General features: G+C 37.8%; 3 protein-coding genes and 1 long non-coding RNA gene across 7 annotated transcripts; 2 read left to right on the top strand and 2 right to left on the bottom strand.

The window, feature by feature from the left end:
- The first annotated feature begins 88315 nt into the window (after nucleotides 1–88315).
- On the top strand, nucleotides 88316–121388 carry RPN2 (ribophorin II). 2 transcript variants are annotated; one of them, XM_039351349.1, is made up of 18 exons: nucleotides 88316–88463; nucleotides 89686–89879; nucleotides 92122–92217; nucleotides 93181–93356; nucleotides 93886–93961; nucleotides 94868–95002; nucleotides 98337–98513; nucleotides 100687–100805; nucleotides 101134–101239; nucleotides 105321–105412; nucleotides 106795–106909; nucleotides 108471–108665; nucleotides 110841–110927; nucleotides 111845–111940; nucleotides 112215–112290; nucleotides 114898–115027; nucleotides 117137–117223; nucleotides 121088–121388. In XM_039351349.1, the coding sequence occupies exons 1-17, from the start codon at nucleotides 88451–88453 to the stop codon at nucleotides 117186–117188; spliced, it is 1935 nt and encodes a 644-aa protein (XP_039207283.1). In that variant the 5' UTR covers nucleotides 88316–88450; the 3' UTR covers nucleotides 117189–117223; nucleotides 121088–121388. The 2 variants fall into 2 exon arrangements, with proteins under 2 accessions (XP_039207283.1, XP_039207284.1); XM_039351350.1 differs by lacking the exon at nucleotides 117137–117223 and having other exon boundaries at nucleotides 121088–121222.
- Nucleotides 121149–132686, bottom strand: GHRH (growth hormone releasing hormone). Of its 3 annotated transcripts, none has more exons than XM_039351351.1 (8): nucleotides 132517–132686; nucleotides 132053–132173; nucleotides 128431–128597; nucleotides 125250–125350; nucleotides 124524–124652; nucleotides 123696–123800; nucleotides 122674–122805; nucleotides 121149–122121 (listed from the first exon to the last, which is right to left on the bottom strand). In XM_039351351.1, the coding sequence occupies exons 4-8, from the start codon at nucleotides 125327–125329 to the stop codon at nucleotides 122052–122054; spliced, it is 516 nt and encodes a 171-aa protein (XP_039207285.1). In that variant the 5' UTR covers nucleotides 125330–125350; nucleotides 128431–128597; nucleotides 132053–132173; nucleotides 132517–132686; the 3' UTR covers nucleotides 121149–122051. The 3 variants fall into 3 exon arrangements, with proteins under 3 accessions (XP_039207285.1, XP_039207287.1, XP_039207288.1); XM_039351353.1 differs by having other exon boundaries at nucleotides 132053–132271; nucleotides 132520–132686; XM_039351354.1 differs by having other exon boundaries at nucleotides 132520–132686.
- A 66-nt stretch (nucleotides 132687–132752) lies between these two features.
- Nucleotides 132753–143514, top strand: MANBAL (mannosidase beta like). Its single transcript, XM_039351348.1, has 3 exons — nucleotides 132753–132801; nucleotides 135724–135920; nucleotides 142796–143514. Exons 2-3 carry the CDS (start codon nucleotides 135771–135773, stop codon nucleotides 142901–142903), a joined length of 258 nt encoding a protein of 85 aa, XP_039207282.1. The 5' UTR covers nucleotides 132753–132801; nucleotides 135724–135770; the 3' UTR covers nucleotides 142904–143514.
- On the bottom strand, nucleotides 135938–140869 carry LOC120311636. The gene is made up of 3 exons (XR_005557684.1): nucleotides 140498–140869; nucleotides 139707–139828; nucleotides 135938–136199 (listed from the first exon to the last, which is right to left on the bottom strand). It is a non-coding gene; the product is annotated as an uncharacterized LOC120311636 (long non-coding RNA).
- Nucleotides 143515–144179: the final 665 nt, after the last annotated feature.

The following is a 144179-nucleotide window of genomic DNA, read 5'->3' as shown; positions in this document are numbered from 1 at the left end:
CTCTCCATCTCCATATCTATCTATCTATCAAACTATCTATCTATCTATCTATCTATCTATCTATCTATCTATCATCTATAACAGAATAACAGAGTTGGAAGGGACCTTGTCATATACCATTTCAGACAAATCATTGTCCAATATCTTTTTAAAAACTGTTAGAGTATCTACAACTTCAGGAAGCAAGTCATTCCACTGATTAATTGTTATAACTATCAGGAAATTTCTCCTTAGTTCTAGGTTGCTTCTCTCTTTGGTTAGTTTTTATCTGTTGCTTCTTGTCCTGCCTTCAGGTGAATTGGAGAATATGTTGATCCCCTCTTCTTTGTGGTAGCCTCTGAGATATTGGAAGACTGCTATCATGTCCCCCCCTAGTCCTTCTCTTCATTAAACTAGACATACCCAATTCCTGCAACCATTCTTCATATGTTTTAGTCTTCAGTCCCCTAATCATCTTTGATGCTTTTCTCTGCACTCTTTCTAAAGTCTCAATAACTTTTTTATATCATAGTGACCAAAACTGGATGCAATATTCCAAATGTTGTCTTACTAAGGCATTATATAGTGGTATTAACACTTCACGTGACCTTGATGTTATCCCTGTATTAATGCAATTTAGGATTGCATTGGCTTTTTTGGCAGCTGTATCTCATTGCTGGCTCATATTTAAGTGATTATTCACTAGGACTCCACGATCCCTCTCACAGTTACTACTGTTGAGCCAGGTACCACCTATTCTACACTTGTGCATTTGGTTTTTCTTGTCTAAATGTAAAACCTTACTTTTCTCTACATTGAATTTCATTTGCAAATTTAATGAGTCTTCTTTTTACTCCCTCATCTAAATCATTGATGAAGATATTGAAGAGTACTGGGCCTAAGACAGAGTCTCTCTCTCTCTCTCTCTCTCTCTCTCTCTCTCTCTCTCTCTTTCTCTCTCTCTCTCTCTCTCTCTCTCTCTCTCTCTCTCTCTCTCTCTCTCCCTCTCTCTCTCTCTCTCTCTCTCTCCCTCCCTCCCTCTCTTTCTCTCTCTCTCATACACACACAAACATAGATACACTTAGATGTTACACTAAATCTCTGAATAGTGCCTGTTCCAATAGCATATGGGAGCAGTTTATTTGGTTTGGATTATGTTTATGAGAAACAATGTTTCATGAGCCTAAGAAACACTGAAACTTCCCACTTCATGCTGTAAGTAGTGACAGAAGGGGAATCTAAATTATGGATTTAATGCCAAGAATCTGGAATTTGCAAGATTTCTTTTTGGGCAGTGGTTGAGTAGGTGGAAGAAGCAAAAAACATCTGAGAATATTTTGGAGGTCAGTGCGTTTAAGTCTGGCTTTACTTTTACATAGATTCAATTTCCAAAGCCAGTCAATAGGTCAGTCCTGGGTAATATCCAAATATATTGGCTTGACAGTACTATGGATTAAGACAGTGAAACCAAAGACTGAGTGGCTGACACCCAAATTAAAGAATTCAACAAAAATCACTGTGATTTATGTTTATTTTTAGGATAAAAATTCCTAGAATTCCCCCAGTACTTTTTTTGGAAATCCCTTTTTAATAATAAAAGAACTATTCTTTTATATGTGTATATTATGAGCAAATAAAATATTTACATAGTCAATGATCATGCAAGCTATGAAGCACTGGTACTCTGAGGACAGAACTAGGTATCATGCAGATCAAATGGTTGCTATCAGAAACAACTCTGTGTTTCTTCTCTCTTCCTTGATAATGAGAGACCATTGGAGACTACATACAATTGCAGCTAACCAAAATAACACAAGCAATAGCACTTAGACTTATATACCACTTCACAGTGCTTTACAGCCCTCTCTAAGTGGTTTACAGAGTCAGCATATTGCCTCCAACAATCTGATCCTCATTTTACCAATCTTGAAAAGTTGGAAGGTTGAGTCAACCATGAACCAGTCAGAATCAAACTGCTGGCAGTAGGCTCTGTGGTTAGATAGTGATGACAGACGTGGTGATATCACAGTGAAAACTCTAGCTTTTCATATTTGCATTCTGTGTTGTTTTTTCTTTCCCTTCTTCCATCCACAGATACCTATGCATGATGGCATTGTGGAATGAATTTTCCTACTCAAAGAAAGGATAATTATTATAAATCTTATCCAGCTCTTACTTATTAAGCAAATAATAACAAATAGGAAGATAAAAATGCCAAATCCAGTTTAAACATCTGGCTGAATGTTCAACCAGCTATAAAAACTGGAATTGCATCCAAGATGCCTATTACTATGGGACCTATTATTTTGAGAATTCCACCCATAATAATAGATGCCTTGGGTGCAATTCCAAAACATCTGGAGCACATATGAATACCACCGACATTGACAAGATTACCACCCGTCAATTGCAAAAGGCTACTTTACTTGGAACAGCTTTCATACAGCAACAATATCTTTAACACCATCAAACACCATCTGCTTATCCTAGGTTCTTGGGAAGGATTTGATAGGTGGGTAAAATGCCAAATCCAGTGTACATATCTGGCTAAATGTATGACCAAAACAATAATAAATATCAGCGTGTTAATACGTATTGACACACTCTCTTTAAGATCACACACTGATTTCCTAATGGTTCATCTATAAAGTTGTAATAAAGTAATATAAATATACTGACTTCAAAAAAACTCAAAATCAATAAGAAAGTAATTTTGTCAATTTTAATAATCAGGCATGACAATCTTGTGTTTACTTAGAGTGTTCCTAACATAAATCCCAAAAGAAGCAATCAATTAAAACAGCATCCATGTCCAATTTGATTCAAAGATAAGATTGCAATGGAAGAGGGCATAGTGACTGATCATCATATAAAGATTAAGTCCATACATAAACAGCACCGTTCATATCTGGGTCCATACTTGCTTGGGAATGGAACCTGTTTGATTCATACCATGACTTGTTGCATCTCCTAAATTACCATTAACCTTGTGTACATTTTGGATTCAGCTAGTATCACAGTGGAAGAGAGATTGCTTATGGTCATTATTGGGCTGCACAAATTCTTAGAAGCAAGCCATTTTGTGGAGAATCATTCAAAATTTGTTTAAGAATAATGCCTCAAAATCTAGCATACCCAAATCAACAGTCTAGGAAGGATGATTTGAACTTAAATCAAATAATGGCAGATGCAATAAAGTTACATTCATCTTTTCCATAAAATTTCAATCTCCAACTAAAATGCTGAAAGTGAGATGATAAAAAGATGCTTAGACATGGTTGAAGCATGTGTATGAATGGTTTGAGATTCAAAAAGCAGTCAGCAAAGATTCAAAAGGCAAAGTTTCATGCAAATACCACTGCACTGGAGAAGAAAATGAAAGACAACAAGTCCATATAAAGTTTCCAGCTTCTCAAAAGAAAGTCTGAATAATTTTTTCCCTGATCAAACTGGTCAGCTTTGCCATTTCCACAAGCTCTATCAATTTTATTATCCAATCTTTCTACTGTGGATATATCACAGTTTCTTCAAGTTCAAAATGGCATCTGCTTTTGTTTAGTTTCAGTCTCTTTTATAAAATCTTCCCCAAACTACTGACAGTTTATCACAAAGTTCTTAGCAGTTGCTGCAAGACATCATCCATACTCCAAACAACAGAAGAACCATGGCGCTGAGTCCATCGCCTTTTCATAAACCTTAAAGGCATTTAAAAGTTGAAAGGGAAGTTTAAGAACCTATAACAGCTGCAGTGCTTTTAAAGGTTGCCAAATGGTGAGATTCTGGTGCCAGTTCAAGTATTGCTACTGAGAAAGAGAGAAGAACAGATCACGCAGATAACTCCAAATTTACATTTCTGGGGCAAAGGAAAGAAAAGATCTGTTGCTCCTGCCAGACTCTGCCCTTTCTCAATTAATCTTGCATATGTATCATGCAGTACAATTAAATGAAAAAATGTTTAAATCGTTTTCTTAACAATAGAACCAAAAGTAAAAGTTAAGCCTATGTATTTGTATTGTATATATAGTCCAGATTTTGAAATACTCCTCCAGACAGGATTTAGAGTAATCAAATGCTTGTTCAAATATTGAAAGAGACTGAGGTCTTCAGGGTGCTGTACAATTAAAGAATAAGTGACCTTCCACTTGGTGTTATCTTGTTCTTGTGAAATATATATTTTTCTTGCCTTCTTCCTATTAGTCTCCAAATGATTACAGATGGAGTTAAACAAGGACAACAACAAAACAAACAGTTTAGAATAGATAATAGGTTAAAGGATTTTAAAAGAAAATCAGATCTGATGAGAGGTGATGATAGGTAAATGAAATGGTGTTAGGGTTATCTAGCCCAGTAGAATGGTTAAAGACATCAAATGCTGGGCAGACTTTCCAAGGAGTCAGCAAAAAACAAAAAACCAGCCCAAAAATTTCAAAAAAATTACTGCTTTTTAAAGAGCAGAAGGCATTTTTAATATTTTATACAAAATTTAAAAGGTAGAATTAAGCACCTCTTCCTTGCCAACAGATAAGCTTTGACTCGCTAAGCCACTAATGAATGTATCCTTTGGCGAGGAGATACAGTTAAGATTAGCAGTTTGTTCTCTGGGCATACTATAAATATTAGAAATATAATGACCTGCCAATTGTGAGATCAGAAGACCTGGGAGATGGGAAAGCTTCTCATTTTTGTGCCTTAAAGCAACTCCCACTTTTTTTTATTTTCTTCTGTATATAATTTCAAAACTGCTTATAGGGCAATTCAAGTTCTGATACACAGATTCCATGGCAATTAAAGGGTAGAAGACAGAGACTAAAAAAAATGGCATTAGAGGACAATGGCCATTTCACCTGAGTAGAATGAATATTGCTACTCACCTGCAGTGTTGACTTTCTTGGCTCCTGCAACCACAAGACTTTGGAATTTGGATGCAAGTTGCAAGTTGCAATTTTGGAAATGCAGTATGTCTGCTTCGAACTCCTTTATGTAAAAACATAAAAAAAGAATATAGCAGTCAAAGTAAATCTTCATGGTTGTCTATTCTGTAAATAGTTCTCCTTAATATATATTTTTAATGCAAATACACAAAAACTATGGTTTATTGGTTTCTGCTTACATTGGCATGGATTGTTTAATTTTGGAAGAGATTCCTGAGTTACTATCCCAAACTAGCATTGTAAAGCATTCATTAAGAACCCATGTGATTTGGTGGTTAAGGTGTTGGATCAGAGAACTGGAGGACTCAAGTTCAAGTTATCCTTGGTCATGATGAAGCAGTCATTATCTCACAACTGAAATTACTTCCCAAGGTGGCTTGCTGTTATTCTCTTGGCTTTTTTAGCCAACCTGAGGGGCTAGTTTACAAGTTCCTCATAGAAGAGCCTTTAAAAAAAGTTTTTTAACTTTATCAAAGCAAATGTACTGACAGAAGACCCCAGAAGAGGACAGATTGCTAGCTAGAGTTATATTTTGTTTTTCTATATCAAGTAGCTGAAGGGAATGTGTAATGGCTTTCTCAAAGGAATAAAGAAGAAGAGACTCAGTTCCATGAAGATGCTACTGATGGTGCTGGTAAAGAGACAAAACTAGATCCCTCAACTAGACTTCTAGAATTTGTTTAGCAAGGTATCATTTAAATACAAGAAATAAATATGTCATATAGTTTTAGCTATCTAGAACTAAGGAGAAACTTCCTAACAGTGAGAACAATTAACCAGTGGAATGGCTTGGCTTCAGAAGTTGTGGGTGCTCCAACAGTGGAGGCTTTTAAAAAGAGACTGGACAGCCACTTGCCTGAAATGGTATAGGGTCTCCTGCTTGAACAGGGTTGGACCAAAAGACCTCCAAGGTCCCTTCCAACTCTATTATTCTATATTCTGCATGTCTGTAGGTTGAAGAATTTCTTGTATTATATTCAGTGCTTTTTTTTCTAAAAAAAAAAAAAAGAAAGGTGCCGGAATTCACACATGTCATACAACCTGACTTGCCTACCCTACAAGGTTCCATCCAAAAAAGGTGCTAGAACTCTGTTCTGGGCATTCTATAGAAAAAAAGCCCTGATTATATTATTATAACATACTCTTTATGTTAATATGTGTAGGTGTGTGTATTATAGTGTATTAGAATCCTACCATGTACTCCTTATTTTTGGACTAGTCTGCCCCCACTCTTCTGTAAAATATACTTCAGCAGGCTTTCCATCTTTCATGAGAATCAAGACTTTAGAAGCATGAAGAACAAAGGAGCCATTCTGTAGAAAGCCAGGCTAAATCAATCAATATTTGACTGTCTATCTCAAATAATTTATAGCTATGTCTTAAAACAGAGGAATTACTACTAGGAATTAGCAGGGGAGGGGGGTAGATGAAAAAACATCCCTCCCGCTTCTCTTTCTCCTTCTTTCTCCCCTCCACTTTTCTTTTTCCTATCTACTCCTGTCCTAATGGATCTTCACGTGCTTGTCTGGACATTTGACAATGGGAAACCTGATTTCTTTGCAGTAATACAGTTCTCTTTAATAAGCAAACTAGAAATAAATCATAGCACTCAATTTAGAAATAAGTATATCGACTTCCAAATTACAGAACTGCCTCTGAGACAGTGGTTTCATGGAAATACATTGCATCATTGGGCTATTCCAACCAGATCTGCATCACAGATATAAAATGGTTTTAATTAGTTGGACTGCCAAACCTTGTAATTAATTAGTCCATAGATCAAATTTATCATAGTCATAACTCCCAAATCCTAACTTCAATACAATGTACTTTTTAACATTTCCAGGCAAGATTTATTAGTTGTTTAGTTCTCTTTTCTGTGGCAACAGTTTTTATGATCATTTAGTATGGTTATGCAGGCAAAATTCGCTATCTTCTCAGCTATTGCCCCTTAGCAATTGCTTGCAGTAATCCATTGGTGCTTCATCTGCTTGTTATAGGACTTTCTCAGCCATTAGCTCCAGATGATGTTCCACACAGATATATTCTTATGAGCAAGTGTGATGTCTTTATCATAGCCAATAGCAGCTTGGTGCTTCATTATGACATGATCCCATTAAGGACTGAATGGAAAAGAAAAATCATTCTAAGCATGCTATTTCCTCAAGATATGTTTTGCTAAAACTCTTGGGCACACTTCAAAAGATCATAAAATCAAAGGTTTTGCTGTAAGCTAAGTGAATCACCACTTGTTTGTAGAACAGGCTCAATAGAAGAGAAAAATTGGACAGAATCAGGTTCATAACCTAGCCAGTTATTTTGGTCAGTTGCCATCTGTCAGGATGGCTATAGATATGTATGCTGAATTTCTGAAGGAAAGATAAAAAAGTGTAAGACAGCCAATATAACATCATGTTTAATTCCCATTTGATCTCAAATTTCACAGGGTGATTTGCAGTAGTCATTCACTTTATCTGCTCAGCTTACCTCACAAATTTGGTATTGTGGGCCAAAACTAGGATAGCCATCTTAAGCTCTTATAAAAGTAAAGATTCTCAAGTTTAAATTTGGATTTCTCTGTGGACTTGAACATTTAGTTCTCTTGAGAAAACATATTCATTTGCTTTTTTGTGGATGCCATGTTCAAATTCAAACTACACCTCCTAGGATTCTTTGGGGAAAGCCATAATAAATTGGCATCAAATCAAGATGTAGATTTACTGATAGTCTGTCTATCAATATAATTATGTGAATGCTGGCCACCTGATAATTCTAAATAGTTTCTATAGTGGGGCTTATCCAGACAGCTGCTTTAACGGCCTCCAATTCTTAAGTCACCAGAAAAGTATGTTGATATAAAAGTATGTTTATATCAACATACATTCTATTACAGTTCAACAGTGATTCTGGGGAGTGTTACTACCCATACCATTTTTCTTACAGGACAATTTCAGGACAATGATTGGTAGATTCCCTGCTGTTTTTTTTCTTCCCACATAGCATCTCTCCTGTGAGAAAAAGCATCGCCTACTGACTTGAGCATGCAGCAAGATGAGAGGAAGGACTCCAGATATTCCTTCCTTCTTCATCCCATACTCTCTACCTGCCACTCAGCCAGACTAGTTTTCAGATATTTATTTATTTGTTTGTTTACTGTCTGTCCTGGAAAACAGAGTTGACACCAATGAATAAGAATATTTGTAGCTAAGGCTTGAAATGAGGGGTTTAGGATGGTCACAGTTTCTCAGTTGAAACTATGGTTCAGTCAGTGGTTTGAACTATGGCTCAAGACATCCTAAGTAAACTAAAAAAAAAGCAGAAGTCCCAGGAGAACAACAAATGTCATCTACAACATACATGTAATGAGTGCAACAGCAACTACAAAGGATTAACAGGCAGAAGAATGACAGAACATATCTGTTGAGTCCGTGGCGGGAAAACAGACACGAGAAGCAGCTGGAGTTCTCAGTTTCATTTATTCAGCGTTCAGCTACAGGAAGATGGCTTCAGCCTCGCCCAAACGCCTCGCAGCCTCTTATATAGGCAACTCCCGGGTAAATGGGTTACTTTTCCCGCGCCAGCACCCGCGCATGCGCATGGCGCTGGCGACAGCCTGTCTGGTCCCGGGCAGCTTTGCACCTGCCCGGGACTGCCTGCAAACGCCCGAGCCGTTTGCAAGGCTCGGGACATAACACCCCTTTCCCCTGGGCTAAAACTACTACCAACATCCAACATTTATTTTATATGACATTTTGCTTCCCAGTGCTCCCACTGATTACTGGCTTTTGCCTTGCCAGCAATGTTATGTAATCTTCTAGATACTTAGGAGATTTCTTTGCTCTCTGTGACCTTCTTAGCTCTGGGTTACTGGGCATAAGTCCCTGACTGGAGGGAGGGCGTGAGCCTGTTTCTCCTCTATGTGTTCCCTGGTGCCGTCCAAGGACTGTGCCCCAATGCCTGGCCTGCTTGCTTGCCCACCGGCCTCGTCAGGCCAGGGCTTCTGTCACTTTGTGACCTGGTTGACCTGCCTAGCTGTAGACCCTCGGGCCCCTTGAAGTGATAGCCACTGCTGGGCGTCTCTGTAGAACCTCCTAGGTCATTCCAAGACCTGTCAGGAGGCTGTCCATTCCCTGAACCCCATTCTGTGCTCGGGCTCGTGTGGGTTTCTGTACTTTCCCAAAACTCAGGTGTTCCCTGATTTGTGCTAGTGTTGTTGTAGTCGGGACTTGGTTCCTCGACTAGCTCTGTGTATGTTTGACCCCCTGTAGGATTTGGGGTAAGGTCAGGCCAACTTTGGGGATTGTGTGCCAGCTCTCTTGCGGGGAATGATTTGTTGGGATGCCCCCGGGGATCCTCCGTGACTGGAGTGCTGTGTGATATGTGTGGAAAGTGAGTATGCCCCCGGGGTGACTCCCGGGCTGGAGCAATTGCAGAACCTTGGGACGAGCCGTTTGTGGCGCCCTCAGTGGAGATGGGCAGTAGCTCTTGCCCTTCCCTTTGCTCCAAAGGGTCCCCCTCCCCCCCTGGAAAAGACCCAGGAGTCTCAGCAGAAAAGTCTCGCCTAGAGCGAAGTTGGTCGATGTGCCGACGCAGGACACGACGTTGTCCAGGGCAACCTCGTAGGAGAGAGGACCTGTGATCCTGGACACAGAAGCGGGGACCCATGTATGACCAGGCCCGTAATTGCGAGCCCAAACCGGGGCACCCACAAGTAGTTGTCTAGGTGCCCTAGGATGTGAGGTAGATGAAGGCAGTCGGTCCGGATGCAACCGGTCAAGTTTAGTAGTAAGTTGACGCCCCCAACGAAGTTCAGCTGGGCTTCTCCCTGTAGAAGTGGACGGTGTGGTGCGATAAGAAAGGAGAAAGTCAGCCAACCTGTGATGCCAGTCCCCGTAGGTGAGTCTCTTCAAGGCGTCCTTTGCGATGCGCACCATGCGTTCAGCCATACCGTTGGTGGACGGGTGAAACGGCGCAGACGTGGCATGACAAATCAGGTTTGCCTGTAAGAAAGCTTGGAATTCGGAGGAGGTGAATTGAGGGCCGTTGTCGGACACAATGACATCTGGCAGCCCGTGTGGAGCAAAAATCCCCCTCAGTACCTGAATAGTCTTTGCAGTGGTGGTGGATGAGACAGGCACAACCTCAAGCCATTTTGAATGGCTGTCAACAAGGACCAAGAAGAACTGGCCCTGAAAGGGCCCAGCGTAGTCACTGTGCACCCTAGACCAGGGGGACTGTGTTTCCTCCCATCTCTGCACAGGAGCTTGGGGCATACTTCTGGCGAGATCGTTGGCAAGGTGGCATGCTGTGTACCATAGGCCTCGTGATCAATATCTTTACTTAAAAGCAGGCCACACAAGTGGCTGCGTGCAAGACTTCATACGAACAATGCCAGATGACCTTGGGAGGGATTTCTAAGACCCTAGTCCTCATGAGGTGCGGAATGAAAACTCTGTTCCAAAGCAGACAACCCTGAGAAAGGACAGTTTGTTTCTTTTCGGACCAGAAACTCTGAAAACTAGGACTAGGGGCAGTGCTCCAGGCTCAGGCCACCGGACAGGACCAGGATGAGGACACGTGAAAGTGTGTGATATGTACATGTTTCAGCAGTAAAATCCCTGGCACTAAGAGGGAGCTCGGGCAAGGCTTGATTGAATAGAATGTTGACAAGCTGGCGCGGGTCAGCGTCTTACTACTGGCAGAGACGGCAATCACTGAGGGGCCCCCATCAGCATGGCCCATTTCTTTCCCAGGCTTGTGGAGTAATGAAAAATCATATGCAGACAAAAAAATAGACCACCTAAGCATTCTAGGGGAAATGATGTGGGGAGTCTGCTTACGTGTGGTAAACAGTCACAGCAGAGGCTTATGGTCAGTGAAGACCGTGAAATGCCTGCCATATAGAAAATCGTGGAATTTTTTAATTCCAGCAACAACAGCCAGAGCCTCCCTGTCTATCTGAGCGTAGTTGCGTTCAGCAGAAGACCGTGTTCTGGAGTAGTATGCAATAGGAACCTGAGTTCCATCAGACCTGAGGTGACTCAGGACAGCTCCAACCCCGTAGGGGGACGCATCACAAGCGATGCACACAGGGAGAGACTCGTTGAAATGTGCAAGAACACTGTTAGAAGTGAGCAAGGCCTTGACTTCTTTAAAGCAAGCCTCCTGCGCTTGTGACCACAGCCACACAGCCTGTTTGTCTAGTAGCCTGTGAAGAGGCTCAGCTACACTAGCTTTATGTGGAAGAAAAGAATTGTAGAAATTCAGGAGGCCTAGGAAGGCCTGAAGTTCGGCCTTAGACTTTGGCCTGGGTGCATCTAAAATAGCAGTTAGTTTGGATTCAGCAGGATGAATCCCAGCAGCATCAATTTTGAATCCCAGAAATTCAGTAGAAGGTCCCCCAATCTGGCATTTGTCTTTTCTGAGCTTGAGGCATGATTTCCTGAATCTTAACAAGGACAGCCCTAAGCCCTTTCAGCTAGAATGTGTGTGGCGTACTCCGCACAAGACATCAGTCAAAGTATGGCAGAACCTGGTATACCTTCGTAGTGTGTTTTCCATTACGCTTTGGAAAATCCAGGAGCGACATTCACTCCAAACTGCAGCCTTTTTACTTAAAGGCTCCCCTGTGGGTCACAATAGTCTGAGCTATAGCAGCATCATCATCAACAGGCAGCTGTTGATACGCTTGAGCTAGGTCAAGCTTTGCAAAAACGCGCCCCCCCTTGAGGGAGGCCAGAATATGACTGACCACAGGAAAAGGATAGGCATGTTGCTGCAATGCCTTATTCAGAGTGCATTTGTAATCAGCACAGATGCGAATGTCCCCATTTGCCTTCTTAGATGCGCCTGACTCCGTGAGCCCTGACCGCCGTCGTTCGTTTCGGTGACAATGGGGGTCTCCCATGGGCTGGAATCAACAGGTTCTAGGATTCCCTGTTGGATTAGTTTGTCTAGTTCAGTGTCAATCTTACTTTTTAAAGCAAAAGGGACCCTTCTTGCTTTAATCCTAATGGGAGTGACAGTGGGTTCTAGCTTTAAGGACACAGGTGGTCCTTTGAATGTGCCCAGCTGGGGGCTGAAAACATCTGCAAATTCTTTGCAGACTTCCTGTAGGGCGAGTGTTTGTAAGCTGTTGAGTCCTGTGACGTGTATCCCCAGGGCCTCAAACCAATCGAGTCCTATGAGACTCGTTCGTTCACCCCCTACTACTAATAAGTCTAGTGGACCTTCAAAACTCTTGTATTGCACGATAAGGGTGGCCTCCCCCTTAACACACACTCTTGCGTTCTGAAAATCTGTTAATACAATATAAGAAGGCCTTAACTTGGCCTTAGACCCACTACTGGAACAAATCTTCCTAAATGTATGCAATGAAATGATGGACAGGGCAGACCCTGTGTCTAGTTCCATAGATAATGGAAACCCTTGTAGCTTCACGTTGAGTGACAGCTTTTTCTTCATGGGCTTGTGTGTGCCTGTTCTACAGATGCTTCTTCGCGAAGCGCAAAAACCTAACCTATTCTGGCTGGGGAATCTGGTACCCTTCAGGCGTTCTTCTTGGGGTTGTGCCTTTCGTCGGCCCAGGAACACAGCTGCAATGGCCCTTGTTACCGCTATTGCCGGCAGGTAGCGGAGCGGAACTTGCCAGTCGGTTCTTACTGTGTGCGGACCTCCACAGCCGTTTACGACATTGAGCGGAGGACCGAAGAGTTAACTTCTGGTTTCTCTCCTTCGCGGGGTGTAGACACGGTCGACTTCTCTTCCGGATCCTCCTCGGAGTTTCGCTCGGACGTCTCCTGGTTGCCCACGGACGCACCCTCCTGCACTTGTTTCTGATCCGGCCGGCATGTTTTTGACGGCGCCGCCGCCCTGCTGCTCTTTGCGGGATTCCCTTAAGGCGTCTGAAAGGATAATTTTCCTTTGCGAAAAAAGTCTCTTTGGAACTCACGATGCCTAAACCCGCACACGAATCGGTCCATCAGGTCGTTCCTCCGAGGTCCTTGAACTCGCCGCAGGGCATGCCGCAGCTTCCGTAACGCGGCGATGTATTCCTTGGCTGACTCACCGGACCGTTGATCCATCTGTTCGAAGGTGTGGCGCCATGAGATAACGGACACCTTGGGGTGGAAGTGCTCCTTCAGCAGCTTCTTCAGGTCTGCGTAGCTTACAGACTCTACTGGGACAGGTGCTGCAAGGTTTTCTGCGATTTCGAAGGCGTCTTGGCCGAAAACGCAAAGCAGGGTGGCCGCCTTCAAGCTATCTTCCCTCACTTGGTTTGCCTTGAAGTAGTTCTCCATTCTGGATACGTAGGACTCCCACCGCTCTGGATTGTGAGGAAGTCGAATCCGAAAGCATTACGATTTTCGCCATCTTCGGACTTCAAGTGAGACGGGTTCTATCAGCCAGATACCCCGAACAGCACCGGATTGGCGGGCAGCTGCCGAGCGGATCGCGTTACTCTTTCGCCCGTCAGGACTCTCTGGGTAAGCTTACACTTATTCTTTCCAGGTAGTGCAAGGCATCCCACTTCACGACAGTGTTGAGTTCCGGGCGGGAAAACAGGACACCGAGAAGCAGCTGAGTTCTAAGTTTCATTTCTTCAGCGTTCAGCTTACAGGAAGATGGCTTCAGCTCGCCCAAACGCCTCGCAGCCTCTTATATAGGCAACTCCCGGGTAAAGGGGTTACTTTTCCCGCGCCAGCACCCGCGCATGCGCATGGCGCTGGCGACAGCCTGTCTGGTCCCGGGCAGCTTTGCACCTGCCCGGGACTGCCTGCAAACGCCCGAGCCGTTTGCAAGGCTCGGGACATAACAATATCCATGAACACCAACTAGCAGTCAGAAGACATGATGAAAACTCCTTAATTTCACAATGTATGGACAGACTTAACCATAGTTTCAACTGGGAAACTATGACCATCCTAGACCAAGCCATATCTAAAAATGCTAGGGAATTTCTAGAAGCCTGACCAATTAGCCATCAATAGATACATAGACAAAAACATTATTTACATACTATGCAAAAAAGACAATCGACAAGCCAAAAAGAAAACAAAAAGACCAAAACACCTCCCCAGTCATCAGCATCAGATGAGCATAAATTAATTCCAAGATTAACATCTGACCAACAATCGAGAAATAAACCCCAATCAAGGAGCTGCCAAGCAAGTCAATTGCCAAAACAACCTAACCAAAGAACCCCTAAGACCACTCCCACCAAAACTGACAGGGCAAGCCATAGAATGTAAACTGAAAGCAAATCCCCCTCCTTACTAGCACTGATGATGTTACCTAGTTTGGTTATTAAACATTAGCAAGAAAACAACCGAGCTCAGAGAGGACCAACGACCTCTCATGGAGCTGAGAGATTAATATTTTGTGCCAAAAACCCAAAAGGCAGGTCAGTGGCATCAGAAATTGGGAAAGTATAGGAAAGACATTTCTCATGTTTGGAAGTGTTGCCCGGGAGCAGTCTGGATGGACAGAAACCCTAATGCCAACTAAATGGAAGGGAGAGAAAAATCCAAATCAAATCCAACCCCAAAAATAACCTTGTGATTTCAAATCATGAAAATGAAAAAAATGCTTATTGAAAAAAATGGATTCAGTACCACAGTTGAATCTTGTCACCAAGTCTGTTCATAAACTGGTTTACATTCCAGCCCAGAGGTATTTCAGCTAATAATTACCTTTATTCCCTCTAGAATCCAATTGGTCTGCCTCTCAGAGCTATCTCTGCAGTACCCCATATGTTTCTTTTGGTATGGTGGGACCCTTGGATTTATTTATTTACTGCATGGCATACAATGTCAGGGAAATCTACAAATGCTAAACACAATGCAGCCCTAACAGCCTTAACTGCTAGTTCATTCCATTCAGCACTTGCATGCCTAATCTTGATGCACCACGTGGGGGGGGGGGAACTAGCTTATATCAGCTGACTAGCAGCACTCAGGTTTCTGGCTGTTTAAATGATGCTTTCTAATGAAAAGCTTTCTCACAGCACTTATTCTAGGGGGTTTCCATGCTCCTCAAGGTTCAAATGGACTTAACTCTGATGGCCTTCCATAAAGCATTTAAGACCTGGCTCTTTCTCAAGCACTGAATCTGGCAATGGGTGGGTCTATTTTGTTGTGACAATTGTTGCCTCTTGGGTTTTGCTCCATGTATATTTGTTTTAATCATTGCTCTGTTGATTGTACTGATTGTTAGACATCCAAAGTGATATGACTCTATCTAATAAATTCTAAACAAATATTCATTTAATTCTGTCTTATTAAAACCTACAGATTTCTGGCTTTTTACAGAAAAAGAGACTGATTATACATTTGTTGTCTAGAAATTTAGCCCTTGCAAAAAGTTATGCTAGGAAAAGGCTGTGGGATCAACACTGGAGAACATTTCTCCAGATTTTCATGGTTGCTCATTGGAAATATTTCTCCCAATCTGTCCTTTTTCTGACACACACTGTTTATAATGCAACCTTGGTTTTATGTTCTACTTTGACCAAAGTTCTTGCTTATTTGGTTCCGGAATCATGATGGAAAAAGTGAGCCAATAAATTTTGATAAAACAATAAACCCATTTCAGGGGTAACAACAAGAGTGAGAATGTTTATGTGACCTTGCAAGGACATCCTTTGACATGTACAGAATTTGTCCTCATATTAGGAACCTGTATCCCACTGGCAACCCAAAGACAGCTCTAGATGTCCTCTTCTTAAAGTCCTGTTTTCTCTTTTTTACTAACTAAAAGACCTTCCATCTAGATAATCCGTGGCACATGGAGAAAGAACAGGTTTGAAGTAATGTGATTCAGATGCTGATTTCAAGTTGGTCTGACAGGTCTGTTGTAGGCCTACTTATTTCTGCATGGGGTCATGCAAACTTCCCACTCTCTTTTGACAAAAAATCAATAGGAGAAGCTGGATTTTGTTAACAATTGCATTATTGACTTTACTATAGTGACTCACTTAACAACTGCCTTGCTTAGCCATGGAAATTCTAGTCCCAAGTCTGGTTGAATACTGAGGACTACTTTTACTTTACTATATATGACCTCATGAAAATAGGCAAGCACTGTCACCTAAGCAAAAAAGGTTGAAACATTAAGTCAAGAACAAAGAAATAATATTTGGAAACAGCTCAGGAGGTGCATCTCTAAGTCATTGGATTATAAGAAGAAACCAAGAGATACACAATAATCACAGGTGCAGGATTCTGTTGGTTATAATAAATAACCAATAAAAGTACTGCAGCAAACTGCCAAATCTACCTCTTCTCCCTTCTGCAGGTGTCTTTAATATTCTCATCAATAGGTTGGTGGCTTTCAGAGAAGATGTTATGACATCATCTTCAAGTATCTGGTATCTTGAGAGCTTCTTGTTTCTTTCTTCCCAGTTCTACCTTTCTTTTCAATTGTTTCTCTTTTTCCTTTACTTTCTTGTTCTGTGCCCCAAAACCAAAGTTCTTCGTCCTGATGCTAATGATAGAAAATAAATCTTTCCTGAGGCAGCTGAGTCCTTTTTAAAGGACCCATTTCCCCAGGACAGGATCCAAAAAAAGGTCCCAATGAGAGGAATGACTCAGACATTTCATTGTCTCTTACAGAACCTATGGGTGTTCTCTGCCCCACTTCATTTTTTTAAACAAAATCCCAACCTCAGGCTATTTATAATGGTGCTTCTGGATACCACATAATTAGAAAATAAAAAATAAAGAGTTCTTCCCAATATTTTGTTATGAATCTAACAATGGCCCAGATAAAAGAGTTGGTAAGGAACAATTTGAGAGTCTCCTGGAAGACTGCAATCTCAAGAATTTCTCTTATGTTTAATCAACTAGTGTTTACTGACTTTTGTGTAAGCGTGCCCATAGTTGACGCTCAATATTTCAGCTCCACACTGCAAAGGTTTGGGACTGCCTGTTAAAACAACATCATTGAGATCTTATCTAGGAAGCTCAATGTAAGAATTAGTAATATAATGATGTTCACCTTGAATTTAAGATAATTTCCAAAGACAGATAATTTAATTTGTGACTTACAACAGAATTAAATCTAAGCAACTGAAAGGTGCTTCCCTCAGTATTAACTTGCCCTACTTGCATGTAGGTTCTTTATCCTCTTGGCAACTGCACTCCATCATTGACCCTGCCATAACTGCTATGTTGATTCATGGCGGGCTAGAACTAAATGGCAGATGTAAAATAAATGACTCAAATTGAAGGGGAAACATGTCGAGCCCTTCCCACACATAGATGGATGCAGCTGAGGAAACCCACTCTGTAGATCCATCTTTCCCTTCTGAAATACAGATGGGAGACCATCTGCTGCTTTCCAGCCAAACCCTCAAATTTTAAATAAATATTTAAAATGAAAATATAAATACAAGGTCTTATGGAACAAGAAAGAGAATGAAAAGTACTTTTACTGTTTTCTTCTCTCGGATGCTTTTAAGACTCTACTAACCAACTCAGCCAAAACATATTCCTTTTGTCAATGAGTTCCTTGAGAAGCCAATGGGAGAAAAACTAATATTTAAGCAATTGTTGACATTAAATAACAGCCAAATGTGCCTTTTACTGTAACTACCACACACATGCAAACTAGAATAAATTTCCATCATTAATGCCTTACTGTATAATACTAATTTTTCATTGTGAATACCATTGTCAAAACAAAGTGCCATGCCATCTTGTATACTGTCTCACATACTCAAATACATTGCCCCCAGTTCTCTGCATTTAGTTTGTTTGCACACTTCTGCCCAATCATCTGCATCAAGGTAGGCTATCTAGCAGATGTTTCAAACTAAAACTCTCCCAGTCCATCACCACTGATCAAGCTAAGTTGATTAAAGTTAAAATGTAGAACATGTGGAAGGCATAAGTTTGTATACCCTTAATTATTATACATCCTGCAGGCAGCTAGAGGTGCACATGCCTTCCATTGTTATCTTCATAACAATTCCATCAAGTAGATTAGGCTAAAGATGCATTCAAGTTCATTCTTAAATAAAAAATTTGAACCTGGATCTCTGCAACTTAGTCTGAGCACTACAATGAATTGGTTTCATTAAATTACTCAACAAGTAACAATGTCCACACACTTCTGAGCATGCTCAACATAATTCAGCATAGGCTTTCTTTAGCCAGAAACTTAGGGGGGGCAACATTAATCCAATCTGTACAAATGGACTGTGATTTTGTCCAAATAGACAGTTATTTGTTTTTTAAATCAGAAAAGAGTTGAAATGGAAAAAGCAGGCATTTCTGGGCCAGAGGAGCTCAACTCCTGCTACCCCAAATTTCTGAGAATCTCAGAATAGAAAGGGAGGATACAATTGTTATGAAAAATATAATATGTTAATATTAATAAACTAGATCAGGAGCCAAATGGCTGAAAATCGTTCCTTAGAATGCATCAGCACTAAAGCTTACTTACAGTGGACATTATATTCTTTCTTTCTTTCTTTCTTTCTTTCTTTCTTTCTTTCTTTCTTTCTTTCTTTCTTATCTATCTATTTATTTATTTAATTTCTGTAGCTGGTCATCTCAGTCAATGACTCTGGGCTGCTTAAAATTCAAAAAAATATATTACAGTCTAAATAATAAAAATATATTAAAACAATAAAAGTATTTAATTATTTGTCTAATTTATAGGCCTCCCCAGTTTGTCATGACTCTGTGCTGGAATTAGATTGATTTCAGAAAAAAATAAATCAAGTTCAGGAACCATATTGACAAAGGTTACAGAATCACCCATGATCCATTTTGAGAATCCTTATTATAAGGCATTGGCACAGTAGTCAAATCCTAAAGCTTTCCATAGACGCTAAGTAAATGTTTCCAGCCTGTTTGTGTTGATGGGTATTTAGAATTTTGAGAATGTGCTTGCTGGTAGTCTCACAAACTGACTTCTGTGCCAGCCGCTTAACGCAACCCAGGTCAAGAAATAGACACTATTCTATTATAGGGATTCTAGAATGCTGCTTTGTTGTTGTTGATATATTAAAAGAATCTTGAAAACTTCTTTGTCCCTTTTTAAGGGCAGGAAGGTCAAAATGGGGCTATTCTGAGATTTCCTTATGCTTTCTACTTTCTAGGGGCTGATTTACCTCTTCCACCTCTTTCTCAAGGCCTAAGCTAAATTCTTCTCCATCTGTGAGAGGACTTGCCCAACAACAAAACTAGGAAGAATAAACTAATTATACAGTGCCCATTTACTGGAATGATCCTGTCCTCCCTTCTAGTTCCCTCTCTTGCATACCTCTATTTATTCTTATTTTTTTCAGGCAAGCTAGACACATTTCCCAATAAATCACTGGGTTACATAGTTTTTATTTTCTAAGAAAGCTTATGGGAAGGCCTCAGGATCATTCTTATTTTTTTAAAAAATACTCTAGAACAGTGTTTCTCACCCTTAGCAATTTTAAGGTGTTTGACTTCAGCTCTCAGAATTCCCCAGCCAGCATGCTTGGCTTCTTTTAAGGAAAATAATTCAACAGCACTTCTTTTAATTAAAATGAAGTTTTAAAAATATGAAAAGGTATAGATGGGAAAACCAGAGAAGTATCTGTAAGCAAATCAACAACTCCTGAGAGCAAAACTGAATACCCCATATAGCACTTTTAAGTCAGTGAGTTTGTCTCCATAATTGTCCATTCACACATAAATTGCACTTTGTCCATCAGACTTTATTCAGTCATTTTCTTCTATGAAGAGCTTCTCAAATGTTAATATTTTTTAAAAGTTCCCTGCTTTTTATAATTTCAAATCAATAGCACTTATCTCCAAAAATAAAATATCTATCAGCTAGCTTATTTTACCTCATCTGTGTGTTTGGGAATTTTTAAACCCAATTAATGAAAGAAAGGTGGAGCTAAGCGAAGATTAAAAAGGAAAGAGAAAGAGGAAGGGGGAAAAAATCCATCAGTTTCCGTGTCCCCTTTCTATGTGTAGAAAACATTTCTTTTTAAAAATGATGGAATAATTAAAAAATCTCTCATTCTGAATGAGTCCCAAAAGAATGATTTCCCCTTCATTTCTGACTGTGCCATTTATGTATTTATTTTATAGGAAATGATTATCATTCCAATTTCCATATTAAACACAGTTCCAGTTGCACATCCAAAAACAAGGTGGAAAATCAATTTGATATTTTCCTGGCAAGGTTTGTATTTGAAGTCCCTTTACATGTTGCACATTTTGGGATTTCTCTTTGAATTTTCCATCATGGTGTAACCTATATATACTTGTTTTCATTTAACTCAACTGTGAGCTTTTTCCTCTTAGCCTTTACTGCCTGCTAATTGCTGAGATTCATCCAAAGAATCTTAGACTTGTGGGCTCTTGATTTGATTGAACAATACAGGTCTTTATGAAGAATGGGAGACACTCAAGATTACATATAACAGTTACCGATACTTTGACAAGGGATATGATGAGTATCGCTCCCATGAAGTGAAATCAGTGAATTATACGGTTCCTTCAAAAGAAAAAAAGTAATTTGATTTTCTTTTCTCTTACTGGACATGACTAAACAAAATAAGTTGGTAACAATGAAAATATAAAGGAGATTGAGAATTTTCAAAACTTCATTTCTTGCTCTTGTTCCTCTGATGATTTATTGTTCAATTTTTTTCTTTATCTCAGATAACTTCTCTTGGGTAGTATTTTTTTAAAAAAACTCAAGTCTTCATTCTGAAATGCCAGTTAAATAAATAGATAATGTTATAATATCTCGAAAATTTCAGAAGTCTTAAAGATCCCTACAAATCTTCAATTCTGACTAGATAAGATTTATTTATTTATTTATTTATTTATTTATTAGACTTATATACCGCTTTAAGTGCAAGCACTCTCTAAGCGGTGTACACCAGTAAGCAATGTATATATATATTTACATTGCCCCCAACAATCTAGGTCCTCATTTTATCTACCCCGGAAGGATGGAAGGCTGAGTCAACCTTGAGCCGGTGAGATTTGAACCGCTGGCCTGCTGAACACAGTCAGCTAAAGTGGCCTGCAGTACTGCACTCTAACTGCTGCGCCACCTGGATCTGAAACCTAGAATCTCACTTTCAAACTTCATCAGCTAGCGTCATTCCATTTTCTTATAGTTAAAAAAAAGGATCATTTTATAGCATGTACAAGCTAATTGAATTAATTTACAGTATTTTAAAAATGCAAATTAAGAGTGCTAGTTGCTGAGAGAGAGGGTGGGGGGATAAGTATGTGTCTTTAAGCCTGGACTAGTCCCTGCAGTTTTCTTGACAAGATTTGTGAAAGTGGTTTGCTGTTACCTTTCTGTTTCAATTGAGAGAGAATGACAAAATCATTCAGACATTAAGTACTACACCAAACTGGCCTGAAATGACAGATAGATCATGAGAAATGTAAAGAATGGCATGGTAAAAACAGATTATGGCTTAGGTGAAATAAATAATTTTTTATCTCTGGTGATCTCCTTTTGTAGGTATCACAAAACAACTGTTATAGGCAAAGCATTCTTAGGATCTCCTGTCACCAAGGTTTGGCTGATCGTAATAGGATTTACCCCTTTATGGATTACTGCCTTGTCGTGGCGAAGGGGCTTGCGTAACTCAATGAAGCTATAAGCTATGCCGTGCAGGGCCACCCAAGATGGACAGGTTATAGCAGAGAGTTCTGACAAAATGTGATCCACTGGAGAAGGAAATGGCAAACCACTCCAGTATCTTTGCCATGAAAACCCCATGGACAGTACTAAAAGGAAAAAAGATATGACGCTGGAAGATGAGCCTCTCAGGTCGGAAGGTGTCCAATATGCTACTGGGGAAGAGCAGAGGGCTAGTATTAGTAGCGCCAGAAAGAATGAAGCGACTGGGCCAAAGCTGAAAGGACGCTCAGCTGTGGATATATCTGGTGGTGAAAGGAAAGTCCGATGCTGTAAAGATTTTTTCTCCATAGGAACCTGGAATGTAAGATCCATGAATCAAAAAAGAGTAGTAGTAGTAGTCAAAAAAGAGATGACAAGAATGAACATCAACATCTTAGGAATCAGCGAACTAAAATGGACAGGAATGGGTGAATTTAACTCAGATGACCATCAGGTATACTACTGTGGGCAAGAATCCCTCAGAAGAAATGGAGTAGCCTTCATAGTCAATAAAAGAATAGGAAAAGCAATACTGGGATACAATCCCCAAATGACAGAATGATCTCAATTCGAATCCAAGGCAAACCATTCAATATCACAGTAGTCCAAATCTATGCCCCAACCACTGGTGCTGAAGAGGATGAAATTGACCAGTTCTATGAAGCCCTACAGCACCTTATAGAATTAACACCAAAAAATGATGTCCTTATCATCATGGGGATTGGAATGCTAAGGTAGGAAGCCAAAAGATAACCGGAATAACAGGCAAGTTTGGCCTTGGAGTACAAAATGAAGCAGGGCACAGGCTAATAGAATTTTGTCAAGAGAATACTATGGTCATAACAAACACTCTTTTCCAACAACCCAAGAGACAGCTCTACACATGGACATCACCAGACGGTCAACATAGAAATCAGATTGACTATGTGCTCTGCAGCCAAAGATGGAGAAGCTCTATAAAGTCAGTAAAAACAAGAACAGGAGCTGACTGTGGCTCAGATCATGAGCTTCTCGTTGCAAAATTTAGGCTTAAATTGAAAAAAAGTAGGGAAAAGCACTAGGCCACTCAGGTATGAACTAAATCATATTCCTGATGAATATACAGTAGAGGTGACAAATAGATTTAAGGAACTGGATCTGATAGACAGAGTGCCTGAAGAACTAGGGATGGAAGTTCGCAACATTGTACAAGAGGTAGCAACTAAAACCATCCCAAAGAAAAAGAAATGCAAGAAAGCAAAATGGCTGTCTGAGGAAGCTTTGCAAATAGCTGAGGAAAGAAGGGAAGCAAAAGGCAAGGGAGAAAGAAAAAGATACACCCAACTGAATGCAGAATTCCAGAGAGTAGCTAGAAGAGACAAGAATGCCTTCTTAAATGAACAGTGCAAAGAAATAGAAGAAAACAACAGAATAGGGAGGACCAGAGATCTCTTCAAGAAAATTGGAGATATGAAGGGAACGTTTCATGCAAAGATAGGCATGATAAAGGACCAAAATGGCAGAGACCTAACAGAGGCAGAAGAGATTAAGAAGAGATGGCAAAACTACACAGAAGATCTATACAAGAATGAGCTTAACATCCCAGATAACCACAATGAGATGGTCACTGACCTCGAACCAGACATCCTAGAATGTGAAGTGAAATGGGCCTTAGAAAAGCTGAGCAACAACAAAGCTAGTGGAGGTGACAGTATTCCAGCTGAGCTATTCAAAATCTTAAAAGACGATGCAGTAAAAGTGCTACACTCAATTTGCCAGCAAATTTGGAAAACTCAACAGTGGACACAGGATTGGAAAAGGTCAGTTTACATTCCAATTCCAAAGAAAGGCAATGCCAAAGAATGTTCAAACTATCGCACCAGTGCACTCATTTCACATGCTAGTAAAGTTATGCTTAAAATCCGACAAGCTAGACTCCAGCAGTATGTGGATCGAGAACTACCAGAAGTACAGGCAGGATTTCGAAGAGGCAGAGGAACTAGAGATCAAATTGCCAACATACGCTGGATCATGGAGAAAGCTAGGGAGTTCCAGAAAAACATCTACTTCTGCTTCACTGACTATGCAAAAGCCTTTGATTGTGTGGATCACAACAAACTGTGGCAAGTTCTTAAAGAGATGGGAGTACCAGACCATCTCTTGAGAAACCTATATGTGGGTCAAGAAGCAACAGTGAGAACTGGACACAGATCCACTGATTGGTTCAAAATTGGAAAAGGAGTCCGGCAAGCCTGTATACTGTCGTCCTGCCTATTTAACTTGTATGCAGAGCACATCATGAGAAAGGCAGAGCTAGTTGAATCAAAAGTTGGAATTAAGATTGCAGGGAGAAATATCAACAACCTAAGATATGCAGATGATACCACTCTAATGGCAGAAAGTGAAGAGGAACTAAAGAGCCTCTTGATGCGGGTGAAGAAGGAGAGTGCAAAAGTAGGCTTGAAACTCAACATTAAGAAAACCAAAATCATGGCATCCGGCCCTCTCAATTCCTGGCAAATAGATGGGGAAGAAATGGAGGTAGTGGCAGATTTTATTTTTCTGGGCTCCAAGATCACCTCAGATGGGGACTGCAGCCAAGAAATTAAAAGACGCTTGCTCCTGGGGAGGAAAGCTATGGCAAATCTAGAAAGCATACTAAAAAGCAGAGACATCACCCTGCCAACAAAAGTGCGTATAGTCCAGGCCATGGTTTTCCCAGTTGCAATGTATGGCTGTGAAAGTTGGACCATAAGAAAGGCTGAGCGCAAAAGAATTGAGGCCTTCGAATTATGGTGCTGGAGAAGACTCCTGCGAGTCCCTTGGACTGCAAGGCGTTCAAACCGGTCAGTCCTAGAAGAGATCAACCCTGACTGCTCTTTAGAAGGCCAGATCCTGAAGTTGAAACTCAAATACTTTGGCCACCTAATGAGAAGGAAGGACTCACTGGAAAAGGGCCTAATGCTGGGAAAGAGTGAGGGCAATAGAAGAAGGGGACGACAGAGAATGAGATGGCTGGATGGAGTCACTGAAGCAGTAGGTGTGAACTTAAATGGTCTCCAGAAGATGGTAGAGGACAGGAAGACCTGGAGGAACATTGTCTATGGGGTCGCGATGGATCGGACACGACTTCGCAATTAACAACAACAATAGGATTTAAAAGTGTATGTGATGTCAATTGCTAACAGTTATTACTATGAATGGGAACCACTTTAGTGAATGGTTAAACATCAGACTAGAAACCTGGTCAGCGATGGGAACTCCCTAGTACCTGTTACCTATTTTAGTTTGCTCTGAGGATACACTTCTCCCTCCCACTCTTAGGTAAGTGCCATATTAGTTTGAGCTGCAGGAGAGAACAGACACGTGGCTTCTGCCAAAGGATCTACCTACATAATACCTGAATAGCACATCAGTTCATATACAACCCTTACTAATCTTTTAAATATGGATTTACCAGGCACCAAACCTATACTTTAAATATGGATTTGATGTTCTTTTTACAGAGTAGTGGTCTTGAGCTATACAGAGTTTATTTAAATTGAGAAAAAGAACCAGGTTCCCCAACCGCTTCTATCTGTGAAGTCCTTCCTTCCTTCCTTCCTTCCTTCCTTCCTTCCTTCCTTCCTTCCTTCCTTCCTTCCTTCCTTATTTTTACAAATAACTCAAAAGGATGAACATATTCAACACACCTTCCTTCTCCTATTTTCTCAGCAACCACCCTGTGAGATGAGTTGGGCTTAGAGAGAGTGACTGGCCCAAGGTCATCCAGTTGGCTTTCATGGCCAAGATTTCTGCTGGCTCTGCCAACAGAAGCAATAGAATAAATGTTGCCAGCAGGATTGTGTGGTTGTACTGTTTTTACTATTTGGAAGGTGAATGGGTGAATTCTGGGAATTAGAGTCCACATGCTTAAAGTTGCCAAGGTTGAGAAACACTGCATTAGACCCACCTTTAAAAGTAGTGAGACTAACAGGTAACAGGTCTGAACAATGGTGGGATTCAGCTGGTTTGCACTGGTTCGGCAGAACAGGTAGCTAAATTTTGCTGAGTTCAGAGAACCGGCTGAATGCACATTGCTTCTGGAAGTCCAGTCTAGGCCTCGGAGGCCTGGAGGAGGCCTCCCAGACCTAGAATGGCCCACCGGAAGTGCATGGATGCTACTTCTGTAAACCCGTTCTAGGCCTCCGAGGCCTGGAGCATCCAATAAGACAGGGGTGTCAAATTCACAACATCATGTGACATGCCGCGACATATCACTACTTTTTTGCCATTGCAGGCAATAGCGTGGGCATGGTTTTGCTATGATGCATCTGGCCCACAGGCCAGCAGTTTGACACCCCTGCAATAAGACAACTGGTTGTTCAGGTATTTGAATCCCACCACTGGGTCTGAAATACCCCTATATATCTGGCCATTAGTTAGGCAACAGGACATCTGGTTACACAATATTCCAAGCCCCTGAATTTACCCAGCCAAACATTAGAATGATTGTTGATCATTTTTCCAACAGTAAGTGGCCCTGGTGATAAAGGAAACAAAGCAAAAGAATCCACCTTTCCTTAACTTGCCCAGCATTTAAGCAATAAGGACAGTCCAATTAGTAGCCTTGTTACTATGTCAGAATAGGGTTTGGCAACCAGGGCAGCAAATTTTATGCTAGAACAGTTTGTATTGGCTCAGGGACTGGTGGATATCACTTTAATGCAACTGTCTGGCTTTGCTGCATGTGTTGCTCTCAAGTCTTTCCTGTTTTGCTCTGCATAGGAATCAGTCTAAAATCCCACTTTTTACTCGTTTAGTTCTTCTGAAGCTTTTTTTTTTTTAATCTAAATCAGAGAAAAGTTGCCAAGTCCTTAACTTACTGGATTTAGTATGATTATTCACAAACAGAGCAAACCGTTTTAAATTTGGAGCATCAACATGATTTGTACTTTGGCTCTTCAGTAAATTAAACAAAAACAGAGTTCCAAACAGTCAACTTTCCTTTTCTATGTTACTCCTCCTACATATTCTTTCTACTGCTGGCATTATTTCAGACCAAGGATTTTTATTCATGATCCACTAACAATGGGCAGACAATGCTTCATCAATTTCATTGGGCAGGCTCAAATAATGTTCCTTCCCTGGTCCTTTTCAGGTTCCTGTACAGAGGAACACATAATCCATGTGGAGCCACTGTGCTTCGAAAGGCTGCCCACAGGCATTATGTGGGTTTCTCCAATAAGTGATGCTCTTCTCCACATGTAGAACTGACAGGAGAGGTGAGAGTGGTGGGGACTTAGTGACAATATTTCTCAATTACAGGCTCTATCTTGTAGAACAGCTGCCTCCCTTGAGGCCTTTCACCCACCTTGGCCTCATTCCAGAAGACTGTCCAAAAGAAACTTTTCCATAGACTTTTGAGATACAATTATATCTCTTTCGCACATTGAGACTGACATCTATAATTATCAGTATAGTATTGTTTTATAGGGTACTGCTTTATTTGACTGTTTTATCTTCATAATTTCATTTAATCTTCTTTTGCTTGTAAACTGCTGCAAATTGGAATGAATAAGCAGTTTATAACTATAATAATAGCAACGATAATACCTATACTAATTATAATAACTAAAATAAATAATTGATTGGGTTCATAAAGCTTGTTAAGCCAAATCCAAGCAAAACTGCTTTACAGCTTCATGTTCTATCTCAGTGGTTCCCAAACTTTTCTATACCCCGCACCCCTAGAACATTTCTGATATATTCTCGCACCTCTTACAAAAGTTTGAAATATCAGCAACAAATTATGCATATACACTATAATTTTGAAAACCAAGTTTCTGCATCCTTTGGAATATCGTCTCGCACCCTCAGGGCGTGCGAGCACCCCTGGTTGGGAACCTCTGTCCTATCTGAACCCAGCCTTGGTCACTCAAAACAGTTGCTATCAAGTAAGGGAAAAAATTTTGGGAAGATTATAGATTACATCTAACCCTCAAAGAGCTTTTCCAAACTCATTTGATCCCATGGATTAAGTTTTAAAGTGAAACTCATAAATTACTTGAAAAATATTTGATCTTAAAACTATATAATCTATATAAAATTAGCCCAAAGCAGTTTTAAAGTTTAGTATTAGATGTTAGGGATTTTAGTAGTCTATAAGAATCCTTCTTTAATACCCTTTCCTTTTTCTTTTGAGTAAAGTATAACGTAAGCTTAACTTTAAATAGGCCTCAAGAGCTTTTCCAGTATTTTCTTTCCAATGCCTGTAGATTGCACAAATAAAAAGTGTGCCAACACAACCCAGGGTTGTATTGGCCCAATTTTATTCAGATGTAAATAGTGATGGACTTTTATTATAAATAATGATCGTGCTGCATATTCTATGAAAATGTTCTGTACTGAAAAAAACCATATTTTATATTTTCCCCATTAGCAACGTCTCTGGGTTCTTAGGGCCAAGCTGGAGGCTGACATTAATTAGTTCTGGCATGCTGCTTTAAAAAAAGAAGTAAAATAAGCTGTCTGCCTGTTTTAGAATGAGAGCAAGAGGGGCTTTTAAACCTTTGCCCCAACATAATCCTAGTGGAATTGCTGCTTGAGGGGGCATAGCATATATTCTATTCATGAAGGAAAGAAAGTCTATGAGTAAAAATTACTCTGGTTATCCAGTTCATTCTCTGCCATTTTTTTCTTCCTGAGCAATGGCATTTTGCAGTGTCAGATTGTCCAAGGAGGGATTTTTCATTAGGAAATGCAGAAAATTGAATGAATTATCCCAGTGGGTAATTATCTTTTTTTCGCTCTTCTCCACACTCTTTCTAAAGCCTCAACCTCTTTTTTGTGTTGTGGTGACCAAAACTGAATAGAGTATTCCACATGTGATCTTACACAGTGCAGTGTAAAGCAGTAGTATCACTTCATGTAGTCTTGATACTATCTCTCTGTCGATACAGCCTAGGACTGCATTGATTTTTTGGCAGTTGCAACACAGTGCTGGGTCATACTTAAGTGGCTGTCCACTAGGACAATGGAGAATAGAGGAATGGAGGAGGAAGCAGAGTGAAGGGGAAGCCAGGAAATTTCATGTATGCTGGAAAGGGTATCCAAAGAGGTCATTGCAGAAATAATTCAAGGAGCAGTCAAGGAGACAAACAGATATTTTTGGAAAGACAGCAATGATATTTTCCTAATTTCCAAATGAAGGTTTTCATTTTTCTTCTTCAGTTCTAAAGCTGGTAGAGTTGGTTTTGTTCTTAATACTGGAATATAAATATCAGTGAAGAAGACATTCCTGAAACTGTTAATGGATATGTTTGGATGACATGCTTCCCTGGGTCAATTTAGCCATGGTTTATTGTCATTAACCAAATAAGCTAAGTTTGCTCAACACATTGAAACATAAATAAACAATGTTAGCTCGATTGACAAAACATGGGAGGTTAAAATTGTCTTGGCTCATTTGTAATCCAGCATGTCCTATGAACATAGCCACTCAAATGCTAGGGAAATTTTTCCCAACTCTCCAAATAAAAGTGAAGATGGAATTGGTTTCTATTCTAAGAAAGTAAATAACAAGATGAAATAGAAGATATTACTATGCTCATATAGTGAAGCTAAAAATTATTGGCGTAGGACACATGTTAATTCAAGACTCTCCCAATGCTTGCCACTAACAGATTATAATTATTGAAATTGTGATTTGTTTCTTTGTGGGTGTATTTCCAAAGATATGCATGGAAAGTGCAGTTTAGGTTTGTCTGTAGATGAAAAATTGTGAGAATCCAAAATTATTATTTTTGAGTCAAAACAAGGAATTTAGAAGAAAAGTGCAGTAATAAAGTCATTTTAAGTTATTTTATTTAAAACATTTTCATAACTTTCTCATTAGAAAATCCTGAAATAGATGATAAACTGTAACATAAAAATAGGATTGCTTTATGAAACTGAAGCAGCTCATTCACACAATGAATATTCAATGAATATTCACTGTATGGTTTAATTTTTTGTTACAGATTGGGCCACAAGATACTAAGCTCTAAACATTTTTTCATTTTAGTTTCTTTAGGAGAAATAGAGAAACCAAAAGTTAATGTTGAAACATTATAGCAAAAAAATCTATTCTACATGTTATCTTTTGCTATATCAAAGAAATGAAAGAAGTGTTCATTTTCAGGTAAAAAACCTGAGGAAAGGTGTTGGAGAAAAGAAGACTTACAATTTACTGTACATGTTGCCACATGAAATGTTTTCTGCTCAATCCTTTCTCTGAATTAGTGATATTATCAGCTTATTTTTTTTTCTTGTTCTTTTGATGTTTCATTGTCACTATTTTCTCATTTTCAAAAACTTGCTAGAAGGAAACAGGAAAGACTTAGTGTTCTGTTCGCGAGTCAAAGGCATTGAGATGAAGCGAGTAACAAAAAGCAAGTCTTCTTTATTGTAAGTCACAGAACCAAAAATGGCGCGCAGGCCTTTTATAGTGTCCTTGCAAGGACAGCATCAACCAAACATTGCAGAGGCTGGTTTCCTGCCTTGCGCATGCACGCAAGGCTGGAGACAGCCAGTCTGGTCCCGGGCAACCACGTGATCTGCCCGGGACTCTCTGCAGCATTCCTGAGCCTGCTGAGTGATTCGTAACATTAAGGAAATGTATTTCCTTTTCTAATTTTTCCATTTTTTCTCCCAGGTCTTTGGATCCCTTGGCTGTCCAACTTTTTCTTCGATGTGGTACAGAAACTAAGACTGAGATATGCTTAGAGATAGCTTCTGAAGAACATATTTATTTATTTTATTTATTTATGAGACTTATATACCGCTTTAAGTGCAAGCACTCTCTAAGCGGTGTATACCAGTAAGCAATGTATATATATTTACATTGCCCCCAACAATCTGGGTCCTCATTTTACCTATCCCGGAAGGATGGAAGGCTGAGTCAACCTTGAGCCGGTGAGATTTGAACCGCTGACCTGCTGAACACAGTCAGCTAAAGTGGCCTGCAGTACTGCACTCTAACTGCTGCGCCACCTCGGCTCTTCCTGTTCATAGATTCTGCTCAAGCTGTAGTTCCAGGTGCAGATTCATGAAATGTATATTATCAAGGTTGAGATGTTCAGCCATTGAATGTGTCACGGTATATCACTCAGTATATCTTTTTAATGAGCTACATTCATCTACTTGAATCATTTATTAATGTGTTGGTGAACCACATTTTAAGAACACATTTATTTATGGAGTTCTTGGTGCTCTTCAAATGTGATTGTTTGTTTGCAAACATTTCGTTATCCACCTAGGTAACATCATCAATGTGAAGGAACATCAACTGATGATGTTACCTAGATGTGTAATGAAATGTCTACAAGCAAGCTCAGAGAGCATTGCTGACTCCATAGTTCAACCTTGAGGTACAGATATTGTGTTTTTTAAATTGGTAACACATCTGTTTTGCAAAACACTAAAGTGGAAAGGCCTACTATCAAATACTGTTCCCATATATATTCAAAAAAAGGAATATTGGATTCTGATACTTACTTCATTTCCAAGCACATTTACATTAAGATGATTTTTTAAAATAAGATGATGTGCAACATGGAACATGAGTTCTTAGAGAAAAGGCAAGATATAAGTAAAATAAATTGATTAAAGTGTTTCATTTGAAAATATAATGAAGTGTAAACATTAAAAATACATGGATAACTTTATAAATTAGCCTATAGTTAGGCAGATCTCAGGGCTGAATTCTAAAACACCATATCGTAGAGATCTGCAAACTGGGGCCTAGGTTGAACAATATGTGCATGTGTTTCTAGACATTATAAACATTATTTATATCCTGGTTGGAGGTACTGAAGCCTGTGGCACAAATTGTCCTTTGGCAATTGATACTGCCAATGGACATGCTGTGTTTCAGCAAAAGGTTTGAAGAGGGCCAGGAATTCTCCTTCAACCAGCAATAGCTAATGGAACTATGGAATGAACTTTCTAATATAAACTAGGACTTTTGGTCTGCCCACCCAGAGGCTCAGTCTAATCTCTCAAAAAAGGGAGTTTCAGTGCTATTCAAGGCTACTTTCATGGGTCCCACTGTTTTTCATGAGTTGAGGAATACAAAAGCATTACTGCTCAGATTCAGGAACATCAGTATATATCTAAGGTCTCAACCAAAACCAAGGGCAAAGGAAGAAATTTCTGGATTGTTCCAAATGAAAATAGTTCTTCTTTTTTTTAATTTAATAGCAGCTGGCAGACATCTTGGAGCTTCTTCTCCAACTTCTAGAGTACTTTGGGTGCATTTTGGAAAGCCAGACTTGAATGCTATCTACAATCTGGAATAAGTTGCTACAAACCAAGTATAATACAAGATTTAAATTGTTATATAGGAAGAAAAGACAAGAACATTTTTTAGATTCATATATACCAAAGATCTTTCATTTCATCTCTTGCTTGCCTTGTGGGAGTCTAATGTATTTCCACATAGTAAAAATCTCAAGAGGAGCACCATCTTGATGAAAGATAATGAAAAATGCTCTTTGAAAAGTTGGGGCAGAAATAATGTGCTACATTCCTAGGGACTGATTTTTTTTTCATTGGCAAGAGGAAAAATAAATGTATGCCAGGTTTCTGCCCAGGGAAAGTGGTATTAAGAAAGAATTTAAAGAACCAAGAAACCACAATTTGCCATATGTATACATTTCAAGTGCGAGCTTAAAACTAGAGAGAGAAACTGACTTCACAAACTGTCTCTATTCCTTGCTCTCCCTGATCATGTGATGTTTCCTGGGAAGTCTTAAATTGAATCTATGTTGGCTCAAGTGCAAGTATAGATCAGGGGAATCAAACTGTCGGCCGGCGGGCCAGATGCATGACGCCAAAACCGCACCCACCCTATTGCCGGCAATGGGAAAAAGTCACGATATGTTGTGACACATCATGTGACATTGCGAGTTTGACACCCATGCACTAGATGATTTAGTATATTGTCAGATACAATCTACCTTTCATCATATCAGATGAAAGACTATGTGTCTGCTCACCTCACCTGCTTTCTGTTCTTAACTGATCTGGATAAGCTTGTTGTGTCAACTCAGCCATTGAATCCAAAATACAGTACATCCCTTATGCATCACTTTAAAAAAAAATGGGGGAAAATATACAGCTTCATAGAAAAAACTGCATTGAGTTGATGACTATGAGTAAATGCACCTACAGAAATAATCTCAACAGTTTAAAAAGAAACACAACATCTGCCATCATACTGGGGAAGGCTGGTCATTTTCTTATTCAGTTTGCTTTCTGTTGAGCAACTTCAAGCCCCCTTCCTGCCCTCCTGTCAAAAATAAGACAACCTTCGGAGAAGAAAGAAATAAAAGAGCGTCTTTTGTAAATAGGACTCAGGGTCATGCTAGTGGGGTGGATATGAAGCCCTTTTTATCAATGACCCCCATGCACTGAAACAAGTTCCTCCAGGAATCTTTTTCTTTTTTCTCATCAATTGTTTTTAAATATCAAATTGATATACTATAGCTGGGTTCACACATAGCAATAAACCACAATCTTGTTTACTTGATTTTGCCATAATGTGTAAGTCCTGCCATTATGGTTTGTAAACCATGGTATATGGCTTAGCGTGCTTTAGAAGCCAAGTCACTGTCATTTTTTTTCTAATAAAATATAAGTAAAGAAACTCTGGTTAATCTATTATTACCCAAACATAACCATCCAGATAGGATTTTGATATGAGTAGCATTTACCATGATTTGTTGGTTCAGTGCTACTGCAGCTATAGAAGTTGGCTTCTTTCCTGTGTTTTTCTTTTGCATTATTTTTGCTGCAGGCATCTCTTACATATTTCTGCATAAGCCTCTCAAATCAGTGAAATGTTATTGGAGATGATATGAAGCCTTCAGACATACAAAACAAGGCTAGCATGGCTTAGAGTCATCTCTAAACTGGCCTGAAGGCTGTGCATAACTACTTGAAGATCCATAATGTGTATGGGGGAGGAGACTGGTTAGATTTGTGTAAGATACAGATATCAGCATTCAACTAGGGTGAAAGGCTATGCATTTCTATGGCTTTTAACAATAAAAAGATTTCTGATATGCTTCAGGCAGGAGGTAAATGTTCTCAAATTGAATTATTCTTGGAAATGTAAAGTAAAAAAATCTAGCTCATATTATTTATAATGCCTGCTTAATTTTTCAGAGAACTATCAATTTGATTTCTTTCAATCCTCTTCACATTGCTCATACCATTTCTCTCTACTTTTTCTACACCCGACCACCAGGTATCACTGTGTTTCAGCTATGGGCTACATATCTTACACCAGAAAAGAATTGAGGGCCTCGTGGGGCTCAAAAATAGCACTGTCTAAGCATAGCTTCTGACCTCCTCTGGCTGAAAAATAAGGCTGCGATGTGCCTTGAGTCAGATGGCTTTGAAGTCTGGTATTTGCTCAGCTCAGAGCTGCCTGTGTGCAGAAGCAGGAAATACAACACCAGGCCAAGCTACATTTGCTGGGGCTGAGGTTGATTATAAAGTGGCTGCCACGTTTACAAGGAGAAACAAATGGGCTTGATCCCAGTTGCCAATCATTTACAATTTCCCTGGAATATCTAAGAATTTGCATACATCTTTGAACAAGCAAAGGAGAAGAATGAGAAGAAAGTTCTTGGAACAGGGAACCAGACTTATTCTGTTATCACTTTCTGAATTATTCTACATTCCTAGGAAGGTTCATCAACCCTTTACTTACAAATTGCAATTATTCTATTTGACATATGTGACCACATAGCAGCTCATTTAATGTTTATTGTGCCATGAAATAAGGTTTTTAGTAATATCTCTAATGAGAAATAGGCAAACCTACATTTTACAAAATTTAAGATGGCATGGCCAATCCATAGTTGGCTGTTAAACTCTTTTAATAGAAACTGGCTAGAAACTGTATTCAAATCAATTCACTTATACATGCTGGGAAGCTACAGATAACAGCTCTTTAACATTCATACATCAGAATACACGGGCAATACATAATTATTTGTCACTGTCAGGAACCAGAGTTAATACAAATTACCTGTACTTTGAAACACATACACTTACGAAAGGACACATTATATTCATTTAAGAGAAAGAACGTGGGACAATTTCCATGGTCCCATCAAACCAATACTCATAAAATTAAACAAAAAACAGTAACAAATAATGTGCAGCATCTCATAAGACTTGATAAGAAAGCCCTTCCAAATTGTCTCAGGACACCAACTTATAAAACACTGCAAGGGAATATAAGTCTCAAAGGGCACAACTATAAATTATACTCATAGAGACAACCCAGTTTCTTTTGCAAGGAAAGGCTCCCTTATTCCTGTGTATTGTGTAAAAGGCTGAGATTTTAAATTCAATGTTGTCTTTATCATAACACCCTTGGTAAGAACATACATTATAAACATGCTTTGAGTCTGAATAGAATTCAAAACTGAATTCCCTACTAGGAGCTATTGAAATGTGTAGAGTTATTGAACTGTAGATGGCAGATTTTCACTGAAGTATTCCAACTTTCTCACTGGTATCTCCTTAACTGTCCACAATCTAGTGTTTTCCACATGTGTTCAGCTAATACATTTCATTATTAACAAGCTTAAAGGCACTGGACTTGCAGTCCAACATGTCTGGAAGAAGTCATGCTGAAAATATCTGCCTAGGCAGCCCATGTTGACTGTTGTATCTTTCTGATAGATGCAGTGTTTATTCTTCCTACTGAGCTTTATTTGAGTAATAATGTCTTTGGGAGCTCTGATGTGTTTCTGAATTTTTGGCCCTAGCTTCTGGCGAGTTCCTTAACCAATAGAGGGACCGTAACTCATGATATGCCAAGAATCCTTTCTGTTGATTTGAAAGTATACAAATACAATAAGGAAGCCAACCCCGGGACAATCCATGGCATATTCAATAAATCTGAGAGTTGAAAAACTCCTGTTAGAATTTTTGGGAAACCACAAAAAGTAGGGTTTTTTTCTTTTTGGCAAAAAAAGTCTAGTATAAATCTTCACATCTGACTACTGGTTTGTTCTAGTACTTTTGAATTTGTTGGCTCATGTCAGGCCGAACTGTAGCTCTTGTATGCCAGTTATTAATAGCATGATGTTACTTGCCACTGTACTTTGATATACATGTATGTAAATCAAGATGTGTTTGTTTCATTCAGTTACAGTCTTTTTAGTAGTAAAGTGCTTAACACATAGTGAAATCATTGGTGATAGCAGATATTAAATGTAGAAATGTGGAAAGAATTAAGCAGATCCAAAGTTTGGAACGTCTCATTTGGCTACCTCTGAATTCATAAATATGAGACCTGGTATTTTGGCATAATTTGTTGCTTTAATTGCAAAGTTGGTTTTCTTTTCAGTGTCATACCAGAGCAAATATACTTCCTGAATCCATTTCAGTTCACAATGTCAAAACAGATTTTAAATATCACACCAATTTTTTCAAATGGGTTTAACTGCATGAAAGTTGTTTATCTGGAAATAAATTGAGTTCCACAACTTAAAATCAGAGTTGTGGAAAGTAATTGTAGCATAACCTCACATTTGCCAGCAAATTTGGAAAACTCAACAGTGGCCACAGGATTGGAAAAGGTCAGTTTACATTCCAATTCCAAAGAAAGGCAATGCCAAAGAATGTTAAAACTATCGCACCATTGCACTCATTTCACATTCTAGTAAAGTTATGCTTAAAATCCTACAAGCTAGACTCCAGCAGTATGTAGATCGAGAACTACCAGAAGTACAGGCGGGATTTCGAAGAGGCAGAGGAACTAGAGATCAAATTGCCAACATACGCTGGATCATGGAGAAAGCTAGGGAGTTCCAGAAAAAACATCTACTTCTGCTTCATTGACTATGCTAAAGCCTTTGATTGTGTGGATCACAACAAATTGTGGCAAGTTCTTAAAGAGATGGGAATACCAGACCATTTTATTTGTCTCTTGAGAAACCTATATGCGGGTCAAGAAGCAACAGTGAGAACTGGACACGGAACCACTGATTGGTTCAAAATTGGAAAAGGAGTCCGGCAAGGCTGTATACTGTCGCCCTGCCTATTTAACTTATATGCAGAGTACATCATGAGAAAGGCAGGGCTAGATGAATCAAAAGTTGGAATTAAGATTGCCGGGAGAAATATCAACAACCTAAGATATGCAGATGATACCACTCTAATGGCAGACAGTGAAGAGGGACTAAAGAGCCTCTTGATGCGGGTGAAGAAGGAGAGTGCAAAAGTTGGCTTGAAACTCAACATTAAGAAAACCAAAATCATGGCATCCGGCCCTCTCAATTCCTGGCAAATAGATGGGGAAGAAATGGAGGTAGTGACATATTTTATTTTTCTGGGTTCCAAGATCACCTCAGATGGGGACTGCAGCCAAGAAATTAAAAGATGCTTGCTCCTGGGGAGAAAAGCTATGGCAAATCTAGACAGCATACTAAAAAGCAGAGACATCACCCTGCCAACAAAAGTGCGTATAGTCCAGGCCATGGTTTCCCCAGTTGCAATGTATGGCTGTGAAAGTTGGACCATAAGAAAGGCTGAGCGCCAAAGAATTGAGGCCTTTGAACTATGGTGCTGGAGAAGACTCCTGCGAGTCCCTTGGACTGCAAGGCGTTCAAACCGGTCAGTCCTAGAAGAGATCAACCCCCGACTGCTCTTTAGAAGGCCAGATCCTGAAGTTGAAACTCAAATACTTTGGCCACCTAATGAGAAGGAAGGACTCACTGGAGAAGGGCCTAATGATGGGAAAGATTGAGGGCAATAGAAGAAGGGGACGACAGAGAATGAGATGGCTGGATGGAGTCACTGAAGCAGTAGGTGTGAACTTAAATGGACTCCAGAAGATAGTAGAGGACAGGAAGACCTGGAGGAACATTGTCCATGGGGTCGCGATGGGTCGGACACGACTTCGCAATTAACAACAACAACCTCACTACTCCTAGTGACCCAGGAGCAATCCCTAACATTAGGATCAGTAAAAATGAATCATCATTTTATAATATTAGTGAACTGGAGAACTAGATGTTTGTAAAGTAAGTAATCTTTGCCATGCATAGAAACATGATGCTAATTTTATTCAAAGGAATGAATTTCTCAGTTCAAAAGACACTGTCCCCTCCTGCCTGCGACTGCAAATCATGATATGAGAAAATGGATTGATTAAACATTTTAATGCAAATTTATGTTTGCATCATTGTGTTTCTGGTGTTTAACTGCTCCTTCTTCTGTTTTCTAGGATTAAAGATAAACTGTAGTCCAATGTTGAAATACCCAGTTTCCATGGAGTAAGAAGTTTATGTAGTAATATATTTATCTTTAAACAAGATTGATAAGGTTTCAGTTTCTTCAAAAACCATAAGATTAAAAATTGATTAAACTTAATTTACAGTTTGTATTGCAGTGCTGAAAGAATCATTACCAGATTTCTTTTGAAAAAGCAAAGGGTAATCATCTGTTTCTGTAACGAACCCCCCCCATCAAAATAGCATATACTTTTTATTATTACCACCCAAAATATCACAAAATGGTGAACAGTTGTTGGTCCCTCCATTATTCTTCATTAAACTGGATGGTACATAAAACAAACATGGGATAAGTGGAAAACTGAAAAATTCAAGGCTATATATTACAACCATAAGGCCTCCATTAAGACAGAATCCCAAGATAGAAATTGCATAATTATAGAATTAGACATTGCTAGGCATGTGGAAGAAATTAGATTCCACGTTCACACTTCTCCAAATTTTGCAACACAGTTTTCTAAAAAAGCCAAGAACACAGCTTTAAAATTGTGAATGTTATGGAAAAACTTACAAATTTATATTATCGAAAATAATATACAATAATGGTCCATCCTATGGAACATCGTTTAAGACAAAGGATCATACAAAACTGCCTGTCAGCGGAAATGTCACAAAATGCATAATAATTTCCATGTATTCATAAAAACAATTTCTGGAAGTGGAAATGGAATAAATTCAATTTAAAGCTGGAAATATATAAGTTGAGAGTAAATGAACCATTCCTATTATTATTGGGCATAGTTATTAAATTACACCTAGGATAAAGAAGTATTAACTGATCCCCTTACTAAAAACAGAGACCATTTCTTATTCAGATCCATATCGAGTTTTAAGCAAAGGATGTGGAGTGCTTGTGTAATAGGGATAATCCATATATTTCTCCCCACACATACCATCTTTAGTTTGAAGACTCATCAATGGAAGAGAGTGCATGAGGTCCAGAAAGGAATGGAAGAAGTGTACCACTCAGTTGATAGCTATTTCATAAATAGCAGTTCAGCCCAGATGTGGAGAAATCTGGGGGAAAGTATCTCAAAGAATTCAAAGAGATTTCCCCTTAATTAGCACAGTATAGATGAGGCTGGATTTCTTCATTAACCTTCTTTAAAAACCCAGTGTACTGTAGCTTCATGACACAATCTTTCGGTTATTTCCACCTCATACTAAAGGCCAGCTAAGCTTGTTTCATTCTGGTCAGATACAGAAATAGTGTCTTCCCTCTTTTTTAGATAAAGCTTGCTATTTACACAGTGTGACATTTTGAAAATGACCGTGATAATGAAGCAGCAGGGATTGGAATCTGCCCAGATCCTGTGGCTGTTTTCAACTACTGGAAGCATGTCTCTCCCATCACCACCAATTTCTATGAGTGGCTATTTTTGTTTCTGATGCTGAAGTGATAAGCATCAGCACCATCAACATTGCTAGAGAAAAGCTATAAGCTAGTAGCCTGACAGACCCACACAGAAAGACAAGTCCCAACTGGCAAATGAATTTGTTGGGTCTTCTTTGTTTCTACATGGCATTGACAGATAGCTCACTTTAGATAGGTCCTGGTCCATGGCTTTCTCTAGTGATTTTAGGGCTGCTGGCCCTCTGTTGGTGCTGCTCCAGACACAGGTGGTAGATCAGGACCTTTGTAACCTGCCTGCCAATCTATGCAGAAGCAAAATATGCCCTCCAGGGCATTTGCCTGTTGTGGCATTTGTTTATACATGCATCTGACAGGCAGATCTCACCCAGATTGCTACAGCACTTCTTATATTCTTATAGTTAAAGGTTATGACACATGGTTAAACCTGCTCTATCCATCTATCAAAACTCACCTCCTCCCCAGGTCACAGCAGGGAAAGATATTGGTGGATATTTTTCCTGCTGACAGAGAAATTTGCCAATCTGACCACCTTAACTTGCCCTGTAGTAAACTAGCTTGCTTTAGCAATTAATTAATTAATGCAGCAGAGTAGAGATTGGTTATGGGAATGAAATAATTTTATGTTGATGTATTCTGTGCCATCTCACAGACTGAAGAAAAAGCACATTAAATCTGTGCTCAGATAGTGGATATAAAATAAGGTCTTAAGTCTTTTGCAAAACCAACAATTTAATGTTGAATAAGGAACTAGATAAAATAGTCAGTTGGAGGCAAATGGCATAATATCTGATGATTAATTGATTAGCATTATGTGGTGTCAAATCTGTATTAACATTTAGAGGACATATCAATAGATTTTCTCCATGACAATCTGTCCCTAATTTGTCCCATCAAATCATCCAATGACGTTTCCTGTAATGGAGACCATCCAACCCTAAGTTGATACAAAACATGGGAGCCCATATACTTGTTGGGCAGTCTCACTACTAATTTCAGATGCAACTTCGGCTTCTGCAGGAGCTGTACTGGCTACTGTTGTATTTCTGAGGGTGGTGCAAGGCACTGGTTCTTACCAATTGTCAGCCCTCTAAGGTAGATTAAATCTGGAAACCAAAGACATGGAAGTTAGTAGTATTTTTATTCTTTACAAAGTTATAGTAACAGACTTTTGCAAATATGAATGCCCTTCCTCTCCTCCCCCCCCCCGCACTTTATTTTTATAAGTACTGGAGAGGATCATGTCTGAGATGCTTTTTCAAATTTCATTTCTGCCCTGGATTCAGATTTCTTTTATCTAACCACTCTCTTGGCTGTGGCTCTTCCTCCTATTCCTCAAGTCCATTACTCAGATAAAACGCTATATGATATAATGCATAAGCATCTACCAGACCACCAATCCTAGGCAGATTCTGCCTTCCAAGTCAAAAAAAGAATGAATGAATGAAAACTATTGAAGTTCCCTGTTTAACAAATGAAAGTTGGGAGGAGCACCAAAATGACACACAATGCCCCTGTTCTCATGGCTTTGCTGTTTTTGAAAAGCCTTTAAAATTTTATTGCTATATAATTGTTGGCTCCAGATGTGACTGTTACCATTATAATTACATTAGGCTATATTTTATGCCTTACTGTTTCATTTTTTATTACACTGGCTATATTGCCATTGCTCTTGTACATTGTATAATGTCTCCGATATTGATTCAGTTTATAGATTTCATAAGTAAATAAAGCAGATATGTTTCCAAACATGAGTAGAATATTTACAAAGTCCTACCTGATGACCCAGAGGTATCTACAAAATATGGTTTAAAAAAAAAGTCAAGAAGGTGGGCAGCCCATTTTTTGTGTGACCCACATAACAGAACAGCTGGATCATTGATCACACCATTATGATGACAATATCTTGCAGACCATCTTGCCTTCTGCATGGTTTGGAAGGGCCTTTGAGATTTTACTTCCAAAAGTGTTCTGTTTTGTGCAAGTGGAATAAAATTGATTTAACAATTATTTGTTGGCCCTCTGTTCTTAACTTATTTGTTCTTTATTGAAGTGTTTTATTTTTGTTAACCAACTTCAGTGTAATTGGAACAAAAAGAATGATTATAATATTTATCTTTAATATACTCCTTTTAGGGAAGCTATCAATGTGATTCCTTAAGGCTTGAGAAAGAGGAAATACCTTCATTCTATTTTCTTTGAAATCATTAGTCTTTCACTGGTATCCTTATAATAATTAATTAGGATCACCATGCTAGACACTATTTTAAATCTTTGCCAATACTACCATTAAGAAATATTAAAGACTTCATTTTAGTAGACTAATTCTGGAACTCTATCAATAGGCAGCCTTAGCATTATTTAATTTACTCTGAGGTTTTTTCTTGCAACAATACAAGTCTGAGCTATAAGTACCATCACAAATGAAAAGTGGCATTTATCTGCTTTTTTTTAATTAATAAAGATGAGTGAAAGGCACCATCTAAAACCTGCCACTATGTAGAAAAATTTTTGGCAGTTTAAATTAAATTGTCCATCCCTTGTTGTTGGAAAAGAAGGATGAAAATTTTTTTCTGGTCTATTAACTTTGAAATGTACCTCCTCCTCCCATTTAGTCCACCTCAACACCCTCAAGTGATACATACCCCCACTTTTTGCCAACATACTTGTTCTAAAACCTGTTAGTGAAATAGAAAAGTCTCTCAAAGTAGCAGGTGTCCTTAAGACCTGTCAAAACACATCAAGGGGGCATCTGCAGTTCTGCAACCCCTCAGCACTCTGAGTGACCTCTACTTCCGGTGCCCCAAGATTCTTAGGACTTGTAGATGAAGTGGAAAAGAAGTAGGAATTTTTGATGCCTAAACTAATTTAAACCATTGTATTCCTCTTCCAATAACCAGCTATATGAAATCCAAGCTTCATATTCTCTCATGTGTATGCCATGCGGGCCCACACTAGCCAATTTTAATGCATATTGTGCTGCTGGAGGGGACAATCCAGAAATATTTGCTGTCAACCTGAATAGCTATCACTAATGCTATGCAATACTGATCATTTAACTATTTCAAGATTTTTCAGACCAAAAGAAGTATCAATCAGGAAGAACAAAGTTATATTTCATCATCAATTCTTTATATTGGTTGCCTGTTTACTGCCAAGCTTAGTGAAGATGCTGGTGCTCAGGTTTTCACAAAAATCCTAAAGGACCAGGATTCAAATCCATGAAAGAAAGGAGCATATTTGGGAAGGTGGGTCAAAGAAATTAAAATGTTGTTAAATTGTTTTAATAATTACATTTCAAGAAACATTCATTGAAATATAATACGGATGTGGAACAAATAAAAAATAGTATGATAACGTGGATGCAAAATTTCAAAGAAATAGTTACAGTACAACAATGAGAATAATTATAGGAGGAATCAATAAATCCACAATATAATTTAAGAGAAAATTAGTTCAAAATAACAAAATAACTCTAGTAAGCTATAGCCAGATGAGCTGGTTCTAAAATAATTACCAGAATATCACTGTATATAAATCCTTCAATAACTGCCAAGATCATATAACAAGAAGTGTTGGAAATTTTATAACAAGGAAGGAAGATTTCTTTCATAGGTGTTGCCTAGGTTTAAAAAATACCTCAAAATATTCAAAAAATTAAAAAAAATACATTTGAACTGAAAGGACAAACATTTTTGTTAACAGTTTACTAAGATATGTGCTCACAACTTCAAGGACAAATTAGGCATAATATTGGAAAACAAGAACCTTATTGCCAATATTAGATCAAGAGACCAAAATTGGAGAATATGCAGCAATGGCAAAATTGACAACATTTATCCATACTAGAAGCCTAACCAAATTTAAGAAAGAATGTCTCATGGCAATGTGGAACTACCATAGATATGGCAAAATCATGAGTATTAATGGGTTTTCAAAACTATTGCATCTGCAGCACAGAAATGTAGGTCCTCTTGACTAGGTGGCTGCAATATGGTGTTTGACATAAAAACAACAATTACCCATGTATTATCTAAGGTCTGATATTTTTTTCTACATGAGATGATATAAGGCCAAAGACCATACTTTGGGAAAAGTACACTGGAAGTAAGCCCTATTTGCTATAGACGGTACTGTGTTTGCACCAGCCAAAACATGAAATATTTTGACTATGTTTTCTTTAACAAGCAATAGTGATAATCAGTTCATACAAAACTAAACCATATAGTATGTAACCAAAATGGTTGTTTTACATAAACTTACCCAACAATTTTAGCTTAAATTTAATAAATCATATTATGATTTAGCAAGGAACAATAGTGCAATCATATGATACCCTTATCAGCTGGGTTGATAAAGTTTATTCCATTGTAAGGGTTGGACACAAAACTCAACAAAAATTGTTTTCACCTGTGGTGGTGGAGTTACAATCCGAAGCATGGTGTGAGTGTTTTTAATCAATCTCTTTAAGTAAAAAAGTATTCTGTCCTTAGGAAATCCCCACATGCTTCAAATAATGTGTGAATGGCTCAACATAATGTGTTTGCTTTACATGTATATGTCATGTAAAACTAGATTGCATTCTGAAAATGGGAATAATATAATGAGTTTTTTTAGGATTTAAGCATATGTATATAAGAACAAAAATTAAGTTTTTGCAATTCTAATAAAGATCCTCTATATATAATTGTAAATCCAGAATAGTTTCACTGACATCAAGAAGTCATACTGGGAGTTTGCTGGACAGCCAAGTCCCTCCAGTCACATAAAATATTTACAACCAAATCTAAACTGACATAAAGCCCATAAAACTCCATTTGTTTTGGGTTTCACTTCAACTCAGACTTTCAGATCAAACTCATCAAAAGATTCTTTAAGGTTCATGAACCTTTCAGTCAAATTTTGGCCCAGTTTCAAGAGATTTCTGCTCTGATTTAGAGTTTTGTGTTGGAATAATGTGCCGTCCCTGGCTTTGGCTCTTTGCAATGTGAAACTTGTCAGTTTCAGCTGTGTTTAACTTTGAGACTGAGTGGTCCCAGAAGGCTAACTTGATACTCAAACCAAATTCCTAGATAGGGTGGCATGGGAAACTGCACCAATTAAAATCTAAATAAACTAGATGCATGAAGGTTGAATGTTGAGAAGATTGATTGCTGAGCTCAGCACAGCAACCCACCAATAACTAACTTCAAATAAACCCAAACCACACTTTTATTCAGTATTGGCCTAAGGTTTCTATCTAACCAACATGTGCAGGCTAGAAATCAACTACATCTTACTTGGCCAAAGAAGCAGTTAGGATCAGTTGCATCTGCTAGCTGTTGAAATGTATGAAGACACATTAGTATAAAATCCTTTGAAAAATAGAAGGCATATGCTCCTGGGAAATTATGGAGAAGAAATTTTTCCCACAAGTCCATTTAAAAATAAATAAGTTTTCAGCAAGTCAACCTATTTTTTAAACATTTAAAATGATTATTTTTAATGTATCTTTTTTTCAAAATGTGATTTAAAAAAAAACCAGATGTCAATATGGTATTGCCTAATAAAACAGTTCTAGAATGCACAGAAATCTCAATCTAAAAATTTGTTAAGGTTTAGGAACTTCAACCAAATATATATCTTGGACCTTTGCTTTCTTATCTGACTATCAGTGAGGACAATTAACCAGAGGAACAGCTTGCCTCCAGAAATCGTGGGCACTCCATCACTGGAAGTTTTTAAGAAGAGACTAGACAGTCACTTGTCTGAAATGGTATAGGTTCTCCTGCTTGAGCAGGGGGCTGGACTAAAAGACCTCCAAGGTCCCTTCCAGCTCTATTCTATTCTATTCTATTCTATTCTATTCTATTCTATTCTATTCTATTCTATTCTATTCTAATGTATTCCAATTTATGCTTTGATAACTACTCAAACCAATGCCCTTTCTATAATCATATTCTATGAAACACAAGAAAGTTATTGTTTTGCATTTTCTATCCTGTCATTTTTTTTTCTTTTTTAGCTAAAGCAAATCTTTTGAAAAAGACATTCAATTCCACTTTTATTCTTCCAATACCAATTGAGTTACAGTGGTCAAACAACTCTTTAAAATGCCATTTTTTTCATGTAATCATCAAAGCTTTTCACAGATTACTATTTAATACTATGCCTGGCACTGAGATGCTTGCAGAGGTCTTAATAAGCCCATTGAATGCATTCAGAGGCCTCCTATATTAAATAAAATTTAAACTCAAAAATAAAATTTGAAAAATAGCTAAAGATTGCCATTTCTCCTGAAATTTCAGTGCTCGTACCGAAAGCTCAATTAGAAAATTACCTAGAATCTTGGGAGCTACATGGTGTTAGAAATTCTTCTAGATAAATAAATACTTTTCTGATGCAGGTATAGATGATATACAGAAAACAGAGATAAAGGTATTAAGTTTGATGCTTGTACTCCAGGCCATCTGCAGAACCCTCCCAGACCAGCAATGGTCCATGAACCACATGTTCAGATCTATTACTTTAATAATGGCCTGTTTGTCCTCCAGATAGGAGTGTAAACAATGGAAGATGAATTCAGGTATGGCCACAACTGACCCCAGAATTCTGGTCATAAATAGTTGTAGTCATTAAGTAAGGCATCCATATGTTTGCTTTGCTCAATGACTACAATCCCAACACTCTCAGTTGCAAGTGTTAAGTGACAGTGTGAGTCACTAAGTGGAGTGCAAGATGCCTCAGCAGGAAGGGATGAGCCTGGGAGGCCTTGTCTGGCTACAGAACCCAGCGGCGTGAGCCAAGTGGTTGCAAGTCAGAAAGCACTGGGCCTGTTCTACACTCTGGAGGCCTTGTGCTTCCTTTCTGCCAGGCCCCAGAGGTCTTGGATCTGCCCCTATCCTACTAAGTCCTGGGGGTCTCTCTTATAAGGATGCATGGGGTATTTTTCTGGATTCCTTTTTAATCACCAAGCCCGTTTTCAAAATAGATCTTTCTTTCCAACAGTTTCTATCCCTCACCCACAAATCTGGAACTTTTCTGTTCCAATTGTCTTTACATAATTTACTTATTTATTCCCTACATTCTGTTGGGTTGAAAAGAATAAAAAGGGAAAGGTTATTTCCACTACCATGCCATTTTCTAGCCTAATCCAGTCATAGACCAACAGATCCTTATTTGTTTATTCAGCTGTTACTGGTTCTGGACAAGTGAAGTCCATGGATTCCAATAAGTCGTTGATGGCAGACATCATTTTTTTATATAGTTCAGCTTCCAGATAACACCTGTGTTAAGTTAATAGTCAAAGTGTTTGGGTTTCTAAAAATGTTTAATTCTGTGCCTATCAATTTTGATCCTTTTTCTAAATCAAGGTACTGCATTTTTTCATGAAAGCTTATACATTAATTTTCCTGAATTTTCTAATATGCTCCATATTTCCTAACTCTTTACAGATTGCTAGTCATACTACTAAGCTTTTCTATGGAATTAAATTGTGAGCTTGTAAATATTTTTCGAAGCTTTCTGTGTCAAAATAATGAAGTTAAAGTGTCTATGAATAACTGCCTCAGCCTCTCCCAAATTCAACTTGGTGCCATCCAGATGTGTTAAACTACAACTTCCATGATTGCCAATATCCTATCTTGGACTTATGGAACTTATTAGAAGTCACTAAAGTTGAAGATGCTGAGATTTCTTATTTTGATTCTTAATGGTGGTACCTATGGTCTCATGTTAGCTAATATACATACATTTAATAAAATAAAGAAGGATTGTTTTCTCAATAACCAGACTTAGAATTGACAATTATATTTAAATGGTGGATAATTTCTGCCTTTTAAGTTCAACCAACAATAAAATAACCAGCAATCAAGAAAAACACCACAGAGTAGTACTTAGTAGAGCAGCCATGAAGGTCTTAGAAAATTTTTTCAAATATTGCAGTGTCTACACCTACAAAGATCAGAATCAGACAAGACATGGTATTCCCTATGGTGGAGAAGACTCCTGAAAATTCCTTGGTCAGCAAACAAAATAAACCATGGATAGCCATCAAAATTAAATGGACCATCAAGCAAATCAACCCAAATTATCACTTGAGTCACAAATGAATACCGTACTTAAATTATCTTACTTTGGACAAATAATTGTGAATATGTAGAAAATGCACCAATGCTGGGAAAGGTAGAAGGAAAGAGAAGAAAATGCACTAATGCTGGGAAAGGTAGAAGGAAAGAGAAGAAGAGGATGCCCAGCAGCAAGGTAGATAAATTGCTGTGGCAATGAGTACATCATTGGAAGACCTGAAAGATCAGATAAAAGAGTCATTATCATGGAGAAAATCCATCTATGTGGTCATTAAGAATCAACAATGACTTGATGGCACATACTCCAAAATCAATCAAAGCCAGGGGGAGGGGGAAAACTTGCATTTTTTCACATTGTATTTAGAGCACATAAGCAGTATTCTGACACAAACCTAAAGTGTTCTGTTTTAAATCCAGTCAGATAGTTAACTCAAAAGAAACGATCTTATAATAAACAAAATATATTTTAATGAGAAAGATTACTTGCGTTCACGTTGTGATTGGTGTTGCTGGAAATACATCTTTGTTCATCTTTTAGATCCTTCCTTTAGGTAAGAAGATATTGCTCTTTATACCATCTTTATAATGACTCAGGCTATTGTATGATCTTCCATGGCCCATGCTTCTTACAGACAAAGAGATTCCCAAGTGGCTTGTGTCCAGGAAGTCTCCCAATGACCTTTTGAACTCCTCCCACTGCCCATCCACATACCTAGCATTTAACCCAATAACTGCCAGACACTCCAACATAGAGCTATGGTCCATAGAGCTATATGGGCCAGAATACTCCCCGCTTGGAAATTTATATTTCCACTACTAAAATAGTAAAAACATAGCATCAAGGCATGCAATACTCACAGTTAACTAACTTGTGACTAAATAGATAAAAACTTGGTATCAAACATGCATAACTATAAGGTAAACATAAAACATGCACAATTATGAAAAAAGGCAAGTGTTAATCAAATAATGCATAAGACAATACATAATTTGAGGTTTAATCTTCTGGTTCAGTCTTCATCAGCAACAGACCAAATCGGTGATCAGCCTGGTACAAGTGTCTTTGAGTCATGACCTGACTCACGTGGCTTCACAATCTGGATCTCAGCTGGGTAAACTAGTTCATCAAGTGGGTGGGCCCAGTGCGCAAGTCCCCTGGGCCAATAGTTCTGGTATGCAGTCTTGTCTCCCAGTGAGACAAGGTCTTCTTCTTCCTGTGAAGGAAGCTGGAACCAAATCTGGAAGAGAAAAAACTGGAACCCAAGCTTCTCGGGAACGAGGGGAACTGGATTCACAGGATACTCAGGAACAGCGGCTTGAGCAGAAGAGGTTCAATTGTCTAAGCTGGTCTTCCTTAGCAACAGGACTCGGTCAGTGATTAATCTGGTGTAGAGCTAGTTGCTTGTCGTGATTCCTTAGACAGCGTCTTAGGTTCTAGGTGTAAGGCTGCTGGGTGCCTGTCGCTGTTGCACAGGTGGCATTTCACCTTAGCCGTGCAGTCCTTGGCCGTGTTATCCATAGAGTCACAGCATTTGAAACATATCCTATTCTCTTTGAGTAGGGTCTTTCAGTCATCTAGGGATTTCTTCCTAAATTCTCTGCAATCATTTAGAGAGTGAGAGGACTTGTGTATCAGGCAAGTTAGGTCTTTGGTAGTTGGATGAGGGTTCAAAAGAGCGCTTCTCGATATTTGTTCGTCTGGAGACTTCTTTGGGGAAGGCGTGATATCTGTTTTATACACCAAAGGTGTGGTTCTGTCTGTAACTTGGGAAGAACTTCGGTTGGGGCTGAAGTTGTCATTTGTTGGCTTGAAGTTGCTGGCATTACGACGTAGTTTTGCTTGGTAGGTCACAAATTCAGCGAGTACAGCGAAGGCGGGTGGTGCGTCACGGTCTTGGTTCCTGTGGGTTTCTGATATTTTGGCCCATTCGTCCCTTGACTGCATTGGTAGTTTTCTAACTATGATTCTTTGCTTCTCGAGCTGATCGAGGCAGGTAAGTTTCGGCATGTTGGGTTGCTCGCGAACTGAATGTAGCATCGAGAGCGTGTCTGTGAATTCCAACATCTGGGTGTGATCATTGATATTGATGTTAGGGAAAGTGTAAATGCAATCCAAGAGCGACTTTTCTGTCAGTTCATGTCCGCCATACCACTCGTCGAGCCTTTCCCAAGCTTTGAGAAGGGCGGTAGCTGGGTTGCCTAGGTGGGCTAGTTGAGTGTTCTCTACTAATCGTGTGGAAGCTGGTCCCAGCTATGTTTTCATGTGTCCGAGCGCTTCGCTCGATGTTATAGCTTCATCTTGGATAGCAGTTTGGAATGTGAGCTTCCACAATACGTAGTCCTTTCCCGGTTTATCGGGGAATTTGTGTACGCCCTTGGATGCCAGATCTAGTTTGCTTCTGTAAAGTCTCATAGGGGTGTAACTGGGTGGCGATGGTACATCATTTCCAGGAGTAGGGGCATGTGCCATGTTTGGCTGGTAACTTCCTTCAGCGTATTGGTGGCTGGGTGTATTTTGCCATGTCATGTACAAGGGACCTTGTTGGCTTGGTCTGAACTCTGCTGCTCTGGCATTGAGCTGAGGGAGCCCAGGCTCTTGCTTGCTTACGTGTTGGAAGGTCTGTGTTTCTGGTAGAGTGTAGCTAGCTTCCTGGTAGGCTGTCAGAGCTGATGCTCGAGGCTGTCCTCTGTAGTCAGGATTGGTGGCAGTTCCTTGGGATGCTGCCTCCTGTTGGTGCAGCAGGGACTCTAGTGACTCTAGTGTGGCTCTAACTCTTTCAACGTCATCCCTGAACAACGGCTGGTTCTGCTGTACGGCCGTTGGCGCTACAGGTGGATCCATCCAATTGCCATTAGTGGTATGGTTTAGTGGGTTATATGGGTAATAACGGTGGAAAGATCTTGTGGCACTCCCCGCTGTGCAGTTGTTGCCGTTGCTGGGGTAATAATGGTGGAAAGATCTTGTGGCACTCCCCGCTGTGCGATTGTTGCTGTTGCTGGGGTAATAATGGTGGAAAGATCTTGTGGCACTCCCTGCTGTGCAGTCATTGCCATTGCTGGTGATCCCATTGGGTTCGATGTGGCAACAATGGCGGGAGGATCTCGTGACCTAGGTGTCGTGACATCAACTCTGCAGTTGACCAGTGAATGAGGTCGTTGAGATTCCTCTGTTCGTCTACTCGGTCTTGGGGGGCTTGTGGCTGGCTGTGGCGCTCTCATCTGTGCATTCTGGAATGTGCTTTGGTTGTCCACATAGGTCTGTACGCGGGTACGACGCTCTTCGTTTTCCAGTTGTTGTCTGTCTGGCAAGAAAGTGGTGTACTGGAGTATTTTCTGAAGGCCTTCCACTCTAGCTATTTTGTCTGCCATAACTCTTTGGCTTTGAGTAAGTTCAAGTTCTTCTTGGGCGTCTTTTCTTTTGGCCTTCATTTTGGCTGCTATGGCCTTTCGTTTGGCTTCCATTTGGGCTGCTTCATTTTCTTGATCGGCCTTCACTCTGGCGGCTTCAGCTTCTTGGTCGTTCTTCATTTTGATTGCTTCAGCTTGTAGCTTGGCCTCTATTTCAGCTTCCTCAAGTTCTATGGCTGCCAACTCCTTCTTTTTCTGCCTCTCCTCTTGTGCCACATGAAAGACAGCTTCAGCAGCTTTAGCATCTAAGATTATTTGCTCTTCCTGTGAAATTCTGGATGCTCGGCTATGGCGGGAGGATGCCTTCGAAAGGCGGGAGGCGCCTGTGACATGCGATTGTTGGGACACGCTGGAGTGTGCCTTGGACATGTGGCGGAAAGATGAGGCCTTTCCAGATACATGAGATGGATCCGCGTATGATCGTTGGGATGGTGCATGTGAAAGGCGTGAAACTTCGGACTCGGCTCAGTCGACGGGACTGCCTCTTTGGTGAGGCTCAGGCTGTGAGGAACCCTGTGAGCTTTCTAGAAACTTCTTGCGTTCCTCGTTTATTAGCTTGAGGCTTTGCATCTCGCTGTCGACACTTAGGTCTCTTAATTGTTCTTGAATGTCCTTGGGTTGCTGTTCAGAGTCCATCCATTGCACATAGGTGTCTTCCTTATCTCCTTCCACTGCGTGTGCCCGTTCTGAGGAGAGTTCCTCCTTCTGTTCATAGTAGAGTTTGTATAATCTGTCCCAGCCTCTTTCATGGCGCCTGTGGATGGTGTGCCATTTCTCCATCAGATGTGAGTGCATGGCTTCTGTGAGCTTTCTGCGTTGTCTAAGATCGTATTGACCCTGAGACATTTTTGGCTTTGTTGAGGCTTGAGTTTCACCCTCTGCATACTGGTCAAGGTTGGCTGTTTGCGGCATCTCTCCTTGACTGGCTGGTTGGGGTGTCACAACTAAGCTGGTTAATTGAACCCCTTCGTCCAAATCAATAAGACACTCCTCCATGGTTAGGGTAGGTTCAGTGTCCTTCTCAGCTATTTTGAAGAGAATTTGAAGAACTTTTCTCTTTGACCACTAGGGGTTGCTACTTGTAGATCAGCTTCTGATGTGCTGTCTGTGGGTGGAGATGCCACTGGGTGCGTTCTCCTGCGTTTGTGGGTACTTCAGTGCAGTTCACCCCTTCACCACTAGGGGTCACTTGCTGTGGGTCAGCTACCAGGGTGCTCTGGCTTCGAGGTTCACCCTTTGTCCACTAGAGGGGGTTCTCTGGGTGCGGTTAAAGGCTTGTGTGTAGTGCCTGCTTTAACCACTAGGGGGCGTCCAAAGAAAGGCCAGCCAAATTCTTCCTATTACCACGTTACTGCTAGTGGCCACTGAGAGAATGTAGAGGTACAAACTCCCACCTGGCACTGTACTGCTAGTGGCCACTGAGAGAATGTAGAGGTACACACTCTCATCTGACTACCTTTGAGTGCAGGCTGTGATCCTGGGTCATCAGCTGTGATAATAAGCAAAGAGACTTGGCTTTGATTTCTTCTGCCTAAGTTCCCTCAAGCTGCAACAGCTTAGTGCTCAGCTTGAGTGAGTGAGTGAATGCTTCTGGTAAGTTCACTCTGTGCCTTCTAGGGGGTGTTGGTAGCTTGGGATAACTTTAAGTAGCTTGCACTTTAACTAACAGATTTGCTCTGTTGTGTGCTGAATTAATTGTGGCCGTTGTAACTCAGCTAAAAAAAATTGCATGACCATCCGGGGGTGCTTCTGCGATGATTCCTCCTTACTATGGCAATGGATGAGTTTATTGAAAGGCAATCAGCCTTCCTTGCTTTTGTCTGAACTTTAGAGGCAGTCATTAAACAGTTCTTTGTTTCAGGCTGCATAATTCACTGGCAAAGAGGGGAGGGGAATAAAGCCCAAGCTCCTTTTGGTGTTAAAATTCAAACTTTTCATGCAAGGAACAAAGTGTAGATTTTTCTTTTTTCCTTTCTCCTCACTATAAACATTAACTTGTGAACAGGTACTTTTTACTTTGAAACATTGTCTAGCAAGCGAATTGGCATAACAAAACCTCTGAATCATTCCTTGAAAGCTGTCTTTTACACAGACACGCTGGCTTTGCTTTGCTTGCTTGAAGGTTAATGTAGAGAAAAGGCTAACCAATTTGATTCTCTTTCTTCAAACTGTTGCAGCTTTGAGAGAAGAATTAATCTTTGCCAATTTACTATTTGCTTTCAAAAGATGGCATAAATTATGAGTATATCTTCTTACTATTCTGACACAAACTTAAAGTGATCTCTTTTAAATCCTGTCAGATAGTTAACTCAAAAGAAATGATCTTATAATAAACAAAATATATTTTAATGAGAAAGATTACTTGCGTTCACGTTGTGATTGGTGTTGCTGGAAATACATCTTTGTTCATCTTTTAGATCCTTCCTTTAGGTAAGAAGATATTGCTCTTTATACCATCTTTATAATGACTCAGGCTATTGTATGATCTTCCATGGCCCATGCTTCTTACAGACAAAGAGATTCCCAAGTGGCTTGTGTCCAGGAAGTCTCCCAATGACCTTTTGAACTCCTCCCACTGCCCATCCACATACCTAGCATTTAACCCAATAACTGCCAGACACTCCAACATAGAGTTATGGTCCATAGAGCTATATGGTCCATAGAGCTATATGGGCCAGAATAAGCAGGATTAATATATTATAGGAGAAGGCAGCTAGGTGCAGCCAAACAAAGATCAATGTTATTTCCTACAATGGCTCAAGCAACTCTCTTGAAAGTATTATGGGGAATGTAAATACATAGATAATCATTGATTTATGACCACAGTTGGACCAGAATTCAAGCAAGGCAGTTATTAAGTGATTCAAACGCAATTTTACAACTTTTTTGTACAGTTGTAAGCAAATCACCACAATTGTTAAATTGTTAATTTCCCCCAGATTTGCTTTACTTGCTTGTTGGAACTTGGCTGGGAAGGTCACAAATGGCAGTCACATGATCCTGGGACACTGCAACCATTGTAAATCCATGCCAGTTGCCAAGTGCCTGAATTTTGATCATGTGACCTTGGGGATGCTGCAAGGGTTGTAAGTGGAAGTATTGATTATAAGTCACTTTTATCAGTGCTGTTGTAATTGAACAGTTGCTAAACAAATGGTTGTAAGTCAAGGGCTACCTGTAGTGAATAGATCTAGCTGCCTTACGTGTTATCACCACCAAATACTTTTTCCAGTTTCCATGAATGGAAGACAGAGTTTACCAGAGAGCAGTCTGCTCAGAGACTTCCTTAAATCTGGACTGTGCCCCAAGTAAGTTATAGGCCACCTGCTTTCATGAGATCTAAATACTTAGCCATTGCTTCTTGACACAGAAACCAATTTCTTGATATAGATTTGGACAAAAGGAGGGGACAAAACTTCTCACCATAAGACAGCAGGACAATTAGCTGCATTTTGTTCTGCTGTTGTACAAGTTCTCACACTAGAGTTTAGTAGAATGCAAGTCAAAGAGGTATGACATTCTAATACAGGGGTCTTCAAACTTGGCCCTTTTATGCTGACTGAGGAATTCTGGGAGTTGAAGTCCACAAGTCATAAAAGGGCCAAGCTTGAAGACCCCTGTTCTAATAGGACCTCTCTTCCAACCTCCTTAAACAATTTAGGGTGTTTGCCATATTTATGAAGAACTTGGGTTGCAGTTTTCCTTAATAGGGCATATTTTGGTGGCAATACATGCATACAGGTAATCCTTGATTTATGACCACAATTGACCCTGTTATTTTGGTTGTACGTTATTATGGTTGTTAAGCAGGTCGCCATGGGACCATATACAATTTCATAAATATATTTAATAAATATATTTTATATATTAAAAATATGGTCTTACTCCTAAAGCTGACTGGTTTCAGATTATCCAAGGTAAATTTACACACTGAAACCAAGATTATATAAAAGTCAAGACCAGAATGCAGGAAGAACTAAGGGTAAATTAGCCTGGGGATGGGGAGTTGGGAGGGAGGAATAAAACCAAAGAAGAATGCAAACTTCTCTAACCTGGTGCCTTCCATATGTATTGGCATTTAAATTCCTGACTTTCCAGCCAGCAAGACACATACGTTGGAGGTGATCAGAGTTGTAATCCAATACATCTGCAAGGTGCTTGGTTGGGAAGGTTGGCTTAAAGCTTTTGGGCCTGAATCCACTTAAAACAATATTCCCCAATAAAATTCTAATCAGAATAAGCTGTTTTAAAGGAGATATAAACAAGCGAAAGTTAGTTACAGACCCTCTTTAAATGCAATGCTAGGCATCTAAAAAAAATGAAAGGAATTCCTCATGTGTAATTTCATGGATCTAATATTATATTTAAATAGGATTATCTCATTTATTCTTGTTTTATTCTTTTAATAAAAAATAAGGCTTACATTATAAAACTCCGTTTCACAAATTACTTATGAAGGTCTGACTTTAAGTTTTACTTGTCCTTGGACTTGTCACTGCTAATTTACCCCTTTCAATGCTGTTTCTTGTGAGCTTGATGTTTAATCTTTAGCTGAGCTTGGTGAACTTGATCTTTAATCTTGGACTGAGTTTACAAGTACTAATGTTAATTAAAAATGCAATAATGGCTAAGATAATGAGTTGTCACTCATGAGACTAGGACATTTGTCCTGAAATGATGATATTACAGCTATGTAAGATTAGATGAGTTATTATTTTTATGTCTTTGAGATCACAATTAAATATAGGAAATGTAGGAGTTGGGACTATCATAAAAATATGAAAGTTATTTGTATAATTTATAAGCTTTCATCACAACAGTGGATGTTATTCCAAATTATGAGCACTGGTCTCCATTTTTGCCAATGGCACTATGCAGGTATTAGCCAACTTTGACAGAGATCATTCACACAACAGAATTTACCCGGTCTTATCACTCACCATGTATAGCAGGTTCTCCCTTTCTTTGTTTTCCTATGTCGAACTATTTTATTCTGATTATCAGTTCACATCTTGCTTTATTCCCGTTTCCATTCTGTGCTTCTCCATTTTTTTATCATTTTTATTATTCCTTTAAATTGTTGGCATGCTTTCTGCAGAATATCAGCTATAAAGTAGGCATGTTTTCTAGCTGGTAATGATGAACCTATTTCTAAAAATCTTGTTTTCCAAAAGTAGCTCAATTGTTATAAGCACAGACATAGAATTTCCTAAATTCAGATTTTTTTTTCTTTCTCAAAATTCTTCCATTGGGATTAAAGTAGTTTGATTAAAAACAATGTTCAAGAAAGTTTATAGTTAGCTTCAAAGCAAGCACTGGCAATTCTGGCAGAAAAATACTACTGTAAAATATAATAATAATCCCAAATTATATTTTCCCCAGTGGATTATTTTATATTAATAGAGCCAGGGCTTAGATTTTCTCCAAGTGCCTTTCCCTTAAATGCAAGATTACATAATCTATAGAGCAGCCCAAAACTATATTTCAGTAGAGCCAAATTGCTCATGATTTTATTATGAGATGAATCTATGCAATTTTTCCTGTCTTTGATTGAGACTTATTTCCTAACCCCTTCCTTTTGATCCCCAGCCCTATTAAGAGAGTCATGTTGCAAAAGTTTTCACACTGTTATTATTACATAGGGCAAATCGCTGAGTAAGAATAGCTCCAGGATACAAGCAAAATTCAGAGGCTTCATTTCATTTCTGTAAAGTAACTAGAGATTAACACATCTTAATAATGCTGAGTTTGAAAAACACTGACATAATGCACAATCTCCAATCCATAGAACTCATCTGGCTCCTTAACCACTGAAGTATGAATTCCAGTAGTGTGTTAATGTGCCACCAAATGGTAGCATCCAGAAACTTCCCAAATATTATCATAACAAATAATATAGTAAATCATCTCTTCCCCATTTTGAAATGTAGGATAAAAAAATGACCCTTTCTTCTCATTTTCTCTTTCGCTTCACAGCTATGCTGAGCAGTAATATTAGTAATGTCAATGCTGCAAATACTGTATATTCTTGCTTTGACAATATGCAAAACTGTTTGGCATTTATTGGGTTAATACTTAGCTTAGACTGGGCGGGGGAAAAAGCCCGGGAAAGAAAGAGGAAGTAAACTTTTGACCTTCTCACTAATTGGATAATGTGACCTGTGACTGCATGAGAAGGGAGGGGTTGAGCAAGGAAAGCTTGATGCCAGCGACCGGAAGTTCAGATTCTGGCACCAATTAGTCCAACATGGTGACCGGCAAAATTTGTAGCTCTGCAAATAAAGACTTTAGGAAACATGCCTGAAAGTTCTTTGAAGTGCTTCATTAGTCGGAACATGTGACATCATGCCAGAATCCACACTTTTTTCAAACGATCTACGTCCCAATTTATCAACAGCAGCCTCGGGGGAGATCTCATTATGGAGAAAAAAAAATTGCCTGAAACCAGCCCCGTAGCTGCAGCAGTTTCCCCGGGGGGGAAAGCGACAGCCAGCAAGCCGGGGGAGGGAGAAATTTGGCAGATTTCCCAGCTGAGAGCGAAGACTTCAAAAGCAGCATGGACAGATAACACAGTTATGGGTGAGTCATTGGAAAGATTTCAAAACTTAGAAATGAGAAACAGAAAACAGTTCCTACAAAGTGAAACCTTCATCCCTAAGAGAGAGAATCCCAGTTTGAATCCTCTGCAGCAAAGGGGAAATTGGGTTCCCCAGCAAGTGGCTGATCCATGTCCTCTGAACTTACCACAGCCAATAGAGGCCTTGCAATGCCTTGGGGTGGTACAGAAGCCAGGAAATCAGCAGCTGGGGGGAGAACAGCCACAGCAAGGAGGTTGGCCACAGCCCCCAAACGTGCAACCCCTGGGCATAAATCTGCAGCCAGGTTGGGGCCTACAGCAACTGGGGTGGCCACAAGGGCGATGGGGAGCCCAGCAGGAAGCCTGTCAGACCCTGCCTTTGCCAGCCAGAGACCCCAACCCTGAAGAGAGGGTGAGTTCCAGTCTGAGGCATCTGCAGCAATGGGTAGATGGGTTTCCCCAGCAGATGAATGATCAGCAGCAGGGGGTACCATCCAACCTCGCTGGCCAGCAGCCATGGAACCAGCCCCAGTGGGGGCCACAGCAGCCTGTGCTTGCACCACCCTTCAATGCAACATTTGATGGGGACCCAGAGAAGCTGATTTTTTTCCTCAACCAAGTGCGTTCTCATCTAAATCGCTGGGCCTATCTCTATCCGGAACCAGGGGCCATGGTTGACGTCATTGGGGCCAACCTGGAGGGAGAGGCATCTGAATGGCTGAACAATCTATACAGCGAGCAAGCCCTCGAATTGGAGGATCCCCATCTCTTTCTCTTAGGACTGAGAGAACGATTTGAAGATCCATCCATCGGCCTCAAAGCAGCAGGACAAATTCACAAAATAAAACAAGCAGGGAGGCCTGCCCTGGAGTACGTGCGAGAGTTCCGCAAGATGGCAGGTCGAATAGAGGGGTGGCCTGAGCAGTCCCTCATCCATCACTTCATCGAGGGATTAGATGATCACCTCTCCCAGGCTTGCATCTATCGAGAAGTGCCTGATCGGCTGCAGGAGTGGTACCAGACGGCCGTGAAGCTGGATGTTAAGCTCTCTCGCTATAAAAAGCTTCCCCCACAGGAACCCGAACAGCAACCAGAGCAACCTGAACAGCAATCACCCCCACGAAAGCCTTCAACCACTGCAAGGGCTGAGAGACCCAGGCCACCTGCACGCCCTTCCTTCGAGTGTTTCTGGTGTGGACAAGGAGGACACCGAGCGGCCACCTGTCCAGTCCCCTACCCTTGACTGCAGAGCAAGCCAGGACCGGCGATGCAAAAAAAAACCTGCTCAGCGGCTAACAAGAGAAAAATCCAATCGACTCACGCAAGAACCAGTTGCCCAGGTTACACCCCACACACAGGAGGATGCCAAGACTCCAGATGGACCTGCCCCTGCTCTTCCCTTCTTTGATAGCGACGAAGAAGGAGAAAACGACCCAATGGTGAGTCAACAAATCCTGCCTTTTTCACTGCCCGCCAAACTTGTAATCCCTAAGTCTGGGGCACAAATAGACTTAAACGTACTAATTGATTCGGGATGTACCCGCTGCATTATTAGTCTGGCGTTTGCCATGAAAATGGGCATAAGGGCAAAACAGCTTTCCAAACCGATGAGATTTGAGCAAGCCGATGGCTCCCTGATGGGAGGGACTCTTATTACACAATTAACTGAGCCTTTACGCCTAGAAATAGGTGCACACTGGGAGTTTATTCGTTTCCTGGTGGCTCCAAAGATGACCGAGGCAGTGATCCTAGGACTAGCCTGGTTGGACAAATGGAAGCCGTTTATCTGGTGGGAGAAAGGAATGAGAATTGTGAGACTACCTATAGGACCTGATCCCACCATTGATTCAACAGATGTTACCGGGCATCTTAGGCCACCCAATGAGCGAGCGCACATGGCCATCTCACTGACCCCAGGTGAACCAGTCATCCCCAAAGAATACTTGGACCTGGCGGAGGTGTTCAGTGAAAAAGAATGTGATGCCCTACCCCCTCACAGACCCAATGACTGCTCCATCGAACTGGTGCCCGGAGCCAAACTCCCACGTCCGAGGATGTATGCTATGTCCCCCCTCGAAATGGAGGAGATGCAGCGATGTGTGAACAAGAACCTAACGAGGGGGTTTATTGAACGGGCCAAATCTTCCGTGGGAGCCCCTGTGTTGTTCAAAGAGAAAAAAGATGGGTCTCTTCGTCTCTGCGTAGACTACAAGGGACTCAATGCTGTAAGTGTGGAAAATAAATACCCCCTCCCCCTCCTAAAGGATTTATTGACCCACCTGGCTAAGGGGAGTGTCTTCACTAAGTTAGACCTAAGAGAGGCATACTACCGGGTGAGAATAAAAGAGGGAGACGAGTGGAAAACTGCCTTCAACTGCCCTATGGGGAGCTATCAGTTCAAAGTCATGCCATTTGGACTACAGGGGGCCCCAGCTGTATTTATGCAGTTGATTAATGAGGTTCTACATGATCACTTGTACAAAGGGGTTTTGGTGTATCTTGATGATATCCTGATATACAGCACAAACATGAATGATCACATAAAGCTAGTGAGAGAAGTGTTAAAGAAACTATTGAATGCCAAGCTTTATGTCAAATTGTCAAAATGTGAATTTCACCGAACCCAATTAGACTATCTTGGCTACCGAATTTCCAATGAGGGTATTGAAATGGATCCAGCCAAGGTAAAAACTATAATCGAATGGCAACCCCCAAGGACTCGCAAACAGCTCCAAAGCTTTCTGGGTTTTGCCAACTTTTATCGTCAATTCATCCCTTCTTTTGCCGAGATTGCCCTTCCTCTTACAGAACTACTCAAAACAGGCAAAGGAGGAGGGAAGCCACGACCGGGCCAACCACTAGCATGGACAATGAGCTGTCAAACAGCTTTTGAGAATTTAAAGAGACTATTTGCCGCTGAACCGGTTCTAAAGCACCCCTGCCCAGGGGAACCCTTTGTGATTCAAGCCGACGCCAGCGATGTGGCGGTTGGAGCAGTGTTACTTCAAAAGAACAAAAATGGGATCCTGCAACCCTGTGCCTACACCTCTAAGAAATTCACTGAGAGCGAGCGAAGATGGGCAATCTGGGAGAAAGAGGCCTTCGCAATTAGGTGGGCGCTATTGAACTGGCGACACTATCTAGAAGGGAGCAAGGTGCCATTTGAGGTATGGACTGATCACAAGAACCTAGAGGCACTGAAAACTCCTCGCAAATTGTCACCAAGCAAGTACGGTGGGCACAGTACTTTAACCGCTTCAACTTCACTCTAAAGTACATACCAGGAGGAAAGAACTTTCTAGCTGATGCGCTATCCCGGTTACCCCAGTACAAAAGTGAACGAGAGCAGGTTAACGAGGCAATTATTCCCAATCCACAAACTGTCACTCAACTTACACCTCGCAGGGTCCCCAATCCGGATGACCCTGGAGTGAAGAAAATAAAACGAGAGCTCCTCACTGACCAATGGTTCAAAGATAATCAAGCGTCCCTAACATGCAGGGATGGCTTGGCTTACAAAGGGGGGAACGTTATATTTGCCAGAAGCGCTCCGTCTAAATGCTCTCAAACACAGCCACAATGTAAAGCAGGCTGGACACTTTGGATATTTGAAAACCCTACACCTCATCCGCCGGCAATTTTGGTGGCCGGGGCTGAAAAAGGACGTGGAAAACTTTGTAAAAAGTTGTACTGTATGTGCTACGATGAAAAGAATCCCGGGGAAAACTCCTGGGTTACTGCAACCCGTGGCAGACCCTTCTCAACCCTGGGAAGAAATAGCTATGGACCTTATAGTGGACCTACCTGAAAGTAGGGGAAATTGCAGTACTTGGTACAATGGAAGAGAGACCCATTGTCTGAAGCCACATGGGTGAAATCTAGTGAAGTGAACGCTGACAGATTGATCAAAAGGTTTCATATGAAACACCCCAACAAACCGAAAGATAACCCTTAACATATGCTTTTGTTTACTTTACAGGTTCTGTCCTTCTTGTAAGGGGGGCCGGATGTCAATGCTGCAAATACTGTATATTCTTGCTTTGACAATATGCAAAACTGTTTGGCATTTATTGGGTTAATACTTAGCTTAGACTGGGCGGGGGAAAAAGCCCGGGAAAGAAAGAGGAAGTAAACTTTTGACCTTCTCACTAATTGGATAATGTGACCTGTGACTGCATGAGAAGGGAGGGGTTGAGCAAGGAAAGCTTGATGCCAGCGACCGGAAGTTCAGATTCTGGCATCAATTAGTCCAACATGGTGACCGGCAAAATTTGTAGCTCTGCAAATAAAGACTTTAGGAAACATGCCTGAAAGTTCTTTGAAGTGCTTCATTAATCGGAACATGTGACAAGTAACTCCACTAAAAAGCAGCTTCTACACTCTTCTCAGATTGTTGAGAAAAAGTACGTCTGAATGTCTGTCTGAATTACTAGATTCATTTATTTTAAATGTGGGGAAGATTGGAATAGACAAAACAGAATAACAGAGTTAGAAGGGACCTTGGAGATTTTCTACTCTGACCTCCTGCTCAGGCAGGAAACCCTGTGCATTTCAAACAAATGGTTGTCCAATCTCCTCTTAAAAACTTTCAGTGTTGGAGCACTAACAACTTCTGGAGGCAAGTTGTTCAAATGATTAATTATGCTAACTGTCAGGAAATTTCTTAATTCTAGGTTGCTTCTTTCTTGATTAGTTTCCATCCATTGCTTCTTGTCCTGCCTTCAGCAGTAGTGGGATTCAAATATGTGAACAACTGGTTCTCTGTGTGGATGCTGCTTCTGGAAGTCTATTCTGGGGCTGGGCAACAAAAAATTAGCTACCAGTTCTGCCGAAGTGGTATGAACCGGCTGAATCCCACCACTGGCCTTCAGGTGCTTTGGAGAATAGCTGACTCCCTCTTCTTTGTGGCAACCCAATTCCTGTGATTGTTCTTTGTATGTTTTAGCCTCCAGTCCCCTAATCATCTTTGTTTCTCTTCTCTGCACTCTTTCTAGAGTCTCAACATCTTTTACATCAAGGCAACCAAATAATGCCTTCGTAAGTGTGTATTACCAAGGCATTATAAAGGGTATTAACACTTCACGTGATCTTGATTCTATCCCTCTGTTAATACAACCTAGAACTATGTTGGTTTTTTTTCACAGCTGCAGCTGAGAAATTGGTAAAAGTACAAAAAGTACAAAAAGATGGATTAAATATATGGAAAGCAATAATTTACAAGAGTTTTAAATTAATTTTATTTTAGCACATGACTTAAATGAAATGGATTTATTTATTTTTACTGATCCTATCTACTTTTGAAATTACCAGTTATCTTTCCCCTGAGGCAAGCAGCTATGCAGATTTGCTGTTTAGGCTGAATTTATCTCTTTTAAAATGCACAAGGAATATATTGGCTACAGTTTGGTCAAAATCAATGAAAAAAGCACTAGGCAGAGGCTGAGCTTCTCAACGTCATCATCATCCTATAAAGGTAGGGTGTAAGACAGCAGGCAGTAAGTCGAAAGAGAAGCAATGTTGACAGGACAGAGAATGGACTGTAAATTTACCTTTAAAATTGTTCTCTTCTGACCATGGATGGACTGGTGTAGCACTTTAACTCAGGAGTGGAGAAAGACCCAGAATCAATATTCACATTAAAAAATTTTTTGGGAAAGGTTGTAGTGGGTCACACCCCAAGTTTACTGTGCATTTCTACTATGCTCTGGGAGAGCAGTTGCTACAAGAACAAATCTGCTGTCCAAAACCATCATGCCACTGTAATTCTGTGGAAGGATTCAACAAGGGTACAATATTTTTTCAAGAACCAGACTGCACAAGCTCTTTTCCTTGAAATCATGACAAGGGAAAATTATCTGGCAGCAAACTGAAGTGTTGTCTGCAGCTAGTGCTGTCTGACAAACTCCCAGAGAGACATGCTGAATAAAGCTTGTTTATGGCTCACAGTCACTTTTATTTTATCTGGCACTAGTTGTAAAAAAAAATTCTCAAAAATCGGTGCATCCTGATCTGTTTCTTGTTTATCTAATACAGTGGTTCTCAACCTTTTTAATGCCGTGACCCCCCAACCGGTCGTAAGTTGAGGACTACTCAACCGGTCATAAGTCGAGGACTACTCAACTGGTGCAGCACCGTTTGCAGAATGGGACCTTTGGTGGGCTCAGCAGGGCAGAGACAGCCTGGACAATTCCTATTGGCTTTTGAAAGCCAATAGAATTAGACTCTATTCAAGAGAGTCTATTCTATTGGCTTTCAAAAGCCGATAGAATAAAAGGGAGTAGCACAGCTAAGGAAAAGGGGGAAAAAAATGGCGGACTGCGTTGTTTGGCGACCCCCGTGAAATGGTCATTCGACCCCAAATGGGGTCCCGACCCATAGGTTGAGAACCACTGATCTAATAGTAGTTGGAATGGCCCAGTTGGGTGGTTTAAGAAATCAGCCTTGCTTGCTTCATGTTTACCTTTATAGTTGTTTGATTTTTACAAAGCTCAGTGCTCCTTGAAAGCCCCACCAGAGTCTTTCCAACAGTCATAATCACTGGTTATTTATTAATTCATCCATTTACAAAGCACTGATTGCACATTGACTTCAGTATGTACCAAAGACAATCTCTACATCAAAAGGATTTGAGATCTATTCTAAGACATTTCCCACAGGCCAAACATGGCCCAAGCATATTTTAGGGTATGTGTGAATTCTTTTTCATGAGTAGCACAATATTTCTTTAGTTCTTAAAATAGGGTGATTGGCATGCAGTGAATGTTTCTTTGTTTACTGATAAGCAAATAAAAACTGGCAATGTTTGTGTTTTCTCTTAGGAGAAAGGAATCAGATGTGGCCCCAGAATCTTTTAGTTTCTTAATATCAAAATACCCAGTACTGTATACAGAGTATGATCTGATTACCTTTAAAAAAGCAATGTTTACATTAATATACCTTTCTTTCCTTAAAATTCTTTTTCAGAGACCTGTTTGGTGCGTTCTGCCAAATAACAGGAAGGAAATAGCTGGTCAGAAATTCCTACAGTCTCTGTGGGCTCTTTGAGATTGTTAATCATTCAAGCCTTTTAAACATATTTTTATTAACCCAGTCTAACGTTCTTAGTTTTAACTCTAATCTTAGTTTTTATTTCTTTATTATTTTATACTTTTATTACAACTGTACAACTGTAATCACAGTGAAAGCCAGTTAGATCTAGTACTTCAAGGTGCTGGACTAGGAGCAGAGAAACACAACTTCTAGGCTTGCCTAGCTGCGCCCTTTCACAAATCCAAGATCAGTTTTAAGCAACCCCCAAACTGCTTTTTGGATAGTTCCAAAATTCCTCAATATTGGACCACCAAAATTCAACAGTGAATTCTCCAAATGACATTATTCTCCCCAATTACTAGGAAAAATGAAATAAATAAGAAACGCTAATGTTTGTGCTCAAAATGTTTTTTTAAAAAAACAAAAAAATTCCACAATCATTTGCTATACCTATTCACTTGCAAGATGTCATGATGTTAGTATCCCCTCCAAAATACTCTGTGGCCATTGGTAATAGTTCATTACAAAGTATAAAATCCATTACAAAAAGGCTCCTACCTCTGGTTAAAGTGTTTCTATAATATTTAGAAACAACTACCATACAAAGCACTGTTTCCATGGATGGTGTTTTTCTACTTAACCTGTGCTTTGAAACCTTCTGATATTCAAATTTGCACTGCGGCTTGAGCTTAGAACTTGAATCAAATAACAGAACTAAAATCTTGCCTAGGTTATTTTTTTTAACAGTCCCCATGCTGGGATCTGGATCTGCAAATTCAGTTATTTCCAGTGTCTCTCCCAGCTCTTCTTCATTGCCTGAATTTTTAGCCATGTTTGCTAATAATTATACTAAATTTTGCATGTCAGAAGTTCCCATCAGTATTGAAATGTTAATATTTTGACAAGTCAATATAAATGACTAAATCCTTTCAGAAGGATATGCAGTTTTGCCCAACTGTGAGCTCACAACCAAAGGGGTCAAAGATATAATTAATGTAGTTAAAGAGTAATAAAACACCAGGCCGTAATAGATTCCTTGCCAAATGTTATAAGAAACCCAACATTTATTGGCTCAATCACTAAAATAAGAGTTTTGTGGAAGGTACTATTTCCAGTATTTTGGCACAAGGAAAAGAGATTCTAATCAAAACCAGGAAAAGACTTTACTTTTCTTGGAATCATATCCACAATTAGGTTTCCTCCTATACTTAAAAATTAAGAGCTTGCCTCTCTATTTGTAAGATGCCTTGGCGAGATTATTGGCCCTTATATAAATCATAAATGAAATGGCTCCATCTTGACTGGGGTTGGCTGTACTGTTTGAACAAATGAACCACCACTATGATCTGAAAATGGTGAAGTGGCAGGAGCAGTAGAGCTTCATGATTGTCCCTCTGAACCCAATTCTCCATCCCTTTGCATAGAACTACATGGGTCACAGAACCTGCCTGGATTTTCTAGCCTTGCTGCCCCTATATACACTACAGGAAGTAGTCCCATTGCTAGTTAGATTTATAGCCTATCTCTCAATCAGAAGCTCAAGAATACACAATCTTTCCTCCTCCCATACTTCCCCTGTACAACAGCAACCATATAGTTTTGACACAGAGAAAGTTTCCATGGCTTAGAATAGATTTGAACTTGGGTTTCTCTCTTGAGCAGTGCTAGTCCAACACTCTAAGCATTACACCACACTGGCTCTCTGGTAGTAAAGAAACATTCAACTTGCAATCATATAAGCTGATATACTATATATGATATGCTAGATTGTAAAATTGTTGTATTGCTGAAAATGCATCATATTTTGAAATGCATTTTAATAAGCTCTGATCATTGGTCCTTGTTCTTTTGTACTATTAATCTCATTTTTCCTCAGATACCATTATTTCTTCCAACATGTTGGAGCGTTCATTCTTTCAAAGTCTAGAATGAATCTCATTACTAGGTATCAGGCAATCAATTATCTTTCCAGTACAAAACAGCTGCAACATCTCTGCTCTATATTATTGCTACATGTCTATTTAGCTTATGTTAGAGAATAAGAGGACAAGAGAATCCCATGCATGAAAGAGAACAATTTAGGCCAGCAGATAACAATGTCATCATTGTTGGTGTGAATAGTGAAATTGCTTTGATCAATGGAAATTTAATGGCAGGGACAAATAACCAGAAGATTCACTGAGTTCAAATCACAGAATAGTTTATTATTGCTATCTCTAATACAAGAATCTAGTCAACTAATGATCAAAGCTAAATTGCATTAGATAAGGGTCAACAGAATTCACAGGGGGTTTTGTGACAATGCAATGACTCTAAACTGATGACATGATTAACCCCACCTTCCAGTTCAGTCTCTTCTGCTACACTAACTTGGTGCCGAATGATGGGAGTGGTCTTTTGATTTTCCTGGATTTTCAGTGACTCTCTCCACCATCAGTCATTGTAACTTCTGGAAGGCTCATCTGGAATGGAATGAGAAGGCAGACTTAGTTCTGTTTTAAGTGATGGAAACTGTTTTTACCCTGTGCTGGTTGACAAAGCAAATGCAGAGACATAAGTGGAGGAGATGAGTGCATATAAGAGACAGGCCAGCAGAGGTCTGTACTTCTCATGCAAGGGTAAATATCTAAGTCAGGATTAAAGAGCTGAACAGAATTGACTTCTCCTTTATTTCTAATGAAGGTATGATGCCTGGAATAAGTAACAGAATGCATGTGTCTGCTAAAAAATAGTAAGGTATTCCAGACAATAAAGAGGTCATTGTAAGTGGAGATCAATGGAACCATCCAGTCTCTTGTTGGCTGACATTTACCCTGGCTTGCAGGAGATGATCAAGAAAGGTCTGGTCAGTTGAGAAGCAGCCATCTTCACAGGAAATCTAGCCTGCCGTGATACTGACAGTTCTGCCATTTTTGTTTTTTTTTTATTCCCCAGGCAACCCCAGGCATCTGATTGGGGTTGAAACCATTTGAGAAAGAACCCCACTCACTCTGTGCCCTGCTTCTACCTCCCTTCTTCTATGTGGTCATAGGAGGATATTAAAAAAGCCAAGATAGTGGCCAAGATTGCATCCTCAAAGCCCACCTACCTCATTTTATCATGTGTGATACATGTAAAAAGTGGCAAGACTTTCTTTATACCCACATAAAATGCAGATTTAATGGAAACCTGGGGAGCCCTGCAAGCTGCAGACTGCTGAAGAGAAGGACGGGACTATTGAAGGTCAGAAAAAAAATCTGCAAAAAAAAATCGTACTAATTTTTAATATATAAATAATTCCAGGAGACATTATGTAGTTTAGTTTTTTAATAATCATCTTTAAAGTTTAAATGCCTTCATTTTGAGATATCTTACTTGCTAACTAAATAAAAATGATTCATTTCCTTTCCTTCAGTTGTATGAGAAAGTGGAATGGAAGAGCTCAAAACTGTACATCCCAAACTATATTTAGTCTATTGGAAAATCAATAATACAGCAGAGAAAACTATTTTCAAGTCTTCTTGAAAAACCTTCTCAGAACTGCGGCCTGGAACTGGTCCACGGACCAGGGGTTGGGGCCCCTTGCCGTAAGTAACAGAAAAGATAATCCCAGCCAGCCTCACTTGTAGTTGAACTAAAGGGAAAATATGGAAAAGAAGGGGGGGGAGAAAACAAACTCAGGCTTCTATTCATTTTTGTAACAACCATTCAGTAGAAAGAACATTGGGGAACAGAACCCAGCTAATGGGATTCCAGAGTGCATAACTTCAGTAGCTCTAAAATGTGTGGACTTCAACTCCCAGAATTCCCAGGCAATCAGCAACTGGTACCTGATGCTCAACTGCTGTTTTACACCCCAAATCATAGCTTGCTTGCTTACCTGTTTATGTCTTCTAACTAAAAAAAAAAAAAACAGACGGGGGGGGGTGAAATACCAGATTCCAGAAGAATCTTTAATTTCCAACTAGGAAATTTTCAGTCTGAAAATAAAATAAACCTTTACAACATTATGTAGACCAGGCTAGAGTGTTATAATACATTCTATGCATTAGATATATATATTGGAAATGACTTGGAATTTATAACTGGCAGCTAGATTATTGTATGACCTCATCAATAGAGAATGCTGATTTTATAGTCATTATACAAGTTGCCATTAGGCTGCTGCATTCAATATATAGAACCAGTGCTTTTTTTGTAAAAACAAAGGTGCCGGAACTCACACATGTCATACAATCCGCCTTGCCTACCCTATAAGGTTTACCTTTGTAGTTGAAAAAAAAACCCTTCATTTTTTAGTGTATCTAAAAGACTAGGATTTTGTTCAAGGTAAGTTAATACTATTAATGTTACCGTGCACAAATCCATTGAAAAAAGGTGCCGGAACTCTGTTCCGGTGTGTTCTATGACAAAAAAAGCCCTGTATAGGACTAATAATTATCTTTAAAACCCTTTAAAATGGGCATTGCCTTGCTTAAAACAGAATGTGGCCCTGGTCCCTTTGTCACAAATTCCCTACTGTTGTTAAATATGGTGTATTTCTATTTAAATGATGACAGTTCTTCTGAAATATATTTTTATAGTCTACATGGAGAAGTACCAATTTTCATCTTTATTTTTCTTTATTTTGTTCAAGCAGACCAAAACAGAGCCCAGAATCTCAGTCATTGAATAACACGGTAGTTAAGCGGGATGCCACATGACTACTTCATTCAATAACCATAATCCTGCTCACCACAGTTGCAGTCGTTAAGCAAATGCACAGTCATTAAGCCCTGGGGAGGGGCCTTGGCCCTCCTGGACTTGGTGAGGCAGCAGCAAGAGAATCTGGGTTTCCCACCACACTCAGGAGGCCTGGGCCCTCTCACCCCCACTATGAAGAATGATCATAAAAATGATAGCTTTTGCTAGCATTTTTGTCAGAAATGCTGATATTCACTAGCATTTGCATCAGATTTGAGATCAGTTTCCTCCAGTGTAGGAGAGGGTTTCCCCTCCCTGCACTGAGGAGAGGGGAAATCCCTCAGCATGCTGGGGGAACAGACCTCAAATCCAACATGCTCTCCAATTGCAAACTTCCTTGTCATCTTCCCCATTGATTTTCTGGGGAAGCCCAAAAAGAAAATTGAAACTGGTGATCACATGATTGCCGGGCACTTGGCAACCAGTCATAGATGCAAACAGGTTGCCAAGCACCTCAAATGTGCTCAGGTGACCAGGGGCACAATGTTTAACAACTGTTCTAAGGTGTTAGAAGACTGGATTACTGGATCCAGACTTTTGAGAAGTTACCTGTGGGATTTATGACCAGTTTTTTAGCAACTATTTTAAGGTTTCTGTGGCTGTGAACAGTGCTTTTTTTGTAAAAAAAAAAAAAGAGAGAGAGAGAGAGAGAGAGAGAGAGAGAGAGAGAGAGAGAGAGAGAGAGAGAGAGTGAGAGAGAGAGAGAAGAGGTGAAGCAAGAGGAAAGAAAGGTGGCTGGCATGGAAGCTTGCCCGACAGCAAAACTTTTCAGTTCCTTGGGTAGTTCAAAGGCTGGGATGTCTACAAAAACCTCTTTTTAGTCTTTTATACTTTATATTCAAACTGCAGAGGGAAAGAAAAAAAATAAAGCCAATGTCTTGTGATTTGGAGGTATTATTATTAATAATATATATTAATTATGTATTGGTTAGATGTAAAGGTAGACTTACAGTATGAGGTTTAATCAGATCTATTTATTAAATTGGGTTTAACTTAAAAGTAAATTAAAAGTAATCTGTTCACTGACAAAGTTTCAACTTTAATTTGTTTCAAGTCAATATCCAGATTAAACTTCATATGTAAATTTTTCCACCTTTTTTGACAACTTCTTAAAAATAATTCAATCTTTTACAAGCAACCAAATTTTGTTTTATTGGCCAATTTCATTCTACATGCAAAGCTGACACTTCCATTCATTAAACTAAATGGATATGCCAATGGTAAATGTCCCAAAAGATTAATAAAATGCCTTCTTGTAATTTAAAGCCACACAGTGCATGGTAACATTAATAGTATTAACTTACCTTGAACAAAATCCTAGTCTTTTAGATAAACTAAAAATTGAAGGGTTTTTTTTTTCAATTACAAAGGTAAACCTTGTTGGGTAGGCAAGGCGGGTTGAATGACGTGTGAGTTCTGGCACCCTTTTTTTTTTTTTACAAAAAAAGCACTGTGTGTGTCTATGTTAGATACAATGTTAGAAATATTGTATTCGTATAATAAATACTTTGAAAGAGTACTACTTATTTCACATCCTATAGTTTTTCATTAGCATCTGATTGTTTACCATGCAGGATTAGAGAAGCTTTGACTTTACTCAATATACATTCTTATATTCTCAAAGACCTTTGGCTATACATACACAAAAAGTGGATTTCAAGGATTGTGTTTAACAAACTTTCACATTTTTATAAACTGGTAATATCTTGAACGCCAGTTCTATCTCCCATTATTTCATTGGCTGAAGATCAGAGCAAGTCTGATAAAATCCAGAAACTTGTGTTGGCTTTTGTTAAGGAATTCATGAAAGTCTCTTTAAGTCGAGCATCTCCAGGTGTATAAGAGTATGTTTACAGTATTCATCTGTTGAGCATACAATTCCAGTTTGAAGTTTAAAGCTAAAGGGAAAGAAGACATTGCCAACCTTTCTTATACCTTTAATAAAACTGTATGCCTTTTAATAACATTTGTTAGTTTGAAAAGGTGCTACCAGTATCCTCATAATTTTGGCTACCATCCTAACATACCTGTCCTCCTATGATACTTCCAAGTGCTAAATATTTACATTTTTATCCTTTTTAATCTAGTTTCCAGATACGCATATTAGAAAGTTCTGTCAAATTGGGGCAAAACTACTATTACTTTAGTCATGTTTGTCTAGGAAAATATTCATTCACCAGCTTATTAGAGAGTCCCAAGTTAAAATTAGAGCCTCTGCAACTGGAAAGGTTATCCTGTATATTCAATTTAACCCTTAAGCTAGAATGTTGTGCCTATTTCACTGCTTTTTGAGATACTATGTTGCATGATGAGTTTCTTCTAATTAAATATACAGTAGCTTGAATGAATTGTTTAAACCAGGGGTGTCAAACTGCCAGCCCATAGGCCGGATGTGTTATGGCAAAACCACGCCCACCCCATTGCAGGCAATGGAAAAAAAGTTACGACACGTCACGACACATCACGTGATGTTGTGAGTTTGACACCCCTGGTTTAAACAAACAGAAAATTATGCATGTTGAAATTAAATTAGTTCCATTAGCTCTTCCCACTTATCAATGAAGTAAATTCAGTGGAAAACTACCAAGATGATGAGAGAAACTGGAAACTATGTCCAGCAAGGAACAATTTAAGGAATCAGTGAGTTTCAGCAGAATAAAACTGAAATATGATAGCAGTTTTTAGATACCTAAAATGTTGTGGAATAAAGAATGGAAGAGATCACTAAATGCCTTGAGGGCAAGACCAGAACCACTGGGCTGAAACTACAGGGAAGTTCTTTGAGTGAGGCATTGTCCCTTTACCTCTTGAAGAGGACTTGATTCACCCCCTCCTCAAAAAGCCATTGCTGGATCCCACCATACCCAACAGTTTTCATCCAGTATCTCACATCCCTTTCTTGGGGAAGGTGGTTGTACAACAGCTTTAGGGGGCCTTGTAGAAAGCAGATTATCTGGATCCTTTTCAATCAAGATTCAGAGCTGGGTATGAAACAAAGCCATAATAACCATAATGATACTGTTTAATATTATTGCTTTGCCTGGCCAGTTTATCTGGCTGGGTTATATCTCTGGATTATATGGTTGGATTTGCATTGACCGATGGAGCTGCAAAACAAAGTGCCATTTATTCCTGCAGTTAAAATTATCTACAAAAGAAATCTGCTGGGAGATCTACTAGGGGTGATAGGGAGCCAACCATCATTCAGATGTTGCTGAGCTACAACTTCCAATAACTACAATCAGCATAATCAATGCTGAAGGATGGCATAGCAATGGCATAGAATCCTCGCTATTGGCTTATTAAGACGTAGAAAACAAGATTTTACCATCATTTTATTCTGAATTTTGTATAGTGTGTAGTCCCTGATACATACAAATCCAGGAATAAAAAACAAGGCAGAAAACTCCTATTTTTAGTATTTTTCTATCTCATAGTGCAATCTTGACTTCCAAAGATTATAGACCTATAGGGCTCCTTTTTGGACAAAGCTAAATTGTTGTTTGTTGCTGGTTACTGTAGTATCTCCCTAATTTCTTTGTTCCAAAACACATTGCATTTTCTTGTTCTCGTTGCTAGCATGAGCAACACTTTTAGCTGAAACTAACTGGGGTCTGGTTTCTGTCTGATCAAGAAAGTAGTGCGAATGGAATAAAACCAGAAACAATAACTTTTAAAGGTAATTCCATGTGATTTAGGCTTTTTTATGGCAAAGACCTGGAGTTATTGGCACAGGCATCCCACCAAGAGAGTGTCTTTGACAAATTCTTCCTTGTCTCTTTGGTGAACTTTCAATCCAACTTTCATACATTAACACGTTTGTATTATCTGTGTGCCATGGTACTGAAGTTGAATTGTTTTTCAAAGAATAATAATCATTGTTCTTCAGTAGGGCCAAGAGAATCCTGCTGAGAGAGGGGTCAGGACATGTTCAGCCAATAAGACATACCTCAAGCTGAAAAAGTTGTCATGCTCGAATCTGAAAGGCTCGTGCATAGACATTATAGCATGTAGCCTTTACACAGCTTCATATCTTGGCTGAGATCAGATTCACAAGCAAACAACCTGATAATGGAAACATCTGAAATCTAAAGCAGACTATCTTTCTAACACAGAGCTTATGGTTGGAAAGGATAGGACAAAACTGTGAAGCATCACATTCATCTCAAGGGAAGTAATGGGCTGGTTTCATAAGACACGCTAATCTTGAAAGAACATAACCAGCTTCACATAAAATTTGCTATGCAAACAGTCTTGAATATTTAAAGAAACTATCAAGAAGATGAAGGTTGAAAATGTGAAGTAGGGAAGAGAGAAGGCTGAGAACCAAGAAGTTTGTTATGTAAATGCTATGGAGGTGGTCATAATAAGTAACCTGAGAAAAAAAGCATCATCCACTGCCTTGCATCATAAGGGTGGGGAAAAAAGAACCCAGAATTTAAGTCTTCATTATGCCTAATCCATAGAGCATAACAGAGCATCCATAGAGCACAGGTCAAAATGGACAAGATGGCAAATGTGATGTCACAAGCCAAGCCCAATCCCTTTTTCATTTGCATCAACACACATGTACAAAAGGCATTGGACTTGTGTCATGATGCTGTATCTACCATTTCATATAAATACACTGTGCAGATGTTCCTGTTATCTTAGATGGGTATGAATGGATCGATGGATTGCTAGATTTGGACCTACTGGCCCAGTAGATGCTGTTTTTCTCATGTAGATTGCTGTGACTGCATAAAGACATTTATTCTCATTTTCTTGTGAGAGCATAGAGTTCTAGAAATGATTATTGCAGGTATCTGAGGACACCTTTGGCATACAGAAGGTCAATCCCCTACATTTAGATATTTTACATCAAGCTAATTCTGTCTTCCTTAATGTTAAAACTGCCTATAGATGCTTCAGCGTCATACAGGCATTGATTCAGGCTCTCCCCAAATGGTTCCCTGGAGTCAGACTACATCTGTAACCACTGAGATTTGTTCATTTATAGTAGATGCCTTTTGCCACAGTTGTGAAACTGGCCACCGGTTGGTATAATGTGTGGATAAATAGAAGCAAGGTTTGAGAATTGGCTTGGCGTTAGGGCTGCTGGTGATAAGTCTGCCAAATGGAAGATTAAAAAACTAAGTGGATGAATACTGTAGTTAAACCAGATTGCCACAATCATAGTTGGATTAACATTTCCAGAAACTCGAGGGGACAATGCTCAGAGGCAGTCATTTTCAATGGTAGTACATTTCTCTGCTGCTGTTGCTGCTGCTACCTTGGCGATCTTCCAGAAAAAGCTGAAGACAGAGGTATGTTGCAGTGTACTCCTAGGCTACTGGGAGTTGAGTTCATGCCATGTGGATGGTACCTTACTACATGGAGGGTACTTGAGACAGAATGGTTCTATATACAACGATTGTTCAAATGTTCTCCTATTGTATGTCATTTTCATAAGATGAAGCCATTCTTCTGCCGCTGTGCTAACTGATCAATGTTAAGAAAAGAAAAGCACCTTCAACTGATTGTTTTAACATCAGTGGACTATTTCTCAGTATTAGTGGGGCTGTCAAAAACTTCTCAGATGCTAAACACACAAGCTGGAAAACCCATGAGATTCTGAATAGGAAAACTAACAGTCGAACAGTAAAAGGTTTTAGCTAAATTAAAATCTGATGGCTACTGAACGCCTATATCCTTATATTCAAAGAGCTCAGATACAATAAACAACTTAATTTGAGAAAGAAGCACAAATATAATAATATATAACAGATTCCTCCTTGGCTCTGCTTTGACACTGCAACAAATCCTCAAAAATGGTTCAAGCTAATTTATGGTTGTCTTCACTGCTGTAAAATGTAAAATACTGGAAACAACAACAAAAATACCTAAGAATTGTTGCCTTGCCCCATTTGTCACAAGTTTTAGTTTTTTAAAGAAAGACTTCACATTTTCCACAGAAGAACTAAATAAAATAGATTGTGAGCATAACCCACACACTTCATCTTTATTGCATTTATGGAGATCTTGGTATTCACTGAGCTTGGTGTTCTTGCTATATAACAATGTCAATACTTTGACATAAAGGAGGGAGGTTTTCAGGCTTTTTATGTGTGACAACTTGTCATACTTATCTTGAGTTTATGTGTCTGGTTCTGATTGGTCTCCCTGGCTTGATTGGCTGTATGACTTCATATTAGATTGTTTCTGTCTACTTTGTTGGTTCCCCCTTATATACTGGTTGCTGGGTGTATGATAAGAATAAGGATATCCCTCCAAATTGTTTGCATCTTTCTTGGACCTTTGTTCTTCAACTAGTTTGTAGACTATGTTTATCTCTATGTGTCAGTTAATGGCTCATCTATCAGAATGCTAGGCTTCTAGGAATTGTCTTGTGTTTTTAGACTTGGCTTTATTTAAAATTGGTTTCCAAATGGATTTGTGGTTAAAGCTACCCTGTATTCTCTTCTATCTATCCAAGTAGTCCCTTCTCAAATTTTACAATTGTTTTGTCTATAGAGATCTGCCACCAAGCTGCATTGAGAATACTTTAGACAGAAATCCTTTTTGATATCTGTACCATTAAAGAAATGTCCAACTAAAATATGGTTTTGAGGATATACTTTGAAGAACAATAAATTGTGTCTCAGTGCAGATGAGCTCTTTGCCCAGATGTGTGGACAGTGCAAAATACGCCATGCTGTATTTGGCTGAAGAACAGAAGAAATTGGCCAAGCACAATCCCAATAAACCTCTGTTTTGGAAAAAGTTCAAAAATTTTGTCCAGACTCATAGTGCTACCTTTCTTCCTGAAATAACAGCTGAATACAATTTATGTTGTAATGTCATCTCTGATAGTTTGCTTCAACAGTTAATGCATGCATAGAGAGATTTAAAATCAGTCTTTCAGTTTAGGATCTTCACTCCATTGCTTTTAAAATATGCATTTTTAGGCAGGGAGGATATAGGGACATCTTTAAAAAAAAAAACAGCTGATGACCAGTATGTTCTGAAAGTCCTAATTGCAAAATGTGTGGAATTTCCGTCTTATAAGCACAGTGTGCTCAGATGCTTTAGGAAAAAAATTATAGCACATTATGGTGGAAAATATAATGTGAAAATAAGTCAGCAAGACTGAAATTCTTTTCATTAATAGTTTATTAGTGTTTTCAATCATACACAGTTAGCAATGTGCAAAACAATAGAATATTACTTATCTAATTGAGTATCTCTCCCACTTTCTCTCTCTGTGTTTTAAATCATGTAGTGAAGTCCTACCTCAGATATGAATAGATGTTAGAAATGTAAATATTCAAAAATCAGTAAGAAAGCAAATCAGTTTCTTGGGTAAAGATGTGTTATAGAAGCTCCTGTAAGGCCACTTTGAGGACTATTCCCAACATCTGAGGAATGAAATTGCTTGAATTTGTTTTGAGTTGGACTCCAGTCATGCAAGTCCCATGGAGGAGACTGAGATATGATCTGCCCAGTTATCTGGGATGATCAGCATGACACATTTGTTGGAAGTTAATTTGCATAGGGTTAAGACTCTGATACAGGGAATTTATGCCCCAAATAAGGATTCAGCAGTTCAAATCTCACCGGCTCAAGGTTGACTCAGCCTTCCATCCTTCCGGGGTAGGTAAAATGAGGACCCAGATTGTTGGGGGCAATGTAAATATATATATACATTGCTTATTGGTGTACACCGCTTAGAGAGTGCTTGCACTTAAAGCGGTATATAAGTCTCATAAATAAATAAATAAATAAATAAATAAATAAATAAATAAATAAATAAAGCAAAGTTCTATTAAAAAAACTTATGGATAGACTAATGAACTTCTCTTATGAAAATTGCTGTTTATTGGAATGGATAAGTAGACAGAACTTCTGAGAAATTAAAATTACACAAGACAAACTACAAAATCTTTTTTTTTATTTGATGGACAATTTATTGCTTGTTGGAGACATACAGTGGAGGACTATAAATTTAAAAAGTTTTTTTTAAATAATCTTAATAAAGGTACAGATGTAAGAATGGTTTGGAATGTAAGCAAAGTTTTCTTGAGAATTACTTTATACTACTTAGCAGTGAACTCTAAAGAACAGGCAAGAGAAAGCACAAGCTATTTGGGTAACATAAAATAATAATTAAAGAAGCTTTAATCTCATCAGCTTTAGCTTCTATGATAAACAATTGCCTATAGTAGCACTAAGAGAAATGGAAATAAAAATGAATTATGCAAAACAAAACAAAAATTGAGTTTACAGATAAATTAGGGAAGTGATTGGTTTACAAATTACAAAAACAAAACAAAAGAAATGATCTTGAAATTACAAAAGAAAGATACTGTAATAACAGATCATGTGATTATGCAGAATGTATTTGAACATTTTTAAAAAAAAATATATAAAAAACAAGAAATTTGCCTGGAGATGAATATTTAAAACAATAAAACATTGAAAATAACCGAGAAATAGAAACAAATTATGAATTGACCACTAACAATAATGGAAGTTTACAAAGCTATAAAAAAGCTATTAAAAAAAAAAGACTAAAGCAAGAAAGATGCCTGGATCAGATGGCTTCTTACTTGAAATACTCTGAGGATAAACCTTTACAAAATAGAATGGATTCTAGAGGGAAAGATGTGAAAAGCTGAAAAAAGGTTAATATAGCATTAATACCTAAGGAGGGATAAGATTGACTTTAGTAAGAAAGTATAGGCTGATTCTGAGGATTTTAAAGGTGAAATCTTTAAACTGAAAACAGAACTTTTCCTCTTGGGTCTTGTGGATGAACAGATGGGAAAAATCATGGAACTCTGTTTTTATACATGATAATATACACATATTATCATATATAATAACACAATATTATATAATTTGTATGCACAAAGATGAAAAGATTTGACAGTCTGCAATGGAGGAATGATTGGTAAAGAAGATAGATGGCCAAGTTGACCTGATTGATTAGAGAAAAGACAGTGTCTATACTTATTGCAGATTAGAAACCCTTTATGGACTTTGCATACAACAGAAAAAAAAATGAACTTGTGATCTGTGGTTTTGATAATTAAGCAGGATGAATTAGCAAGAAGAGAGTCACAATGCAACTTTAGAGGAAGGAATAAATCTGCAATCGTACTTATAACTGCTGTAAAGAAGTTTGGAAGTCACTTCTTTATATATTTTTTTCTTTATTATTTTTTTTCTTTTTAAACTTTAAACTTCTGCAGTACTTTCTGCAGTACTTTCAGGCATAACATAGGAACAAAAGTCACACCATTTTTCAATATAGCATAGCCTATTTCATCTGCTATTTGCCTCTTTAAAAAGAAAAATCAGGCATATTCTGTATCATCTACTAAATGGCCTAGTGAATCAATGTTTTGAAGACTCAGATTCATAAGCAGCTAGTCCTTCTTATTTCTAGCAAAAACCACCTACATAAGCGGTGAATGCTCCAATACTGGAGGTTTTTAAAAGGAGACTGGACAGCCATTTGTCTGAAGTGGTATAGGGTTTTCTGCCTGCGCAGGAGGTTGGACTAGATGACCTCCAAGGTCCTTCCAACTATTATTATTACTATTATTATTATTACTATTATTATTATTATTATTTAAAGGCAGAATCTTGCAACAATTACAACATCAGTTCCAATTGTCCATAGAAATGTTTATTTTTTTAAAAAAAAAATAGTTCCCCCCTCCAATCTTTTTTAAAATAAGACTATTAGTGTTACAATCTAAAATAACTACGCTATCAATCCAAGACATGTCTTTTCAGAAGTAAGTCCTATGGAGTTTTAGTGGGGCTTCTTCCAATGTTCAGAATTAGAGTCCCAATTTAAGCATTTATGCCACGCCAACAAAAGAATATTTTGGCGTGGAGGACAATGAACTATCTACTTTGGAACAGATTGATCCTCTCTAAAATCCCACCATGCAACCATGTTTGTTTTCTCTTTCCAACAAATTTTACAAAGTAATTTATATTTCCAATTCATTTTCCCTTTTTTTTTCTAAATTCTTTCATCAAACACATAGAGAAAAGCACTGCCAAAATGCCTCTGACTGAGTGCAGAGGGTAAAACAGGAGGTTTTGAAAACTAAGCTTGGCTACCTTCTGAGGAGTTCCTTTCATCTCAGAATATTATCAAAGGATGCCAAGTGCATTTCACCACACGAAACACCCATTATTGGGGTAGGGGAGGAGGGGGAGGGAGTGGGTCCTCCTTTGTGTGACATTTTCATGGAATAGGAGTGTATGCCCCCAACCTTTCTCGCTTTCATTTCTGCAGTATTTCATTAGTCAGTGATACAGATGTGCAGCAGATGTGCCCAGGTTATCAGAAAGCAGGTGATGATGTGCAATAAATTGGGTGATGATTAATAGAAGAGAAGATCCTGAGGGGAAAATGGATGGAGAAAGATTGCAGGTGTACTGTATAATGAAACTTTAACCTTTGCTGTTGCACATAATTCTTTAAGGCTGTACAAAATGGCAGAGTTCACAACTCTTTAACCAAATTGTTGACAGTGGCATTATGTTATCTGGACCTATTAACAGTGGGGAAAGAAGCAGTTTTAACCCTACAGGACAATTGTAAGTCAAACCATTCTTATAGTAAGCTATATTGTTCAACTCCGACAACCCTAACAATGTCCAAGTACTGTTCATTTAATCCTCCCCCCCAAAAAAAAAGACAGACTTAGAGAATTGCTAAAATGGAAAGTGTTCCATTACAAATTCCATTACGAGGGCTTAGCACCACAGATCCTGTTTCCCAAACATTGGCTGGTTGCTCAAATCACATCCACTGCTATTATTCCAGATGCCTACCAATGGAGAAGAAGTCATTGACATAATAAACTTTTGCCAACACTTTTCCAGAACAAGGGCTCAGGGTACACCATGAGATACTTGGACAAAGTGGGCACAGATATTTCCCCCAATTGCTGCTTTTAAGCCTGGTTGTCTACTACTAAACAATAGTAAAAAACTATCTCTCAATTAAATGAGCTGTATTAACCTAACCAGAGTCTGTGTGGGATGGGAGCATTGGCCAAAGATGCATATCTAATTGCAGTAGGACAGTCAGGTTTTGAAAGTGCCTTTTTGGACATTTACTACAGCAAATTAATATTTGCAAGTAAGTGCAAACAATAGACATGGTGGCATCAGATTTCTGTGCAATATCCCTGATACTTTCTCAGCAATACAAGACGAGCAATTTTTCTCTGTCTTTTTAAATATATGTTAATCTTGTACTCAGTTCTAGCCCATATCTGACTACTGAAAACTAAAGCAGCTATGAAGTAAGAGATCAGTAATAACATCTAAAATTCCTCCCATTTTAACATTCAGTACTATGCTGCTCAATAATAAAAATCCTCTGAGCCAGTAGAGAACAGACTAAAACTCTATGGCAATTACTGAGCTTTACACTAAAATCTTATGCTCCATTGATTAGACCTTGAGTGTGAAATACAAATGTTTGGCGGACACAGAAACATTGGCTGGGTTCAAGAAACATATTAGATAGCTTGTTTGAATTAGACAATTTGTGGTGCAATGGGAATCCATCATTGTCTTACAACATTGTACAAGCTAGGCCATCATATTAAAACAGAATATGGGGTAATTTATTGTATAAGGCTCATTATGTTATATGAAGTCAGAATTTGTATATTATTACTCCAGGTGTAAGGCTTGCTGGCATGATGTAGTATCTCAGTCACAGAGTTAAGGAATGGGATCCCTTCAATCATATGCACCTCAGAATTTTTTTTTATAGAATATCAGAAAAGTCTTTCTGCTAAAAATTAACCTGTTGTCTTTACTGGAACTTAGTTAGGTATGGCGGGTATGTGGGTATGTTATTATTATATGATTGTAAACCCAGTGTCTGACTTAATTTGATGCATATGCTCAATGGCTAAGTCAGACAGTTCACCCGTCACTACATGGATTCAGGTGAAGGCTTCCTACATTGTTGAGATCTTTTAACAGGAGATTCTGAATTTCTGCTTTTCCCTAAATACTGAATTCTGAAACAAGGACAGTTTTCCTTATAAAAGCTGCATTTTCATCTCCATGGAGAGCAAAAGATATTTACTTTTCTCTGGTTACTATTGTAACAAGTTCCCCCCCCCCCAATATATTTACCTGACAGATCTACTTCTATTGCCTCTAATTGATCTAAGACAGTTCTGTCCATGTTTTTTCTTTGCCCTCTCTTCATTTTTGGTATTCACGTTGGAGCTTCTTGCAACGTATTAAAAAGATTTTGAAACACATTTATGATACTGTAATTTCTGAAAACCACAATCCCAGAAATTTAGGTTACATTAAATTAAAGAATGTGGTCCTGAACAGTAGTGCGAACACAGATTGTATTTCTATAGATGATGTACCTAGTGGTGGGATTCAAATATGTGAAGAACTGGTTCTCTGTGTGGATGCTGCTTCCGGAAGTCCATTCTGGGCCTGGGCAACAAAAAATTAGCTACTGGTTCTACCAAACTGGTGCAAACTGGCTGAATCCCACCACTAGATGTACACTATGTCAACCTATGGTCCGCAGACCTCTAGGGAGCCACGATACCATCACGGGGAAGGGGAGGGTGTGAACACTTGAAAAAATGTTCTGATTTAAATCTTGAGTTAACAAAAGTTTTTAAAAAGGGTCCGTGGTAAAGAAAAGGTTGAGAACCACTGGCCTATGCTTAAAACTGTAGCATGATTTGGTAAATCCAGCTGAATACTGAAACAAGGTCAGTCACTGTTACTTCGGTAGTGGCAAGGATAATCTGTGGTCAATTTAACTAAAATATTATTTTTTTTTATCCCTTTCATTACAAAGATCACAAATCATGCCAGAATTTATTCCAAAATAGGAATCCAGATATAATATAGAATTCAAACATCTCAGCGCTAAACTGGTTAAGTTTGGAAACTTAATAATGAAAGAATTGATATGCTATCTTACATGCCCACCTTTGTTTTAAAAACCTGAAACTATGTAGGAAAAACAAAGAAAAGGATATTTCTAAGTAAAGTTTTCAGCAGACACTAGCATAATTCTCCTGCTGCCAGAAAGAGAAGTACTGGCTTTTCTTTGTGTGTATATTTGTATGTATACATTTCTACCAAACATTTAACACAAAAGAAATATCCCAGCTGGGATTCATCAGTGCAAGCTTTTTAATGCAACAAGGAATGTTAGGTAAGATGAGCAGCACCAAAACTGGTTTCAGCTAGCACCAGAAAAAAGCGACCACCCTACTTGGCAGGTAGGCTGGGTCAACAACAGAGTTCTTTTTCAACCATCTTAGAACTAAAAGGTGTCTTTCATACTCAGTTACATTAGTTCACTTAACAAGCAAATCCATTTTCTGTGTTTTTTCTCTCTCTCCCCTTACCCAGGCAGTTTGCTCTGAAGGCTGAAAAGGCAGCAAGAAAAATCAGCACAGAGCAGTCACAGCACAGTCCACAAGAGACGGCATCCTGGAAAATAAGATGTGTTTGTGTCTGAGTGTGTTTGGCAGGGAAAAAAAAAAATCTTGAAAATCCATTTGCAAACTGTTGAGAATGAACTACGGCTATTTAGAAGGAGAGTAGCTAGTGGAAACCCATTAGCAGCCATATCAGGAGATGCTTGCAATGTTTGTTCTGTGTTTTTCATAACCCCTTTCAGCCTTGGAAAGCTCTCAAGTGAGGAGGGGGAAATGAATTAACATTCCACATAGAACATGCAATATTGGTCCTAAAAAGGGCATTGCTAGACATCTTTTAACCAAAGAAGGAAGTCTATAGGACCCACCACAGAGACAGAGAGAGAGAGAAGTCCAAGAAGGGGAAAATCTTAATGCTTCCACAGATGTAAAATGTCCCTATCAAAGACTGGGCTATGGTTTAAGATTAGATGGAACCCAAAATGGGTTGGAGTCCATCAAGTGGCTCGTTTGATTGTGTATTGTTGCCAGGAGGGGGGTACTGTTTTTTATTCTTTTATATTGGGTTTTTTATTCTTTGTAAGCAGCCCTGAGTCACTGAGAGTGAGTGGGTAGCCATATAAATCTAAATAAATAGTCAGAAAGATCTGGAGAAATTACACCTGATTGGGTGAAGAATAAAGTGGAAGGAAAATGGAGGGACCTCCTTGGCTAAATTTTGCTAATTTAACTGCAGCTATTTATAACCTGTGCACATAACATAAAAGTGTCAGACCCATTCCTCTTTGCCTTTCTAAGCCTGGCTGCTGGGCATGTTGACTGCAATTACAGGGGTTGTAGTCAAAGATCTCTTGAGAGTATTCTCAGGTAAGAAACACTCAAATATACTTAACAAAGCTATGTATCACCTTCATTTCTTAGACTGAACAAAGTAACCTGAGTGTTTGCTTCACTTTGCACTGCTCTGGGGCTTTCTCCAATTATGACAAGTGGCAGAGAAGATGTTAAGTTCTGTGAAATCCCTTTTCAAAAATAATCAAAGCTGGCACATATTTCAAAGGTGTTCAACCTGGTGACCCCCAAGATGTTAGAATGACAGCTCCTATTTTTCTCATTCTAGGAAAGACTAAAAAGTATTTAACCTAACCTGCTAGCAAAAGAAGGGAAATGGGAAGATATAAAGACTGGATCTCTACTACAAATTTCTCTGATGTCCTTTGTCTCAATAATTTTCTCAGTTCTGAGGAAGGGGGATCATAGACACCCAAATCTAAGGACACTAATTTCCAAACAAAGATTAAAGAAGCTGCAGTGATTGTGACCATAATTTAAAACAAGACAAAAAGAACAATATTCTTATTTTAGGAATGACAAGCTATTAATATTCACAGCAAGTAGGTTGCAGTAGGTTCTAATCTATGATTGAATGGTCGAAACAGCTCAGGATTGAACCAGTTTTTCATCATTCCTTGATTTACAAGTATTCTGGTAGAGTGTGTATATATATGTATCAGCAGTGCTTTTTTTGTAAAAAAAAAAAAAAAAAAAGTGCCAGAATTCACACATCATACAACCTGCCTTGCCTACCCTACAAGGTTCCATCCAAAAAAGGTGCCGGAACTCCATTCTGGGCGTTCTATGAGAAAAAAAGCCATGTATGTATGTATGTATGCGGATAGTGATCTGGCATTCATTGGGGATTTCTAAATCTACAGAAGCATTCCCTTTCAATCTCTGAATGAACCCCAAGCCTAGAATATAGAGATATGATAGCAAATAGCCACAGTCCTATCAGATAGAGGATATTTATCAAGTTTTTTCATTGATCAAGTATCTCTAGTTCAAGCTAATTTGCTGGTATTTTCTAAAATTGAGCCTAGAAACCTATATATGTGCTGCTGTTCCATCCTGTTCTGCTATACATATGCAAATTTGTTTCCATTAATACAGATTAGAAATTTCCTTTAGTTTGTAGATAAGATCTGTCACTTCCGAACACGGGAGAATTCTATAATGGTGCAATGTTATAGAGTTTAGTTATTTTCAGTATTTCTCTAGTCCTCCATAAATTGCAATACTATATGTAACCTTCCAAAGCCAGAGCAGAACTTTTCAGCCATTGAGAAATGTTGTATTATTGTTGTTGTTGTTGTTATTTGTTATTTGTTATTATTATTGTAGCGGGGCTGGCTAAAGGCTTTGTGAGACCTTGCCCAGGGAGAAGGAAACTCGGAGAGCTGCCACCAGTTTTGGGCATGGTGGGCATGGATCGGGCGGAAGGAAAGAAAAAGGAGGAAAGAAAGGTGGTGGGGGTGGTTGCTGTTGCTATTGTCAGGGAGAGACCAGGTGAAGTCAGACAGGGATTTGAGGTTTTAGCTGATCCCTCTCTTTGAAGGAGAGGGAAGGAGAGAATGGGAGAGAGTGAGAAGGTGGAATTTTATTGCTTTCTTTCGCAGGGGGGATATCTTGAGCAGAGGCAAGAGAGAGAGAGAGGAGAGAGAGGAGAGAGAGAGTTGTTGGGATTGCTAAATTCAGATTTTAACAAGAAAGAGAAGGGGGAGGGGTTTTGACACCAACAAGACCTGGGACTGCGAGCGATGACAGAAGAGAAGGAGAGGCTGGTTGCTACTGCTTTAGGGGCTAGCAGCCACCCAAACTTTGAATACTGTTACTTGTGCAAGTTATAGACATTGTGGGGAGTTGCCCTCGCAGGGTGACTATTACTGCAGAACGCTGACTACCTTCATTCGTGTTCCCAGCGATGCCTGGAGCCGGGGTTTTCCCCACCCCCTTTGTTTCTGAATGGTCACTGTAAAATCATTGACTATTGCTGCTATGACCGCCGGGGGCTGTTAAACACCACCACTCATTGACTATCAGGGTTAGGGGCTGGTCATCTTCATTCCTGAAAGCCCCCCTTGACGACAAGAATCTGCCACCTTCTCGCTTCATGTGAGCTCCTGCTGTAAAAGACAATATATTAATGCTTCAAGAGCGCAGCTGCTGAGTGTGACAAAGGGGAGTGGGGCTGGGAGGGCCAGGGCTTTGGCGGCCTCTGAGGGGGTAATGCTACACTATTATTATTATTAAAGTCCCTAGTCATTAATTAGTTAACTCATGATAAGTTCATTAATGGTAATCAAATAGCCGGATGGATAATTCTACAATCACACAATCCAGTATATCAGAAGTGTCAAACTGGCAGCCCACCGGCCGGATACATCACACACAGGCCATGCCCACCCCGGCTCCGCAAAGGCAAAAAACGTCATGATGTCACGATACGTCATGTGATGCAATCAAGTTTGACACCATGAATTATATAATCATCCCTCAAACTCAAATTTACACGTGAAAAAGAAATCACAATAGTAATCTTAAACAGATCTATCTGCAATGTGCTATTGCAGTTTACTTCTGAGCAAAGATCCTGAAAATTCCACTATTAGAGAATCGATGCAAATGATTTTTTAAAATTAAGTTTTATTGAAAAGATTTTTTTCAGAATAAAAACAATTCAAATTCAAACAAAACAGAAGAAAACAAATAAAAGTGAATAAGTAACAAAAGAGAAAAGAGGCAAGAAAAAGAAGAGAGATATAAAAGGGAGTTTCCAATCTTTACAGTAGCTGTAAATTCATTCATATTTTATCCTCTCTGGATCTGTGCAAATGACAGTCGCACAATTTAGTTCCAGGATTTTTAATCTTGGTTAGAAGTACAAGCCCTCCCTGCCATGGTTGCTTTAACAATAGCAAGAAGTAAACTGTCATTCACAAATACTACATTATCCTCTTTTTGCTCATACCTGAACATAGAAAGAGCTTGTTTTTTTTAAGTACAAGATAATTCTCAATCCCCCCCAAGCTAGCAATAGGAATATGACATCATCTGTAGTCATTGAGAAAATTGCAGTTCTCATGCAAAAGTTTTAACAGTTTTATAATAGGATGCAGATCAAGCTCATGTACTTATTAAAATGTAATAAATACAATTTTAACAGTCATCTGGTACTTATTTTATATGCTGTTCTCTTGCCTTTAAAAAGAAGTTAATATCCTTTTGGATTTTGCTTTCTTGTATAATAAAACAATAATAACAAACCTTCAATAAATAAAATACAGGAGACATAGCTTGCTGAGAGATGGTTCAGCAGCGTTGCAGCAATCAAATCAGCTTTTGGATATGGCATTATTAGACTATAACAAATTTGCAAGCAGATAAAAGGAGATTCTTATTGTTAACTTCCAGGTGAATGTCTTATGCATCTAGCTGTCTTTATATAACTGAAAATTTAACAGAACTGAGAGGTACCAGACTGGTGAAGTTTAAATTATACGTATGACAAAGCTAATCACTAATTGCTGCTATTTTTCAAATCTGAATTTGACAACAGGATGCTTCTCATTTACAATATAATATTGTACAGTACTCTATTAGCATAAACTTTTCAGAAGGTATTTATGCACTTATTTATATTCTCTTCTGGAGCTTTGAATTCTACCAGAGAAACAAAAAATAAATGGTTCCACCACCCTCTGTGGGTTAGATTGAGAATTACATCGTCTCCCCATCTAGTCTTTTGTTTTTACAGGATATTGCCCATCCATTTATTTAATTACTATGATGAGTGGTAAGATTTAATTTTTACAAGCAAATATTTAGAAGTTTTTTTTCATTACTTGAAAATCTTTACTTATTTAGAATCTGAGAATCGGAAAGAATTTCAGTCTATCAAATCCAACCATAAATTGCTTGAGAGCCATATTTGATTCTATCTGGATAGTCTACTTAAAAATGTAGGTTTTCCTTTGTCTGTCAATGTAAGATTTGAATATTGAAAAGCAGGACAAAACTGTGTTTTCCTAATAGCACCGATGATGTCCAGAAACGGAAGTAAAAGGGCAGACATGGTCTTGTGATCCAAACTTCATCCCCTTTGTCTATTTCCAGGTAGAAAGGATCAAGGCTTGGGTCTTGGCACCTCCACTCTGCCTCTTTTGATCTCTCGCCCATAAAGCCTGCTGTAAAACCATTTATGTTCTCATTATTTTACATTGAGAAAGATATGAATCCTCATTAGATTAAGCATAGAAATTATTTTGAGTTAAATTTTGAGTTAAAGATAAATGAAGAAAAGTAATAGAAAAGTTAAAAAGAAATACAGAAAAAGTAGAAAAGAAAAAAGAAAGTAGTGACTTCGCCTTCTTTACAGCACTTATATTTTATTGCATTTATAGGTACATTTACATTTTGCCCTAAGTTCAGATCTAAATTTTCCTCTTTCCATAACCTCCCCCTTTTAATCGTCAAACCCATAAATCATCAATCCATTTTTTATGGGGTTAACAGTTTTCATTCATCTTGATGAAAGAGAATTTGCTTAAAAACTCTTTCCATGGGGAAGAGAATTTCACCGATGGAATGCAAAATTATTCCATTTGTTTAGCTATGAGGTCTCTAAATTATGTGTGTGAATATTCTGTATAATCTCTCGCCAACAATCCCGTATAATCCCCTGTATAATCTCTCGCCAACAATCTGCAACTTCCCAATCTCGCCGAAAACTTCCTAAATATAGATTTAGAATTCGACCCGCCCCCAAAAATCATTCCATAGCACGCTTGTTTGAATGTGCCTCCTTCGATATAAATGATTCGACTGCCAGCCATTCAGCGAACGCCACATCCTTTCTGAAGCTCCGCCCAGTACCAAAGCCACCGTATTGGAGCGTACCATTCGTGCTGACCTAGGGGAAATGAGCAGCAGAGCCAAAGTTCACATTCTTTAAACTGAGATCCAATTCCACAGGTTGAAAGGAGCAAATCGATCTGTCTTATCCAAATATTAATCCTGCTCTTTAAGAGCAAGAGTTTACGTTGTGTTAAATGGTATGTTCCAGAGCTCCGGGCGGAAGTGGGGTCTTCCCTTGGTGTGCAGGCGAGGGGGAAAATGGCGGCCCCGGGTAAGGAGTTTGGTGAGGTGGTGACGGCGTGGAAACGGATTGTTGCTTTTGCAGTCCTGCATAGAGAGGGCGGGTAGAGGATTCCTTTCTGAAATCTGGGGTGTGAGTTTCCCCTGAGGGAATTTGGGAAAAGTCCTTGGCACGATCAGGATGAATCTTACCTATCATGTCAAGGCTGACATAAAAGCTTCACCTGCTGAATTTCCTACCTACCAAGTAGTTGATGAAAATAAAAGAGCCTTGTTTGGAGCGATCGTTGTTATTTAAATCAAAGGAGATTAAACTTACTCTAAATAGAGCTGAGCTTCTTCGCTGTTGTAGCATTAGCTGAACAGGTTGAATATTGTAAAGGCTTTTATTTCCCCACGCTTTTATCCTATACATTTTTATTTTATGTTCATTGATGCTCTCTACCAGGTAATTGTGCTTAGGTAATTATATACTTTAATCTCCATATCAGTATGTGGAAGTAAATTTAATCTGGTTTAAAAAAAACCCACATTCTTGAATATAATTGCATTAAAATATTGTAATAATTTCAGCTTCCAATACTACCTGGGTTCTGCCACTTTCTCTTGCACATGGTCAATCTCTGTACAGTTAAAGAAAGACAAGATTGAGGTTAAATAGCTTGAAAGGCTGTATGGATTCATTTCCATTTTGTAATGATGTGAATGTGGAATTGGAAGATAATTGAGTCTGTTGGTCATTCTAAATTAATGGGAAGCTACTTGAGTTTGAAGGAGAATAATATCGTCTATTTTCAGTTCTGTGGCAAACTTTTTTAATGTCTGTCACATCTGAATGGCTATGCATATGCTAGTTCCACATCTTGTATTTTACAAGCAACTTTGCACTATAGGTAGCAGGAAATTGGTTGCAAGTGAGATAAAACAACTCCCCATCTGTCCCCTTCAGCCAATTAGTTGCAGTTTGATTTGGACTAATAATAGCATTGTTATCTATGTTTCATTCCAAGCTATCTAAAAGAATACAAATATTTTTAAACAAATCAACTTTAATATTTGCAGATATATTCCTTGTTATGTTAGAAATCAATCAAATTGATTTCTTTGATTATATGTTTTTGACTCTGTAATACATTTTCTTCTTGTGCTGAGGATACCTGATTCATGTAATGATCCAACTAGATAAAATTATTCAAAAATTAACATATGCACATCACAAAGACATTCACAGGCATTTACTTTTCTTTTTTCAGGATATTTCACATTTTTCATTTTGGTCTTAATATCTGTGGACAAGATCATAGCCTTGACTCCTAGTCATTATCTCACACTACATGATGTTCAGAGGTTACAAATCTCTTTGAATCGTCCATTTACTGATTTGGAAGGAAGTTATTATACCATCGTAGGATTGAATCAATTAGGTGGGAAAGTGGCTGATGAAAAGGTAAGGATATATCTTTGGGGCATTCAGAATATTGATGAATTCATTCTGAATGAGCTGATTATATGCACATAAATAAATTACTGTAAGTCAACATAATTTTTGCCATTTGCTCTGGGCAAGTAATATTTCTTTCAGGTATACAAATATCATGTATTTCCCATATCCTTAGCTTTGCTGTCTATGAATCATTCCCCAGAGTTTTCCCTGAACATTTAATGTAAAGCTAGAAACAAAGTTGATTTCAGGCAAGAGAACTGAAAATTGCTCTCTGACAATACTGTACAACAAAAGGACAAATCAAGAAAAATAATCAATTCTCATAATGCATTCAAAAGAGTTCTTGTACAATTTTTTTTCTTAAGACTTAAGAATTCTTACCTGGAATTATTTATGTTTTAGCCTTATTCTATTTGTTATTTTTATATAAATCCCAATAAATTATTGAGTTTTATTGCAAGGATCTTTAACATGCATGGAATAGCATCAATAAGCTTTATATTAATGTCTCTACTTCTGCGGGAAGATCATGGGAGAGAAATTAAATTTGACAAAAACCCGATTATGGGTATAAGAGAAGCAATGAAACCTAAATAAATGTTTATTCCTTTGTATCAGGCAATTGCTTATTTTTATTTTTCTTCTTAAAAACATTGACTAATCTATACCTGAACCCTTTCTGTTAACATTTTAGGTAATAGAGAAGAAATTATGTATATTATATAATATATAATATACATTTTAACATGATAATGTAATTTATTATTCACCCATAAAATATATTTTTTCATTTATTTCAGACTTATTTTTCTAGCTTTTGTGAGTTGAATTGCCCGTTTTTTTTATTCATCAGTCTCATTCTCAGTGACCTTACATCACAACCTGGAGCACTTATTATAAGTGTGGGATACAGAAAAATAAGAATGTAACCTTGTTCATATGCTGAGCATCTTCTTAATCTTTATAAGGCAAAAGCAAGAAAATCTAGAAGTAGCCAATGTATATATAAAAAAGAACTGTATTGTAATTAACAATATGTTTTTTTTAGGGAGATTAAGGTTCAAAACCCAGCCCAACCATAATACTCAACAGATGAAATTGAATGGTTGTTGAAGACCATGGTAGTAAAAGTTCCGATGCGCTGATGTCCTTGTTGGTTTTGGAACCAACATAACCTGTTATGTACTTTTTAATACCATCCCAATTTAGGACAATTAGGAATGGACTATGTATTGATTTTTTTAAAATAGTATGAATCTGCCTTATATTGAGTCAGAATACTTTATCAGTATTGTCTACATTGGTAATGGCTCTTCATGGTTTCACACATGATTTTTCTGGAAATAATAGAAATTGCAGAATATATTCTCTGCTGGACTAATGCCTGTTCCTACTGCTCATATCTTCTTCAAAATATTATAATCCAGCTATATGTATTCTGTTATTTCAGACAGATAATTTCTGCTTGAGTTTGAACATTTATCATTCTTTCTGGAATTAGCAATAGAGTTCCTCCAATAGATGGTGCTAACACTTCACCTGCTGGCAATTTGCAGTCTGTATCAGTTACTTTAATTAAATCCATAGAAAAGTCTCAGCATGCTTGATTATGTCTGGCTTGGAAGCCACACAGGGTCAGGGTATTTGGATGAGACCTCCAAGAAAAACCAGATTACAGACTGTATGGGAAACTTCTCAAAAATTTGTAATGGTGAATCACTTCTATGTGGCTACCCAAGGAGCAATATGAGTGTATTTTTATATTTGATAAATATCCATCTTTGATTTACTGTAATTGCCTTGAAGCTATCACTTATAGGAACTAGAAAATGCCTTCCTCCCTTACATCCAGTTTTATTTTATGTTACCTTCCTAAATCACTTACTCCATGTTTCACAGCATTTATGTTGTGCACTGAAAATATTCTATAGATGCCTTTGTTTGCTTCCATAGGTAAAAATCCTCATGTCTTTGAGAATGGAGGAGCAAAACAGCCTGTAATATAAGCAAGAAAAGGAATAGATAGGAACTTACATTTTTTGTTGTTGTTATTGTAGTGGAGGGAGATACATAAATTATGAGCTATCTTTTACCAGATCTCACTATTGTATGTCTAGCCTGGTATTGGTTAATCTTTTCTACAAAATCTACATTAGAAAGATTTTTCCCGGTAAATAACTGGGAACATTACTTTTAGCATGTGCTAATAGCCTTAATTATTTAAATCCACTTTTTTTCTTAATAGGCTGCTTGCAATTTTATAAAATCTAAATTGGACCCCAATAGTATTGATTCCCTCTTCTATGCTGCACAGGGAAGTCAGGCACTGGCTGGATGTGAGGTAAGTTCAGTTTTGTTTCCATCTGTTTGACTTATGGTTCATTTGACAACAGCTGTTTCCAAGACATCTCTTTGCAGGCTAAAATAAGCAGTTATTGGAGTTATATTAAATAACACTATAACAGAAGGCAGATTGTTTAACTTGTTTTAAGCAATGTAACTGCAAATTAAACCACAAGGGCTTCAAAATGAAGTTAGGCATAATTTTGTTCTATGTTGGATACAGTTTCTATATTGGATACAGTTTCTATTTATGTAGCTAATATTCTTATAGTTGACTTTCTGAGTAAGCTGAAAGTGACTTATATGTGTTTCTGGATGATTTTTAACTAAGCTGTTTATGAAAAGAAATTACGATATGCTTTCAATTTGTAGGAGGGCAGTTTACTGGTTTCTGATTTTTGCAGAACTAGTGCTGTTTCTTGAGTGATTTAGTTTGTGATTTCCAGATTTTATCCATTCTGCTCATTGAATCATTGATCAAGCTTAAGTACTAGCCTTAAAGCAGAATTTGCTGTGACTTTAGACTGCCAGTATAACATGTAATTGGAATGTGTCTTTTGTTCAAGATATTTCATTCAATCATCTGTATGAACATCAGTCTCAGTTTTCTCCGTACATCCAAAATAGTACTGTTCATTTATAGAGGACAGTATCATTAAGTTTTGAAGAACCTAAAGGTTTGTGTATGATGTAAATAGTAGTATAAATAGAAGTTTCTGGGTTCAATCCCTAGTCCTCCAGTTAAAGAGTTCACATAAAGTTAATGGGAAAGACTTTTACCTGAAATTCAGGAATTGTATATCAGAATGGATGGTACTGTGCCTAATAGTCTGATTTGGCTTTTTTTTCTGAACTTGAAGGAGTCTGAAGACTTGACTTCATCAAGAAGCAATTATTAGCTGTAATGCTAAACATTTGTGGCAATGATTTATGTATACTGCATTTAGTGTATTATTCCTAGATTGCTATTTCAAATGAAACCAGGGAATTGCTACTTGAAGCTATCAGTGAAGATTCTTCAATTATCCAAATTTATCATGCTGTTGGAGCCCTGAATGGTTTTGGGCTTCCTCTTGCTTCCCAAGAAGCCCTGACTGCACTTACTTCTCGTCTTAGCAAAGAAGAAAACATCTTGGCGTAAGTGTTTATCTTGAGGATCATTAAGAGAAACATATGGAATGCCAAGGCTAGACTGCTGTGTTATTTACTTCTGCATTTTAGTTTGTTGCCTTAAATTGATGAACTGAGTTATTCAACAAGATCTAGTTACTGACACTTATGTAACTTATGCCTCGTGGCTTATAAGCCATAAGCATGGAACAGAATTGGGAATATGATTAGATTACTGTATATTGAAGCTTTTTGGATTGATGAACTTCTGACTCAGCTATTCACAGAAATGTTGAATGATCACCCCTGAATGTTAGAATTTGGACACCACTGCAGTTTCATTTCTAGTCTAGGGAAATAAAGTTGACCTTAATCAAATCATACGACTTTTTAATACATCTTATTTTATGCAAAACTTTTTACCATATGAATCTCAATTAGTTGGTGTTATTTTTAATATATATTCCTGTTTCATTCTTCTGAGATCAATCTGCTCATAGTTGGTAGGATTGTGTATTATAGTATTCTCTCCACATCAAGATTTCTGTTCTTTCAGAACAATTCAGGTGTTGCAGACTGCATCCTACTTATCCCAGCAGGCAGATTTAAGAAGCATTGTGGAAGAAATAGAGGTTTGTTTTAGATTTTTTTGTTATAATATGCCCTTCTGTTTTGTTCTTATCTAACTAACCATATGAAATAAAATTTATCAAACCAATTTTTTAAAAAGTGTAACTATATTTTAAATATCAACAATGTGCTAAAAGTGGTACAGGAATAAATGGCACTCCACTTCTCTCAAGTCCCAAATTCTTGGTAAAGATTAAAAGAGTAATATTTAGGTATTCCATAACAGTAGAGTGAGTACATAACAGGCCTTGTTGCTGACAAATGAAAATGCTCCTCTTCCCCCCAAAAAAGTAACCTGGAGTTTACATTTTGTCTTTCTGCAATATTAATTTTGGTCTGAAGAAATAAATAATTTCCTATGGTAGAACTAATATAGGAGGTTCTGTTGACTCTAAGTTCATCTTTTCATGAATCCATGCCACTAGATCAAAAGGTTGACAATTTTTTGTGATTAAGAGCTATATTTCAAGGAAGTGGGGGTACTTACCAGTAATAGCTAGTGTCAGAGGGGGACAAAAAGAGGTCAAACTTTCCTTTTCTCTGTCTTACCATTATCCATATTTAACTATTTTTGCCATCTCACTCACACAAAGTTCATCCATTACAGAATTAGGGTGGTTTGCGGCTGTTGCTGTCATGTCCTCCTAGTCACAGTTCCCACTATGCAGGTTTTCTTGCTTTACTCCCATTTAATGTTCAGGTTGTTTTCTGTACTGAGTTCTGTTCATTCACTGGAATTGGAATATCCTTTTCTCCATTAGACACTCCCAGACTAGATATGAAAGAAGAACCCAAGATTAGTAAGGGGTAAAAGAAAAAAGGTAGCAAAACTCCTGGGTATGGAAGGATATGCTGTACATTAAATGGATGAGATAGATATAAAATTATTTGTTGTTGTCTTTTTGTAGGATCTTGTTGCACGCTTGGATGATCTAGGAGGAGTGTATCTACAATTTGAAGAAGGGCTTGAAGCAACCGCATTATTTGTAGCTGCCACTTACAGACTCTCAGATCATGTTGGCACTGAGCCGGCAATAAAAGAAGTAGGTAACTTTTGGAACATGCTATTGTAATGGTTTAGAATAAAGAACTACAAAATCAAAACTGAATTTGGACTATTGCAAGATGTGAATGGGTTTATAAACTAGTAATAATTTCTATCTAACTATCTGGGTTTTGGTTATGTGACAATGAAATGTCAGTTTTTAATGCCAATATCAAAGCAGAATGGTGTTTTAACAATGCAGAGCTCATCTGCACTTTTTTTCCCCAATACTATTGCTAGCACTATGATATTGAAATACTGGTAGTCCTTGCTTAACTTAAGGTCTAATTGCTTAGTTCAGAGTTACAATATACCTCCCCAGAGCTACTTACAACGCAATTTCAAAGTTACAACAGACACAGCACACATACCCTGTGTGGTCATATGATTATATTTTGGGTGTTTGGCAACTGGCTCACATTTATGACCCTTTTCCCCATCCCATGGTCAATTTTCAGCATTTCAGTTCCAGCAAAAAACATTAAAATGGCAGTGTAAATACCTAACAGCCCCTAGGTATTGGCCTCAAGATATATGGTACTGGCTGCATCATATATCCTTCCTCTTGTTCTTGCTTCTTGCATGAAAAGAGGAGAAAAATAATTCTGCTAAGCTCTGCGCTTAATATAAATAGCTTATTTCTATGTGCTTACCTTAATTTTGAAGTTAAATAATGTTAGCACCATATATGGAAAAACCGCCAAAGTCACTGGGAGTTGAGACAAGGCAACTAGATTTTTTTTCTCTTTGGTTTCAAATGTTTCAAACCAAAAAGAAAAGAAGTCCAATTGCCATGACTCAACTTCCAGACAACTCTATCTTGAGGACTGAGACTCTTCATCAACATATGGCTTCAGTCACCGTTTAGGGTCCTCCTACATCTTTAAAACATAAAGCAATCAGATAAAAACTGTACATATGCAAGAGTTTCAAATAAGGATATCAGATGTTTATTATCTGTAGGTGAGCACTGAAAAGTTATACAGTTTATAAAACTGACATAAAGATACAAGTTCTAAGTTTTATGGGAAAGTCAACCTTTACAGGAAAACCAGAAAATTCTTGTAATCTGTAGGAATACTGAGTTATTCTGGCTCAGATGTCAGGTGTGATTAGGCTACCCACAATGACAAGATGGAAACTGTGAATTTAACAAACTGAAAGAAAAAAATAAATACATTTCAGGTAAAGGCATTAATTAATGAACATCAGATGGCTTCATAATGTGGAGAAAGACTGAAGTTACTTATGGAACTTTTTAATGTCATCTTCTAAGATAATATCTTTTGTCTTGACAGTTAAGAACTAATCACAAAATTGTGTTTCACTGAACTGAAAATATAATTAGCACCTATTATTTCCAATTAGTATTGGGAATGTGTAATGGACTAGAAAGGTCTCAAGTCTATTTCCTCTTTTTAAGAATTGCGGCAAAACCAACACTTTCTAAATCGTATTCTTTAAACAGTACCCAGATGAATCTAAAATGATGAGTTACAGACTGCTTGTCATAAAGTGCTTTTAAAAATTCCAAAGTCTCAAATTGGTCCAATTAAAATTAATTATTTCGTGTGAGTTATGCATTGTGTTGTCAGGAACTCTTTGAGATTTTTTTTATATATATAAATCATGTTAACAGATTCTATTTCATTGAAAAATTTTAAAACTGCTAGGGTTTTTTGTAATTTAATAAGGCTATGCCTATTTATATGGGCATGCTTTTACATCATTCCTCATAAAGAATTTAGTTTGACAAATTTTCAAACCACCCTCAATGCTTTTAATGAAATGTGAAGCTTTAATTGGGTACCTAAAATGGAGGTTAAAAATAATCTTTCTAGCTTTCCTTTATAACAAGAAAAACAACAATAACTAAAATCTCTTTGTTTGAAGAATATGGACAAATAGTATTCAAAATTAGCAACACTCTCTTCACAAAAGGTTCACAAATCTTTTCCTTACAGACTTTTTTTTTTTAAAATGTCGCAAAAGTCATGACTATGCCCTATACAAATCTTGTCTCTCAACAGATGTTTTGAGACATGCCAGGTCACTGGTCCTCTATCTGATTGCCCTTTCCCTTTCTGATTTAGATTTACATGATAAACTCTGTCCTTTTGAGTAGAACCTGTATCTGTCTCTCCAAGAAGTAATGGGTATCATTAATCTATAAAAATAGGATAAACTACTAATCTAGGTGTTTATTCCATTGAAGGTTTAAAATATTTATTGAGATAATTGCCCCAGTACTATTAGAATTCTATTATAAATCCATTTTAAAGTTGCTGTTGACTATGCAAGCTATTGTCAAATTTTCTGATTAACCATTTATGTAGAAATATTGACGGTGACTCTGGCTTATTACATAAAAGTTTTACCTTTGATTATCAATTCTACACAATCATGTTTTTATAAAAGGTAATCAAACATCTGATAATATTATGTGCCTGCTAAAGTAAAGTCTCATATACTTTCTATATGCCCCACGGTTTCTATGGATATTAGTAATAATTTGGATTTCAGCTGTTGCTTGAATCTTTTGAGTATCCAGGAATAGTAATCCTAATGAAAATTCATTTGTAGATATTATATCTCAAAGTTTTAATCTCAGATAAAAATAGATAAAATAGATTATTAAAATCCACCAAATTATAAAAATGAATATTACTTCTAGATTGATTTACTAAGAAGTACGCCTATGATAACTATTTTACATTATTTTCGGTGAATTGATAAAATATTAAGGCGTTCATTTTTCAGAAGGATAATTCCTAGATTTTCTAAATTAAATCTATTATTAAGATAGAGTTTAAATTTCCTGATTTTCAGCTCTGTGACTGGGTTTCTCTTTAAACCACTCTGTCTTACTGTTTCGGATTATTCTTTTTGTGTATGTGCCTTCAAGAAAGTCTTTATTTTTAGACACCGCCTGAATTTGTCCCTATATTTTCCTTAGCAAACTTTAAGTTAAAAATTTAAACCACAGTAATGAATTATATACCAAAAACATGGAAGTTACTACTTTTTTTTTTAACATAAGGGTCAACCCCCCCCCCAAATATTTTTCAGTATATTCCTAGACTGATATTGGTTCATCAGTTTATGCTTGTTTTCTGTTTATGAACTAGCTCTCTATCAAGGTAATGGAGAGACTGATTAATAATATTTCATGTAATCAAGATTTAATGGTATGTTTAAAAATTTGCTTGAATGATCTGCTGTATATAATGTAATTGCTTTTTTTTTCCTTAGTTCCTTTGTTTTTGTATCTTAAAACAATAAAAAGCTTAAGCCACCTTAACTTTTGTTTCTTTATTATTTTTTATTTTCAGGATCAGCTCATCCAGCTGGTGAATGCAGTTTTCAGCAAGAAAAACTTTGAGATTCTTTCCGAAGCATTCAGTGTGGCTTGTGCTGCAGCCTCCCTTTCCCAGAATCGTTTCCATTTGCCCGTCATTGCTGTGACTGAGGGACCTACTGCAGTTTCTCACCATCAGCCAATACTCACAGTCAGTGGCTGCACCTAGAGTGTCTTAATGCCTGAAGTAGAAAGTGAAAATATTTGCATTGGGAAGATAATACTAAATCTGGTTCTTAAAGCAGAAATGGCTGACATTTTCAGGAACCAGTCTATCCTCTGATAATGAACTGGGAACTCAGAATTAATTTCAGAGTATTTTATAGAATGCATATTATAAAATGCCAAGCTGTATACATGAAGCAGCCTGGAAGGGCATTTTCATATCTCAGAAATTACATTTAAAAAAATGAGAGGCTTTAAAAAATATAGTAAGTCTCTCCCATATAACTATTGTTTTCCCCCCCTGGAGTTAAACTGAGCAGAATCTTATGGATTGAACTGAATTTAGGAAAGCCACTCAGAAGCAAGTAAAATTAATTTGAGCTTACAGATCAATGCCTGGTGATCAGTAAAAAAACCATAGCATCATAGTATGATAAATGATTCCAGGTATAAACTCAGAAGCCTGTTAATGGATTGTTAATTAATAGATGTTAATGGAGTCCTTTAGAGTAGGCTAGGAATAGACAGCAGTAGCTCTCCCACTCCTTTTAAATTTGAATTCCCAGAAACCCAGACAGAATAACCAATGCTAGGAGTTACATATCCCACCGCTGAAGAAATACAGTTGATATTCTAGGCTTGCTGCTCTAAAACGACTCCTGCATATTAATTTTAAGTGCTTTCCTAAATAAGAAGAGAGTAGAGGCTAATGAAATCACCTGGGTCAAGATGTCCCACAATGGGGTGGCTATTACTGAGAAAGTCTACCTTCTATTCAATCCAGGGTGGTTTTAGGTGTCCATCTATTTTTGTAATGGTTGTTTATTATTATATATTGGCTTATTCTAGATTCTTTCGGCTTGCTCATGTCCATTCTTTAATATTGATTTAGATTGGTATAGTTTATGTATCTTGTAAAATTAATAATATTTATTACACATAAAAACATTATTGTAAATTTTAAAAGCTCCTCTCAACCCAAGTTTCCTCAGAGCAATTTGGATAAAAATACCAAACCAGTAAATTTAAGAAGGAATGTTATCTTCTTTAAATAAACCAGGGTTGGGGCAATCAGCTGTACCAGAAGTGATCTGCAGTGTTAATAATGCATTGTTATACAACGATGGACCATGAAGCAAAATAAGAAAGCAGCGGTCAGCCTCATCATCCATTTTGTAGGTTATATCTAAGCTGTCAGAGATATAATGTTAAAGGCTAGGAGCATCACAGTTTCTGGGCCTTTGCCGATTACGAAGACATTCCTGGCAATTCAGCAATGTGAAGTAGAGGCTGGTAACTGCATGAAGGGGCAAGCAGATAGACCAGAAAGCTGTTGATCCTCTATGTTCCTGCATGTTCTACATTGACAGAAAAAACTCTAGAGTGGAGCTGCACTGTTTTATTGCTATCAGACATTTATACCAAGGTCTGAGTTTCTTGATAGCTGTTAATTCTTTAAAGATGTGATACATGAAGAGCCAGTTTGGTCTGGTGGTTAAGGCACTAGGCTTTAAAACAGAAGACTGAATTTTAGTCCTACCTTAGACATGAAAACCAACTGGGTGACTTTGGCCAGTCACACTCTTTCAGCCCAACTCACCTCTCAGGGTTGTGGTTGTGGGGAAAAAATAGGAGGAGGAAGGAGTGTTAGATAATGTTTGCCACCTTGAGTTATTTTTAAAGGTGGGATAAAGTAAAAAAAATACGTCATGTGGAAGCTAGCTTTCTTTTCCCATTTCATCACAGAGAAAACTTTGAAAACACAGAATGCATGGTTGGAACTATGAATAAGATGGGGTGAGAGAATGAAGCTGAACTGTTTCAGAGAAATAAAAATACATGGAAAATTGAATTATGGGTCTCGCCTGCCTAAATTGTGTTACAGTCTTGAGGCACAACATATCCTCTTAGTTGATGGATAAATGGAAAAGGATTATTTTTAAAGACAGGCCGTACTTAGGTTATACTATATGATATAGTATAAATTTAAATAACAAGAATGAAAGCTATAACAAGGCATTAATTAAATGCAGTTTTTGGAAGGTGCCTAGATTGTCAGAAGTCCTTTATAGCTTTACCTTTTCCTGGAATTTGTTATTTAGCTGATAGTTTTCATATATGAGGAAGAAATAATTTTACAAATCTTTTACATTCTTTAGCTTAAAGTGACAAATGTGATGTCACAGCCACTAACTCAAGCAACTGTAACCTTGGATCATGTAAAGTCTGTTGCAACTAAAGCCACAGTCCTTCAACAGTCTACTTTTTCTCTGTCTGGGTAAGCAAAATATTGTTATTCAAAACCTTTCTTCTTCATCTTAAGTTTGGAAGATTCCCATTCTTCCCAAGAATGTGGAAAGAATGCAGAGATTGAAAATAGATATGGATCCAGTGATGCTCATGGATAGCTCAGCCTTTTTGACATTTGGAATTCATAGTTTTTCTATCCAAATAGTATCTTGTGACTTTTCATTCTGTTTCTTTGCTGTTTGAGGTTTTATGAGCCGCTGTATAAGCAAGTACATCCTGCTTCTGGCATTTTTAATCATTGCTATGTATATGGGCATCAATTTCCTGCAATTTTACAGCTATGCTTTTATTAACAGAGACGTCTTTGAGCTGAATTTCATGAGTGTCAAGCCTGCTAGCGGCTATTATGATTTTACAATCAGCATTAATGGAGATAGTCGGTTTATAGCAAACAAAGTTGAGGTAAGTATATATTCTAAGCCCTTTTTTATTCTGGAAAGGAACTTGTTCATTAAAACTATTTTGGTTCTTGTTAGTTGAAAAATACTTATTTTGTCAACATATAATTTGTCACAGGATCCAATCTGGTCGGTCACTGGGACCAGAGTTTTAGTCTTCCGAGCTTTCGGACTCACGCTGGAGCCCATCTTCTCTAGAGGCTGGAGAGAAGATCCCTGAGGATGGGGGTTCCAGCACAAGAAGTCCGAAAGCTCAGAAGACTAAATCTTTGGTCCCGGTGACCGACCCAGATTTGATCCTGAAACATTATTACCCTGGGACACGTCTATTTGCCTTCGTTCGTATAATTTGTCTTTCATGGTTTTTTCTTTAATTCACAAAGCTGTCCTGCATGGAATACATCCTTCCCTTTCACCCTTCCCAAATAACTGTTATCATACTGCTCGGCCAGTGACTTCGAATCAGAATGTGTAATGGTTGGACTTTGAAGGCCTGTAGTCAGAAAAAAAGTGTCCTGGGGGGGAAAAGTGTTGCATTGAATGGATGGGGAGAACAATAACAAATAATGGTTTTAATTAAATGAGTGTAACTAGTGTAATTATATTATATTTTTATAAATAATTTAAATTGTTGGCTTTTTTGTAGTGGTAGACATCCACCCTGGACTTGGAAAACAAAGGTTCATACCAAACATATCCTAATTTTCTCAAATTCACTATATCTCACATTTACCACTTTTGGAAAGACATTCTGTATATTTTGTGCTATTAAGTGGTAGCCTCATATTACTTTGCTTTGCTCTTGAAAAATACCACGCTAGGGAATCCTGTTCATGCTTCATTTTTTTATTTAATCTGCATTTGAGGAATGTCCAATTTACCCCATTTCTTCTATTCAGCATCACTATGATTGCACGTCACATTTGCTAAAATTTGTTTAATTAGAAATTAGTTTGACAAAGAAACTGGCCAAGTGCAAACTGCATGCTAGCCATTTGCAGGATACTTTGTAAGAGGGGACTGGATAGAGTTAAGAACCCAGGTTCAGGTTCCATCTTTCTTGGCAGTCTGTGATGTTTTGGGGTTAAGAGCTTCCCTTCTGAAAACTACTCCCTATTGTCAGAGCTTTGTCATACAGGCAGAGTTTCCCTGTCTTCCCTTGTACTAGGATCTGTGCAAAGTGAAGCAGAGAAGAATAAAGAAGAATAAAAGAGAGATCAAACTACCTGTCTGCTACAGAATGGCAGAGCAGGGCTTATAGCTGCTCCTTTTTGAGGGTCTGCAAGTTTGACTTATTCATCTGGAACTCCTGCAAACACGGCTGGTGTTGTAACCAGTTAAGCAGGTGATTGTATCCCCTACTTTAAAACAAAGACAGGTTATATACAGAGTAAAAACTTGAATGTTTATCTCCTGCTCATTAGTAATGGTTAATATAGGGTGGAGAGATACTTTCTCTGACAAGACTAACTTTTTCCCTGAGGGGCTCAGTGGATGAAGCTATGTTGTAAAATGGAGTGGATCACCATTTTTCTGAATTTTCAGGATAACCCTTGAAGGATTATTTTAATGCATTAAAAATATTGTGAGGCATGCAGCGGCAAGAAACTACCATAAATGTTGTGATGAAATTTCAGCAGTGCAGTTGGAAAATGTTTCAGCAACTGAAAAAAGGGTAGTTTTAAGACCAGGAACAAGTTGCCTAACTGAATTTGGGCCCAAAAAACTTTCATTCAGTAACATGAAACATACTTATTTTGAAGTAGGAAATAGAAACTTATTCTGTAGCTTACTTGCAGTTCATCGATATTTTGAATTTTTTTCCTTACAGTCTAATGCAACTGTCTTTTCATTTTTATTGAGTTTCTTTTTTAAAAAAAATCATTCCCAAAGTGACAGTGATTGCAGTTGGAAACAATTTGTATGTGTGCTATTTTTTTTCAAGAGCTGTTTATCATATTTGATATTCTCTTCACCCCCTCAATTGCTTATTTAATTGAAAAATTAGCATTTAAGACTTGTTGCTCACTCAGCATGCATCAGCTAGAAGTTACATGCCAAGCTCTGTCATACATATCCAAATCAAGGTGGTAATTGGAGTAATAATCTCTCTTAAAGCATCAGAGAGGGATTTATGGAGCTGCTTAAGCACTCTGGCTACATAAGTGAGTACTAGTGGCCATGCATTAACGGTGATGGCTTAGTAAGAATACTAATAATAAGGCATTTTATTACTGGAGAAAGCTGTCAGGTGGGCTGCTTATTAGAGGTTGTCATTAGATTACTTAATGCTCTAGCAGATTCAGCAATTATGATCTAAACTTTAATATGTTAACTAAAAATACCATATTCTCTAGCATTTATTAATGTGTGTGCGTGAATGTGATGTGCCAAACACAGTCGACAAACCTGAGCAAAACAAAAGATAAATCCTTATTTTAAATATTCCCAAATGTTGCCTTCTTCAAAGTAGAATATGAAAAGTTTGACTTCATAATTGCTTCCATGATTTACTATGGAAATTTTAATTAAAGTAAAAAGTGCTGCTGATCAAATAGGAAATTGTATTTACACTGTTATTCACATATTTTATGCCTCTGGAAAGGAGAACAAAATATTGTTCCAAGTTCCCATTGATCCCTGTGTCTGAGTACTGTATTCAAAATAAGTTCACGAGTAAACTCTTGGTGTTCTGTTCTGACCTTGGAACACTAAAAAAAAAACAGGGTTTTTTGAGCTGGGAATGTTTTGTGTAGCTCAAATTGCTTTTGCTGACTGGTTCATTGTGCATTCTATTTTATTGTATTCTTTTGGGTATCTGGCTGTTACTAGTAGGGACTTAGTTTCATGGTATCCAGCTGAACATTTTCCAAACAATAGTGCTGAATAACTGCTGCTCATTCCCTCATTGCATTGCATAATGTTCAAGTACTCAAATTTGTCTCATATGCCTTTCAGTATTTGTATTTTAAAAGTTCATGAACCCAAGAAACAAATTAGACATCCAAATACAGGTAGTCTTCAATGTACGACCACAATTGAGCCCAACATTTATGTTGTTAAGTGAGAAATTTGTTAAGTGAATTTTGCCCTATTTTATGACTTTTCTTGCCACATTTGTTAAGTGAATCACTGCCATTGTTAAATTAGTAACACGGTTGTGAAGTGAATCTGGCTTCCCCATTAACTTTGCTTGTCAGAAGGTCGCAAAAGGAGATTATATGGCTCTGGGAAACTGCAACTGTCATAAATGTGAGTCGGTTGTCAAGCATTTGAATGTAAATCACATGACCATGGGGATGCTACAATGGTCATAAGTGTGAAAAATGGTTGTAAGTCACTTTTTTCAGTGTTGTTGTAACGGTCACTACTTGTAAAGTGAGATAGAATAGTAAAATACAAACTTTTTTTAATTAAAACCTAGCTTTTAAAACTGAAATGGGACCAAATGTGGAAGAAATTGAAATGAAGAAGGGAGCAAAAGATAACATCAGTTGTATAAGGAAGCTCCAATAACTAACAAACAACAATAAATTAAATTGAACTTTAAGGACAGATATTCTCTCTTTTAGTTGAAATGTTTAATGCAGATTGGTCTCAACAATTATAATTTAAGCAAAAAAACTCATAATCCTGCAGAGTGCCTCACAGAGAGCCCTAGTAAGTATTCCCTGTGATTAGAAAATGGAGCTGTCAGCCACTAATTAGTCATATTCTTGCTTCCTTAAATTTCCTTCATGCAATCAAACATTGGTTTGCCTACTATACTATCTTTTCAGTCATCTCAGTGAATAAAGTTATGCTATCTCTTTTCTGGAAACCCTATCATTAATAAAGTTTTACAAATGAATACTTTTAGAAGAAAGTGTTGATTTATAATTGATTAATGTATGGAAATATCCAAAAATCAAAAGCTGATTCTTGGACTCCTTTTTAATATACTCTCAAAAAAAGAAAAAAAGTAGCCTAATTTTGAAAAATGAAGTATGAATAAAAATGTTACTTGTAATCTGTTTAAAATGCAACATGTTTTGTTTATGTAAAGTGTGTATGTGTGTGTGTAACTCATTATTTCTGGTTTGCAGTTGAAAGTCAAAGTCTCAACTGAAGTTGGTATTACAAATGTGGATCTCTTTACTGTGGATAAAGATCAGAGCATTGCACCCAAAACTACCAGGTAAAATACCAGTACATACAACTCAGTACTGAATGTCAACACTGTGAATCCAGGCTTTGCCAACGTGTTATCAGGGAAACAAATTATATTAATTGATCTGTATTTTGAGATTTAAATTGTTAGGGTTTATACTAGATATGTATGGTTGGATGTTTACACTCTTAGCAGCAACTAGTCCTTTAAAAATTTCAATTATTAGATTATTAATTCCTTAACTACACAGTCAACCAGGGCAAACAGAACACTGAACAGAATTCGTTATTTTAATTTCTTTACTAACCTCTTGTATCCTTGCCTGCTTCTCTTCGAAAACGAAAGTGTTTTGTCTGTAAAGGAAGGTTACACTTCTTGAAATTCTAGAAAGTTATTGTTATTTCTGCTTTTACTTTTTTACAATTTAATTTTGTTATCAACCCACCTACCTTTCTCTTTTTTGTGACTCAACTATGCAATTGCTAATTCTTATTTTGTACTTTAATGCCTTTAATGATGCTTTATAATCTGGCTGGAAAGGGCCATAGGGCCTCTGAAGCAGATTATATTGGGGCATAAAGAGGAACATAAATAAACAATTCTTCTGCTTGCTGTCTGTATACCATTTTTTTCATTTCACATCTCCGAAATTAATTATGACTCCATTTCCTTATTGGCCCATGTATTGTAGGGTTCAAGCTTGACTGGAAATCAGATCATTTGATCTATAAGATTTAATTCCTAATCTTAAATATATAATATAAGGTGGCAGACAATGTTCTCTGAGATGATAACCACCTCTCTTCATGCTAAAAAGACCCTCAGTAATTATATATAATAAAAGATAATTCTAAGGCTAAACGTTAATCATAGTTCAGATTTAGCAATGACTGACTTAGCAATAATTTTATTCACCAAATGGAATTGAATGTGAAGCATAACCAGCTTTCTTGTAACTTGGCTTTAAGAGGGTAGAAAAACTATCTGCATGTTTCCATAGTTTTCTCCTTTATTGAAGGATGAACAGATTTTAGACTTGCAAATTAACTTGTTGTAAAAGAATAGGACCAATTAATTGTAACCAATAAAATAGTACATGTATACTAAGAATTAAATATTAAGAGTGTTTCTAAATATTGGTTTACCAGAAATTCGGGGTCAGTGCTTAACCCAATTCTGTTCAAAGAGATCTTGGGTTTTCACAAATACTCTTAGCAATCTAATTTGGGAATAAGAAGCTTTCTAATTGCTTCTGTATTACATTATATAACATAATAGGGAATCAGAAGCTCTTGTTAATTAACTGCAGATCACTAGATTTATAAGTAGATCCCAATCTACTTTGCATCTAATTTCCTCTGCACAGATTCACTTTTTTTTTCTTAGCAATTGTTCACTTCTGTTTTCAGGGTCACTTACCCAGCCAAAGCCAAAGGATCATTCACAGCTGACAGCCATCAAAATTTTGCCTTGTCCTTTCAATTGGTTGATGTGAACACTGGAGCAGAATTAATCCCTCACCAGGTTAGTTAATGCATGCCTACCCTAATCCAGAGCGACATATTTAGCAAAAAGGCTTGTGGGAAGCGGTTCGGGTTGCTTTTTGTTTTTTGTTTATAAAAACTTAGAAACTTTAAGCAAATGTGACAGTTGCGCATAACAGATTTGAAGGCAAGGAGCAAGTTATTGCATTTGTGATTTGCTAGCTCTTATCTAAATTAATGAACAAAATAACAGACAGACCTACATGTATACTTATGAAAGTACCTTACGCCAGATAAATTGTTTATTCAGTTGATCCATTGCTATTTATTCTTCTGTATCAGAGCTCTTTAAAACATCAAAAAATCAGAATCAGAATTGCCAGAATCAGAATCAGAATTGCCAGAATCAGAATGCTTGGCTTGTATCATCTCCATTGTCTCAGGTTAGAAATGTTTGGTAGATTGGTTAAAGCACCAGGCTAGCAAATATGAGATTGTGAGTTGTAGTCCTGTCCTAGGCATAAAAGCCAGCTGGTGACTTAGGCATGAAAGCCAGTCACTCTCTTTCAACCCAATCCACCTCAAAGGGTTGTTATGGGGAAAATAGGAGGAGGAAAAAATATTATGTATGTTTGCCACCTTGAGTTATTAATTAAAAGAAATAAAGGTGGGGTATAAATAAATAAAATATTAGTTAAGCTTTGTGTGATGCTAAAAGCTCACTTCTGTCAAAATGACCCATTCTGCCAAGTTTAACAAAATCAGTAGAGCATTCAGAGAAGCTGCATCAACCCATTTTTCCCTAGTTATGTTACACGTAGATATTACAAGTGGAAGCAATGAAGACTGAATGTACAGATCACATGCTTACTGAGGGTAAGCTAGTGTCTTTTCATAAAGCACATAAAAACATAGTTTGATTCCGGATAAAAACTTTGCAGTACACTGTGAACCAGTGGAACAACCTGCCTTCAGAAGCTGTGAATGTTCCAACACAAAGTTTTTAAGAAGAAACTGGACAGCCATTTGTCCCAAATGGTATAGGGTCACCTGCCTGAGCAGGGGGTTGGAGTTGATGACCTCCAAGGTCCCTTCCAACTTTATTATTATTAATAGCTTACCTTTATAGTTCTGGATATATTCCAGCTTAATATCAGAAGCACAATGAGAAGAAGGAAAGAGTATTATACTATTTTTTAACATTTTTATATATGAGAGCAGCATGTCTGAATTGGCTTTTCAAATATTCCTTCTTGGAATAAACCCATGTTGAATTTTCTAGTTTCTTGCCAGAACCTGGAAAATAATTCCTTTCCTTCAAAGTGTCTGTTATAGGACAGCATAATAACAATCTGCATGTGAATCATATATAAAACAGAATGTGATATTTTCAACTTTTCTCACTTTATCCTTGCATTGTTTCTGTAATTATTAGGGGTAGGAGCATAATAATTTGTAAAATGTCTGGCCCTTGGAATTCCTTCCAAGCTCTTAAATCAAGCATATTCTCCTTCAACCCTGATGAAATAATAATAGTATTAAAGCTTTTGTGCTTTTATGATTTGGATGCTAACATAAGTTTCATTGTCTTTTCAAATTAGACTTTTGTACGGCTTCACAATCAAAAAACTGGGCAGGAGGTAGTGTTTGTTGCAGAACCAGATAGCAAAAACATCTACAAGTTTGAACTGGACACTTCTGAGAGAAAATCTGAGTTTGATTCAGCCTCTGGAATATACACTCTTTATTTGATCATTGGTGATGCCACTCTGGAAAACCCAATCCTCTGGAATGTGGTATGTTGGTCCAATTGTAGAATGCTTTACCTACTAGATTAGTATCAGTTATAGCAGGGGCGTCAAACTCAATTTCATTGAGGGCCGCATCAGCATTGCGGTTGCCCTTGGGGGACTAGGTGGGTGTGGCCAGGGTGGGTGCGGACTACTGGGTGGGCGTGGATGGAGTGGGTATGGCCTACATCGTTCGCGTCAAGCGTTCCTGTGGGGGCCTGGGCAGGAGTGGGACAGATCTGAGGTTCTCTGGCAGAAGGGGGTGGGACTGGGGCAAGCGCCAAGGCATGGTCCATTTCTTCATTCCTCACATAGGGTAACGCCTCCCCGGCATGCACCCAGGGGGCGGGGCTGATGCAGCGGGGGCTGGTTCCTCGCTGGTTTCTAGACAGCCTTGTGGAGCTAAGACTAAGGTGACCAACTTTTTTACAATGAGAAGGAGGACACAAATAAATTGAAGAAAAAAAATATGAAGTAAATAAAATTAATTATTAAAACTGAAACAATAACATAAGCGAATAAACTTGTAAATAAAATTATACATATTTGGAAATTATTAAATAAATAATGAATTAATAAAATGTGAATTATTGTGCTCACCTATGTATGATTGATATTTCACTGAGAAAGAAGTGAGTCGCGTGTGTGCTGTGTCGTGTTTTGGTAAGAAGTAAACAAAGCCACTTGTGCGCAGTGCACTCTTGCACTCGGCGCACTCTCTCAAAACAATTCTGTGCAGAGCGCATGCATCTCACAATCGCGTCTCGCAGCACTGTACAAATCGTTATGTCAAATACAAATACATCACACGCAACGGTTAGGATCGGATCGGCATCAATCGAATACGGAGATTTACAGATTAGTCCTCAAATATCGAAAAGGAGGATATGTAGGAGGACACTTTTCGAGAGAGGACAGAACTTACAAAAGAAAGCCTGTCCTCCCTAAAGGAGGACAATTGGTCACCTTACTAAGACTGAATGTGTTTCAGCATAGATGGCCACCACAGAATTGTACATTGGCTTTCAGCCGGCCTGGGCCAGGGCCAAGGCAGCCGGGGCCGTTCCCTCACTGTTTCCAGGATGGCTTCGCAGGCCACATGAAACCACTTCACGGACCACATCCGGCCCCCGGGCCTTGTGTTTGACATGTCTGAGTTAGAGAGATGAGGAGCTAGATCTTGTTTAAGCTCAAGGAATTAACTTGATGAAGATCTAAATAGGCAGGGAGAACACTCTGGATCAATTTTGCCTATTTCTATTTGCCCCAGTGGCCAGCTTTTGAATCTTGTTTATACCCCCTAACTGAAGGGCAGCATCTGTCTTTCATGATACTTCCCAGTAACTAGCATTTAAGGTGTGTTACTAACCAAGAGCTAGGAATCAGTCCTTAATTATTAGTAGGCTTTGGTAGCCTGATTCGTCATGAACCTGTCAAATTTCCAAAATCATCCAACTTGGCTATTAAAATCACAGATGCTCACAGCAAATTCCAAAACCTATGTGCCTTGTGGAAAAATAATTTCCTTGGCCTTTCTTGGATCTTTTTCCATTTAATTTCAATGGATGATCTTGAGTTGTGATACTCAGAGAGAGAAAAAACTTGCATCAATGTTTTCTATATAAGGTTGTTCTGAAAACCAGTGATATCGTGGTGCTTCCAGTTGTAAGGCAAAAGAGGGTTACTACCTTGAGAGTAAACCTTATTAAGATAAATTATTCTGATTTATGTATCCTTTCTATCATTTAAATCCCTTCAGATCTAGGAGGGGTACCGATGCAAAACCTATTACCATTACTATGTAATAGTAATAGCCATGTTAACCAATGATCAAAGGCTTTCCAAACCAGCCAGATTTTTACAAGCTTTTGGAAGGCCATCAGATTGGATCTGTATTGCCTAGTAAAGCAAGCAGTTCCAGATGAGGGGAATGTCTTCTGATAACAAGGGACCTTCAGCTGTGAATCTCTGCCCAACCATATCAAGTAAGCAAATTCTATCAAGGAAATAGAGTCTCATGAATATAGCTAGGACCCAAATCATATAAAGGTAGCAACTATCTAATTATCCGAGGTCTTAATTTTAAGGGTGGGTTAAGTGAATTGATATTATTTATGGAAAGGTAAAGCAATCAAACATAAATAACCTTCAATTAACATTTACCTTTTTAATTCTTTCCAGGCTGATGTTGTCATCAAATTTCCAGAAGAAGATGCTCCATCTACAGTCCAGTCAAAAAGCCTTTTCACTCCTAAACCTGAGATACAGGTACATTCCACATCAGGACACTCTGTTTCATTGAATTCTCCATTTGGAAGACCGCGACTTCCAATTTATTTATTCAACTTAAATTTGTTATCAAGCTTATCTAGTAGAGCAAGGGTACCAGTTTCCATCTCTTCTGTCCATGAATGCTTTTGTTTTTGCTTCCTTTGCTCTTTTTGTACTTGGATTAGAATGCTAAATTTAATAATTATCTTGCATTGCAAAAACCTCCATATGTTTGCAACTATAATTAATTCCTCTGTCAGTAGAGCTGTATTTTTTTTGGTAATTCTTAACCTGAGTGTGCATGTATCCATAGATGGTTGCAAAACCCAAGAATAAGACGTTGAGTTTTCTGCGTTGCGTCAAGAATCACTTTTTAGCTAAAGAAAATTGAAAAATAATGCCTTTGCATCTAGAAGGGTCTTATAGCACACCTATTCTTTTCTGCACAGATAAATTAGCATTGATTGTGTATGGAAAAGAGCCTTACTTGAATATGACAACAAAGGAAAAAAGGAAAAGTTGGTCATTTCCCCACTAGAGATTTATAATGTCTTAAGAATTCAGCTTCTAGTTCTTGCATAGGCATGAAAATCAGCCGGATAACCTTGGCCCAGTCACACTTTCCCATCAAATCAATACCTGCTTTGCATATGTCAGCTGATAAATAAAACCCCTCATTGTATCATTCATTGTTCGTTTTGCTATAAGAACTAGGTGAATACAGCACAAAAGCAATCAGTCAAACAAGAGTTGGCAATCAGGCAGTGCAAATACTAAGAAAACAACACTAACAACTCAGTAGAATCTAAGTTGTATATATGTACAATGATAGTTAGATATCTTGACCTAGAATTTGCTGTCTGCTGAGACAAAGTACTCTTCTGATTTTTTCCCCTGGAATTCCTCTTCACTAGCATTTGTTCAGAGAGCCTGAGAAGAGGCCTCCCACTGTTGTATCAAACACATTCACAGCCATGATACTGTCTCCACTGCTTTTGCTCTTTATTCTGGTAAGTGTTTCATATATATTCTAATTATACTGAATTCCTTGCCATTGTTACTCAGTTGCTGGGTTTTTCAGGCAACTGAAGACCAATACAGTATAACATTGCTAATTTTTCACAAAATAGGGTTGTGAAAGATTTCCTAGGCGGTGAAAACTTTCAAGGCTCATTTGCACATCTGAAGGAGTCAGATATTTTGAATGGACTTAAAGCAAACTGGGTTGTTCTTGAAGTTGATTGGCAAATGTTATCCTCCCTTAATGTATATTTTTTATTTCAGTGGATAAAGATTGGGGCCAATATTTCTAACTTCACTTTTGCTCCAAGTACCATTATTTTTCATCTGGGTCATGCAGGTAAGTGCCAGAGGAATTCCTCTCCATTATCCTTTTTTTTTTCTGTTGGCTTTATAGATAAGAGCCTGATGACAGATGAGCTCACAGCTTATTAACTATAATGGACATAATGACACTATATCCCTCCCTTTTGTCCATTTTTCCCCTAGCCCATCTTTCAGAATTATTCTGGTATGGCTAAATGCATGTTTGCCATCAGTTTTAAAAGCTATCATTAGTTTCAATGTCTTGTATTTAGATACATTCGTTAGTACATAATGTTCTGAGTTTGTATTTGGGGCATCAGTCCTTTGGTATGTATGACCTTTTGATGCTTTGATTTTTGTATTCTTTCTTATGTACCTTGATCAGTGTCTGGATTTCTCCTCAGTCAGTGTGTCTTAATTTGATCAGAAACAGCTATTGGCTTCTTACATTCCATGGAATATGCCACTTGGCTTTAACATGCTAAATTGTCTAAAATTTTTAAAAGAAAGTTGTAGGTCCTCTTATCTTGAATCGTTTCCCTGTTGTCTTTTAACCTTAGAAAGGTTCTTTCCTTTCATCTTCTTCATAATTTCATATTTTCCCTAGGAAAAACCAACGTTATTTTTTTAAAAAGTTTAATTAGTTAATTGGATATTTAAAATTTTCATTTGAATCTTTCATCAATGGTTCTCAGTTTATTATATGTGTATCGCTGGTGGAATACAGGCATTCATGTTAACTATCCAGGAGATCCTGGTTTTCAGCAGCCACTATAAAAGAGATTTTTGCCCTAACTCACCGATTTAGCAAAAAGAGGAGAGAGAATAGGGCATTCCATATGATGCTATCCTCTCTTCTAACCTCCATATGTTCAGTTGGGAGGCTTGAACAGTAGCTGTGTTTCTGTTTGTTTGAGTACAGCTGTCCACGTTTTATTTGGGCTCATAATCATAGGGAGTTTGTACTCATGGTCAAAAGCACACCTTCTCCCTGAATGTATATGCTGTGGAAACAGTCTACAAGCCTCTTTGCCTGACCTTGCTTTCTTGGCCATCTGTGGTGTTCAGGCACTGCACACATTTGTAGTCTGTGTAGTTTTCTAAATTAGATTAGATGAACATAGCGGCAGCATGTGTTGACACAGCATGAAGTGTTCTCAATGTGATACCTAGACAGTAATGCCTGCATGTTCCATCTGGGACTGAAATGGGACTCCTATAGCATTTGGAGGAAAGCGGTTGATTGGATTCTCGCAGCTTGCAAGCCCACATATAATATGAATGCATTGGTGCCCAGGTTTCTGAATAGAAGCAGAGAATCATGGAGAAATTGGTTAAGTGATGGGGGTTAGTGCAGAGGTGGGATTCAAATACGTGAATAACCGGTTCTCTGCATGGATGCCCCTTCCAGAAGTCCGTTCTGGGCCTGGGCCTCCGAGGCCCAGAACGGACTTCCGGAAGCGGCATCCATGCACTTCCTGAGGGCTGTTCTGGGCCTGAGAGGCCTCCTCCAGGCTTCTGAGGCCCAGAACGGACTTCCAGAAGTGGCATCCACACACTTCCCTAGGGCCATTCTGGGTCTTGCGAAAAAGGGCTAGGGTTTCACTAGGTGCCATCCAGTGGTGGGATTCAACCGGTTCACCAAACTCAACAAAAAATTACCTACCAGTTCTACCGAACCGGTGCAAACTGGCTGAATCCCAGGTTTTTTTTTTAATTTTAAAACCTTTTAAGGCTTAAAGAGAAATCACAAGTGGAGGCTGAGGGAAGAGCATAAACACATATAGTTTTACATATGTACAGTATATAGAGAACATTTAGAACTGCCTGTAAATGTATATATTTCCTTTTTTAATAAAGAATAAGTAAGACATAAGGCTGATATATGTCCATCTTTTCTTATGAACTGTCTGTCTATAGATCTAACAGAAAGACTAGCCCCCAAAATTTACATAATTTTTTTTGTTACTCTTGTTTTGATATCTGCTTTATTCTTACATGTTATATAATGAACCAAAAGAATAAATAAAACAAGCACAGACATTTGAATACCACTGCAGTAAATGAGTACATTTTGAAGATAGTTGTAAATGTAAGCGTTACATTCCAAGTTATTTATACTTTGGTCCCTTTGAAATTTTGTCGGTATTCAGTATGACTCGTTTAATTGCATTCTGTCTATAAATGTCAGCATATTGTGTTAGAAGGTTGATTTTACTTCATTTGAGGATTATTTTTGTTTCATTTGCCTTATTTATGTCTATGTGTGTGGTTAAAATTGCTTTTCATATTGGAAGAATCATAAATTCATCTCTCCATGTGAAAGGTTTAGTATTTGCACCTGGTATGGAAAGAAATAAACAAGCTTCTCATATTCCTTTTGCCAGCTTTCTTCTCAATTTTTTTATGGTACATAATTAAATGTTTGCACTTGAAGAGGACTCAAAGATTCTGGAGCCTTGGTTGTTATCTAACAGCCTAGTGGAACAACTGTTTGCAACTTAATATGTAATTTGGGTACTTGAAATGATTTAGTTGCAGATTAGTAGATAGTGCAAGGAATTCACAGACTGGAATTACTGTAAAATATTTTCAAAGAAATCAAATCTTACAATCTGTTATTTGACTATATTTTTCCTAGCAATGTTGGGACTCATGTATGTTTACTGGACTCAGCTCAACATGTTTCAAACCCTAAAGTACCTGGCTCTCCTTGGTAGCCTCACCTTCCTAGCAGGCAATAGAATGTTGGCTCAAAAAGCTGTGAAAAGGTAAGAGGACAAAAATTGGATTTCCTCTCCTCTCCTTTTTTTTTTTTTTTTTTTACAAAAAAATCCTAGTAGCGATAGTAAAGGAAAAATTAAGTATGTGCGATTAACAATAAATCTATTGCTAAATTCCTAGCTGTCCTTTCTTGATTCATTAGTATATCTCACCTTACATAATAATTGAGACATTCTAGGTTTTAATTCCATGTTCTGACTTTTGAAGACAATCACTTAAGGGTGAGAATCTAACTAACCAAGTGATGAGATCTGTTTGGAATGAGTAGTAGTATAAGTAGTCCTTGGGTTATGACCACGTGTTCAGCGACTGTTCAAAGTTACAACGCTGAACTAATGGTAGTTATAACTGGTCCTTGAAGATCCAGCAACTGCAGTATCTCCCTGGTCACATAATCATGAATTGTGTGCTTGGCAACTGACTTGCAATTCCAGTGTCACAATATCCTGCAGTCACATGATTACCATTTACGACGTTCTCTGCCTGTGATACACAAGCAAAGTCATTAGGGAAGCTGGCAGGAAGGGTCAAAAGTCATCTCTTGTAAGTTGTTCTTGCCTTTCCCCCCCCCCCCCAGGAGAAAAAAGCCACTTGCACTTTGTAGTGTGCACACAGCATGCTTGTGGCCCCACCTGCGCTTCCTGCTTGCTGCGTCACCCTGCAGCACCTCCAACTCCCTAGCGCTCCTTGTCTGGGACTCCTGCAATTTCCATTTAACAACCCATATGGTCCTGGGTTACAATGGTAATCAGCACTGCTGGAATTGTCATCACTAAACGATGGAGTCACATGACATCATGTATTAACACCACATTGGTTAAATTCAGTCCCCAGTTGTCATCGTTTATGGTCCTTTGTACATATCTAAATTCTAGTTTTCAGCTTCCTTCACTATTAGCCATGTTATCTGGGGCTTCATGCATTTATAAATTGAGTGACATTTACAAAGCCATAGGTTTCCCATCAGTAATATAAGGAATATCTTTTTTGGATTTCTTTTTAAAAGATTAGAGGGTCAGTGTCATTTCTCACAAAGCCTCCAGTATAGTAACTCAAATCATTTGCAGGACCTAGAACCTCACTTTAGTGTCTATAAATGCTTGGCTTTTTTTTTTTTTTTTTTAACTCTGGGAAAAAAATGTATAGGTTTGCCTTCAGAAAATCTTGATGACCATTAGGCATTCTCAGGATTGAGGCAACCATGAGGTTAGTAACAAGTTAGTATGTCTAGGTTATATAGACAACATTTCTTGCTGCATGGAGAAGTCTTCATAGAGAAGTAACGTCTTGTGGATTTTTTGTAGTAGTAAGTATTAAATGAGGAAGCAAAGTTCTAAGTTATACCAGGGCTCCTAGTAACATGAACCAATACAGGTAGTCCTCGACTTACAACCACAGTGACCCCAAAATTTCTGTTATTAAGCAAGGCAGTTGTGAAGTGAGTTTTGCTCCATTTTATGACTTTTGTTGCCATAGCTGTTAAGTGAATCACTACAGTTAAGATAGTAACACAGTTGTTAAGTGAATCTCCCTATTGACTTTGATTGTTAGAAGGTCACAAAAGGTGATCACATCATCCCAGGACACTGCAGCCATCATAAAAATGAAGCAGTTGCCAAGAGTCCGAATTTTTATCACTGAGCATGGGGATGCTGAAATGGTTTAAGTGTGAAAAATGGCCATCAATCATTTTTTTCAGTGCTGTTGTAACCTTGAACAGTCACTAAATGGATGGTTGTAAGTTGAGGACTGCCTATAATAAAAATGCTTCTTGCTAATATCTGTTATGCATCAGGACTAACTTTATAATTATGCACTTTGTCTCCTTTACTTGATTTATTCTCTGATGGCTATTTGGTGAAATTAAAGCGACCATGTTTTTACCTATATTAGCGGCTGGCTTAAAATTCAGCCAAAATGGCAGCATAAATTCTCTTATGAAAAATGGCAATTCTCTTGATGCTCACCCAATCTCTGTCAAATTTCGGGAAGCCTGGTTTGCATGCTTCTTTTGAATGTGTTGTCAGTTCCTAAAGTAATACTTCTTTCCACTTCCCTGTCTGCTCTGAACTTTAATTCCTTTCTCCTTTTGGCAGGATCGCTGCAGAACAGAGCAGTAGGTTGGCAAAATATAGAACGCTACGGTAAAAAGGGGGTACACTAGTGACCAGCCCTTCCTAGAAGTAAGGGTCTTTGGCTGTTCCTCTTCCTAAGCATGGTGGCTGCTTCATTTTATGCTTATCTCTGGGGTTGAGGAGGCGGGGGAGCCTTAGTAGAAATCTACTAAAACTACCTCTCTGCCTATTATGCTTCTGACCATTGCAAAAGGAACGTCTGCATGGTTTAGCTATATTTTGAATTTATTGTTTAACTCAATTATTGTTTTAACTCCATTACAGTTCCACATTATTAAAAAAGAAATCAGTTGCTAGAGAAATTGCTAGCAATGCTTAAGACTTCTAGATTTCTCTAGACTTTTCATTTTTATGTTTTCCACAACTCTTGCTTGGTCTACATACCTACCCGTATGCTGCTTTTGCTTTTGTTCTCAGTCCAGTCAATATAAAAATTAATTTTTCAGGAAGCAAAGAATCAATATTTGTGTAATTTAAAAAGTTGAGAATCTTGGGAACAAGATTTTGGAGTAAGAAGGCTAAGATAGTTAGGATCAGTTTGATGCAAATTGTTGGACATGCCTGTTTCAGTTTGTTTCATGAAGTTGGGGAGCCTGCCACAGTACCTGAATCTATGTTACCTAAGGCCCTGCATGTAATATTTTGATTTTTCTCTTTCTGCCTGTTTATTCTTGTTGGAAAAAAAGGAGCTTAGTGAGCTGGGTGGATTTTTGTCTGTTTGTTGCAGTTGCTTTTGTACTGCATATTTTATTTCTTTGTTTGTTGATTTTTTTATGCCTCAGAGTCAAGGCGGATTACAACATTTGGAGAAGCAGAAATTCAGTATAAACAATACAACATTTTGTTTAAAACATATGATGTCTAAAAATCTACTGAAGCAACAAACAGGCATCCAGCCATCCTATTACCAGTTAAAACTATGTTTAAATAAAATAGTCATCATAACTTTCTTCCAGGCCAGTCTCACATTAGTGGATACAATGTTACATAACAAGGCACCAACAAAAAAAAATACAGCATCAGCTTCTAGACTGTTCTACCTCTCCAAACATCATCTCCCTCAAAGACTTCATTAGACAGAAAAAAACAGTTTGGAGGAGCTGGTCCCAAAGGTGACTAGGAGCTGAGCCATTAAGAACTTTATAGGCTAAAACAAATATAGGTACTCCTTGCATAATGATGGTAATTGGAATTATGAATTCCATCACCAAGCAATGCAGTCAAAAAGTGCAATGTTACATGACTGTGCTGACTTACGATGGCAAATGCACCCTTCCGGTTTTGATCATTAAATGAATCCCATGTGCTCGTTAAGCACAACATCATAGGATTGCCATTTGTAATCTCCTGCTGGATTCTCCATTGACTTGCTTGTCAAAAGCGGGCAGCTAAAGTCACTAATGGCAATCATGCGACCATAGGACACAATGTGAGCTAGTTACCAAGCATGAATCACATAATGTGATGGCAGGGATGGTGTAACAGCCAAAACTGTGAAGACCAGTCATAAATCTCAAGGATCACCTTCAAAACTTTGAATGGTTGCTGAACCAGTGGTCATTAACCAAGGACTACCTGTATTTTGAATTGGATTTTGAAACCAATTGGCAACTAATGCAGTGACTCATGTCACATTACTAAAAGAATTCATACTTATTAGCACCTGGCTTCGACACTTAGGATCAAGAATAGTTTCTGAGTGATCTTCAGAAAATAATTTAAAGTACAGCATGTTCTGGTAGCCTAATTGCACGCTGTGGAATGCATGAATTACTGTTATACCTCCTGTTCATTATTCCAGGAACATCTTTGAAAGTTAAGTATATTCTAAATTAGAATAAGTTGTGCTGCTTAAATGAATTAATAAATTAGATTGCCAAGTCTTGTTTTTTTGCAGCAATATGGAATATTGGATGAAATCAAAAGAGAAGAATTATAGGTTGATAGGAGAATCTGAGTAAGAGAAGATATTACTTTGACCAATTGTTGTTCTCATTTCTGGTTTCTGCATTAAGAAATTATTATGTTTGTTTAAAATAGAGTTTTTCAGGTTACTGATTTTAATAGTACATTTCCAGATTTTGTAATTATGTGGTCACAGAAAAATATAAATTTTGCATGTACCAACAAAGATATTTTGAGATAATGTAGATTATGGATATAAAATTAAAGAATATAAATTGATATATTCTTGTCTGCAATAAGGATATAAGCATTTAGTCTTGTAAATTCCAAGTTTTACATTTTGAATCTATGTATAATGAAAGACAGATATTTGAGCTCCAGTTCTATAATTTTCAAGAATACACAGCTGTCAATTTCATAGATTACATGAAGAATTAGAAATATTGTAGGACAGTATTAGGTTGTTATTAGGTAACAAAGGGGGTTTCAAACTTTGCAGTACTACGGCCATCTAAAATATAAATGAATGGAAATGACTTAGGAGTTCATTGAGAGCCAGCTTATTGGATTGTTTAAGACATTTGGTTAGAAATCAGGAGATTGAGTTTTAGTCCCACCTTAAGCAGAAAACCAGCTAGGTGTCAGAGAGAGAGAGAGAATAAACACACTCGAACACAGAAAGAGAGATAGGATTTCACTGGGGATTAAGGTTGGGGAAGAAATTAATATACCCTCATAAAAGATATGTAACTCCTTTGATTGATCATCTTTACTTTTATTAAAGAAAAATAATTATGCATTCCAATACATGAAAGATTTAAAATTCATCCTCTCCAAACACTTCAAAGATGATGGATGTACTGCTACATACCATACTAGAAATCATCAGGTATTGGTATCCAAAGATGGCTAAATACTGGATTTAATCTTCTCTTAAAACACTGAGTTATGTTCCCCACTTTACCCACACAACATTATAAAAACTGTCCAATCTTTGCTTCTCAGCTTGTCTGCACAAGCCTGATCAGCTTTCAAATAAATAATATAATTTCACTCTTAAATGGTTGTAATTGCTAAAAACTGGATATGCCAAAGAAAACATGAAACTATTAGATGAGGAACAGTGTGGTGAAAGAAATGCTGATTATATGGCATTTGCTTTAGCCAGTATCTATTAGTGGAACTTAGTTGAAGCTCTTATCACACTGTAAGTTACAAACTGGGGATAATGAATAATTTTTTAAAATGTTCTTTTACACTATATTCCAAATAAAAATATCTAAGAATGATGTTATTTCCACTATCTCTTTATTAAAAGTAAGTAGTTATTTGGAGACACAATCTCAGTGCAATTTTACAGATGAAAATAAGTATCTGAATATATTGTTTTATATATCATTTGTGTAATGGAATTGAGTTTATGAATGTCATAATTTAAGAGCTTGTCTTGTTGTCATTAGCCATCTCCTCATCTTTTCCTTTTGATTCTAGTTGTTTTTATACTTATACACTTAAAGTATTATAAAAAGAATATTCCATTTCTTTTACAATGGGGAGATATTTGTAAGATTTGTCTCTTTTTTAGTCTTAATTTAATTTTAATGTATTCATTTGAATTGAATAGACTGTGAGTTTTAATCTCAGTCAGATGATTGACTTTGGGCCAGTAACTCTTTCAGCCCAATCCACCTTACAGGAGTGTTGTGGGGTAAGTGAGTTGTTGTAAAAATGGTAAAGGCAGCATATAAATAAATAAAATAGATCAATAGGTGAATATGTTATTAAATTTAACTTGTAGCATTATGTACACATATTAAGTGATACTCCAAATATAGTATGACTTGTAAATTCAAATATGTATTCTTTGCATTCTTCAGGTTTTAAATTTGGCATTTAAAACATTAAATTTCACTGTTCTGTTCCAAAAAGAGATAACTGCTTTATAAGTGAAGAACTCTTCCACATCAGGAATTTTAACTTTAAGGGGATTTCTTTGTGTCCTTCCAGAACACGCTAATGACAGAAGAACAGAGGAACGGGAAAAAAAACCTTAAGTAAAAAAGGAAAGGAGCCAAAGGCCAGAAACTGAAGTGTGGAAAATAATTGCCTGTAATATTAAAAAGTGTTTTTTAAGAAGAAAAATGCCCTCACATTTTGTGTTTGCTTGAATGTGTAAGTACTTTGATTTGTGGTACAACCACCTTGTCAGTCAGCAAGAACTTTAAAAACAGATGGGCTCCCAGATTGTCATTTTTTAAAAATCTTTTTTCTACCGCCTCCTTCATGAAATAAAGAGAATAAGACAAAAGGTCTAGCCAACTGCAATTTCTTTTATTATATTGTGACTTTCTAAAGCAAACATTATTAAGCTTATGCTTCAAGTAATTATAGAAGAGCATTTCCATATTTTGTGTGAAAATACAAGAAAAATTTGGATGATAAAAAGCAGTTAAAATACACTTTGAAGAATCAGAAAACCTCTGACAAATTCTTTACATGCTATCAAGACTGCATAGCAATCAAAAACTGTCCATGGTGCTGAAATCAGAAGTCAACGAATGCTTTCCATTCAGCACTTCTCAATTTAAACTCTCAGTACAATCCCCTTGTTTTAACTATGTCAGACAACTCAGTGGTGTTGATTATGGAGTCTTAATAGAATAAAATTATTTGGATATAGCATTTTGCTACAGCGGCCATTTATTTTTCAAACTGAAATGAGACTATTATACATTAAGCATTCTTATCTGGCATAAATTAAACAGGAAACAATTCCACATATAAACATCTGCTTTCAATTTTTGTCCTGTGTTTATAGAAGAAGTAATATTGGTTATCAGTGAGGTGTCCTGTTCATTTCTTTCTACATGTTTAGAAACCTTCCCCCCTCCCTCCCACTGAAATTCTTGCATTTATGCCAAACCTGAGAATGGTACTGACCAAAGTGAGAAAGGGAAGGAATGGAATCAGTTTACAGCTCCATCAGTTTGATCAAAACACTGGTAAAATCTTCTAAATTGTCATTATCAACATCTTGAGGGCTGGGAAAGAAAAGAAGAGATCTTAGTGTGACAAAAGTGTGGCTGCTTTCAGTGAAACACAGTTGCTTCCAAGGTAAGGAAGGTACTAGGCTCCAGCAACAGAGCACATCTCTGACCAAGATAAAAGCTGTGTTTATTTGTCCCTTTTTTGAACAATAATGAGGAATCAGTTTCTCCTCCTAAATGTTTTGAACTTAAGCCATCTGACTAGGTTGTCTAGGTAGAGATGATTTCCATTAATAGTAACACCAGAAATTTATGCAAATTATGTTTTTCCATGTTAAAAACTAAAAGCAGTTCTAATACAAGCAGAATTAAATGATTAATCACCTTAATATATTGCAATTTACTCAGGGTTAATATATAGAGTAAGCTTTGAATGCGCACTGAAGTACACTGAACAGAGAAATGTACAAATTGCAACTCATTAGAATGTGTTTTTGTTGCAGTCATTACTATATATGCTATAGAAGTTGGTAAAATAGCAGTTGCACATTCAAATGTACTGTATATTACATAATGTGATTGTTTTGTTTTTATAAAACTACTTACCTTTGATTCTGTAACATTGCTCCCAAGAAATTCCTGAGTACCATCTGTTGGTGGTAGCGGCTATCCATCATAATGCTATCAGACTGGCGTCTAGTCAAGATTTCATGTTGCTCATCTCCCAGGCTTCCTTTCCTAGAAAACAACCAAAATGATTGCCATAGAGAAACACACCACAGAGGAAAGCATGAGTCAAGGGTCATAGGCAAAAGCTATTCCTGCTTGACTACCAGCCTCATAAATTGGTCTTGAAAAAGTTATTATTTAACATAGCTATTTTTTGAAGACAAGTACTTAAGCTAAAATAAAATTTATTTCTTCTAATGCAAATTCCACAATCTAATGACTGTTCATAGATGGCATTGTAGTCTTAACACAGGGGTCCCCAACCCCTGATCCATGGACCGATACTGGGCTGTGGCATGCCAGCAACCGGTCCACACAAACAAGCAAAGCCCCATCCATGGGATGCAGGCAGCACACAAAACCACGCATTCTCCGGTCCATGGAAAACCTTTCTCCATGAAACCGGTCCCTGGTGCCCAAAAGGGTGGGGACCTCTGATCTAACATCTGAGCACAGTTTGCTATCTTGAGATATTTGCAGATTTTAACATCTTAATAGGAAAGTCTAAATCTTTCTACAGTACTCCTCTAGAAATAGTTATAGATAAATATTTATTTGGATTAGAAAGATAAATATTTTTATACTACATATCAGATTTGGCCTACATTTTTTCAAGGAAATAGAGAGTGAAATGAGAGCTTTAGTTAAGATACTACATAAATTCAAATTTCCTCTAGTGAATAATTCAAAACACTTGAAATCTATAGCATATTTTATAATAACTTTCTTTGTTGCTAATTGATCTATATTTCTGGCCATGTCTGACCAGAAAAATATCTTGCGGTTGTAAGAATTTGTCACCACCACCAAGATTATCTTCCTGTCTCTGCAATGGACAGTCAAGTAGAGTCTTAACAGCTACAAAGTTATGGTAAATAATGTATATTCATTACACTTACCTAAGTCTTTTTCCAACTATGCCTTGTAATAACTTCCGTGCTGATACCTTTCCTCGGACCTTCCGGTAACTATCAGTGAATATGGCATCTGCATGACGCTGGAGTCTAATGAAATATAAATGCACTGTCATTCTGATGCAGTACCCACTTGCAAAGGAGCATCATAAGAACAATTCTTGTTAATGGAAAAGGCAGGTCTATATACCTTCAAAGCTACACTATCCTGAAAGTGAAAGTTCTATGCATTTCCAATTTCTATTCCTTTTGGATAACAAGTAAAGTGCTAAATAAAAATGAGTTCACTGCATTCTTTCTTATGTATAATTTGTTCCTGGAACTTATGAAGTCAAAATAAGGATCACCAATTTGTCCCCTTTTTATATGCTTGTAGCGCCTTAAAAAGTTCAATGGCAAAACAGGATGTTTTCCACAGGAGTGCTGGGTCAAGACAGGCCAAATAAATTTTCCAATGTCCTGACTGGTTTGTTTTGTTGGTTTTGTTTTGAATCATTTATTTTGATCTTTGTTGTGAATTCATGTATTTCTAATTGCTAAATTTTAAAGGCAAGAAAAAGTGTAAACATGTCTAAACAATTTTAACTAAAGTTCTTAAAAAGAAATTTGACATGTGTAGTACCTTAGGGGCTCTTAGTTTCACAACTATAAATACTATTTTCTGCATTCTTTCATGGAATCAGACCTCATAATCTGTTGGTGACGTTCTGAGAAGTTGGCCATTTGGAGTAAATAGGGCACCTAAGTAGATGGATCTTAGCTCTGAGCACAGCTAAGGTCATGTTACTTACTTTGACATTCATATATACCCACCTTTTTTCAGCAGGGCTGAGAAAATTCTCTTCTTGCTCTTCTACTGAAAGATTGTGGCTTTCGTGCACAGGACTACTATCTTGTAGTTGAAAGCTCCCTGCTTTGCCAGAAATGGATAGTGGATTATATCTAAAGTAACAAGCAACAGCATTAAAAACAATTAGAATAAGGCAAAATATTTCTCATCCCGTGGCACATCAAAGTAACAATTAGACATTCCTAGAAAAAGGAGGGAAAATATTGCCACATGTCCTCATTTGGGGGCTTATTGCTCTGAGGTCAATCATCTTTTTCAGTCAACCCAATCCATTGCATAGGATTGTGGATATTAGGATAAAATAAAGACACGTCGAGATCTGAAGGAAAAGGTTATACATAAATCATTAGCTAATATTTCATACATCATAAAGCACGGTAATCTACAGATCAATAAATAATATTGATAAATATAAACTATTTTAATCTTTATTAAAAATCAAATGGAAAAACGAGCATTTTAACTTAATTCCAAAAAAGCTTATATTGTATAGTGCTTGGCACATTGCCATGTTACTACAGAGAGGACCCTTCTGTTTGTAAATATATGTACTATCTTTAGAGATGGACTAGCTTCCTCCAGCAGCAAGAAACTTACTATTCAAGATAGACTTTTCCAATGGAGAAAAGGAACCGATGGGTTCAACTTACATTTTGAGTAGCCGAAAATTAATAGCAATGATCAACTACCTGAGTGGTGGATAGAGAGGAGAAGAAAAGGAACTCATGACAAAGTGGAGGAAAAGGAAAGGAGTAGCTCTGTCCAACATCTTAATGTCTTCTAGAGCAGGCTGCAACATAAAATAAGAATTTGGGATTAATTGTGGCACTTGAAAATAATCACAGAGATAACAATTCGGTGTTTTTCAAATCTGTTGTAAGTCAACTGAGCTTTCTCTCTTTACTAATCTCAGTAATCTAAATTCAATAACTTAAATTCCAGTAGAGCAGTGGTTCTCAACCTTTTTAATGCTGCGACCCCCAACCGGTCGTAAGTCGAGGACTACTCAACCGGTCGTAAGTCGAGGACTACTCAACTGGTGCAGCACCATTTGCAGAATGGGACTTTTGGCGGGCTCAGCAGGGTAGAGACAGCCTGGACAATTCCTATTGGCTTTTGAATTAGACTCTATTCAAGAGAGTCTATTCGATTGGCTTTCAAAAGCCAAAAGAATAAAAGGGAGTAGCACAGCTAAGGAAAAGGGGGAAAAAATGGTGGACTGCGTTGTTTGGCGACCCCCCGTGAAATGGTCGTTCGACCTCAAATGGGGTCCCGACCCACAGGTTGAGAACCACTGTTGTAGAGCATTAATATCCCTTCTGTACTTCAATCAAGCATGTGAATGGGTAGGAGAGAAAGGATATTGATTTCTACTAGGATCTCTCTTGTTGACAAATATGGCTACTGAAAGGTGTTCAATTCCAGAAATTAAAAAATGTAAATGGGACCATCAACAATGTTCCAGTTCACAGAACTGTTATGATCAGAGCTCCAAAACATACTGCATAAACTGAGATGGAATCCAAAGAACATACATTCAGTTCTACAGCTACTGAGCATCCTTAGTCTTATTGTGCTGCCTTGTAGATTCCTATTTTAACTATTTTCATTGTTTTTCCAGCCTCTTATAACTTCCACCATGTGAGGTTCTAGCTGTTTTGGCAAAGCGGGCAACTGCATTCACCTCAAAAATAAAAGGAAAATTTTATGAACAATGCTATGATGTCTCAAAAATATCCCTGTCTTTTTTGCTTTTTTAAAATAGATCTTCAAGCCAGATATCTGCTAGTTCAGAACAGAAATGACTTTTAACTGAGCCAGTTACTGAAGAGGGGGGGGGGGAGAAAATTCATTTCTTAGGCAACTCGTTATAGTCAAAAATTCCAGGTAGCCTGCCCTAAGTTTATGAGTACTTTTGATACTTCCAATACCAGGATTTGAGGGATGCAGATTAATAACCATTTTAACAATTTAAAGCTCAGGTTTTAGGCTCCTGTGTTTTAATTGTGTAATCTATTGCTCTCTCTTTCCATCATCAATTCTTGTCTCCGTTCTTATTTTATATTAGACTATAGAAATATAAATCATCCTGTGATCAATTTGGGAGAATCTAGGTAGCAGCATATAGCTGATCTAGGTTGTAAACCAAACAAGAAAACTGAATGGATTCAATCACCAGGAACTGAGCAACAGTTCAGGATAGCTTTCCCTTTTTTAATTCTTTCACTGGGGATGTAGGCAAGATTGGGATGTTGAAAAGGTATCCCAGAAGAAAGTCATAAGAAATCTCTTTTGTATTTTTGCCAAGAAAACTACACAGACATCTTCATAAAATCACTAGGATCACACTACAGCAGGGGTCCCCAATCCCTAGTCCATGGACCAGCACCGGTCCACAGAATGCCAGCAACTGGGCCACAAAAACAAGCGAAGCCCCATTCGCGGGATGCAGGCAGTATGCAAAACCCCACCCCCTCTGGTCCATTGAAAAACCTTTCTCCACGGTAACAGCCCCTGGTGCCCAAAAGGTTGGGGACCTCTGCACTACAGACTATCTTTTCAATGTCTTTTCATTTGTGCAGTTAAAAGTGATAGCACAGGTACAGCTATATCCACCACCACCCCACCTTGCCCAGCCCATTCCTGCAGTTGAGTGTTGAGCTTTCTAAAAAGCTGTTAAATGACTTATATTAAGAATGATCCAATCATTCTGCAACTTCAGAAACTAAAAAGACAGGATTTTAAATATTTCCCTTCATACATAGGGGTAATTGATAGCCTAACAGGACTTTATTGCCTTTCAGAATCAAAGATGCTATAGTATTATTATTGCCATTTTGAGAATTTAAAGTCGCAGAAATTGTAAGACAGCCATGTTTCTCTGTGGTGACAAAAATCACAAGGAGTTTGGAACCTTTTCCAACTAATTGTATTCATCAGAAGCATAATCTATGTTTTTTAATAAAATGTGTTAGTTGGAAAAGATGCTACCAAATTCCTTAAGCTGCAGAGGGCATAAACAAGAAAATCTCCCTTTGAAATAGATATCCAAAAAAATAAATCTATTCCTATTAGTTGATTGCTCTTCTGACATAATTTTAAGCGCTTGCATATTGTAATTGTAGAGAAAATAATAAGACAGAAAGAAAATATGAGATGTCACTAAATTATTGTGTCACTGACATTATACAATATTTCTGTACTTTTTACAAAGCAGTTCTGTAACTCAAAGGTAACCTCTGCTGAATCAATAGAAATTGTTCCCCATGAAGTGCATACTATATAGGGATTGCACTGTGAATAAATGCATATCATAAGGAATGTAGTCCCAATCTACTCTGAGATAAAGTAAAATGTGGGCTAGGAGAGGACTACAATGCTTTGCCTATGCTTTGTAAGTTTTTAAGTACCAGTTTATTCAGTTTTATACTTTACTTTCTAAATAACATATTTATAACTTCCTTTTCTTTTTGCCCATCAGCATTTTTTTCTAGGTAATATAAAAGCATAAACAGTTACTTATTTTCTGAGGACAAATGTTATTTTTAAAGAATTGGTATCTCTAACTATTTTTAAGTACTTAAATCTAAATTAGATAATAATTTAGATAATATTTCTGGGAAATATTATCCTAAATTTTACATTAGATTTATCAGAATCCAATTATTAATATTTGTCTCTGTAATTTACATCCCAGTGCTAATAATTCTTATTGAAATTTGACTGAAGAAAGTGTAGTTAATTTTCAAGTCAGTATACCTAGAATTATAATCTTATTCAATCTACAAAATCTTCTACAATTTCATTTTTACACCATGAAACTGATACTGTATCTATGAAGAAATAATAAAATTAATTGTATCAACTTACAGTTTCCTTTGGAAATGGTGTACCTTCAGGTCTATAAATTGTTGTCCTTTCTTGTAAATTTTTCTGCTGTGGTATTTGATGAAATGGGAAGAATTCATCCAGCTTTTTGAACTATAGGAGTCTCCTGGTCTTTTATACTTTCATGTCTTCATCCAACTTGCAAATTCCTGAACGTCAGAGAATCAATTACTTACCAACCATTCCAAAAAGCCATATTTAGCATCCTTTATCTTACAAAGAGAATCACAAACAGGCATCAGTGGAAGGTATGAAGTGCCTGACATGCAAATTATCATCATCACCACTGGATAGAACAAATAACAACTTGCTACTGGTAAATTTTGCATTTCTGAAAAACACCCATTTTTAACAAGAAAGCCAGCTATGATGGAAAATTAACCATTAGTATCACCTCCTCCATTTTTCATAAAGAGATTTGTTTCTATAATATATTGTATTGCTCTAAATTATCAGAATTATCTTCTTTTGCCTTGATGCTGTGGTTATATGAACACGCACTAGTGTTTTGCAAATAGCAACAGTATATGAGCAAAGAAAAATCCTGAAGTATTACAATAGGATTTAATCAGACTTTAGAGATTATCTAGTCCAACCTTCTAGAAAAGTGGGCATCTAACCTCTACTTTAAAAGGAAAAAAAAAACCTTCCATGTCAGTTTATTCCTTTATTAAAATACTTACTACTGTCAACAATTTCTTCATGGCATTTGGCTATAATCCTGTTTTTGTATAATTCTGAACCTATTAATTTTCATCCTATGTTCTGAAGCAACAGCAGCATCAACAAAAATCTCTATCAAAATCTGGCAGTCTTCACATATTTGAACATGACGAATGTCACATTTTACTCATCTCCTCAACTTTCTACTTAACCATTAACCCTTAACCATTTCTGTAACCTCCTATATGTTGTAATTTGGGGGCATTTTTCTTAAACTGTGAGTGACATTACTCCACATATTCCATAAGGAAAGCATAAGCAAGATTAATTACTAGTAGTAAATATTTTGTTTAATTTAGACAGCAGAATTATGTTGATGCAACCTAAAATTTCATTAGCATTTTTAATTGTCAGGGCTGGAGCCTCAACTGGACAAAACATAACCAGAAGAGTTTCTTCGGAGACCTCTTGAACACTTCCTCCATATCTTCTTCCATTTGACTGAGGTAATTTCTGAGCTTCCTTCATCTCATTCTGTAGGTTCTTGGAGCAATATTGAAGGTGTATACAAATAGTCCTTGACTAACGATCTCAACTGAGCCCAACATTTTTGTTGTTAAGTCAGACATTAGTTAAGTGAATTTTGATCCATTTTATGACTTTTCTTGCCACAGTTGTTAAGGGAATCACTGTAGTTGTTAAGTTAGTAACATGGTTAAGTGAATCTGGCTTCCCCATTGACTTTGCTTGTCAGAAGGTCACAAAACATGATCCCATGACCCCAGGACACTGCAACCATCATAAATATGGGTCAGTTGCCAAGCATCTGAATGTTGATCACATGACCCTGGGGATGCTGCAACAGTTGCAAGAGTGAAAACTAGTCATAAGTCACTTTTTCAGTGCCACAGTAACTTTGAATGGTCACTAAATGAACTGTTGTAAATTAAGAAGTACCTGTATTTTGGAAGTTCCAGAGCCATTATTAACTGGCACAAAACAGAATACAGGAAATACTTTTTCTATCCTATGTTAAGATGATCCACAACTTATAACACAACTGAGCCTAAAATTTATGTTGCTAAGTGAATTTATTAAGTTAATTTTGCCTCATTTTACGACCTTACCACAATTGTTAAGTGAATCATTGCAGTTGTTAGTAACACAGTTAAGTGAATCTGAATTCCCCATTGATTCTGTCAGAAAATTGCAAAGGTGATCACATGACAAAAGGACACTGCAATTGTCACAAATATGAGTCAGTTGCCAAGCATCTGAATTTTGATCACGTGACCACAGGGATGTTGCAATGATCATAAGTGTGAAAAACAGTTGTTACTTTTTTCAGTGCCATTGTAACTTTGAAAGGTCACTAAATGAATTGTTGTAAGTCGAGGACTATCATATATTGATTTTTGCTGTCACTGTAAGCCATGGTTACTGGAGGATCTGGCCAGTTTGTTCTGACAAGTTCTGTTGATTAAACAATGAAATCTGTTTGGATCCCAGAAATGTAACTTCTCTGTGGCTCTACCCATCTGGTGTTTTGGAGGCCTTGTAGACCTGGCTTTTTGCCTTAACCTTCGACTATGGTAGTTAAAGCCCATTCTGAGTAGTGTGTATGTGATTCGCATTGTCTGGTTTGGCTATCTTTTAGTTCATTTGTCTTTATTGTTGTACTGTTTTATTGTTATTTCCTATGTCTTTCCTTTGTGAACCACCCAGAATTGCTGGGACTGTGATGGTATACAAATTCAAGAAATAAATTAATTGTCCCTCTAGTCTTCTGATTTCTACTTAATATGCACTCAGACAAGCTATCCAAAACAGAGATTTAACAACAGAGATATAGACAGACCTGTGGAACTCTTTTAAAAGATAAAGACAAGAATGAGAAAAATAATTAGTTCATTGTACGTATAGTTTTGAGGTATAGAAGAAAAAGAACTCTAACAAATCTGGATGTTTTCTTATGTGAATAATAGCGCCAAAGTCAAAGATTATTCTGTATATCTTTGTTATAGCTAAACCATTGCGCAACAGTTACTGAACCACATTCCTAGACTCTAGTGCCTTTTTGAGATCTTGAATGCACAATTTTCTGAAGGATTTTTCTCTTTTTAATAAAACACAAATTTGTTACATGTTAAAAGAGGCAAAGAACAGTTAATTTAGGATGGGACATTTTTGTTTCATGGCCACTTTTTTGTTAAAGATTTTCTATATGTTCCATAATAAATGTCCAGTATCTTTTTTAATACATAAGTATTTCATTTAGCAGAGCTTTACATTGTTATTTTGATTATTGTTGTCTGCTGCAAGTTTTCATGAGGTCATCAAAAGTGCAATTAAATCAAATAGAAGCTTCTGTTAGCTAAGCAAAAGATGTTTAATTATTTGCAAAAAAAATAGCAAAAAATATTAAGAAGAAATATACTTGTGGAGAATAGAATGGCTATTACTGTTCAACAGCAGATGTCACTGTTTAACAATGATTTAACAATGATTTAACCAAAACCGTGACACTTTGTTTAAGCTAAGTTGTATTAGCTGGGTTGAGTACATCTTTGCATTCTTGGTTTTATCATTTATCCAGAATTTTGCATTAGTCACAACATCTCAACCACAGCTGTCAGCAAAATCATAATGGTGTTAACCTCTTTTTTTTTGGTATCCTGTTTTACCAGATGCTTTCCAGACATTTAAAGATATAATTTGTCAAATTCATGACTGGCCAGATAAAATAAGACTTTAAAAAAGGAATAAAGGTATCTATTGCAATGTATAGCCACTTGATAGTCAAACTACAAAATACCTTGGGTCATGTGTATGTATTTATGTTTGTTTATAGCTTTTTACATCTTTTAAATCAAGGATCTTTGTGATGTCTAGATATTATATATTTGAATAAATATAAAAAGAAAAATAAGTCATTCTTAACTGATTTCACAATTTGTCTAAATATGTCTTAAGTCCACCATGTAGAATTCCAGAAAAGCAATAATTGTACTTCCAAATCTCATCAAAAGGACTTTAATGTGCCATCTTTCTCTCTCATAATTCTGGAAGGGGAAGAAGTGCAGAGTAAGGAATGTAGGATAACATTCTTTGCAAGCGCCTGCTTCTCTAGTGTTTTCTCCATTTTTTTTCCTAACCAAATCTGTCAAGGAGTAAAAGAGAATTATCACCCAGAGTTCTGGCTGGTAGCACTCCATCTATTCTAGATTTGCACTAGGTTCTTCTGCTTGAGCAGGGGGCTGGACTAAAAGACCTCCAAGGTCCCTTCCAGCTCTTTTCTATTCTATTCTATTCCGTTTCGTAGGACCTGATTTCCCTGCTTCAACCCAAAACAATGTCTTAAGTCAAACAAGGAAACAGGAACGCAATCTATAGGGCAGGTAATACCACAGCTCCAGCTGTTTCGCCCATCCCTCAGTGTAGGAACCACAAGGACCCCGTTTCATAATATTTGGGTCGGTTCCCCTTAATCCGCTTCCCCTGGTTAGCGATGCTTCGAATCCATCGGATCTGACAATTAAGTCTGGCAAAACTTCGCAGCGAGCGGGAGAGCGATTGAATAAGGGGCGGCGCTATTTGGGCAAGACGTTGCTACCGGCCGTTGCTAAGGGAGGAAGTACTTCCTGGGGAATCGGAAGCGCTTCCGGGAACGAGATTGGATTTGAGTTGGAGGTAAGACGGGTGCTGGGTGAGGTTGATGAGATTCCTGAAAATATTGGGAGGTGTGGGGGGGGGGAGACTGTAGCCCTTCGTTTGAGAGGGAGAGAAAAATGATTTTTTTTCGTCCTGAGCGTTTTTATTCTAGCTCTAGTCCAGCCATCCTTCATTGATCTGTGCGAGAACAAGTTTTTCGCATTTCTAATGTTTTTCTTCTTTTTCTCGCGTAACCGCCTTAATGAAATCCTGAATTTCGTCTATTTAATAACTAGCAATTAGTCTAATGCTTTCCCAGAAGGAAAAACTCAACTGCTGTGTTTTTATTAGTTAAACATATTTTTTTTAAGTAACCTCTAACAATGGGGGGATTAAAAGTAAGAGAGGAGAAAATGTATCCCTTCATAAATAAATGTCACTAAGAGATTTTTATTTGAAAAATGAGCTTGGCATTTGGGCAGATGACTTTTTAAACTTAATTTTTGGTCATATACAGTTGGCTTTACTCTTCCTGTTTTAAGACTGCTTTAATTAAACTATTTAAATTGCTTCCATTGATAGAGATTTATTTAAAAATCATTCTTGAGGTTTTTTATGTATAATACTTCAATGGCAAAACTACATAACCAAAAGTTCTAGTGCCTTTGATGAGTGCTGAGCCTAGAAAGATGCTGTCCAGCCTCCAAAACAGGAAAATGTTATAAGAATCAGCATGGAGAGAATAAATGTTAAATGAAGCTTTTGTTGCTGCTGCTACTACTACTATCAAATTCCTATTTGATACTGTTCAGTTATTTCTTGTACTTCTGTGATGTATTAGTGTTGTGTTGTGCTTGCGAATTCTGCCTTATCACATCACCACAGTTTATTCACCCTCTAAAAGTTTGGATTAAAATTCCAAGATCTGCTTCTAAGCGGGTATTCCAGGGAAGCTTGCTTTTTGTATAAAAAATTTGAAGGCTATACCTAGTATTTTTGATCACTCCCAGAAATGGACCACTGGTAGCCAAGGAGGAATAGAATAGCTTTTGCCAACCTAACTTGTTCCACATGTTTGTTGGACTTCTGTGGAACTAAATTTCAAAGCGCATGCTAGCTGAGATTTCTAAGACTTTGGGTCCATCACATCTGCAAGGTACCCAGTTAGTGGAGACTCAATATCACACTCAAACAACCAACAGCATTCTGATCATTTGCTTCAGCATTTTGTGCCTTACAGAGTTCCTGAATGAGGATTATGGTTTTATGAAAAAAATACATATTTAAAATAGAATAGAGCTGGAAGGGACCTTGGAGGTCTTCTAGTCCAGCCCCCTGCTCAAGCAGGAGAACCTATCTCAGACAAGTGACTGTCTAGCCTCTTTTTAAAAACCTCCAGTGATGGAGCGCCCACGATTTCTGGGGGCAAGCTATTCTACTGGTTAATTGTCCTCACTATCAGGAAGTTTCTCCTTAATTCCAGGTTGCTTCTCTCTTTGATCAGTTTCCAATCATTGTTTCTTGTCCTGCCTTCTGGTGCTTTGATTAATAATGTGACCCCCCCTCTTCTTTGTGGCAGCCCCTCAAATACTGGAATACTATCATGTTTCCCCAATTTTTTCTTTTCTTTGGAGTAGCCCACAGGTCGGCAACCTGCGGCTCCGGAGCCGCATGCGGCTCTTTGAGCCTTCCCCTGTGGCTCCCAGCCTCCTCTGCCTTTGCAGAGAGAGACAGAGACAGAGAGAGGCAATTGCGCTTCCCTGCTTCCTTCTCTCTCTCTCTCTCTCTCTCTCTCTCTCTCTCTCTCTCTCTCTCTGTGTGTGTGTGTGTGTGTGTGTCTGGGTGTGTGTGTGTTGTGTGTGTGTGTGTGTGTGTGTGTGTGTGTGTGTGTAAAAGAGAGTGCACTCACAGTGTTCTCCGAGGAGCTGAAAAGCTTTCTGGGCGGAGCTCCTCCCTTTGCTGCGTCTCTGAAGGAAGCAGGAAGCAGGAAGGGCAGGAGAGAGCTAGCTAGCCCAGTTAGGCTGACTCAGGAATTATGGGAGTTGAAGTCCATGAGTCATAAAAGAGACGAGGTTGCCTACCCCGGAGGTTGTTGGACAACAGCTTGAAGCTTGCGAGGTGAGCAGCAGATGGGGGGGGGGGAGAAAGAGAGAGAGAGAAAGAGAGAGAGAGGGGGAGAGAGAGAGTGGGGAAGAGGAGTGGCAGACCAAGGGCAGATAGAGAGGGAGGGAGAGAGAGACCCTTTTGACATCTAAAATGAAGATAACACTGCATATATCCTTTTTTTACCTTTGTGTGTATGTAATTTTATTCTCTTAAAGCATTCTCTTGGTGATCATTGTTTTAATAGTATGGATATTCCCAAGAGTCATATTTTTACTTTTATTTTTAATGTGTATATGTGTGTGTGTGTCTGTGTGTGTATGTGTGTGTGTATACACATATACACATACACACATACATACACATACACACACCTATAATAAAGGTAAAAAAGGATATATGCAGTGTTATCTTCATTTTAGGTATCAAAAGGGTTTTGCGGCTCCCAGTGTTTTGTTTTTGGTGGGAAACGGGTCCAAGTGGCTCTTTGAGTGTTTTGGGTTGCCTACCCCTGGACTAGCCAAACCCAAGTCTGGCAGCTGTTCTTCATATGTTTTAGTCTCCAGGCCTTTGATCACCTTAGTTGCTCTTTTTTTTCCATACTCTCAAAATTATTTTTGTGATATGGTGACCAAAATTGGCTGCAGTATTCCAGATGTGGCCTTACTAGGGTTTTATAAAGCAGTATTAATACTTTGTGTGTTCTTGATTCTATACCTCCGTTTATACAACCCAGGATTGTATTAGCTTTTTTGGTTGCTGCTGCACACTGCTGGCTCATAGTCAAGTAATTGCCCACTGGGACTCCAAGGTCCCTCTCACAGTTACTGCTTTTAACGGAACTTCTTTTCTTTGCAGAAACAAGGCAGTCCAATTTTGTTGGAAGTGTACTTAAGGTCTTCACTATGGCTGCTGAGTTGGATTTTTCACCCCCTGAAATCCCAGAGCCCACCTTTATGGAGAACATCTTACACTATGGGCTTTTCTTTGGTGCCATTTTCCAGCTCATTTGTGTTCTGGCGATAATCCTCCCTGTTCCAAAGACATATAAAATGGTAAGCATTTCTTGTCTATGACCGTGCTACTACAGCTGGGCATTGTTACTAACTGCCTGTTTGGCAACAATCAGATCATTACCTGATTTTTTTTCTCTCAAATATGCTGTTTTTTTTTTTTTTTCATTCTTTAGAGGACAAAGAGACAGACATCAGTTGAGCAGTTTTTTTATCTATTAGGGACTCTCTGTGCATTATAGGAAGTCCATGGCATCCTGACAATTGCAGCTGTTTCCTTAGAATAGAAATGTGGAACCTTTTTCAGCTTTTTTATATTATCTACGAGAGAAAGAACATGGCAGAATTGGGTTTAACCAAAGCCAATACAGGCTATAGCTTATACTGAAACTCAGTGTAGCCCAAGCTAGCATTTTCATTTCTTTTTGCTTCCTTTTTCCCCCCATTCTGTCTCTTTTTTTTTCTCATTTCACCAGTCATCATCTATTTCCATTTTTACTCCACCAAACTTACTGCCAGTTTTACACTTCTGAAGACAGATACTTTTATTTCCTCCAATACTCTTATAAGATCTCTCATTCACACTCTTATTTCTTTTGTTCTTCTCCACATCTGTCTATGTTCTTTTTTAGGAGAAAAGAAGAGGGGAGCAAAATAAAGAGATTTAATCGAATTCAGTGACAACCATTGCAGAAAATTAATATAAGGAAAGAGATTGCAGGCTAGATATGGATATCTGGCAAACTGAGAAGACCGTTCTTAATTGGAAACTTCATCTCATTGCCAGGAAGTGATATAGCAAAGGATTCCAGATTGAGAAAAAACACAGTGGCATTTTATTTTTAGCTTGGCAAATTTCCAGGTTGTAACAACTTGTGGACACAGGAGTGTTAGGCAAGACTGTGGTTATTGTTATGTTTTCTTACATAATTCTTGTACAAAAAGTAGTCGCATATCATGAATGGGAGTTGCTCTTGTCAAAATTTCGTTGACCTTTTATTTTTTTATTTATTATATTTTCTATATTGATAGAACCTCAGAATATGAAATGGTAGGATAGTAACAAATGAAAATCTAGCAACCTTCTGCAATAGCCAGTGTTCTCTCTCAACACCCATAATTCCTAGTCAATGTACTGGTCATCCAGTGCAAGGATTTCCAGTACAACTGGAAAAAGCACCAGGCTGAGGAAGTTACACACTTATTTCAAGCTTGACAAATAAGATAGAATTTCTAAAATATAAGAAAAGAAATAATAAATAGAAAGAAATATAATAGAATCTTACAAATTAAGATCATTGTTGAATTATTTTTACCTCAAAAGTATTAAAAATTTTATATTTTCTGGGTACATTAGACATTAATACATCTTGATGTCTGAAATAATTTTGAAAGTAAATCGGATACAGAATTTAATCCAATTCGAAAATCATTTTAGAATGCTAAGACTGTTAAAAGGCTGGTACTACATTGAACATTTGGGGGGAGTAATTATTAAACTTTTTAATAGGTTGTGTAGGAATTAATTGTATGATTTATGATGTGTTGACTTGTTATTGATATTCATATTATTTGGATTTTAACAATTTGTAATTTTTATATTGATATAGTATATTCAGTTACTTAGCCTAATCAGTGAAATATTGAACATTTTAACAATTCTTAATGCTTATAAATCCCTGTTTATCCACTGTGTTTTATTTTTTTATTTTACCTCTTTTTCCCTTTGTTCTTTTTTATGCTTGTATTTTTTCCTTTTCCTATTCTGAGAAATTTTTAATAAAAATATAGTTTAGTGAGAGGTTGATTAATGCAATAGTTGCCCGCACTTTACTTTTGCAGCTTAATACATCATCATTGAAGGCATTAGAGGATACAACCTAGTTCCAAGGGTTCGCAAAATAGTAGCACTTGCAAGCACTATAGCACATATGAATTCTCTCAGGTGGCTTCTGTTAGTCCTCAAAATAAAATGAAAGTTAATTTGAAGAAAATTATTTAATTGACCAATATCTTGAGTGCTCATCAAATATCACACAATTTTAGTGATCCCATCTGAAATTTTGCAAGACATTCAGCATGAATGCTGAAATCCTATAAAACCTTGGCCATATTTAAAGATTTTTGCCCATTTTTAAAAATGTGTATTTTGACATCCGCATAAGAGACTACCTCTAGTATCCTCAGAGGCCAACAGTGGTCTATAGGTACAATTAGCACAATACTATTGTATTAGTTCAAGCTTCTGGTTAAGATTATAGTTAATTTCCCAATACACCACTGACAACATCATTATTCTGTAATTGTCACTTTTATTTGGTTCCAAAATGTGGCTACCTAACCAATCTCTGGGCCTCCTCTTCAAAATTAAAGCAGGATTTTCAGAATTCAAATTTTGAATAAGACTAACCTTGTGCACTTGATGGCACAATTGTGTGTTTGTAACTGGTGATTAAAAAAAATAATCTTCCTCCCTCCTGCTATCAAATTTATTCTAGGTATCCATGTTTTTTGCAGGACTGTTTTTTCTTTCTTTGCACTTGTCTTCAGCAAGCATAAATTGTTTTAATTTAGCCCCAAATGCTGAGTATCATGCCAACTAACTGAGGACTTTGCGATTATGAATTATTTAATAGCAAAGAAAACAGTTTTATTGTTTGAATGTAAAGTAAGTTAGCTATCCAGCAAATAAACACATCAACTTTCCTCAGTGAAAAGCAAATGCCAGAATATAATGCAGCTATAATACTTTAAAAATAGCAGGAACTTATTCCATAAGCTACAATTTTTCACATAAGAATTAGTCCTGTAGTTAACTAATATAGAGTTACCATGAAGATTTATATTTTATAAATGTATTAATCTTTCAGATGCTAGTTTGTATTTCCTTCACTTTAAAGAAATAAACCTTGTTTATCCCCCCCCATAAAACCTGACACAGCATACATAGATGTACACCCACTTAGAGTATTTAATTTTGAGGTGCTTGAAACTTGGTTAACTGTATATTGTTGAGTTAGGAAGGCACCTGGCAGAACTACTGGGTACAGTTCATGGTTTAGCCAATTTCATGTCTGCATATTAAAAAACGTAATGGGCAGAGAGTAGGACAGCCTAAAGTTGTTTTGTTGTATACATTTTAAGAATAAAATGATATTAAGGTTATATTAGATAGGAGTAATTTGATTCTGTGGAGGACATTGGAAAACTACCATCAAACTAATATCTCAAAAGAGATATTCATTCTCTGTTGGGGTTGACATTACATTAAATGTTAAATTGTAATTTTAAAAATACTCAAAATTGAATTCCTTGAGATTGTAAGAATCAGTGGGCTGCAGAAAAGAGTCAGGCAAACAGAATTCTCATTGTACCCGATTGGGCCTTATGTTATCCTGGGAATCTCCTTCAGACAGACAATCATTCTTTGCTATGCACTATTTCCAATTCATTCTGATTATTAAAAGGAAACATGATTATTCTATTATTATTATTATTATCGATCATCGCACAGTCAGCCAGATGTTCAGACTGGATTTGGCATTTTGTCTACCTATCGAGTCCTTACCCAGGACCTGGGATAGGCAGATGTGGATGTTTGATGGTATTACAGATATTGTCGCAGGATGGAAGCAGTTCCTAATAAGGCCACCTTTTGTAATTGACTAATAGCGAATTTGTCAATGCCAATTGTGTTCAAGTGGTGCTCCAGTTGTTTTGGGATTGCACCCAAGGAGCCTGTGACTATTGGTACTACCCTTGCTTGCTTTTGCCACAGTCTTTCTATTTCTATTATTATTATTATTAAACATTATTATTCTTACTTACCATAGTAATTTTATCTGTTTCCATGTTTTCTCATTCTTCATTCAGGAATATTTAAACTATGCCCTTTAAGTCTCTGAATGATAAATGCTTTTGCTTCTGTTTGTCCAAAGCACTGAAGTTTCCTGTGGGTGAATCATACACCTTAATTGCCATAGCCCTGTAACTTAAAAGAGATTTCAGCCAAGTTCATTGATTATGAAGATACTGGTTGCTCTTCTCCCCTTTCCAGCAGAGCAAAATCCGCATTGCTTTCTAAGAGGCTTAAAATCAGCACAGATCCCTGTGCCAGTTTTCTGTGGGTTTTTTTTCCAGTTGGCATACATTAATTGTGGACATCTTTAGAATCCAAAAAATATTTATATCAAAACTTGTTTAATAAGGGAAAGCAATCTGTGAATTGAGCTTCCTCTAAAATATCATGAATATGTATGATATCTCTCCCCCCTCCCTCCCTGCCCCTCCCTCCCTCCCTCCCTCCAATTCTTTGATTCCAACAGAAGAAAACTGTTTTCTCCATATCTTTTCAAAATTTTCCCACCAGTTTTGTAAACCTATCAGGCCCTATGTACCAAAGTAGGCTAGAGAGAGGATGGAGAGAATATTTAAAACCGAAGCTGATACTGAATCTTAAAGTTTGCATGGATGAAATCTAAAAATGTCAGTCTCAAATGTGATAGTCTACATTCAGTTTTCTGCTAATTTCAGACACATTCTAATCTTTGTTAACACAAAACAAATAACACATCATGAATTATTAGATTATAGTCTATAAAGATTTTTAAAGGACTTACAGAAAGTCAACATGATCGGGATTATCCAAATCTCAGATGATAATGCTGTTCCAAAGGGCAGGTGTTATGACAGAGAAGGCATGCTTCTCTGGTCCCACTAGGTGGCAGTGTTTCATAGAAGTGATCCAAATCTTGCCCACCCTGTGAGAGCCCATGGGCCAACCAGAAACAATCAGAGATAGGTGGCCCCACAGGTAACAAAGCCTGTGTCATGAAGGGCTTTATGGGTGCATAGCACCCATAACTTTGCATAGCAAAGTTCACCTGGAAGTTGTAGATAGCCAATGCAGTTGTGTAGTAATGATATTGTATAGGGCAGTGGTTGTTAACCTTTTTGAACGAATTGCCCCCTTGAGCCAATGAGGAAGTTGTCATCGCCCCCCTCCCCCAACATAACCTCTCAATCACAGCATAGGAAATAATTTTTCAATTTATGCAAACACTTTTTTTTTTTTAATTGTCATCAGGACATATGGATGCAAATAATTTATTTCCAGTCTTTTTTTCATATCTCAACTGTGTGAAAAATTTTTGGTGCCACCCGTCACTTTATTCCCAAACTTCGTGCTACATGTATTTCATTATTATGTTATTTCTTCAAGACACTTAAATGTAGTGACCACTGAAAACAAAATTCAATTGCAAGAAAGTGAAATGCCCGAAAAGAAAAACAGTAACATTTAATGACTGAATTACAAGTGAAATTTAAGATGCAAAAAGAAATATTAAAAGGGCATAAGAACAAACCGCAATGCAGGAACTAAGAATTTCAAGACAAAAACTCTGAAACTAAATTAAGATTCAAGGAAAGTATATATAGTCATGCACACTGTAAAAAGGATTAAAAAGACACAAAATATAATATCGAACTGGAGTGCACACTAAAAAAATACATTGCAAAATGTTTTACAGAGCCACTCAGCATGTGATGTTTCGAAAGAAGCGCTCCCCCCTCCATCAGATATACAGCGATTCACTGTACAAAAAAGTCTCAAAAGTGTCCCCAAAACTTCTCGCTCCATCGCCCCCATATTGCCCCCTTTTCGGTCCTTCACCCCCGTGTTGCCCCTTTCTGTTCCATCACCCCCCTGAAAAACGAAATCGCCCCCTGGGGGGCAATATCGCCCAGGTTAAGAACCACTGGTATAGGGTACCCCGGTGCATTCATAATTATACATACCATTGCATTTTGGACTAGTTATACCATATTTTCTCCAAAATAAGATCTAATTGGAAAATAAGCTCAAGCATGATTTTTCAGGATGCTTAGTAATATAAGCCCTGCCCCAAAATAAGCCCCAGTTAAGATCATCAACCAGACAGACGTATTTAATTAAAAAATAATATATAATTAAATATAAATAATATTATTGACATTTATTTGAATAAATGTAGATTGTTGTACCAAAAAAATAAGACATCACTTGAAAATAAGCCCTAATGGGTCTTTTGGAGCAAAAAATAATATAAGACCGGTCTTTTTTCAGGGAAATATGGTAGCTTCTTGATAGTATTTAAGGAGAGCCTCATATAGCATGAATTGAACAGTCCAGTTAGGAAGTGACTAAGGCATGACTGTCCATGAATAGGGCTTTCTGATCTAGAAATGGGCACAATTGATGTGCAAAATGGATTTGTTCAAAATCCTTGGTCATGACTGCTACCTGCTTTTCAGGTAGGAGTGGAAAATCCAAGAGGATTCCTAAATTGCATACAAGTTTATCTGGCAAGTTTAATCCTATCCAAAACTAGAAGATAGACAACATCTAGATTCGGGGAGCATAGAACCCAAAGCTCAGTCTTATTTGGGTAAAGCAATTTATACTATCATCTATTAGTCCTTTTTTCCCCTTCACTTTGTTCTCAATTTCGGTACTTTTCCTTCTCTTCGATATAGTTTGACTTACATTCTTTGAAGCACTTTCTTCTCCCTTTCCTGATTCAGAATCAATGGCTTTAACGTAGCATTGCTGTTTTCTGTTAATCAGCTAATTATTAGTTGTTAGATTTTAACTCTTCCATGTTTTTTCTTTCTTTTTTTTTTTTTTTTTTGCCCACCTTGGTTACAAAACTGTGCTGATCAGCACTAAGTAAAAAATACCTAGGATCAGCCTGAATAAACTTTTTAATTAAATTTTCTGTGTAAAAGATATAAGTATAAAACATGTAGTACTTAGAAAGACTTTGATTTTATAAATGATTCATGAGCACGTTTATCCAGCATTCTCCTGTACCAGCAAATAATTAAAAAGATCCACAAAATCATTAATGTTCTGTTTCCCTTAATGAACTTAACAGGATACTGAATGCTTTGAAACGAAAAGTGCTGAAGTAGTCAAGAAACCCAAAATTGCTGCTATCTCAGTGAACAAGAAGCTCAAAAAAGAAACAAAGAAGAAACGGTAAAATGATATCATGATGAAATTTTTACAGCAACCTTTTGGCAACAAGTCAAATTGCAGTGAAGATGATGTTGGCGAAAAATGAACATCCAAATATATTTGATAAAGTTGTCCTTATACTAGTTTTGAGGAAGTAGATAACACTTTCTAAAATGGCTTCAGATTTATTGTTTCACCTGATCTGTAATAAATAGCCTGTAAGGTTAGTGAGAAATATCTTACAGTTTGGCTCAGTAACAGGAAAACAATCTTTTCTTTGGGCAGTGTTTGAGAGACAACTGGATCATAGGCATATCCCATTATACCACCTTTTTCCCTCTTTTAAACAAAGGAATCAAGCACTCTACTACTTTTATATATTGGTAATATAATTGTTTATATTATTGTTATTCTTTCATTTTTTTATTAAAAAGAGTCCTAATAACTGTGCTGAGTTTAGCTTTTTTGGAATTTGAGAATTCTTTGGCATTTTACTGTTGTCCTATTCTTGTGTATAATAAACCAAGTTGTTCAAATTCTCTTCAAGCTAATTGGACTGAATAAATGAAAACTGTGCTTCCCACTCAAAAAAAGATGAACAATGCTGTGCCAATAAAAATATCTCAGAGCCAATAAGCAAACGTCTCAGATCCAATTTGATATAGTGATTAAGGCAACAAGCCTGAAACTGGGGGACTAGGAGTTCTAGTCTTACTTTAGGCACAAAGCCAGCAGGATGACCTTGGGCCAGTCATTCAATCTCAGCTTTAGTAGGAGGCAGTGGCAAACCACTTCTGAAAAACCTTGCCAAGAAAACTGCAGGAATTTGTCCAAGCAGTCTCCGACAATCAGACACAATTAAACAGAAGGGGGGGGGGAAACCCTCAGTAGTGTTATCAGCAGGCTAGTTGTGGATCTTCTACTAGTAAACAAAATGTACTTCTCCTAAAATGAAATAGCCTTCATTATGCTGTTGATAGAATTGAAGACAGAATTGTGGTGGCTCTGTAGCCAAAATAGACCTATTGAGAAACTAGAAGCATTTTCACCTTCCTTGGAAAATTCCCAAATCTACAGATGGGAAAAAAATTAACTAGATAAAAACTAACCCTGAACAAAAATAGTCTATGCTGCCAAATATATATATTTATGTTAATAACAAAATATACAATTTGCTGTGTTAGGTGTCTGCCCCTGCCATCTTATGATGTTCCACAAGCAAACGTGCTGTGTGCAGATAATTATGCAATAGATCAAATGTGTCATGTCTGCCATGAGATCCATGAAGCTGGATCAAACAA

Source organism: Crotalus tigris, unplaced genomic scaffold, assembly GCF_016545835.1.
Source record: "Crotalus tigris isolate CLP2741 ecotype Arizona unplaced genomic scaffold, ASM1654583v1 scf7180000018371.15429387391:27106975, whole genome shotgun sequence".
NCBI classification, from domain to species: domain Eukaryota; kingdom Metazoa; phylum Chordata; class Lepidosauria; order Squamata; family Viperidae; genus Crotalus; species Crotalus tigris.
Note: the sequence above shows the minus strand (reverse complement) of the source record. Positions and strands in the feature narration are given on the sequence as shown.

Excerpts from the sequence above, each read along its gene's own strand:
- RPN2 (XM_039351349.1), top strand. Across the intron at positions 89,880-92,121 it reads GGAAAGTGGCTGATGAAAAG|GCTGCTTGCAATTTTATAAA; the intron begins GTAAGGATATAT and ends TTTTCTTAATAG. Across the intron at positions 108,666-110,840 it reads ACCCAATCCTCTGGAATGTG|GCTGATGTTGTCATCAAATT; the intron begins GTATGTTGGTCC and ends AATTCTTTCCAG.
- GHRH (XM_039351351.1), bottom strand. The coding sequence starts at position 125,329 with ATGTTGGACAGAGCTACTCCTTTCCTTTTCCTCCACTTTGTCATGAGT. Across the intron at positions 124,653-125,249 it reads CCTCTCTATCCACCACTCAG|ATATAATCCACTATCCATTT; the intron begins GTAGTTGATCAT and ends TTGTTACTTTAG. Across the intron at positions 123,801-124,523 it reads CTCAGCCCTGCTGAAAAAAG|ACTCCAGCGTCATGCAGATG; the intron begins GTGGGTATATAT and ends ATATTTCATTAG.
- MANBAL (XM_039351348.1), top strand. The coding sequence starts at position 135,771 with ATGGCTGCTGAGTTGGATTTTTCACCCCCTGAAATCCCAGAGCCCACC. Across the intron at positions 135,921-142,795 it reads TTCCAAAGACATATAAAATG|GATACTGAATGCTTTGAAAC; the intron begins GTAAGCATTTCT and ends TGAACTTAACAG.